This window comes from Bufo bufo, chromosome 3, assembly GCF_905171765.1.
Source record: "Bufo bufo chromosome 3, aBufBuf1.1, whole genome shotgun sequence".
In the NCBI taxonomy this organism is placed as follows: Eukaryota; Metazoa; Chordata; class Amphibia; order Anura; family Bufonidae; genus Bufo; species Bufo bufo.
The window spans coordinates 90,915,167-91,046,557 of NC_053391.1; the positions used below are offsets into that span (position 1 = coordinate 90,915,167).

Genomic DNA, 131,391 nt, shown 5'->3' on the forward strand with positions numbered 1-131,391 from the left:
CCAATGAGTTCTGAAGCATTTGGCTGAATATGAGCAGATAATATTGCCCGAAACACTTCAGAATTCATCCTGCTGCTTTTGTCAGCAGCCACATCATCAATAAATACAAGAGAGCCAGTTCCATTGGCAGCCATACATGCCCACGCCATGACACTACCACTACCATGCTTCACTGATGAGGTGGTATGCTTAGATCATGAGCAGTTCCTTTCCTTCTACATACTCTTCTCTTCCCATCACTCTGGTGCAAGTTGATCTTGGTCTCATCTGTCCATAGGATGTTGTTCAAGAACTGTGAAGGCTTTTTTAGATGTTGTTTGGCAAACTCTAATCTGGCCTTCTTGTTTTTGAGGCTCACCAATGGTTTACATCTTGAGGTGAACCCTCTGTATTCACTCTGGTGAAGTCTTCTCTTGATTGTTGACTTTGACACACATACATCTACCTCCTGGAGAGTGTTCTTGATCTGGCCAACTGTTGTGAAGGGTGTTTTCTTCACCAGGGAAAGAATTCTTCGGTCATCCACCACAGTTGTTTTCCGTGGTCTTCCAGGTCTTTTGGTGTTGCTGAGCTCACTTTTTAAGAATGTTCCAAACCTCCTAATGTTTTTGTTATCTCTCTGATGGGTTTGTTTTGTTTTTCAGCCTAATGATGGCTTGCTTCACTGATAGTGACAGCTCTTTGGATCTCATCTTGAGAGTTCACAGCAACAGATTCCAAATGCAAATAGCACACTTGAAATGAACTCTGGACCTTTTATCTGCTCATTGTAATTGGGATAATGAGGGAATAACACACACCTGGCCATGGAACAGCTGAGAAGCCAATTGTCCCATTACTTTTGGTCCCTTAACAAGTGGGAGGCACATATGCAAACTGTTGTAATTCCTACACTGTTCACCTGGAATTGGATGTAAATACCCTCAAATTAAAGCTGACAGTCTGCAGTTAAAGCACATCTTGTTCATTTCATTTCAAATACATTGTGGTGGTGTATAGAGCCAAAAATGTTAGAATTGTGGTGGTGTCCCAATATTTATGGACCTGACTGTATCTTGACTTGCGGACAGACAAAAAGTGCTGCGTGTAGTATTTTATGTCCGGCCAAAAGCTGGCATATATGCCGGATACAGTGACTGATACAGTGCCGAAGTTCACAACGCAGATGTAAACCCCGGCTTTACTTTATTGATCTGACAATCTGGCCCGTCATTATTCTAGTTTCCAACATTCTCCATCTGTGATGTTAAATCTTATTGTGTGGTTATAAAGACTGAAAGGAAAAAGAGAATAAATTCTAATCTAATCCAGCACGTTGCCGTGTGACAGCGATCTGTAATTTACCTTTGAGTCACATAATAAGCTAGGTCTAATTATTGCATCTATACTGCTCAGTCCTATCATATGCTGCAGTAAAATGTGTGCAATACTTTTTATGATTGTTATGAAAGAAGATAACTTGAAGGAAAATATGAATACTGTTATATAAACCTCCCTAATTGCTCTTGTATAAATGCAGATATAAATGAACCTGCTCCTAGAACAGGATGCTATACAGATAACATCATTTTTGAAGGGGCACAAAGAGAAGAATGGGAAGAGGTCCACCCTCTGACCGACTCTGCTGCCCTCTGATGCTATGAACAGCGCCCTCTATTAGTTAATATAAAGCAGTTCCGGCCTGTCAATGCATTACACAAAACATGGGCGTACACTTTGATCAATGTAGTTTGGACCCAATGGTTTCAGCTAGACCGGCATAGCACTGTGCCCCTTTGTTTATGTTCAGATCTGCTTGAAGTCTATGCACTTTCTATAAATCTGTGCACTACTTACTTAGAGGGGCGAGCAGAGCCAAACAGAAATGGAGGGGGGCTAATCATTCGACTGAGTGTTTCTGACTAGAGATGAGTGAAGTTCTCAAAACTTTGATTCAGCTGCTTCGTCGAATTTCACAATTTTTTTTGCTGCGTGATGAATTGCTTCATCATGAATAACATTTCTTTTTGAGTAGCGGGCGCAATGATAGGGAATGGTGATAGGGCCCCACCCCCTCGTCATCGAACCCCTCAGGTGCCAGGGGTTTTTCTGTTTAAAATGTTTTTTTTAAATACTCACCTCATCCATTTGATCATGAAGAGACATCTTGCTTGAAGATCCAGCACGAAATCTCGCACGGTGTGTGATTACATCATCACGCTGGCCGGCTTTTTGACATACGTCACCACATACGAGATTTCACCCTGGATCTTCAAGCAAGATAGCTGCGAAGGACGCTTTGTGCAGAAATGGATGAGGAAAGATTTTTTTTTTGCTTTACCACCATTTTAGGGAAAATTGACTCGTTACCACGAAGCACGAGGAAATTCGGATTCGCGGCCAATCGAATTTTCCCTGAAATTCAGAGCGAAGTCCACTTTGTGAACTTTAATTCGCTCAACACTACTTCTGACCCTTGTCTAAGCAATCAGTGGGGTTCTCAGAACCTGGGCTTCCACTAAGCAAAACGGACGCGTCAGAGTATCGCCAAAGCAACTGGACTTTTTGTAATTTTTTTCTTGAAGATGTTTCATAAGTCACCTGACTGGTTTTCTCAACTAGAAAGGCTTGTAAGAGAAATCTCCAGCATTAAATACTGGTGACTCGTGATTCTGTCATGGAGCTAAGAAGTTGACTGCATTGTGTTACAGCGGCTGCTGTGCGCCGCTGTCCCCCTGCTTCCAGCCGCAGTCCCAGGCGCCGTGTTTAGAGGTGATCTGCTGCCAGTGTTTCCTTTCAGCCCTGGCCACAGCATGCTTGCTGTTTGTTTCCTGCAGCATTTCCTTGACCGGCGCGCGTCACTTCCTGTGCTTTATGGGTTGGATCATGTGACCTCGCTGACCAATCCTAGCCCTTCTGCACATATATAAGTGCCTCAGCCCCCTTCCCAGATGCCTCAGTGTCAAAGTTCTTGTGTCCTGTTAAGGTTTCTGATATCTGCTTGTGTTCCTGACTTGTGCTTGTATTCCTAGACTCTGCTACATGTTTGATCCCTGCCTGCTTGCCTTGACTCACCTGTTGCCGACCGGATTGCCTGACCTGTACCTGTGCCGTCTGCCCTGACCTGTTGCCTGTTTGACTTCGCCTCTGCCTCATCCTTCGGTCCTGCACTGTTGCTCCTGGTTATGACTCAGCCTGCTGACAACGCCTGTACCTCTGGTACCTCCTGGTCCGCCTGGACCAGCTGCCTCATGTGCCAATCCTCCTCAAGAGGTAGCTACCTGGTGTTCCCCTCGGGAAAGTCTATCCCCACCATCAGGGGTACTGTGAAGATCGAGGGGTTCACTTAGACAATGCCCTTAGAGGAGGTAGGACACGTGGCACAGTGGGTTCACACCCGCTGGTTCGTGACACATTGGCATGACTAATGCTATTAAGTGTGATTAAACTACCTTGAGAGAGTCGTTGGAACAGTATTGTTAGTGGAAGACAATAGATGTCGCACCTCCACGTCTATTCAAGCTCGTTTTCTCCAATTTAACATAAATAGTTTATTTTGCAACTCTATTGAACCAGTCTTCCTCTGTATCTAAAATGCCAATATCACTGTCATCAAACAAGTGTCCTCTGTCATTGTGATGTAGGTACACGCCTGAGTCCTGACCACAAGTGTTGGCTCTTCTGTGCTGGACCATAGCCTGGCGTAGCTACTGTTTTGTTTCTCCAATGTACAGTTATTGCCACTCTTCACTGTACTGGACTGCATGCACAATACTGCTCTTCTTGTGTTGAGTTTTTCAGATAATGATAGGTACCCTGTTAGTTATTGATGAGATGGGCCAACCCCTTTAGAGGGAATATGTTGTATCATTCAATTCAACATATAATCAGTGTATAGTAAGCAATTATGCTCCTCAATTGACAGGCACATGAAGCCTGAGTTTTATCACTTTATTATATATAGTACATGTCTAAGAAGGTGATTTGAAGCTTTGTATCAGGAAAACTGAGCTCTTAACCATAAGGCTACTTTCACACTAGTGTTTTTTGCGGATCCGTCATGGATCTGCAAAAACGCTTCCGTTACAATAATACAACTGCATGCATCCGTCATGAACGGATCTGGTTGTATTATGTCTATTGAAAGTCAATGGGGGACGAATCCGTTTTCTATTGTGTCAGAGAAAACGGATCCGTCCCTATTGACTTACATTGTATACCACACGCACCACACGCTTGCAGCGTTTTTCTGTCCGCGATGGGGACGCAACCAAACGGAACGTAATGCATTTTGGTGCATTCTGTTTCATTCAGTTTTGTCCCCATTGACAATGAATGGGGACAAAACTGAAGCGTTTTCTTCCGCTATTCAGATCCTATGACTGATCTCAATAGCGGAATTGAGAACGCTAGTGTTAAAGTAGCCTAAATTTATTTTGAGAATTTAATCAGCACAATATTTAAGCTACAAAATTCACCCATTCTCCTCCTATTAGTACAGTAAAATGGAAGTTAGGGTCCAATGGAATTTCTACTATCTCACCAATCAAATTCAATTACGTATCTATAAGTCTATTAGACACAAGCAAAAAAAATAAAAAATAAAATGCTAATATATTTATAGAAACCATAATGCAAGCAACACAGTATATAGCCAGTGCATGGAAGAGTGTGATTTATTGCTCTAATATTTTTACTGAGAATATGGTTTATTCATGTGACTTGTTCAGTATATGACTTCTTTCACATGTTATCATAAGTATCTCCGATCATCGCTGCTGGCAGTAATATTGACTTCTGCCTCATTTCATTCAACCTACTTCTTACAAAGTACATAAACCAGTAGTGCTTGCTCCGCCATGATGAGGGTCAAAGAACATCACAGCATACTCTACTTTACTGCTATATAGAGCCACACTTAGTATACAGTAATTAAAGCAACATCTGCCCCGATGACAGGAATACAAAGTTCACAGCAGGCAATTCACATGTAAAGTGCTGACTGTTGCCTGCATTAGTGGACGGTTATACAAATACATACTGTCTCTGATTGGAGATAAAATACTCAAGCTATCTGAAAGCTAAAGGGGTCTTCCAGCTTATATGAAAACATCCCCAGTGCCCCTAAATTTATTAAAGGGCATCTGTCAGCAGATTTGTACCTATGACACTGGCTGACCTGTTACATGTGCGCTTGGCAGCTGAAGACATCTGTGTTGGTCCCATGTTCATATGTGCCCACATTGCTGAGAAAAATGATGTTTTAATACATGCAAATAAGGCTCTAGGAGCAACGGGGGCGATGTTATTACAACAACAACGGAACATTTGTAAAGCGCTTTTCTCCCATAGGACTCAAAGCGCATAAGCTTGTCTCAGATCGGTACATAGTGATATGTACAGGGGGGAAAAAGTAATGTGATCGTAAATGCCAGGCTAAACAGGTGGCTTTTCAGTTTTAATTTAAATGTGTCCAGGGTTGGAGCTGTCTTGATTGCGTTTGGCAGGGCATTCCACAAGACAGGGGCAGCATGACAGAAAGCTCTGGCTCCAAAGGTTTTTAGTTGAATTCTGGGGGTGGTCAAGTTATTGGATCCTTCTGATCTGAGGTTGTGTGAGGTGTGACACAGATGAAACAAAACCTTCAGGTCGTGTAGGGATTTGAATGTTAGCATGCCAATTTTGAAAAGGATTCTCCATTTTATGGGTAACCAGTGTAGTGAGCGGAGGATTGGTGTTATGTGACAGTGGCGGGGTTGGCTTGTTAACAGTCTTGCGGCAGCATTCTGTACTAGCTGCAGGCGGTGTAGGTCTTTATTAAGAAGGCCTACATCGAGGGCATTGCAATAGTCCAGCCGGGATGTGATGAAGGCGTGAACTAGGGTCGGAAGATCTTCTGAAGGAATGAGGTGCTTAATTTTTTTTAAATATTCCTTAGGTGAAAAAAAGGAGCTGAAATTTGGTTCCTAAGGTTTAACTCCTTATCCATCAGTAAACCCAAGCTGCGCACAGTGTTGGAGCTAGTAAGGTCTGAGTTGTGAGTTGTGGCATCCATTATGAGGCTCTGCATAGGTTTTCGGTGTTGTAGATTTGATAGCAGACAGAATAGATGAGACTTTGTCTGTGAAGAAGAGGGGACATTTCTCACATAGGTCCTTAGAGGATGTTATGTTGGGATTCCAGCACGATGGATTGCATAGCCTGTCATGGGACCAGGCCATTTTTAGCAAATCTAACTTTAAAACACTTTTACTTATCCAGGCCATTCTGAGATTGTTTTCTCGTCACATATTGTACTTTATAACAGTGGTAAAATTTAGTCAAAAAATGTCATTTTTATTTATGAAAAAATACAAAATTTACCAAAAATTTGCAAATTTGCAAATTTCTATTTCTCTACATTTATTATAGATAGTAATACCTGCAAAAATTGTTATTACCTTACATTCCCCATATGTCTACTTCATGTTTGAATCATTTTGAAAATTACATTTTACTTTTTTGGGACGTTAGAAGGCTTAGAAGTTTAGAAGCAAATCTTAAAAGTTTTAAGAACATTTCCAAACCCCAATTTTTTCAGGACCAGTTCAGTTATAAAGTCACTTTCTGGGGCTTACATATTAGAAGCCACCCATATATCACCCAAATTTAGAAACTGCACCACTCAGGCTATTCAATACTGATTTTACAAACTTTGTTAACCCTTTAGGTACCCCACGAGTATTAGAAAATATATGTATAAAGAGGAACGCTAAAACAAAATAACAATTCTTTATTATTATAATGCTAGAATAAGATAAGGGGGTAAATACCCACACAACAGCTGACAGCTGAATGAGAAAATAAAATATCACATACTACTGACGCCACTAAGAGAGGGGTGTATGTATGACAATGGTGTGACAGGTGGGTCCCACAAACTAGAGCCACCAACACTAAGGGGCTAACCACCATCTGGTCATGTAACTGAACCAAAGTGGGGAAATTTAAAGCAGGATAACTAGCACAAAGGACTGTAGTGCTAGAAATCCCAACACTTGCAGTGACTGGCAGCGCACATAACCATCACTACACTGAATAAATTAAGGTGCTGGACTGGGGCACAGAAGAGAGCCACTGTATTGACTGGTATGCCAACAACCACCGACTCTCCGGCCACCGCCGCGTATAGTATTTCCGTGCACCAAAGTTCACTTCATCAGGAGCAGAGTGCACCATAGCTTAAGCCCGTAACCTCTGGTGTGAGGTATCCCTTGAAGCTAAAGCAAAGGACAGATGTAGGATAACCTGCCTATAGCCAAATACCTCTAGTGTGAGGCACGGCGTGATAGCTGGACCCTACACCCCTGCCTAAGCTGTCCACCTGTAAACTGAGGGGCAGCATGCTGGTGTGCAACACAATCGGCGCTATGATGGCCGCAAAGCGGCTCGCAGGACGCCGAAATTAAAAGGGCAATAACCCCGCCCCGCCGGACACGCCCCCGCACTGACAACCAAACCAGCCAGGAGGCAGGGCTAGGGAACACCCATTAGCAGACAGGTGGGCGGAACAAAGTTAGTCCCGGGGAAAGCGCAAATGCGCCGACAGTATAAGGAGAACTACAAGGCGGCTCTGCATAAACATAACATCGGAGTATCAATCTGTAGAATAAGGCCAGTGGAGAGGGAATAGATACAGGTTAATGCATATTAGTACCCCTAACTAATGGAGTACAAGACAGATGGAGCTGAATAGAATCATGCATTCTATAAGATTACAAAAGTCACGGCAGAGTTAACATATATGGGGCAAGATACAAGCATTAAATAAACGGCACAAACGAGATGGCATCATTAAGGCCGAAAGGTTTGATGGTATTTAATCTAAAGATCCACCGCGCTTCTTTCTGCAAGAGGATGCGGTCACAATCACCGCCCCTTGATGTCATTTTTACAAGATCAATCCCCTGAAATTTAACAGAGGACCCTCTCCCGCTGTGACATTCATGCACATGACGTGCAATCGGTGATATTGGCGACATGCTCACCAATACGTTGCCTGAGCTCCCTAATAGTCTTACCGACATATTTAATGCCACAAATTCATGTCATCAAATAAATCACACCACCTGACTTACAGTTGAAAAAGGACCTAATAAAATAGGTTTTGTCAGATGTGCTGTCGGTAAAACTTTTGGTCTTGTCAATATAACCACAGAACTTACAGGATCCACATGGGAACGTACCTGTAAGAGAACTGCGCAACCAGGACTGTTGTTTTGGATTTTGATATAGACTATGTGTCAACATATCACGTAGGTTATTGCTGCGTCGGTAGATAATTGTTGGTCTGGACGGAATCATACTGCCAATATCTGGGTCAGATTTAAGTATGTCCCAATAGTCACTGAGGACTTGGCGCACAGCCTCATGTGCACTGTCATAAGTACCAATAATTCTGACAGTGTTTTCACCGACATCCCTATTTCTTGGGGACAACATAAGATCCCTATTAGCGCTTAGCCTGTCTCAATATTTGCTGTGGATAACCACGCCGTCGGAATCTATGTTGTAATTCTTTCGCAGCCACCTTGAAATCGCCTAGTTGAGAACAATTCCTCCTCACCCTCAAATATTGTCCCTTCGGGATCCCTCTTTTTAAGGCCAAAGGGTGCCCACTCTCCCATTTTAACAAATTGTTAGTGGCCGTGGGTTTCCTAAAAACATTAGTAATAATTTGGCCAGACAAAGAGCGCCACAACGTCCAGACTGGCTAACTGTACACCCTTATCATAATGGATACCGTTCAAACGTCCCAATACCTCCATAGTGTCCCTGACATATGAGGGCAAACTGATGACAAATGGGCGTAGGACAGTATCCACATATGTGCTGATGCTAGCGGTGAGACAGTTAGTCCCAGACACTATCCGCCTGCCTTTTAGGGGATCACATCCCTTGTGAATTTTGGGAAGACAATAAAAGGCGGCCTTGACTGGGGGTGCAGGTAAGAGAACAGCTAGTTCGGTTTTGTCAATTAATTTGTTCTCTAGGGCTCTATTTAAAATGCAGGATAGTTCAGTCTTAAACGATGGTGTAGGGTCAGATGGAAGTTGTTCATACGTTAGTTTATCCCTGAGCACTCTCATACACATATTGTGATACTGCTCGTGCCCAAGAACAACAATATTTCCACCTTTATCTGAAGGTTTAATAACCAAGTCCTTGTCCTGCTGGAGTATCCAGAGAGCATCTCTCTCCTGCCTACTTAAATTATCCACACTGTACATATGGGAATCAAGCTGACGTAGCTTACTAGAAACCACAGATACAAATGTGTCAATAGGGGTACAGTCACTGAGAGGGGGCATCTTTGTGGATGGCAATCTTAAGTCTGTAAAGGGACAGTCCCCAGGCGCACGTTGACCTTCAGCAAAGAGGTCAGCCAGTAGTTGGACGTCAGGCATATCAGATGTCTCAATCCCTAATTCCTCACATTTTCTACGGTCATGGATGACAAAAAACCTGCGCCATTTCAATTTCCGCGCAAAAAGATGTAAATCTTTCACCCACCCGAAGCAGTCGAACCTCCGCATAGGAACAAAGGAGAGGCCCTTCTGCAAAACCTGTGTTTCATTTACAGTGAGAATACGGGAGGATAAATTAATGATCTGAAGGTCATCCTTATTAGTAATGGCAGGAGTACAGGATGTCATTATGGACGACTGGGAAGAGGTCACTGTTTGTTCCGGAGCAGGTATTGCGATACAGGAGGGGTTTTGTCTAAAAAAATAACTCTGTTACTATAACCTCTACTTCCTCGTCCTCGTCTACCCTGGCCCCTACTCCTACCACCATATGGCCTTCTGCTAGGCTGGGGACCTGTTCTTTTACCCCCAGCAGTCTCAAGCTCAGGTTCACTCTCCGAAGATGATATCTCTGTTTCTATCTCGAGGGCATCCAAATATTTAGTACTATAATCAAAGATCCTTCCCTCTTTAAAATCTTTGATGTCCCTGTTAAACAGAGTATGTTTCTTCTCTTTGAGCTGTGCTGTATATCTCTCTATGGAAGATTGAAGAAGCGATTCTTTCTTACTGAAATCAGTATGATTACTGAATTTTTTTGTTGATTCAATTGCTTCTTTTAATTCAATCTCCACAGAGGACAGCACACTTTTTTCCTCCTCTAAGAGGAGGTTCATTAACCTTAAGGAAGATTCCACAGATTCTTTCTCCCACTTTTTAAAAAAATCTGTGGACCTGAGCCAGGCTGCTGGTGTAATAGGGTTACACAAGCCACGGGGAACAATTTTATTCCCAATATAAGTATCCAAAGATTGGACCTCCCACCATGACCTCACAAAGTTTTTATAAATTCTAGTGACCTGCTTAAAGGCGGAGGAAATTGTAGTAGGCTGAGAGGAACAAGATATTTCTGGCTCTGAGAAAACCTCACTAGGGTCTCCCATCCACTGGGCAGTATTGATACTACCAGACAAAAAGCCTGCCATTCGCCGTGAAGTAAATAAACAATGGAAAAATAACGATAATGAATATGGGTATTGTAGTATACGTCCTCAGTAACACAATAGAAAATATATGTATAAAGAGGAACGCTAAAACAAAATAACTAAACTTTATTATTATAATGCTAGAATAAGATAAGGGGGTAAATACCCACACAACAGCTGACAGCTGAACGAGAAAATAAAATATTACTAAATAGTGGGACCTAACATACTACTGACGCCACTAAGAGAGGGGTGTATGTATGACAATGGTGTGACAGGTGGGTCCCACAAACTAGAGCCACCAACACTAAGGGACTAACCACCACCTGGTCATGTAACTGAACCAAAGTGGGGAAATTTAAAGCAGGATAACTAGCACAAAGGACTGTAGTGCTAGAAATCCCAACACTTGCAATGACTGGCAACGCACATAACCATCACTACACTGAATAAATTAAGGTGCTGGACTGGGGCACAGAAGAGAGCCGCTGTATTGACTGGTATGCCAACAACCACCGACTCTCCGGCCACCGCCATGTATAGTATTTGCTCAACGCGTTTCCGTGCACCAAAGTGCACCTTATCAGGAGCAGAGTGCACCATAGCTTAAGCCCGTAACCTCTGGTGTGCGGTATCACTTGAAGCTAAAGCAAAGGACAGATGTAGGATAACCTGCCTATAGCCGAATACCTCTAGTGTGAGGCACGGCGTGATAGCTGGACCCTACAACCCTGCCTAAGCCGTCCACCTCTAAACTGAGGGGCAGCGTGCTGGTGTGCAACACAATTGGCGCTATGATGGCCGCGAAGCGGCTCGCAAGATGCCGAAATTAAAAGGGCAATAACCCCGCCCTGCCGGACACGCCCCCGCACTGACAACCAATCCGGCCAGAAGGCACGGCTAGGGAACACCCATTAGCAAACAGGCGGGCGAACAAAGTTAGTCCCGGGGAAAGCGCAAATGCGCCGACAGTATAAGAAGAACTACAAGGCGGCTCTGCATAAACATAACATCGGAGTATCAATCTGTAGAATAAGGCCAGTGGAAAGGGAATAGATACAGGTTAATGCATATTAGTACCCCTAACTAACGGAGTACAAGACAGATGGAGCTGAATAGAATCATGCATTCTATAAGATTACAAAAGTCACGGCAGAGTTAACATATATGGGGCAAGATACAAGCATTAAATAAACGGCACAAACGAGATGGCATCATTAAGGCCGAAAGGTTTGATGGTATTTAATCTAAAGATCCACCGCGCTTCTTTCTGCAAGAGGATGCGGTCACAATCACCGCCCCTTGATGTCATTTTTACAAGATCAATCCCCTGAAATTGACTTACAGTTTAAAAATGACCTAATAAAATAGATTTTGTCAGATGTGCTGTCGGTAAAACTTTTGGTCTTGTCAATATAACCACACAACTCGGTAATTGTTGGCATACCAGTCAATACAGCAGCTCTCTTCTGTGCCCCAGTCCAGCACCTTAATTTATTCAGTGTAGTGATGGTTATGCGCGCTGCCAGTCATTGCAAGTGTTGTCCTTTGTGCTAGTTATCCTGCTTTAAATTACCCTATTTTGGTTCAGTTACATGACCAGATGGTGGTTAGCCCTTTAGTGTTGGTGGCTCTAGTTTGTGGGACCCACCTGTCACACCATTGTCATACATACAACCCTCTCTTAGTGGCGTCAGTAGTATGTTAGGTCCCACAATTTAGTGATATTTTATTTTCTCATTCAGCTGTCAGCTGTTGTGTGGGTATTTACCCCCTTATCTTATTCTAGCATTATAATAATAAAGTACTGAGGACGTATACTTCAATACCCATATTCATTATCGTTATTGCCCCACGAGTATTAAATGAAAATGGGAATGAAATTTGAGAATTTCATTTTTTTTTAGCAGATTTTACATTTTTATCTATTTTTTATGCAACACACCAAGGGTTAACAGTCAAACAAAACTCAAAATCTATTACCCTGATTCTGGAGTATACAGAAACACCCCATATGTGCTCAGAAAATGATGTATGGGCGCACAGCAGGCTTCAGAGTGGAAGGAGCACCATATGGCTTTTGGAGAGTGGATTTAGCTGGAATGGTAATTGGGAGCTATGTTGCATATAAAGACACCCTGAGGTGGCTCTGCAGTGGAAACCCCCAAAAAGTGACCCCATTCTGGAAACTAAACCCCTCAAGTAATATTTCAAGATGTGTAGTGAGAACTTTGACCTCAAAGGTGATTCATGGAATTGGCTGTGAAAATGAAAACATTTTTTCCAGGAAAATTGACTTTAGGCCCAAATTTTTCACTTTAACAAGGGGGAACTGGAGAAAATGCATGGCCTAATTTATTGCCCATTGTCTCCTGATTACAGCAATACCCCATATGTGCTTGTATACTGCTATATGGGTGTACCACAGGGGTCAGAAGGAAAGGAGCACCAAATGGCTTCAGTTAGGCAGATTTCACTGGAATAATTGATAGGCGCCATCTTGCAATTGAACACACCCTGAGGTGGCCCTAGAGTGAAAACCCCCAAAAAGTGACCCCATTCTGGAAACTACACCTCTCAAGAAATATATCAAGGTGTGTGGTGAGCACTTTGATACATCAGGCCTTTGACAGAATAAGGAAATGCTTGGCTGTGAAAATGAAAAATTTAAATTTTTTCCAGAAAAAGTTGCTTTACACCCACATTTTTTACTTTCCCAAGGGGTAACAGGACAAAATGCACCCCAAATTTTGTTCCCCATTTCCCCCCGAATACGCCAACACCCTATATGTGCTCAAAAAATAATGTATGGGTGCATGGAAGGGTTCAAAAGGGAAGTAGCGCCATAGGGCTTTTGGAGGACAGATTTTGCAAGATTGACTTTTGGGAGTTATGTCGCATATGAAGATACCCTGAGGTATCCCTAGAGTGGAAACCTCAAAAAAGTGACCCCATTCTGGAAATAAACCCCTCAAGGAATATTTCAAGATGTGTAGTGAGAACTTTGACCTCAAAGGTGATCCATAGAATTGGCTGTGAAAATGAAAAATAAAAAAATTTTTAAGAAAAATTTACTTTAGGCCCAAATTTTTTACTTTCACAAGGGGGAACTGGAGAAAATGCATGCCCTAATTTATTGTCCAGTTTCTCCTGATTACAGCAATACCCCATATGTGCTTGTATACTGCTATATGGGTGTACCACAGGGGTTAGAAGGAAAGGAGCACCAAATGGCTTCTGTTAGGCAGATTTCACCGAAATAATTGACAGGCGCCATCTTGCAATTGAACACACCCTGAAGTGGCCCTAGAGTGGAAACCCCCAAAAAGTTACCCCATTCTGGAAACTACACCCCTCAAGGAATATTTCAAGGTGTGTGGTGAGCACTTTGACCCATCAGGCCTTTGACAAAATTAGGAAATGCTTGGCTGTGAAAATGAAAAATGTAAATTTTTTCCAGAAAAAGTTGCTTTACACCCACATTTTTCACTTTCCCAAGGGGTAACAGGACAAAATGCACCCTACATTTTGTTCCCCATTCCCCCCCGAATACACCAACACCCAATATGTCCTCGAAAATGATGTATGGGTGCATGGCAGGGTTCAAAAGGGAAGTAGCGCAATAGGGCTTTTGGAGGACAGATTTTGCAGGATTGGCTTTTGGGAGCTATGTCACATATGAAGACACCCTGAGGTACCTCTAGAGTGGAAACCCTATTCTGGAAACTACACTCCTCAAGGAATATTTCAAGATGTGTAGTGAGAACTTTGACCTTGTTGTGGCAGGCCAAGGGTCAGCCATGTGATAATCGTTGCCTCGTGTTCAGGTGAATGACGTCGACGGAGGAAAATGACAGAAGTCTGAGTATAGTTCAAAACCTTGTCAGGAACCCAACATGAAAGTGTCCTGGACCCTTTATTTATACACAGTTCAAAGGGTGTAACCCCTCAAAGTAAAACATGATTGGTTTACAGACATTTCAATAATGGCTTTTGATTGGTACACAAATAATACTTCTTGATTGGTTAGTATTTTACAAGTTTCACTTTTCCAAAAATGTGTTAACTAATGAGTTTAGTTTTTTTTTTAGCAAGAGATGCATATTTGCGATTTAGCACGTACAAATCTTATCTTAACACACACGTCTCGCTTCTATAGGTTTTTAGCTTACGCTTGTTATATGCTTGTTTTTTTCAAATGTCACCACATTATATCACGTACACAGAAAAGTGAAAAACATCTTATGAATTTTATATCCACCTTCAGATAAGCTGGATAATTTCCTTAACATTTCCCTCCTTTTTTTCAATTTTTCTGTTCACGTGGTAGACGTTTTGTTCTGAAGGCTTCATTGTATCGTGTGTATGTGTCTTGCTAACTACTAACCTGCCTGAACAAACAAATGACCTCTTAGACAGCCCGTACTTCACAGAGTATACAGATAAGCTGCATAGACCATGCGATGCAAGCATCGATTCCAGTCTGTCTAGTAGTTGTCATTTGATTAAGCATACATACATTTTATTAAAACCACATACGGCACACAAACACACACTAAGTGGATGTAGGTGCAGCATTGTTGTTCCATGCATCATTGTCTATAGTTCTAGATACACCTTATTCTGCTCCTGTGTTAGAATCTCTAGGAGCTGGTAGGTCAGCTATACCTGCTAGGAGCATCAGCAGTAAGCCTAAAAGTTTCTGTGTAGCTGTGGTCCTCTGTTGTAGAATCAGGAAGATGAACATCATCTTGGGCGTTGCTGTCCCTTGGTTGGACAGTGCTGTCAATCATGGCATATCCCTTGACCAATATGGTGAGTAGGCCTGGAACCGCCTTGAAAGTCCACCTTCAACCTCCTCTAGTCAACGTTATGGACACTTTGGTGATGGGAAACCTGGGATGGACACTTCCTTCTTGCCAAAGATGCGTCTCCATCCGAACTTCCATTTAGGTCCTAGAGCTGCTTAATACAGAACAGAAAGTAATAAATGCAGTAACCGTACAACCTGAGTGATTCCATCTGGGACCACCACTATAGTGACTCCATACTGTTGAGAGTGTAGAGCTTGTGTGATCCCTAGGGTCTTCAGTATGTGTCCCATTTATCTCCCCAGTGAAGTGGGTACCTCTGTCTGACTCTATCACCTCTGGAATCCCATATCTGCAGACTACCTCTGACAATATTTTCTTAGCAGTAGTTTTGGTTGTGGCCGTAGTTACTGGCCATCCTGAGAATACATCAATGGCTACAAGGACATACTCATATGTGCTCACCTTGAGTAGCTGTATGTAACCCACCTGCACTCTTTGAAACGGGTACAAGGGTTTGGGAGTGTGTTTCTGGGGGGTCTTTACAAACCTCCCAGGGTTATGTCTGGCATATGTAAGACAACCCTGAACAAACTTTTCAAAGAGGGTCTGAATTCCAGGTGCAAACCAATGTTCTAACACTAGTGCGCTCATAGCTCCTTTCGACAAATGAGTAGGGCCATGTGCTAAATTGGCCATCATCGGATACAAACTCTGAGGCAAACATGTTCTGCCATTTACCTGCCAGAGTTCTCCTGTCTTCGTGGCCCCCGCCTCCATCCATACCTTTTTGTCTTGAGGCGTTATCTGGGCCTGTAATTCCTGCAAGAGCGACAAATCTGGCATAGTTGGAAAAAACAATGTCAGGAGCGGCAGACCAGCTGCTTGGTCTGCTTGAGCATTTCCCACAGCTAGCGGATCATCTTGCTTCAAATGGGCTGGCACTTTAACAATGGCTACCTCTGTGGGCAGCTCTAGGGCCTCTATGAGGCTCTGTACTGCTTCTGAATTTTTTATTGGTTTGCCCGATGAAGTCAGAAATCCCCTAGTTTTCCAGATAACACCAAAGTCATGTGCTACCCCAAAAGCATACCTGGAATCAGTGTAACAATTTATTCTCAGTCCCTTACCAATTGTACATGCGTCAGTGAGTGCCTTCAACTCCGCCTCCTGTGCAGACGCACAAGATGGGAGTGGCTTTTGTATGATTACCTTACCATCTTGGATTACCGCATACCCGGTGACAAAGTGTCCTTGTTCGTCATTCCACCATCTGGAGCCATCTACAAAATACTCAGCATCAGGAATAGTTAATGGTGTTTCAGTAACATTTGGTAACCCTTTTGTTTCTGCAATCATCAATTCATGACAGTTATGATTTGCAACTGGATCAGGCATTTCTACTACTCCCACTCCCCCCTCCTCTTCTAAATCCACTGGCATCAAAGTAGCTGGATTTAGAACAGTACATCGCTGTAAGGTAATGTGGGGACTGAGTAGTGTCATCTCATGTTTTTGTGATTCTGGACAAATGTTTCAGTTTGGTGGTGTGTCAATACAATCCAAACTGGTAGAATAGTATGCAATGGGCCGCATACGGTCCCCGTGTTTCTGCATCAGTACACCTGAGGCAAATCTCCCTTGCTCGTGACAGTACAATGTGAAAGTTTGTTTGTAATTGGGGATGCCCAATGCTGGTGTTGTGGTGAGAGTTAGTTGTAATGCATGAAATGCACTCACAGCTCCTAGTGTGATTTCAAAGGTCTCTCCTTTGAGGCAGTCATATAGTGGCTGCATCATCTGAGAGCAATCCTTAATCCAGGGGCGACAGTAACTGACAAGACCAATAAAGGCACGCAGAGCCCTTGGAGTACTTGGCAGGGGGTGCTGCTGTATAGCAGTAACCCTCTGTTGTGAGGTGTTTAGTACCTGAAGAAATACAGTGACCTAGGAAAATCACAGTAGATTTACAAAGTTGCACCTTCTCTTTGGAGGCTTTACAATCATTTTCAGCAAGGAAAATAAGCAAAGATAAAATTTCTTCATTACACTGTTCAGAGCTGTGGCAACAAAGCAACAGATGATCAATATATTGTAAAAGAACAGTGTCCGAATAGGCCGGCTGCCAGGACTGCAACACAGAATGTAGGGCAGTAGAGAAAATATATCTGAGCTTACCAACACACGTGTGACAATAGATAAGGTATCATGAATGTTAAGTTTAACAGGCTTTGTTAGTGGGAGTTTAACAGACGTTCCCTCAACCCTTTGACAGTAGATGTAATCTGGGGAGATAAGCTCCTCAGCACATATTTTTCTTGTATTAGGGTATGGGCTGCACATGTGTCTACAAAAAAAATCTATTGAATTCCCTGTGTCCTCACATGTGGATGTGATGATTAGTTGTGGACCTGGGGTTGCGTCAAGGGGATAGTTAACGTTGAGGGAACTCACAGGATTGCCGCCGTCACTTCATTGAGAGGTCTGGGCAGTAGCCTGACCTCTCCGGGGACATTTGACTGAGTAATGCCCCTTTTTCCCACAATTCCAGCATGTTACTTGGTCCCAGTTACATGGAGACTGATCCCCACCTGGTACCCTTTCCTGGAACCTGCCCTTAGGTTTAAAGGGTTGGTTAGCCATTATTGGCTTCTTTTTTTATTTTGCAAGTCTAGCTCAGCTCCCTTTGCTATGGCCACTAGGTCAGGGAACTGGCAGGTCCGCCAATCAGGGTGAGCCTTCTTTACAGCATCCTGTATGGGTGCTTTTAATCCAGACATAAATGTATGTTTTAGTAGTCTCATGTCCTTACTGTCTCCTGTCTCATACCCATAGTCAAGCCAGAGCTGTTCTAAAGCTGTGGCCTAGACAGCTACAGTCTGCTTAGCGTCTTGTGTTTGCATCATAAATGTGTCAGTCTGATTGTCCTATTGCTCTTTCACCCAGGGTTTAAGGGCCATGATAAATTCCTGGCCTGACTGGTCTGTGGCCTTATCCACAGGGACAGTACCAGGGGCCTTTGCCATCATTTGATTCTTAAGTACTTCCCCTCCTTTAGTCTCTAGAAGACTCTCCAGATCCACCCAAGTGGCTTTATATGCGGTCTGGATACTTTCCAATTTACGAAGGAAAGTACTGGGGACAGTACGGGGGTCTAGCAAAGTGTTACACATAGCCAGCAACTCACTAGGAGTCCATGGCCTATAAACCTCATAATCATGTGTTTCCAGTTGCCCAGCTTTTACTGTGGGGAGGGTCTTATTGACTAATGGGTATAAGCCCACACGAAAGTGTGGCTTGGGCCCCCCACAGGCTTAGCATCTCTCTCTTGAGTCTGGGTTCTGTTGTCCACAATTAGGACAAGTCCACCCCTCCGGGCCATTATATGGAGGTGGTGCTGTGGGAGGGAGAGATTTTTGTGGTTTATGGGGGATAATACACCGTACTTCAGAAGGGATGTTTAATTCTTTTGTTGGAAATTTAATTTCATCCCATATTTCATACATAGTCCCTTTGTCAGTGTCATAGACATTCCCTGGGCTACATCATACCACATTGTGGCCTGGTCATATTTGTCATGGTCTTCCAACCACCCCTTAAAATTTGTGAAAAATTTTTGCCATCCTGGTTCATCCAATGTTCCATTCACACCTGCTCCCAATTTCTTTAGCATTTGTCTACAGTCTTTGGTTGCTTCAGTGCCCTTTGAGCATTGCATAATATTAATTGCAGAGACCCATTTCTCTGCTCCATTCTCAGAGGAACGCTTACTCTGTGTAGCCCCCATCCCGTGGGTGGCTCCTTGTAATTCACTATCCAGGTACTCACACACCTGGTGAATTACAACAGTGCTGTGGAAACACTTCCGAGGCAGCACTATTAGTGGTGCCGTGGACACACTTCCGAGGCGGCACCACTTTCTTCTACTACCAGTGGTGCTGTGGGCACACTTCAGAGGCAGCACTGATCCACTGGTCTGGCAATACTACAATATAGTCTTGCCCTCACACAGAGTAACTCACACGTCCTCTCTGGGGTTACTCTCTGGAAACCCCTTAAACCCCTCTACGTTCTTTCTATGGCACAGGAAGCAAGCAAATACTGCAATCCAAATGATTATAACTGCAACCACCCAATCCAAACTGGTATCATAATACCCACGCATGTATATACTGTACAGCACAGGAATTGGCAACAATGCAGTAATTCTTCCTCACACAATATCAGCAGGCACTCACTACATATGAAACCACACAGTATGACATAATATTGGAACAACCCCTGACCTCAGGCGCCTTTTCAGGTGCCAACAAGGAACTGCAGGGCCCCTATCCAATCTTACTGGACAGCTTTATACACTGCCACTTCTCACAGCCTCCTCCAGGATAGGTCCGTCAACCCTTTCTCCACCAGAACCAGAGGCCTCCAGAGTCAGGGACCGAACAAGCCAGTCAGCGAGCTCTAGACTTTCAGCTTGGCTCAGGAGGAGCAGGGCCAGACCCCTCCAAGATTCAGCTTATCTCAGCCACTCACACATTCGTGCATTCATACGCCTAAAAACAGTTTTGCACATATAGGGGAAATAATACATTCACCAGAACACGGTACAGGCACCACGTTTACACACCACACTTCAGAACAGCGAGCAGAGCTCAGGAGACAGGCAGTAACACAATGGGTTACGTACCGTGGTCTTCTTGGGTCCTGGTCTCCGTATCGCGATCTTCAGCTGGGAGCGTTGTTGTGGTGCCCGCATTCTCCACTAGAAAATGTTGTGGCAGGCCAAGGGTCAGCCACATGATAATCGTTGCCTCGTGTTCAGGTGAATGACATCGACGGAGGAAAATGACAGAAGTCTGAGTATAGTTCAAAACCTTGTCAGGAACCCAACATGAAGGGTGTAACCCCTCAAAGTAAAACATGATTGGTTTACAGACATTTCAATAATGGCTTTTGATTGGTACACAAATAATACTTCTTGAATGGTTAGTATTTTACAAGTTTCACTTTTCCAAAAATGTGTTAACTAATGAGTTAAGTTTTTTTTTTTTTAGCAAGAGATGCATATTTGCGATTTAGCACGTACAAATCTTATCTTATATTAACACACACGGCTCACTTCTATAGGTTTTTAGCTTACGCTTGTTATATGCTTGTTTTTTTCAAATGTCATCATATTATATCACGTCCACAGAAAAGTGAAAAACATCTTATGAATTTTATATCCACTTTCAGAAAAGCTGGATAATTTCCTTAACAGCCTCAAAGGTGATTCATGGAATTGGCTGTGAAAATGAAAAATTTAATTTTTTTCCAGAAAGATTTAATTTAGGCCCAAATTTTTTACTTTCACAAGGGGCAACTGGAGAAAATGCATGCCCTAATTTATTGCCCATTTTCTCCTGATTACAGCAATACCCCATATGTGCTTGTATACTGCTATATGGGTGTACCACAGAGGTCAGAAGGAAAGGAGCACCAAATGGCTTCTGTTAGGCAGATTTCACCGGAATAATTGAGAGGCGCCATCTTGCAAATGAATACACACTGAAGTGGCGCTAGAGTGGAAACCCCCAAAAAGTGACCGCATTCCGTAAACTACACCCCTCAAGGAATATTTCAAGGTGTGTGGTGAGCACTTGGACCCATCAGGCCTTTCACAGAATTAGGAAACGCTTGGCTGTAAAAATGAAAAATAAAAAAAATTTCCAGAAAAAGTTGCTTTACACCCACATTTTTCACTTTCACAAGGGGTAACAGGATGAAATGCACCCCTTATTCTGTTCACAATTTCCCCCCGAATACGATAACACCCCATATGTGCTCAAAAAATAATGTATAGGCGCATGGCAGGGCTCTAGAGTCAAACAGCTAAATATGGTTTTTGCAGGCCTGAATAAACAGACATGGAATTTAGCTGCCATGTTTTTGAGGTCCCCAGTACAAAAAACGCAACAAGTGACCATTTTGGAAACAGCACCCCCGTACGAACATTTTAAGTGGTAGAAAGGGTATTTTTCAGCAAACAGGTGTCTCACAGAAGACAGAAACACTTGTGAAAGAATTTCAAAGCACACATTTGTGAAAAAAAAATAGCAGACCTCAATTTTTTTCCCACAAGGGGTTAAAGGAGAAAATGTATGCCAGGATGTGTTCCACATTTTCTCCCCATTCAGGAAAAACCCCATATGTGCTTGAAGCCTGCTGTATGGGCGCACAGCAGGCAAACTGCAAAATATTAATTTTGCTGACAGGCCTGAATTGGCAGACATGTATTTAAGCTGCCATGTCGAATAAAATAAATTCCTGAGGTCCCCAGAAATTAAAAACCCTAAGAATTGACCCTATTTCGGAAACATCATCCCCGTACGAACATTTTAAGGTGTAGAAAGGGTACTTTTCAGCAAACACGTGTCTCACAAAAGGATTTCAAAGCACACATTTGTAAAAATGAAAAATTGCTAGCAGACCACAATTTTTCACTTTCACAAGGGGTTAAAGGAGAAAATGCACCCAGTATATGTTCCCCATTTTCTCCCTTTTTTGCAAACACCCCATATGTGCTTGTAGCCTGCTGTATTGGCGCACAGCAGAGCAGCTCTCCAGAGGCAAAGTGCAAAAACATTTTTTTGCAGGCCTAAATAAACAGACATGGATTTTAGCTGCCATGTAGCATTAAATAAATTCCTGAGGTCCCCAGAAATTAAAAACCCCAAGAAGTGACCCCATTTTGGTCAGTGGACCCCCATACAAACATTTTAAGGGGTGGAAAGGGCACTGTTTCACAGAAATGAAAATGTAGTGGTTGGTGAAACGTGGATATGTAAGCTATGCGGACTAAATCAGAGGTATAAGGTGGTAAAATTACATGGTACATCAAGGATGAAATTAATACTCCATGGATGAGTGGTAGATTCTAAAACACTCCTGCATGCACAGGCCTGGTTTTTCAGGGCAGGTTTCGCAGTGGTAAATGGTGTCTTTCCTTTTCCCCCTTTTGGAACACACCCTGCATCTTTTTTGGGTCCTTTCCTTCCTTGCTGTCTGGGGGACTTGACCCAGACAGCAAGGTCAAGTCCCCCAGACAGCCCTGGTACAACACAGGCACCATGACTCCCTCAAGTACTGGGACCCTTCCCGGCCTGGCTTTGAAAAATTAGGGCCTTGATAACCACCTCTTGGAACTGGAGGAAAGTTGCTGTGTGGCCTGAAGATTGAAATAGCATGTACGCATTGTACATTGCCACCTGTACAATGTGTATGGGCAGCTTTTTGTACCACACATTTGTTTTTCGTTTGGCACTGTAGGGCTTCAGAACTTGATCTGAAAGATCAACCCCTCCCATGTTCTTATTGTAGTCCAGGATGCAAACTGGTTTGCGGACAGTGGTAGTGGTACTTCGCACATGAGCAGGGGAGCTGGTATTTGTGTGAACGGTGGTCAGTAAAAGGACATCCCTCTTGTTCTTGTACTTAACCGCCAGCATGTTCTCATGGAGGAGAGCGTTGCTTTCACCCATTCTCAGTGGTTGCCCTACCAAGGATCTAGGGAGGCCTCTCTGATTTTTGCGCACTGTGCCGCAAGCCACAATACTTCTGGCAGTTAGGGACATGAATAGGGGTATGCTGGTATGATAGTTATCCACATAGAGGTGGTAACCCTTATCCAGCAGTGGGTGCAGGAAATCCCACATTCTGGGGGTTTTATGCGGAAATCTTTCCCTTCATAAATGCAGAACTTGTGGCTGTACCCGGAGCTACTCTCACAAATTTTGTACATTTTTATGCCATACCTTGGCTGTTTTCTAGGCAGGTAGTGGCAGAATCTAACCCTCCCTTTGAAAAGTAACAGGGACTCATCTACACATACATTTTTATCAGGGGTATACACCTCAGCAAACTTGGTGTTAAAGTGGTCAAGGACGGGCCTAACTTTTGACAGACGGTCAAATGTCGGGTCATTTTGGGGTGGGCACTGTGTATTGTCGTTGTAGTGTAGGAATTTCCGAATTGACTCAAAACGCTTCCGGGTCATGGTGTTACTGTAAATTGGAGTCTGGTAGAAAATGTCTGAACTCCAATATTGTCTTTACTACGCCCATATGCAGCACGAGTCCCCAAAACTTCATCATCTCTGCTGCACTTACTGGGATCCAACCTAGGGGTCTAGCATATGGCGAGGTAGGGTTCTGAGCTATAAATTGTTGGGCATACAAATTGGTTTGGGCCACCGTTAAATTTACAAAATCTTCAGAGAAGAAGATTTTGAAAAAATCTTGTTCTGTGAAGCCCGCGCAGTCTATCTGTATTCCGGAGTTGCCCACAAAATCCGGAATTTGGGGCTGATAATCGTCAGGGGGTGGGGTCCATATGGGGTCACTCTGGGGGCTGCCTCCGCTGCTACCCTGGGGCGCTTTCTAGATGGTCCCTCATCAGCGGATGATGATTGAGGGGTTAGAGCTGTAGAGGAAAGTGGCATCTTCTTCTCCCTCACTGGCCGACTCAGTATCAGAGGCAAGATACGCGTATGCCTCTTCAGCTGAGTAAACTCGTTGGGACGGACGGGACATTTTTATTTTATTGGGGTGTTTTGTGTGAAATGTGTTAAATTTTATTTAGTGTGGGGTGTGTATGTAGTGTTTTCACACGTGAAGGGGCTTGTTATAAATTTGAAATATAGAGAAAAGAGTAGAAAATTATTTATTTTTTTAAATTGCTGGATGCACGCACAAATTTACACTAACACTACCTAACTAAAATTGATTTCTATATACTGTATATGTATATGGAGATCTATATATATAGATAAAACTAACTACACAAAAAAATATATATATGTACATAGTAAACTGAGCAGACCAGTCATAAAAATGGATGTTTCTGATCAGCGCTCAGCAGGTGCAGGACGCACGAACGAACACACGCACACAGATATCATGTGCGTGCAAAAATCTTCACTAACACTACCTAACTAAAATAGATTTCTATATATATGTATATGGAGATTTATATATATAGATAAAACTAACTACACGAAAAAAAATATATATGTACACAGTAAACTGAGCAGACCAGTCAGAAAAATTGATGTTTCTGATCAGCGCTCAGCAGGTGCAGGACGCACGTGCACACACACAGATATAATGTGCGTGCAAAAATCTACACTAACACTACCTAACTAAAATTGATAAAAATTGTACTTATTGGTGCTCAGGGCTGCAGAACGCATGCAAGCGGACGTTTGGTGCGTTCATGCAGACACTGCATTATAAAAATTTACTGCACATGAAAAAAAAAGAACACTAGCTAAAAAGTAAAATATATATACAGTACAGACCAAAAGTTTGGACACACTGTCTCATTCAAAGAGTTTTCTTTATTTTCATGACTATGAAGGCATCAAAACTATGAATTAACACATGTGGAATTATATACATAACAAACAAGTGTGAAACAACTGAAAATATGTCATATTCTAGGTTTTTCAAAGTAGCCACATTTTGCTTTGATTACTGCTTTGCACACTCTTGGCATTCTCTTGATGAGCTTCAAGAGGTAGTCCCCTGAAATGGTCTTCCAACAGTCTTGAAGGAGTTCCCAGAGATGCTTAGCACTTGTTGGCCCTTTTGCCTTCACTCTGCGGTCCAGATCACCCCAAACCATCTCGATTGGGTTCAGGTCCGGTGACTGTGGAGGCCAGGTCACCTGGCGCAGCACCCCATCACTCTCCTTCATGGTCAAATAGCCCTTACTTTCAAAGTTTTCCCAATTTTTCGGCTGACTGACTGACCTTCATTTCTTAGAGTAATGATGGCCACTCGTTTTTCTTTACTTAGCTGCTTTTTTCTTGCCATAATACAAATTCTAACAGTCTATTCAGTAGGATTATCAGCTGTGTATCCACCTGACTGCTCCTCAACGCAACTGATGGTCCCAACCCCATTTATAAGGCAAGAAATCCCACTTATTAAACCTGACAGGGCACACCTGTGAAGTGAAAACCATTTCAGGGGACTACCTCTTGAAGCTCATCAAGAGAATGCCAAGAGTGTGCAAAGCAGTAATCAAAGCAAAAGGTGGCTACTTTGAAGAACCTAGAATATGACATATTTTCAGTTGTTTCACACTTGTTTGTTATGTATATAATTCCACATGTATTAATTCATAGTTTTGATGCCTTCAGTGTGAATCTACAATTTTCATAGTCATGAAAATAAAGAAAACTCTTTGAATGAGAAGGTGTGTCCAAACTTTTGGTCTGTACTGTATATACCGTATATGATTCTAACTATTACTTCTTAAAAAAAAAAAGAAAAAAAGGGGACAGATGAAAAAAATATATATCTGCGCCAAAAAAAAGAGCCCAGGTGCTGAGCAGTGAAGTACGGACTGATCAGCACTTGGCGTTCACAGCTCGCACACAGAAAAAGTGGTGCAGAGCAGGAAAAAAGAAAGAAAGATAAAAGTGACAAAAAAAGTCAAAATTTCTTCACTGCAGGCAAAATCAGACGGGGGGGATATTGTAAAGACAATATCCCCCCGATAGGGACAGGGATTAGGGCTTGGGAAGGGGGGTGGATTAGGGATCTGGAACTTCTGCTGCAGGAAAAAAAAATCGCTGCAGCAGATGTTCCAGATCTTCTTCTTCTTCTTCTATACAGGAGCAGTAAAGGCATTGAAAGCTGTGGTAGAATCACAAATCCCAGCAGATCGAGCACAGAGAAGCACAGAACCTCTCAGCATGCAGTCACCAGCTAGAATGGGAGGTTCTGCCCTTTTCTGTGCAGCTATAGCGCTGCCATTGGCTAGAGCATTGTTCCAGCAAAGCGCAGCGCTGGCAGGGGACTCCAAACACTGGTGTCCCCTGCCTAACCTCGGAGAGGACAGGTGCTAACTTGTTCAGCACTGGTCACCTCCCCCTCCCCTCCCCGCTCTGCAGCTTACATGTGCTTCCGGCGCTGCGATATGCCGGTCTTCACTGATCGGCTAATCGCAGCGCACGGAGCTTCAAGGGGGCCAAAATACCCAATGCTTACCAGGCATGGCTGCTTGTCGGTAAGAGCAGCCATCATGCTCCGGTCCCCACGCAATTTTCACCCAGAGCCCAGCGGACCTCGCGCCGTACATGTACAGCGCTGGTCTTTAAGTCACGTCCGTTTGCGCCGTACATGTACGGCGCGGGTCCTCCACGGGTTAAGTATATCTGTCAACATAGAGGTCCTGTCCATAAGATTGCTGCTGATAGAGGATCCCAGGCAAATCACCTCCATGTGGTGTTTTCTTTATTCAAACACTCTGCACCTGCACTAAACGCCCACCATTTCAAGAGCAGATGGCAGGTGCAAAAGGAGGCATCACATGGAGGTGATTTGCCTGGTCACATGGCCCTCCATCAGCAGCCATTTTATAGACCGGATCTCTTTGTGGACCGCACAGACTTGGCACACAAGGGGACATACCTGAAATATAGAAAATGACAGTAAATTTGTAAATATGAAGGAAGAACTCCAAAGATCTCCATCTTCCAGAACCTCAGGTAAGGTTTTTGTGGCAAGGAGATTACTTTTTTACTTTTTATAAGAATATCTGTAACACTCCTTTAAGCAGCCCTCGGTAGGAAGGATGTGTGGTGGTTCTCACTTTACTATGACGCAGTGCCTCCACCATAATCTTGCTTGGACTTCTATAGGATAGCAAGAGGGTCTTCCGCCTCTGCCAGGGGCCAAATGGGGAAACCCCTGCCTTGCTCAGTACATAATTACCCTAGGAAAGAGTTAACTGATCAACAGATTTATTTGGGAAAGGGTGAACAACGGTGAAGAACATAAAAGATAACATAATAAAAGGAACCAAGCACAGATTGCTATTTTGAAAAACTCCTGTAATCATAAGCAGTGATGGTAAGCACACCAAATATCCTTTAACAGACAAATAAAGTATATTTGTATTGTGTTTAGCTATCTACTCCTAGCACTCAACTTGCTATACCCTACTGTCTAGCAATTAACCCAGTCCGAAGGTTGGGGTCCGGTTGCAGAAAACATTGGTGCGCCAATGTTGGTGCTCTTCTGATTGTCCTGCCCGGGAACCAGCTGGGTGCTGCAGCATTCAAAAACTTGGATGGCAGTGGAGTCGGGGGAAGATCCTCCTGGGATGCAGGCTTGGCTGTAGGGGTAATAGAGCAGCTGAGCTTTCTCTTCTTACACTGGAAACACAGGAGCTGTCTGTGCTGTAGGGTTAATTCAGCAGCTGAGCTCTCTCTTCTCACCTGGAAACACAGGAGCTGTCTGGGCTGTGCTGTAGGGTTAATTCAGCAGCTGAGCTCTCTCTTCTCACATTGGAAACACAGGAGCTGTCTGGGTTGTGCTGAAGGGTTAAAGCAGCAGCTGAGCTTTCCCTTATCACACTGGAAACACAGGAGCTGTCAGGACTGTGCTGTAATGTCTACACAGAGGCAGGGAACACTTCTTCTGTCTGTGGAGATCTTTCAGTCTCTTTATCTGCTGGCCATCCTGCTGTCTCTAAGATGGCTGCTGTTTCTCTTCCTTAACCTTTCCCCCTGGTCTCCCTGCTATTAGCTGCAGGGTGGAGCAAGTGGTCATGGGATTTGTAGACCACTTCACCTCAGCAGTAATGCCTGCTGCTGTGAGTCCCTGCTTGTAATTGGCAGCAGCATCTACTAGACTGACTACTTTCTCTGCAGAGGTTACATATCTTTATTACAAATAATAGCATAATCTTTTTATCACAAATACTACTTACCATTTTTATTGGAAGGTCATAAAAAATAGTTAATTTACTTATGAATGTGCATACCACTACTTGGGTAGCTGGTAAACCTAAAGGGGCTCTTTAAAATGCATTCATCATTCAATGACACATGATATTGCACCTCAAAAACTGGATATTCCCTTACAATTAAAAAGTGGGAAATACCAGTCTAGTTATAACCCGAGTCCTGATGCATAGATTCAACTAAACATTATAATCAGCTCAACCAATGAGGCTATTACCGGCACAAGTCAGTGCTCAGTCGCCTCCTTTCTTGTCTGGAAATATTGAATAGACATGAAAGAAATGGATAATTATTCTATAGGGCCCTAAAGGAGTTTCTAGGAGTTTTACACTGATGGATATGTCATCAGTATTTGATCGGTGGGGGTCGTACACCCACCTATCAGCTGTTTGAGAAGGCACCAGTGCTCGCAGTAGCGCCACAGCCTCCTCCAGCTTTTCCTAGGCCACATGATGTCATGTTCATTGGTCACATGCCCTAGGCCAGTGGTGGCGAACCTATGGCACGGGTGCCAGAGGCGGCACTCAGAGCCCTCTCTGTGGGCACCCACACCCTTGAAAATGTCTAAGCCATATCAATATGCCTTAGACTCTTCCTGCCATTTATCAGCGCACAGCGCGCTATGAACAGCACAAGCAGCGTACTAAATGTAGGCAGGCTATTATAGCTAAATGATAGATATACTATACTGGACTGTAGTATTCAGGTTACATTGCGGTGTTGGCACTTTGCGATAAATATGTGGGTTTTGGGTTACAGTTTGGGCATTCGGTCTGTAAAAGGTTCGCCATCACTGCCCTAGGCAAAGCTCAGCCCCATAGACGTGAATGGGGCTAATTTGCGATACCAAGCACAGCCACTATACAATGGACAGGCTGTGCTTGGTTACCACTTTTCAAACAGCTCATCGGCGGGGGACCAGAGTGTTAGACCCAGAGGATAGGTCATCATTATAAAACTCCCAGAAAACCCCTTTAAATACTGAGTCTTCTGTAATAAGGAAACTTGTGATTTATACTTTAGCCCACAAGCCTAGATCCTGCAGGATAAGGTCACCAGACACATGGGTAGGGCGATCCTCTCTAGTCATTCAATGGAGTAAAAATGTATTTTTAAAAAGGTGTTATATTCTCAAGGGCCTCATTGTCCTTTTCAGAGAATGTTTCATTATCAAAACAGATTCCATTCTCGATTGTTTCTTCGGATTGTATCCTGTCTTCACATTCACCATGGTCTTCAGTTTCTGCATGGTCTCTCTTTCTCCTACAAAGAAAAGTCCTAAAATTATATACGGAATTATTCCTTCATCCAGTTACAGTATATCTTGTAAGCTTTAAATAAACTACTCCTAAGGGCACGTTCACACGTTAGCAGGTACATTGTGGATTTTCCAACAAAACACAAGTACTGCCCAGAAGAAGACCGCATGCTTCTACAAAGCTCACCTTCATTATACCTCTGAAAAAACGGGAGTTTAACTTTTACTCAATGACAGTAGATGGAGAAATATAAATTGAAAATTCTTTCCAGTTTGGTTAGTCAACTACATACACTGGGCTATTATATATTTTTTTTTAAAAAGGTAAAAAAAACATATCAAATAGGACTACGTACATTATCGACAGACAAGCTCAGCAGAGGCAGTACTAGTCCTGTACAAATTCTTCTCTAGTGCACTCCCAGTAAGTACACGCAAGATAGCTCAAATCAAATTTAAAAGACTTTCATGAATGTTTAAACCCTTCCCAACTGCTTCACATAAATATATATGAAAGGTGGGGCTTATGGAATGGTCTCACCAGCTGTTCCTGCTCCGTATGTGGAAGGTGCAATGACTAGGATTGTAGATAACTCTGATCTCGTTCATTTAACCCTTATGAAACTGTGGTTAATTGTGATCATGGAATCTGTGAGGATAGTCAGAGGGTGTGGGCTGCCTCTGACCTCTGATGAGCACTACTGCAGCAAAATTGTGGGGTGCAGAAAGGCTGCTATGGTAGCCTCGGATCTTGTGAAGGCTCCCAGGTCTGCCATAGTAAACTGTCTATTAAGCGTTGCAGGGCTTAATAGGAAGCCTGTGAATATCCCATACCCTGAAATAGTATATGGTATAAGCAATCAAGTGTTCACATGTTTAAGTCCTCTAAGAGGGCCAAAAAATTTTGAGAAAAATATGTTTGTAAAAATACAAAAGAAATAAAAATTTAAATCACTCCCTTTCCCAATTTTAAATATAAGAGTACACAAGAAAAAAAAGTCCAAACTATTACTCCCTACCTTCCTGGAGCTACAACTTTTTTTATTTTTCTGTTCACATAGCTGAATGAGGGCTTGGTTTTTTATTGTACTTTCTAATGGCACCATTTAATATTGCATACGATGTAGTGGGAAGCTGGGGAAAAAACCTCTAAAAAAGGTGTAATTGGGAAAAAACGTCAAAATCCACCATAGTTTCATGAATTTCGTTGAGTTTCTTATGTGGTAAAACTGACCTGTTACCTTCATTCTCTGAGTCAGTATGATTACAACGATACCACATTTACATCGTTTTTCTTGTGTTTTAGTACTTAAAAAAAATAAAAAAACTTTGGGGAATTATTTTTTTTTTATTTGCATCACCATATTCTGACCCCCATAACTTTTATATTTATGTTTAGGTTTTTCATGATAACATTTTGGAGTATGTATGACGAATTGGCCTTTTTTTCTGTTACAGCGTTCACCGTATGGGATAAATACATTTATATAAGAGTTTGGGCGTAATGCCTATGATCTTTATTTTTTTAATTATTTATTTATAATATGGGGAAAGGAGGTTATTTTTTTTAAAACTTTTTTTTCAATGTTTCATGGACTTATAGGATAGCTGCCTTACATCTGGTGGCGTTAGAGGCAGAGCTTGCTAAGAGCTGATTTGCATACCCTCGACCCATCAGTTTGTGATCTAAAACTTTAAGCAGCATAAAAGTTCAATTCTGAATGGCTCAAAGGAAATAAAATTAAGATTTTGGAGTGGCAGTTAAAGGGGGAGATTTATCAAGAAAATGTATCAAGTGTTTTCTGCGCCAGTCTTGATATCTCCTGCACTGCCAGAGAATGCGTCTCATTTGTGATGAGGATCAGGCCTGGTCATAAAGGGCATCCTCCAGCAGTCCATGCGCCTAAACAGAAATCTATGACAGCTCTGAGCTGTTGTAGATTTCTGGCTTCATTTGCACCAGAAAACTGGTGTAAATGAAGATATATTTGTTTCTGTTGTTGCCCACACCTTTACATGGACCAATATATTAGGCAATTATCAGGAACAAACTAAACATTCCTGATAATTGCCTGATCATCATAAGAGAAAAGAGCAGCATTTACATGCAGCAATCACCTCTGCTGTATGGGGATAAGCAATGGGGAATCGCTATCCCCTAGAAATGAATTGTTCCTGGGCAGCAAGATCTGCTGCACAGAAAATATGATTTTTGGTGCTGGCATGACCTCATCTGATGAGTTTACTCGTTCATTGGGTGGCCGCCGCCACCTTTTACACAGACCAATTATCAGGATTGAGTGTTTCTGTAATCGCTCATCTCTAATTATCAGCATGATAATCGGTCCATGTCAAGGGACCTTTAATTACTTAGTTAGGGGTTGGCAAAACGGATCGTCGATCTTCAGTACAACATGTTGCAACCATTTCCTGAAAACCAATTATAAACCATATATTGTATGAGATAGAAATATTCATAAAGGTGGAAATACATGAGATAAATATCTATTACAATCTTTCCATATATATGACAGTCCTTATATCCACCAACATCAGCAGTTGGGAGGACGCCATACACATCAGATGGTCGACTAAATCCCCCAAAATCTTCAGGATCAGCCGACATACCGTAGGCTAATGTGTATGACCAGCTTAAGAGGTGATACAGTGCTCTGAAGATGGCCTGTAAACTAGGAGATATAAATTTTTGCTCCAGTACAAGCATATATTGCCTAGAATTGCCCACACTGCCATTCCAGGTGGGCAGGAACTATTTTTGGCAAAAAAAAATATTTACTCTTTTATCCACTCTATGAGTTATAGAAATGTAGCTCACTTTCCATGCTAAGAGAGACTAAACACACAATACCCTCATAACTACTGTGTGGGGGCACTAAGGGGGCATAACTACTGTGTGGGGGGCACTAACGGGAAATTGTATTATTTGGGGGCACTAAGGGGGCATAACTACCTGTGTGGTGACACTGGGCATTAAGGGGACATTCTTCTGCGAAGGGGGCAATAAGGGGAAGAAAGGGATGCAAATTAGCTCTTAACAAGGTCTGCCTCTAATGCCACCAGATGTAAGGCTATCCATAGCTATCCTATAAGTCAATGTTTGACCCTTTAAATAGGCCTTAAGACATGACTCGGATATTAAAGGGGTTATCCAAGACTAAAAAATGTCCCCCACATGCCCGGGCCCCTCACACTGAGTCATGTCTCAAGGCCTAGTTAAAGGGTCAAACATTGACTCATAGGATAGCTGCCTTACATCTGGTGGCATTAGAGGCAAAGCTTGTTAAGAGCTCACTTGCATCCCTTTCTTCCCAGAATTCCAGAGGAGCATGTATGGCCTATAAGTCTCCTCACGTCAACTAAGGTTCTCTCTCCCCAAGGGGGCATAACTACCGTGTTGGAACAATAAGGGGGCATAACTACTGAGTGGGTTGGGGGGTTGTATGGCAAGTGTAGGTGGTCTTGACTAGGCACGGGAGGGGTGTTTATGGGGAAGTTGCCCCATAAACACCCCTCCCCATTAAAAAATTTGCACTTGGGCCCAGTCTTTTCTAGTTACACCCCTGTTGTAATTTCACTTCCTTGACCTTTGATTGAAATGTACAAAAGAACATTATTTTACATGCGTTGCAGGGAGCATTTGTTTTCAAATCACAAGATAAGAATGTCAAAGATCAGAAATTATCCCTATCTTAAGAGTTTATGACAGAGTAAGTGGTAATATCTACACTCGGAAATCATTAACTCTAATAGCATTTTACTGCCTTTTGTGAACTTGGAATCAGTTCAGATTTGTATGATAGAAAAGCAATTAGGATGACCCATAGCTATTAATTGGTAAACACTTAGCATCAGTATTTTTAATTGGCCAATTAAACTGCAATCAAAATGAGAGTACTGATAATAAAAAAATATATGATATACGGTATCTACCACGAGGCTATCTTCTTGGCATTGAGTCTGCAATATAATGTACCAGCGCTCCACCCAAGGTAGAATAAAAGTATAAACTCTGTGGAACATGAAGTTTCTATATCAATCGGGGTGCAATTTTTTATTTTAAGACTAGCAGAAGGACCCGGCTTCGCACGGGTATATTTCATCTATTTCATTTAATGTTTGTATGTGTCGTTAAAAGATTTTGACGGTATGCCCTATAACAGTGACCTCTACAACACCTCGCCCCTTTAACAGTAAACTCCACAGTCCCCCACCCCTTAACACCGACCCCCCCACAGTGCCCCACCACTTTAAAATGGGACCCCCACAGCAGCCCATCCCCTTAACTTTGACCTTCACAGCAGTCCGCCCTTTTAACAGTGAGTTTCACAGCACCCCACTCACTTGACAGTGACCTCCTCAGGGGCCCGCCCCCTTAACAGTGACCGCCTCAGGGGCCCGCCCCCTTAACAGTGACCTCCACAGTACCCCGCTGCCTTAACAGTGACCTCACAGTACCCTGCTGCCTTAACAGTGACCTCCACAGCAGTTGCCCCTTTCATAGTGGCCCTTGCCCCCTTAACAGTGACCTCCATAGTGTCTGCCCCTTTAACAGTGACCTCCACAGCAGCCTGCCCCCTTAACAGTAACATCCACAGTGAACACCTCTTTAACAGTGACCTCCACAGTGAACGCCCCTTTAACAGTGACCGCCACAGTGCCCGCCCTTTTAACAGTGAGCTCCACAGCAGCTGTCCTTTTAGTAGTGGCCCCTTCAACCCTAACAGTGACTTCCACAGCAGCTGCCCCTATAATAGTGGCCTATGCCCCCTTAACAGTGACCTCCACAGCGCCCTGCCCCTTTAAGGCTCAGGCTACATGACGATATGTGTAGCGCAACATTTTGTCGCACCAATGTCGTGCAACAATTTTTCATGTGACCGTGTGTATGGCAGTTGGGATATGAAGAGAAAGACTTGCAGGCTTGTATTGGCTAATGCAGGTCATTTTTTGGGAATATCTCAGGAACGGTACGTTCTAGAGAGCTGTGACCCCCACAAGATTTCTTTCCAGGTAGCAAGGGATGTGTACACCAAGTTTAGTTGAAATCGATTGTTTGAGTGATCGCGGAACATACATACATGCATGTGAAGGACTTTTATGCAATTGCCTATATGCTTCAGTTTAATTCTCTCCCTGCTATTTTAAGGTCTATATTGTTCGGTTCCAAATGTCAAGAATGAATGTATTCGTGTACCGAACAGGGATGTTGAGATTATGTTTGTATGTGGGATAGAAAGTACTTTTCTGAAATTGTTAAAAATTGTAAATGTTCTGGCCAGCAGATAATTGAGCTGTGTGTATTGTTCAAACTCAATTATCTAGCCTGGCCCAGAGGAGGAGTTTTAGGATAATTGAGCTGTGTGTATTGTTAAAACTCAATTATCTAGCCTGGCCCAGAGGAGGAGTTTTATGCTGCATAAAGTGTGAGTTCTGTGTACCAGTAAATCAGTCTTGTTCCAGCATTAAGTTTTGACTCATGTGTGGATTATTCGGCGATTCCAGGGATATTCCTACTCATGGAATATTGGGTGATTTTCTTTTATGAGAAGAAGGGAATGCTTGACGGGGATATTTTCTACGACCGTCACAATACATATATACGTTCTTCTTTATATTGTGACACAGTGAGGGGTTGTGTCTAGCAAGGCAGGTATTTTCCTCCCAGCATGTGCGGCTGGGCTGGTTTCCAATACCGGACCGGAGTTTAAGTGCCGGTCCGGGTTTTGGCAGCACCTGGCTGTCCTGAAGTAGGCAGCTGGGCTCAGCAGAGAGGTCTCTGTTTTTGGGATCTGAGGCTTTGTGCCGTGCTGGAAGGCTGAGAGCCACACGCTGGGAAAACAGGCCCCCTAAAGCCTGCTGTGGACTACTGGAGGCCGAACTGCCAGCAAGGTGACTTGTGTTATATGAACTTTCCATTTTGTGTGAATTAACACCAAGACTGCAAAGTTACGTGCTGTTTAGTACAATTTCCTCAAGTGTGAATAAACACTGAAGTTTTGAGTTAAGAAGTTGTATTTTGCCTCTGTACTGCGCCTACTTAACCGATCTACCAGAGCGAAACCCCAAAATATATATAGATTAGCGAGGAAAATCATGTGATTTTCAAACACCATGATTTTTTGCTTCAAAAGCAGCCTGCAATGATAGAAAGGAACAAAAATGTACTTGCCTTCCCAGTTCCCTGGTGCCCTGCTAGCCTCTGCTTACCCAGCTCCAGCCATGTGTCAACACAACATGTGACCACTGCAGCCAATCACTTCAAGGGTGTCAACCTGTTATTGGTAATTGGCCATATCGTTACTGAAGCCTGGTAAACAAGGACCGGCCGGTGGGGCACCAGGGAAACTTTGTCTTGAGAGAAGCAGGGGACTGGTAAAGTGAGTATTTTTGTTGTTGTTATTTTATACCATTGCAACCTATTTTTAAAAGTTTCCATAGGGCTAGAAAACAAAGTGCCATTGTGCATATAGGTTATAAGATGCAATGTAGTCCTGTGGCATTGATTAAAAAAATAGAAACTAGTTTACTTACTATTGTTCAAGGTATATTATGCATAGATATAGGACTTTTCTACCTATCACTGACTGCATCATAATGATTTATCATATAGTCAGTTCCTATCAGATTGCGGGTCTAATGTACTGTACTCATAATGATGTGGGTACCGTACAATAGACCCATGATCTGATAGGAACTGACTGTATGATAAAACACTATAATGCAGTCAGTTCGGGTCAGGGCAATGATCGGTCCGGGAGATGTGGCCAACACCAACCGTGTTTCCTGGACCAAGCACGGTTGTGTGAATCAGCTCTAAGAAGTGATGGTTGAAGAAACTTACTTCTTACTCTTGATTGCTGATATTACAAGCATAATGCTTGCAACTCCAAGAAGGCCGACAATTATCCCAAATACAATCATCCATGATTTGCTGGAAGACTCAGATTCAGGGGCTAGTGTAGGGGGGATAGCAAGGAACTCCAGGGTGTTGTCATTTAATAGAAAGGCGCTGTTTATCCGGTTCCTTTCCAGTCTGTGAAAAAAATGTATGTGTGATTAAAGCCAGGCATAAACAGGTCAGTTATGGACACACAGTTGTACTCCAAAGTATAATTGAATTAATGTAAAAAAGCCACCCCCCCAAAAAAAAAAAGTTAATTCTTAAAAATAGTTAAGGCGGTTATCCAAACCCTAAAATGCCCCCCATATGCCCGGCCCCTCACAGAGGTTGTACTTACCTCACTCCCCAGCACCTGCATTGCTTCTCATACCGGCACGGTAACTGCTGCATCTCCCCGTCGCACGGATGAGAACATCCGGCGTCAGGGGGTGCTGCGAATAGCATGCCGCGACGGGAACAAATTTCCCTAGCATCGCGGGTGAAGCTATAGAGGCTCGTTACCATCACGGCCTGCTATTGGCTAGCCATGCCGGCATCAGAAACAACTCAAGGGCCTGGGAGCGAGGTAAGTACAACCTCAGGCATATGGGGGGTATTTTAGGGGTTGGATAACCCCTTTAACTGCAAAAAAAACATAGATATATGATATCACATTCGTTCTGCATAATTGACAAATGGTATGTTATGCATACCCAAAATGGTGCCAATAAAAACTACAATGCCATTTTTTAACATAAAACATTATATTATTGTGTAAAAGTACAGAAAATACTTTAAAAAAACTACGGTATATATATTTGGTATTGTTATAATCACACTGATCTGTAGAATTTTTTTTTTTTAACTAGCTATACCACAGATTAAATGGTGTAACAAAAATTGCAAAAGAAAAAGAGGCAGAATTTTTTTCACCTCATACAGCAACATTGTAGTAATGAAAAAAAAATGCTTTGTTATGAAGGCCCAAAATAGACTGAAGCATAAGGCTACCCGCACAGGTTGCCAATTACCGTAAGTGTAATACAGTACCAGCAAAGTGTGTGAGATTAGACAAATCACGTATACTTTACTTTTTTCAGTGCAGAAATTAACCTGCCATGCGGATTTAGAAATTTGCAGCATGTCAATTGTTTGTGTGGTTCTTTTGTGTACATTTCACCCTTTTCAATGCAAGGGTGAGATCTGTGGAAAATCTGCATCAAATCTGCACCAAAAAAACAGAATCGCACAGAAATATACATGAAATGTTGGTTATGTATTAGAGAAGACACAAGTAGCTTCTGATGAGGCAGAACTTGGTTTACTTGTGTGGATTAAGTTCCAAATATACAAGACATTTCAGCAAACTGTAACAGCAGCCATTATGGTATAAAGAGAGAAAAGAGAGAAAGAGAAACCAACAAGAGGAATACAGATATACACAACTGGTAACCTTAATGTACAGCGCCATCTACTGGTCAAGTGATATAAATACACAATACTGTATATGGTACATGCTGTTGCATCCCCAACACCCCTTCTCAACGGCATGTACATAATTATACGATATTCAGTCTCTTTTGTAGAAAACAATGACGTTCCCTTGGCAAAGGTTTGGTGAGTGCGTCTCCAGTCATCTCCTCTGATGGACAGTACTGGATGTCGATAACTCCTTGTTCTTGCATGTCCCTGAGCAGATGATATTTCACATCAATGTGCTTGGTTCTTGGGTTAATCTTCTCAGAGTGTGTAAGCTTTATGCATCCCTGATTGTCTTCAAAGATGGGTGTGGGTTGTGACATATTCAGTCCCATGTCTAGTAGAAGTTGACGAATCCAAATGGCTTCTTGACATGCATGTGCTGCTACTGTATGTATTCCGCTTCAGTTGAAGAGAGTGCAACAGTCACTTGTTTCCGACTAGACCAGCTTATTGTTCCTTGTCCATACTGGAAGATGTAACCACTTGTAGATTTGCGGTCAGTCTCCAGCCCAATCGGCGTCCACATATCCAACCAGTTTTGGGTTTCACGATGCTGGAAGTCGCAGCTTCATCCGATTTGTTCCCTTTAGGTACTGCATTACCCTCTTTACTGCGTTCCAGTCGCGTTGACACAGTGACTTTCCTGCAAAGTATTCCCACTGCTACGGCGATGTCTGGTCTTGTCACAGTGGCGATGTTTAGCAATTTTCCGATTGCCCTGCGGCAATAATCATTGTTAGGTAACAAGTTTTCTGTTCCATTGTTTTTCGGATAATCTGGTTCCATTGGTGTTCTCGCTTCCTTTGCATCTTGCATGTGAAACTGTTCTAATATTTCTGTAATTTTCTGACTTTGGTTAAGAAGATAGCTTCCACCCTCTTCCCGCTCTATTTAAATTTCTAGGTAGTGAGTAATGTTCCCCAACTCTTTAATTTCAAAATTTTTTGTTTTAGTTTGTGAACTATTTGGTCATAGTCCCCTTCTTGTTCAAAACACGTCAAGATGTCATCAATGTAAATTAGGATGTATGTCCATTTGTTCTCTTGATTCTTTGAATACAGACATGGATCTGCTTTACTTTTGGAGAATCCTTTTTTTGTAAGTAATTTGTTCACTTTTTCATTCCACATTCTCGCCGCTTGCTTGAGCCCATAGATGCTCTTTTGCAGTTTGCATACAAGGTTCTTTTCCTTCTCAAATCCTGGTGGCTGTTCCATGTATGGATCCTCCTTAATGTCTCCATACAGAAAAGCAGTTTTGACATCTAGGTGCTTCACTTGCATTCCCTTTCAGGAAGCAATGCTAAGGAGTGTTTTTATAGTGGAATGTTTCACAACTGGAGCAAATGTCTCATCATAATCTTCTCCAAATTTCTGGGAGTATCCCTTGGCAACTAATCTTGCTTTGTATCTATATATGTTTCCTTCTGCATCGTATTTCACTTTTAAAGTCCATTTGCTTCCGATAGTTTTGTGACCAGGAGGGAGTTCTGTTAGTGACCAAGTTTTATTTTCTTGAAGTGATTTTATTTCTTCTTCAGCTGCTTTTCTCCACTGATCGGCTTCCCTTCTCGGCAAGTTTCTATGTCTTTCCAGGATGTTGGCTCCTATATTTGATGTGTTTTAGTAGCGTATGATGGGTGGTATCTGCGGGGTGGTATCCCTTTTGTCATCCGAGAGGATCTTCTGATTTCTTGTTGTTCAGTGGGTTCTACTGGCTCGTTGACTGTAAATTCCACTTCTTGTTCTGGCTCTTGTCCTACTTCGCATGGGTCAGCGTTTCTTGCTGATTCAGCGCGCAAATCCTCTCCACATTTTTCAAAAATTTTATTATCTGGTGCTTCACTTTCATCAAAATAAACACTGTGGCTTACTGTGACCTTGTTGTTCTTTGGACAAAGGATTCTATATCCCTTACTCTACTCACTGTAGCCCATCAGAATGCCTTCTATGTCTTTGTTCTCCAACTTGGAGCGTTTCTCACTTGGAATGTAGGCATATGCTTTACAGCCAAACACTCTGATGTGCCCTACATTAGGTTTTGATCCATTCCACATTTCATATGGTGTACTCTCAATAGCTTTTGATGGGAGCCTGTTTTCTAGGTATGTTGCAGTCATTATCGCTTCTCCCCAGTATTTGTTAGGTAAGGCAGCGTCTGAAATCATACATCTGGTCATTTCTACAAGAGTGCGATTCTTTCTTTCTGCTACGCCGTTTTGCTCAGGAGTGTATGGTACAGTTGTTTGGTGTATAATACCTTGTTTCTTTAGGTATGATTCTATCTCTGTACTCATATATTCCCCTCCATTGTCAGTGCGTATTATTCCAGGTTTCCTTTGAAACTTGTTGCTTGTCATAGCTACAAATTCTTGAAGTTTTACTAATGTCTCACTTTTGTGCTTCATTAGATATGTTATTGTGTACCTAGAATAATCATCGATGAAAGTCAGTAAATATCTGTTCCCGCCGGGTGTGGTGGTTTTCATTGGTCCGCACACATTACTGTGTATCAGTTCCATGGTTTTTCTTTGACTGGTCTGTGGAAGAGAGGTTCGGGTGGCCTTTGCTTAGATGCAGCACATGCACTTGCTGAGTGTGTGGCAAGGCAATATTTTCATGTCTTCTGATAGACCTCTCTTTGCGAAGTCCTTTATAGCTTCTGGGTTCCGATGCCCCAATCTTCTATGCCACAGGTGGATGCACTTGTAATGTGGGTTATGAGTTGCCGCTTTAGCCTTCTCACTTTTAGTGACGAGTTTGTACAGATGTTCATTTAACCTTCCTCTTGCTAGAATTTGCTTTCCATTTTGAATTGTCCATTCATTACCTCTGAACTGGACAATGAGTCCATTGCTTGCAAGGGTTTTAACTGATAGGAGGCTTCCTTCTAGGCTTGGAACATACAGAACATTCTTTACAAGGATGCTCTGCTTGCCCACTGATGGCGTTTTGCAGTTCAGAAACCCCTGACCATTACCTTCCGCTGTAATACTTTTCCCATTTGCTAGGAAGACTTTGTCTTTTCCACTAAAATCTATTTCCGTAAAGAATGTCTCGTCACTTGTCATGTGACTGAATCAATGTACCATCCGTGTGACGTATAATTCTGAGTCACTTTAAAAGTACCACTCCACGATGCACTTTCATTTTCTTTCATGACCACTTTAGCTCTTTCTCTTGTGGGTAGCTCCCGCTTTCGCTGCTCAGCTTTCCAGATTGAACAGTTCTTTTTCAGATGACCGGCCTTTTTGCAGCAAGAACATACCCTGGTTTCTTTGCTTTGTCTTATGCCTTCATGAATCTTCAGAGCTGTCTCTGATCTCTCGTTCTCTTCACTATGCAGATTTTCCTCTCTTCTGCTGTATTCATCAATTAATTTTCCCTTAACATATTCTAGCGTCAGTTCAGTTTCCGGTCTAGTTTCTAGAGCATTTATAAGGGCCAATGTATGATTTTGGTACTGCTACTACATGATTGTCTTTCATTTCTTCACCTATTGCACCCAGCTGGTCCACAATCTCTAGCATAGCCTTTACATCTTCACCCATTTCCTGCCCTTTTTCCAGCCTCATCTTATACAGTTTGAGCAGCAGATATAGTTTGCTGTTTAGGCTTGCACGTTCATGCAGTTGTTGTAATGCAGTCCACATACCTTTAGCTGTGTTTTCTTTCCTTATAGGAATGAGTTGATCATCCTCCACTAACAGGCTTATGACTGCTTTTGCTTGCCTGTTTTTCCTGTCCCATTCTTCTGGGTTGTCATTGGGTCTGTGTGTATCTAGTACCTGCCACAAGTCATCTTTGGATAACAACATTTCAAGCTTAAACTTCCATAGCTGGTAGTTGGTATTGTTGAGCTTTGCTATTGTAGACTTCATATCTGAAGCACTTGCCATCTTTCAGTGAATTGGATGCAGCTCTTGTTTCCTCACACAGGATTTGGTAGGATCGTAGATGCAGCACTTACTTGCTTGTAGTTTTCCTTTTTCTAGTGTCAAGAGCTGGGCCCATAACCTATTGGTTATGTATTAGAGAAGACACTAGTAGCTTCTGATGAGGCAGAACTTGGTTTACTTGTGTGGATTAAGTTCCAAACATACAAGACATTTCAGCAAACTGTAACAGCAGCCATCTTGGTATAAAGAGAGAAAAGAGAGAAAGAGAAACCAACAAGTTTTACAGATATACACAACTGGTAACCTTAATGTACAGCGCCATCTACTGGTCAAGTGGTAATAATACACAGTACTGTATATGGTACATGCTGTTGCATCCCCAACATGAAAAACCATGTGGATTTTCTGTTTTGAAATCTGCATTCGTGTGCAGGTACCCTACGGGGCTAATGCCAATGAATAATGTCATACAATTTCTAATTAAATGCTGCGATTGGAGTGTTCATCAATAAGGGTACTTGCACACAAGCGTTAAAGTTTTCCGGTATTAAGTTCTGTCATGGGGGCTCAATACCGGAAAAAAACGCTTCAGATTTATCCCCATTCATTGTCAATGGGGAAAAAACTGAACTGAACGGAATACTCCAAAATGCATTCCAGACCAGAGAGCAAATCGCAACGTTGTATTTTGCTTTCCGTCCTGGAAAAAAAAATACAGGAAAATGGATCCGTCATGACCCCCAATGCAAGTCAATGGGGACGGATCAGTTTTCTCTGCCACAATCTGCCACAATAGAAAAGGATTTGTCCCCCACTGACTTTCAATGGAGTTCAAAATGGATCCGTCTTGGCAATGTCAAAGATAATACAACCGGATCCGTTCATAACAGATGCAGATGGTTGTATTATCAGTAATGGAAGCGTTTTTGCTGAACCCTGCCGGATCCAGCAAAAATGCTAGTGTGAAAGTAGCCTAACTTAGATAAAGGCAGGGTTTACATTTAGTGTTACTTTCTAAGGGCTCTTTCACACCTGCGTTCTTGTCTTCCGGCATAGAGTTCCGTCGTCGGGGCTCTATGCCGGAAGAATCCTGATCAGGATTATCCTAATGCATTCTGAATGGAGAGAAATCCGTTCAGGATGCATCAGGATGTCTTCAGTTCCGGAACGGAACGTTTTTTGGCCGGAGAAAATACCGCAGCATGCTGCGCTTTTTGCTCCGGCCAAAAATCCGGAACACTTGCCGCAAGGCCGGATCCGGAATTAATGCCCATTGAAAGGCATTGATCCGGATCCGGCCTTAAGCTAAACGTCGTTTCGGCGCATTGCCGGAGCCGACATTTAGCTTTTTCAGAATGGTTACCATGGCTGCCGGGACGCTAAAGTCCTGGCAGCCATGGTAAAGTGTAGTGGGGAGCGGGGGAGCAGTATACTTACCGTCCGTGCGGCTCCCCGGGCGCTCCAGAGTGACGTCAGGGCGCCCCAAGCGCATGGATCATGTGATCACATGGATCACGTCATCCATGCGCATGGGGCGCTCTGACGTCACTCTGGAGCGCCCCGGGAGCTGCACGGACTGTAAGTATACTGCTCCCCCGCTCCCCACTACTACTATGGCAACCAGGACTTTAATAGCGTCCTGGGTGCCATAGTAACACTGAACGCATTTGGAAGACGGTTCCGTCTTCAAATGCTTTCAGTACACTTGCGTTTTTCCGGATCCGGCGTGTAATTCCGGCAAGTGGAGTACACGCCGGATCCGGACAACGCAAGTGTGAAAGAGGCCTTAAAATGCATTAAATATGTATGCTTTTTTATAGCAATTGCATTTTCTCAGGTGAAACATGTTAAATCAATGTCCCAGATTTATTAATGTGTCTGCACCAAAATACTGTCTAAAAAGTGGTGCAAAGTAGCAAAAATTGTTGCAAAATAGTGCATATAGGGTTTCTACAATTTTTCCCAACATATTCGAAAATGGGGTGGGCTTAACGGTAAGTGGGTGAAGCTTCATGGGTTATAGGTGGGGCATAAGATGCTCCGGTTTTAGGGCAATTCTGACATAGAAATCTGTCTCCAAGTGAGCCAACCAATAGTTGTTAAGAGTCAGAGAAAAGTGTCTCCCCCTTCACCACAATTATCATCCAGCCTGAGCCCCTGGGATAAATCTGGTGCAGGTCTAGACAGTCTGACTAAATGAACGCCATCAACTGGATTAGTAGATCTGGGCCACTGGAGGAGATTTATCAAAACTAGTGTAAAGGAAAACTGGCTTAGTTGCTCATAGCAACCAATCAGGTCGAAAATAAGTACAAAAATAATCTGATTGATTTCTACGGGCAACTAAGCCAGTTTTCCTTTATGCTGGTTTTAAAGGGAATCTGTCACCTGCTTTTACCATTTTAAGCTGTCACCATCGCTATGTTCACTAAAGTACCTTATTTCCTGCAGTCTTCTTTTTACTTTATTTCGTTTTGTCCTTTTGAAATAAAAGGCCTTTTTATGATATGCTAATGAGGCTCCAAGGTGCCCAGAGGGGCGTTTTTTTCCCTCTCCGGTGCCCAGTGACGCCCCCCTGCAGTGCCTAAGAACGCCTCCTGATCCTCAAATAACCTCCCACAGCCCCGGGGAACGGTTCCGCCCCCTCCCCACGTCATCGTCTACCTTCTAGAAATGCTCCGTCCTTCTTCCTGTCGGCGGCCAGAAAACTTGCGTAGGCGCAGTACTGCCTGCGGCCTGCACCTGCGCGATCATCAACCTCCTCAGGGCAACAGCCTCAAAAGTCTCACTGGGCATGCGCCGAGCCCAGTGATATAACCTGAGCGCTGTTGCCCTAAGGAGGTTGATGATCGCGCAGGCCGCAGGCAGTACTGCGCCTGCGCGAGTTTTCTGGCCGCTGACAGGAAGAAGGACGGGCATTTCTATAAGGTAGACGATGATGTGGGGAGGGGGCGGAACCATTCCCCGGGGCTGTGGGAGGTTATTTGAGGATCAGGAGGCGTTCTTAGGCACTGCAGGGGGGCGTCACTGGGCACCGGAGAGGGAAAAAAAACGCCCCTCTGGGCACCTTGGAGCCTCATTAGCATATCATAAAAAGGGCTTTTATATCAAAAGGACAAAACGAAATAAAGTAAAAAGAAGACTGCAGGAAATAAGGTACTTTAGTCAACATAGCGATGGTGACAGCTTAAAATGGTAAAAGCAGGTGACAGATTCCCTTTAATAAATCTCCCAAAAATGTGTTTTACCTGTAAAAACTGCATAGGCAATTACCACTAGTAAAAAAAAATGCAATCACTGTAAAAACAAACATGTATTTTGTGGTTACATTTTCTATGCATAAACAAATGATAAAAATGTATCAACCCAGCCAAATGTATCAACAAAAAAGTAGAAACCCAGTAACACATAACAGAGATGAATCATTAAAGGGGTTCTCTCACCTTAGAGATTGGGGGCATAATGCTAGGATATGCCCCCACTGTCTGATAGGTGTGGGACCCACACCTATCTTTAGAATGGGAAGCGCGGCCACCTCTTTATTAATTTCTATAGGCATTCCAAAAATAGCCGACCGCATTGTGCCCCGTTTTAATTGGAGTGGCGGTCACACATGCACGCAACTACTCCATTCAGTTCTATGGGGCTACTGCTTGTACTCCGCTATTTCAGGCAGATTAATGAAGCAGTGGACACGCATGCATGTCTGCCACTCCAATCAAACAAGGAGCACGGGCCCCCATTATTGACCCAAAGACAACTTCAAAAACATGGCCCCACATTTATTTTGCAGTAATTGGACATTTGGCTCCAGGCTCCCACACAAATTACGGTTAATATCTTGAGGTCCCAACAGAGGGGTACCCTGTGATCAGCCTATCATTGGTGGATTCTTCTTACAAAGTGTGAGGAAGGTATGTCCTAAATGGACATCACCTTCAACTAGGAATCCTGGAAATTTCTGGCCCAAAACTCTAAAGAAAAAATAATGAATACATGGCTCTGAGATATGCAAAGTATATGAAGGAAAAAGGTCAGAGGATGATGTACATGTAGTATCCATAAAATAGATAATCATTACCAGTTGTGCATAATGCTTTTACGAAAGGTGGCAATTTGATAAACTCAAGTTATAATGTAATGCGTAAGCTCATAATACTGATAAGAAACTTAAATTACTGTGTCTTAAAGGGGTTGTCTCATCTCAGACAATGGCCGCTAATATATGCCCCCATTGTCTTATTGGTGCTGGTACCCGAACCTATATCGGGAACGGAAACCTGCAAAGTGGTGGCTGGAGGACTCCGGTCCGGCCACCACCAAGTGCTCTCCCCATAGAAATGAATGGGAGCGCACTGCACATGACTGGCCACCGGTGGGGCCCGCACCTATCAGACAATGGGGGCACATCCTAGAGCAGGCATCCTCAAACTGTGGCCCTCCAGCTGTTTCAAAACTACAACTCCCAGCATGCCCGAACAGCCTACTGGTATCAGCCTACAGCAGGGCATTGTGGGAGTTGTAGTTTCACAACAGCTGGAGGGCCGCAGGTTGAGGATGCCTGTGACCTAGAGATATGCCCCCATTATCTGACAAGAGACAACCCCTTTAAAGGGGTTTATATAAGAGCCTCTCCAGCTCTGGAGATCCCAGTGTGTCCAGACAATACATGCATGCCCATTCATTTAGATGTCCATCCTATAATGCTACATTTCCCCTAAAGGAAACACTGCAGGAATGGGGGCTGTCAGTGCCTTTCCCAGGCAATAATAGCTGATAGAGGTGGGACGAATCAAATTTTTTTCAAATCCGAATAGGTTCTCGAATATATATCGAATCTTTCAAGTCTCGAATCCTACGAATCCTGTACATAAGAATTGTGTGAACGGTGTAAGAAACAAAGTCAGACCGCGTCAGTTTGTCTGAACCTCCGCCTCCACCCCCCAGTCACGGTCGCACCCTATATGACCGCGATCGTTACGCCCCTGCTCCTATCACTACAGAAATACAGGGCAATACAGCGCCACATACCTCTTACATCCAGTGACGTCTCCTTTGATGTACATGGTCTCTTTCCTCATCTTCTCCTTTCAGACCTTCAGACCAGACCACAATTTTTCAGCCATTTTTCTTCTCTGCAGTTTGACAGAGAATAGTTTACTACTTTTCCATCATCCTCGCTTCTTCTGGACAAATCATCCTACCACCCCCAATACTGTGCCGCTGTGCTCCCCAATACTATACTGCAGAAACAGATCATACCCCTGATAATACTAGTACCACACAGAGCCCCCCATTTAAAATACCCCTTCTTTGTGGCCTCAGTAGATGCCCCCATAGTGCCCCCCAATATTGTGCCAATAAGAAGTGGCCCCACAGTGACACCCAATAATGTGCCAGTAAGAGTCCCCATAGATGCCCCCCTAATCATAGATGCCCCCCTAATCATGTGCCATTATCAAGTGCCTCTCTCCTCCCCCCCATGTTCCAGTATCAAGTGCCTCTCTTTTTCCCTCCCACATGTGCCAGTATCAAGTGCGGAGTGCCTCTCTACTCCCCCCCATGTGCCGGTATCATAGTGCCATCTCCCCCCCAATGTGCCAGTATCATAGTGCCATCTCCCCCCCAATGTGCCAGTATCATAGTGCCATCTCCCCCCCAAAGCGCCAGTATCATAGTGCCATCTCCCCCCAATGTGCCAGTATCATAGTGCCATCTCCCCCCAAATGTGCCAGTATCATAGTGCCACCCCCCCAATGTGCCAGTATCATAGTGCCATCTCCCCCCATAATGTGCCAGTATCATAGTGCCATCTCCCCCCCAATGTGCCAGTATCATAGTGCCTTCTCCCCCCCAAATGTGCCAGTATCATAGTGCCTCCCCCCCCAAAATGTGCCAGGATCATAGTGCCATCTCCCCCCCAATGTGCCAGTATCATAGTGCCTCCCCCCCAATGTGCCAGTAGTATCATAGTGCCTCTCACCTCTCCCCCTCGCCAATGTGCCAGTAACAGATAAAAAATAACAAACACACTTTTACTTACCTCCGCTGCGATGCAGGCCTCTTCTGGCCTGTGTCCCGCACTGTATGGCTCAGGCGGCGCGATGACGTCATCGCGCCGCCTGCACCAGCCTCTGATAGGCTGCGGGCCTTGTTCCGGCAGCCTATCAGAGGAACAGGGAAAGGAGACGCCTCTCCCTCCCCTGCTGCAGCAGCGAAGCACTCATCTCTCGCTGTGCCCTGCCGCCGCCGCCACCAGTCTGGGCCCCACTGGGATTTGTCGGATTCGTATCCGGTAAATTACATCGGGATTATAGTCCACGAATTCCACGAATCCAGCAAGATTCAAGGGATTCGTGGATTCGACTAATCCTTCGTCCCATCTCTAATAGCTGATTACCAGGTTTCATGAGCCTCCTTCACTGCCTCAGTTTTTGGCCTTGTGGATGGATCACCACCATTACCCTGCCTCAGGCGACCCTAATGCCTCTGCTTTAGGTGCACCCCCATAAATGCCCCAGCTCCAGATGCCCCCACTTTAAATGCACCGCTAATATTGCCTCTTCTCCAGTTACCCCTGCTCCAGGATTCACACTACTACCCTGCCTCAGGTGACCCTAATGCCTATGTTTCAGTTACGACCCTCCGTTTGTCCCCTTTGCTCACGTTGCTCCTCTAGTACCTTTGCTTGGGCTTTGTTAAAGGTTATGACCTGCAAAGGGGGTTGGACTTGTGACTGAAAAATTCTGCACAGTGCATCACATTCTCTAGTATTGACATGTATGGTTTACATGGCGGTAGTGATGATATTCCTTATTTACAGGCATCACTGCTGCCATGTAAAGAGATACTGGTGGTGGAGGATTTAAAGGGGTTGTCCAGGTTTTCAAGTTATCCTTTCCACAGCATAGGGCATAACTATATGATTAGTAAGGGTCCGATTCTGCGACCTCCACTGATCCCAGGAATGGGTCCTGTTCCCCCTTTTTGATAGTGTGGCAGGCCACACATATGCCCTGCTTCTCCATTTAATCTCTTTGGGACCACTTTATTACTTTACATTCCCCATATGTCTACTTCATGTTTGGATCATTTTGGGAATGATATTTTATATTTTTGGGCTGTTACAAGGCTTAGAAGTGTGGAAGTAAATCTTGAAATTTTTCAGAAATCTTCAAAAACCCAATTTTTAGGGACCAGTTCAGGTCTGAAGTCACTTTGTGAGGCTTATATAATAAAAACCACCCCAAAATGACCCCATTCTAGAAACTCCACTCCTCAAGGTATTCAAAACTGATTTTACAAACTTTGTTAACCCTTTAGGTGTTGCACAAGAGTTATTGGCAAATGGGGATGAAATTTGAAAATTTCATTTTTTTGCCACATTTTCCATTTTAACCCATTTTTTCCACTAACAAAGCAAGGGTTAACAGCCAAACAAGACTGTATCTTTATTGCCCTGACTCTGCCGTTTACAGAAACACCCCATATGTGGCCGTAAACTACTGTACGGCCACACAGCGGGGTGTAGAGTGAAAGGTGCGCCGTTTCGTTTTTGGAAGGCAGATTTTGCTGGACTGGTTTATTTACACCATGTTCCATTTGAAGCCCCCTGATGCACCCCTAGAGTAGAAACTCCATAAAAGTGACCCCATCTAAGAAACTACACCCCTCAAGGTATTCAAAACTGATTTTACAAACTTTGTTAACCCTTCAGGTGTTGCACAAGAGTTATTGGCAAATGGGGATGAAATTAGAAAATTTCATTTTTTTGCCACATTTTCCATTTTAACCCATTTTTTCCACTAACAAAGCAAGGGTTAACAGCCAAACAAGACTGTATATTTATTGCCCTGACTCTGCTGTTTACAGAAACACCCCATATGTGGCCGTACACTACTGTACGGCCACACGGCGGGGCGTAGAGAGAAAGGAGCGCCGTTTGGTTTTTGGAGGGCTGATTTTTATGGACCGGTTTCAACCTCCCTGATGCACCCCTGGAGTAGAAACTCCCTAAAAGTGACGCCATTTTGGAAACTACGGGATAAGGTGGTGGTTTTGTTGGGACTATTTTTAGGGTACATATGATTTTTGGTTGCTCTATATTACATTTTTGTGAGGTAAGGTTACAAAAAATTGAAATTCTAAAATGAGGAACACCTAAAGGGTTAATAAAGTTAGTAAAATCTGTTTTGAATACCTTGAGGGGTGTAGTTTCTTAGATGGGGTCACTTTTAGGGAGTTTCTACTCTAGGGGTGCTTCAGGGGGGCTTCAAAAGGGACATGGTGTCAATAAAAAAGGCCATTAAAATCGGGCTTCCAGAAACCATGTCGCTCCTTTACTTTTGCGCCATGCCTTTTAGTGATACAGCAGTTTACGACCACAAATGTGGCGTTTCTGTAAACTGCAGTATTAGGGTAATAAATATTAAGTTTTGTTTGGTTGTTAACCCTTGCTTTGTTACCGGAAAAAACGGATTGAAATGGCAAAGTGCCAAAAATAGCTGTTTTGGCACCGTTTTTTTTTGACCGTGTTAATCTGGGGGGTTAGGTCATGGGGTATTTTTATAGAGGAGATTCTTACGGACGCGGCGATACCTAATAAGTCTACTTTTTTTACAATTATTTACCGTATTTTTCGCCGTATAAGACACACTTTTTCCCCCCCAAAAGTGGGGGGAAAATAGCAGTGCGTCTTATACGGCGAATGCTGCTGATTTTGCTGAGTTTTCAATGATACACCCGCGATGCCGTGCGGCGGGTGTATCAGCTGTGAGGGAGGAGGGGCTGGGGGCCGGCATCTGCTTTTATAATGACAGCGGGGCCCGTGCAGTGACTGTATTCTACTACACAGGCCCCGCTCACTGTATATTATTGTATCTCTAATAGTAAATTGTTATGCATATAATCACATAATGAGCGCTGTGTATTACTTACAACTACAAGCGCTCGCCGCTCGGTAGGTAGCAGAGAGGAGGGAGGAGGCAGGCCGGGAGGACGGGCGCTGGCAGCGTGAGTCATACGTCACGCGCCTGTGCCGCCTACTTTATGAATGAAGCAGGCGGCGCAGACGCGTGACGTAGTGACTCACGCTGCCAGCGCCCGTCCTCCCGGCCTGCCTCCTCCCTCCTCTCTGCTACCTACCGAGCGGCGAGCGCTTGTAGTTGTAAGTAATACACAGCGCTCATTATGCGATTATATGCATAACAATTTACTATTAGAGATACAATAATATACAGTGAGCGGGGCCCGTGTAGTAGAATACAGTCACTGCACGGGCCCCGCTGTCATTATAAAAGCAGATGCCAGCCCCCAGCCCCCAGCCCATGTATTGAGGGTCATTCACTACAGGGACACTTATGGAGGGGATCTGTGGATGACACATAGCATAAGATGCTATATATGTGTCATCCACAGATCCTCATAACAGTGCCACCCAGAGAGCCCAATAAGAGCCACCCACAGATCCCCCATAAGTGTCACCCACAGATCCCCCATAAGTGTCACCCACAGATCCCCCATAAGTGTCACCCACAGATCCCCCATAAGTGTCACCCACAGATCCCCCATAAGTGTCACCCACAGATCCCCCATAAGTGTCAGCCACAGATCCCCCATAAGTGTCACCCACAGATCCCCCATAAGTGTCACCCACAGATCCCCCATAAGTGTCACCCACAGATCCCCCATAAGTGTCACCCACAGATCCCCCATAAGTGTCACCCACAGATCCCCCATAACAGTGCGCCATCCACAGACCACAATTAGTTCAAAACCCACCAAAAGCACACCTTTTGGTTCAAAATATTTTTTTTCTTATTTTCCTCCTCAAAAACCTAGGTGCGTCTTATGGGCCGGTGCATCTTATAGGGCGAAAGATACGGTAGGTTTTAGACTATATAATCCTTTTTGATACAAAAATTTTTTTTTTGTATCTCTAAAGTCTAAAAGTCATTTATTTTTTTAGTTTTTTAGCCGATTTTCTTATGTAGTGGCTAATTTTTTGCGGGATGAGAGGACGGTTTTATTGCCACTATTTTGGGGGCTATATGACTTTTTGATCGCTTGCTATTAAACTTTTTGTTATGTAAGGTAAAAAAAAAAGTTCTTTTTTGCACCGTTTTTTTTTTTTTTGACCGTGTTAATCTGGGGGGTTAGGTCATGCAGTATTTTTATAGAGGAGATTCTTACGGACGTGGCGATACCTAATTAGTCTACTTTTTTACAATTATTTAGGTTTTAGACTATATTATCCTTTTTGATAAAAAAGTTTTTTTTGTTTTTTTTTTGGACCATGTAAATCGTATTTTTATAGAGGAGATTCTTACGGACGTGGCGATACCTAATTAGTCTACTTTTTTTACAATTATTTAGGTTTTAGACTATATTATCCTTTTTGATAAAAAAGTTTTTTTATTTTTTTTGGACCATGTAAATCGTGGGCGTTAGTTCATGGGGTATTTTTATAGAGGAGATTATTACCGACGCAGAGATACCTAATTTGTATACTTTTTTTTTATTATTTTATTTTTTATTTTATTTTTTTGGTGTCTCAAGTCTGAGAACCAGTTTTTTTATCCGATAGTCAGTGGCTAAATTGGGATATAAATTTAGTACTCCATGGAAGTGTGATACTCCCTGAAGCAACCGTCAATGCAGAGGCCCGGATGATCGGGGCATGTGTCGCACTGAGTAGTGGTGTCCTTCCGTATCCCCCTCCTGCGACACACTCTGCACTTTTTTTGGGTTCGTCTCTTCTTTCCAGTATGGGGGACCACACCTGGAAAGTGTTGGCCAGGGACGATCCGGGCGCCTCTAGTTCCCGAGGTACTCCGGCCTGCTCTTTCCCGGTCCGAAAAGATCAGGGCCTTGAGGACTGCCTCATAGAACTGAAGGAATGTCCCTGTGTTGCCAGCGCTCTGGGACAGCACAAAAGAGTTGTACAAGGCAACCTGCACCAAGTAGACCGCAACTTTTTTGTACCATGCCCGGGTTTGGCGCATGGCGTTATATGGCTTGAGGACTTGATCAGAGAGATCAACTCCTCCCATATACCGATTGTAGACGACGATACAATCGGGCTTGAGGACCGTTGCTGCGGTACCTCGCACAGGAACAGGGGTGATGCCGTTACCATGAATTGTGGACAGTACAAGGACATCCCTCTTGTCCTTCTATCTGACAAACAACAGGTTTTCACTGGTAAGGGCACGGGTCTCACCCCTGGGGATAGGTACCTGGAGGGGGTGGACAGGGAGGCCGCGTTGATTTTTCTGCACGGTCCCACAAGCGGACGTGGATCTGGCGGCGAGGGACTGGAACAAGGGGATACTAGTATAAACTAGAACAATTATTGATCACAGAAATGAGGGACCTATGGGAGGTATCCTCCCTAGAACAGTATTTGGAGAAAAACACTGTACCCAAAGGACTGAAAATATCTAAGCCCCTTAACGGTGATTTGGGTGACCCCACAACCCTAAAAGAATGGGATAATCTACTCCATGACTTTTCAAAAAGAGCCGTACTTTTCATAATAGAAAAAAGAAAAATCAGCCTGACCAGGAACAACCAGGAAATATTGGAACTATTCGAAAAAATCAGGCCTTATAAGGAAGAGGAGGATATAATTAAAATATCCAGATCAATAAAAAACAGAATTAAAAATAAAGAGGACCTCATAATATTTAAAAAAAACAAAAAGTTCAAAAGAGATGAACTAGGAACAGAAAGGGAAAATATCCAACATGAAATCAGTCTCATATCAGAAAACGAATTCAACACAATTGACAATACTTGGTGTGACTGTAATATTACCGACCTAACAGTACACGAAGAAAGTCCACCAACAGAAAGCCCAACAACAGAACCCAATACCAATAATATAGATAAAGATACACCAATAACACCACTAATATTGATACAAGAAAACATGATATACAATAGGAATAGTGAGGAACGAGTAAATGGCTCTGTTATATCCCCAAATAGGTATGCCCCCTTAGAAGTAATAGAGGAGGATACAATCACTGAAGTAGACCCCGTATCATCAGGGACCACAAGTCAAACCAATAATTCAATTAAACCTAACCAAAAGGTCAGTTACGCCGCAGCCGTACGAGGACGGAACCAACTAGGGACACAGGGAGACAACTCCAAAGAATTTAGACCACATAGGACCACTAGAAGTCATAATAATAACACAAACAAAAAACCAATAAAGAAAACCATTAAAAAGGATTTTTTTCATGCAAGGAGTTCAACAAAAAGAAAAAAACCAAAAGGGGAAGAAGAGGCCGAGGACTAACCAGACAAAAGGAAAAACAAAGGGCCATAGGAGAGGGCACATTCAACCTAAGTAACTATACTCCAAGCAAAGAAGAACTCTCCCTCCTCCATAGAGGCCTTAAATTTGCGCCAACCGCAAAATTCAATACCTTTGACGCATTTATTGGTTTAAAAAAATTCCTGCGAAATTTAGCTCTTAAAAAATTCTTTATTAAAAAAGAAAAAAGAGGCAGCATGTATACGGCCCAAAAAATATTCAATCCCCAAAAGAATACTCAAATAATGAAAAGAAAGAAGGGTTCAATCATTAGAAACCCAAAAACCGACCTAAAGGAAAACATACAACTAACTGAAGAGAATACCGGAACAGTTAAGACTGCCACAGACAATATTGTGGCTCCCAAGGATCAATTCATTCACACTGATCTCAAACCCATATCTAAATTCAACCCCATCACAGAGTATTCAGACCCACTGATTACCTTCCAATCACTAGTCATCAGAGACCTCCTCCACATGAACCCAAAAAGGAAGGGTAAAGGACCCCAAAATCTAACCAAGGGCGAAACAAGAGCCATCAGATCCTTGCAAACTAACAATCAGATTATCATCAGACCTGCTGATAAAGGAGGAGGATTAGTCATACTGAATCTGGATGACTACCACAAAGAGTCCTTGAGACTCTTATCAGATACAAAAACATATAAATAACTACCATTCAACCCAACTATGCAATACACGGGGAAATTGAACTCACTTATCCAAAAAGGTAAAAATATGGGAATACTCTCCAAAGAAGAAACACTATTTATCAATAACCAGACCCCCAGAATTCCAATATTCTACTATTTACCAAAAATCCACAAGAATAAAATTATTCCCCCTGGCAGACCCATAATTTCTGGGATAGAGGGCCTCACCTCTAACCTATCTAAATATGTGGATATCCTACTACAAGAAAAAGTAGCAAAATTACCTGCCTACCTTAAGGATACGAAACATATCTTACAAATACTGGAAGGGATTGAGTGGAAAGAAGATTTTATTCTGGGCACCCTAGATGTGACTGCTCTATATACAGTGATTGAAAAAAATAAGGGACGCGAAGCCGTAGAACATTTTTTAAAAAAAGATAGCACTATGCCAGGTGACCAAATAAATTTTATAGGTGAATGTATCACTTTCATTTTAGACCACAACTATTTTAAATATGGACCTGATTTTTATCTCCAGACGTGGGGGACCGCGATGGGGACCAGATTCGCACCGAGTTTCGCAAACCTATACATGGGCAGATGGGAGGAGCTTACCATCTTCACCCATGGGGAGCTCGGTGCGGGTCTGGTCCTCTGGAAGCGATTCATAGATGACATTGTTTTTATCTGGCAGGGGGACACCATATCCCTTGACAAATTTTTAATTGATTTAAATAAAAATGAATTTTACTTGCAATTCACGTCATGTTATGATAGAGAACATATCAATTTCCTAGATCTAAATATATTTATTGAAAACGGAAAACTATATACCAAGACACATCATAAACCTACAGATACTAACGGATTCATCCCCCTGGACAGCTGCCACTTGCCTACTTGGCTTAATAACATTCCGTATGGCCAATATATACGTGCACGGAGAAATTGTACCACTGACACCCATTACCAAGAGGAGGCTGAAACACTGAACGCAAAATTTACAGAAAAAGGATACAAATTGGAATCACTTATTCCAATCACTGGAACAGTAAAAAACCTGGACCGAAACACCCTACTAAAAGATAAAATACGAAACACTAATGACACCGAAAACCAAAATACCATCAAAATCCCCATCATTACCACCTACAGCGCAGGGGTAAATAGGTTCAAAAAAATCATATATAAACATTGGGACATTCTTAAATATGATAAGACAATTGGCAACCAAATTCCTAATAATCCTATATTTATCTACAAAAAAGCCCCAAACTTGGCGAGTTTGATAGCCCCTTCTATCAAGAAGGAGAAAATGGACCCCAAAAAATGTACCAAAAAGGGCTTTTTCCCTTGCAGACTGTGCAATAATTGCAAAGCCGTAAAGTACCAGGTCAAACCGACACTCGAAATAGAATCCAAACAAGGCAAATATATAATACAGGATTACATCACCTGTCACACTAAAGGAGTCATCTATTACATCAAGTGCCCTTGCGACAAAGTATATATAGGACGAACCAAAAGAGAACTGAGGGTGAGAATAAGGGAACACATTAACAACATCAACAAAAAATCTGAAAACCACCCATTGTCGCGCCATTATACCGAATTTCATCACGGAAAATTTTTGGGATCCAAATTTGGGGGGATAGAGAAAGTTAAGGAAGATAAGAGGGGTGGTGATTACATTAAAATCATGTCTAGAACAGAGAGCAAGTGGATATTCAGATTTAACAGCTTGGCTCCAATAGGATTAAACCAAGAAATAGAATTATTTGCATTTCAATAACAAATAGCCCAGAGCAATTAAATTATGTGCTTTCTATATCTAATAGACACCTAATAAAACCAATATACCACAGCCCCGCCCCCTTCCCCTTGACTTCACTGATTTATCATTACCTGACCTTATTTACATATACCTAAATAAATAAACAACTGTAGGACCAAACAGTTAAAACCAGCAGCAAAACGGCACATAAACTGTTAAATGAAACAGACTGACACCTCCTCCGCTGTAAAACCTATGTTTACCTGTTGCCATGGGAACCCAAGGAGCTACTTAAATCCTCCTAGGTACCGCAAATAGACTAACCCTGACGAAGGAGCCCGATAGGCTCTGAAACGCGTAGGTAGTCTTTTGTCCTACGGAGGCTCCTGTACTCAAAGCGGTGACGTCACCACCAAAGGTTTCCCGGGCAACAGAACAACAAGCTCCCTCGCACTGCACGTGCTTCCGGCCGGGGCCGCGCGGCTGCTAGGAGGTGAGCCAGGAGGACGCCGTGCCTTAAAGGAACAGGACCAGCAGAAGAATCTTACAACAACAGGACCAGTAGAAGAACCTTACAGCAACCAACTCCCACTTCCCATCGGATCAAGCCATCAACTGAGGGACTGACATCGGCTGCATAATAAGGTAGTGATACTGCTGTTATTACTTATGCCAGTTTCCAGTATCAGTTCCTGTTTTACTTTCCGCCCAAAGGACAACTAACACACACTAATCTAATAATACTAATACTGTATCAGACCATCGCTGACATCATCAGCATTACATCAGGCCAGCACTGTTTATAGGACCAGCTGTTTTGACCGCACACTCCAGCGCTATCTGTCTTGTATCACCTAAGGGTGACATACCCCTCTCTTTTTACATTACTCTGAGGAGAACAATAGCTCCTCACTAGACAGTAAGCAGCGGGATCTCCCCATCCAGGTAGATCTGCCCGGTCAAATAATAGGAGCGCAGGGGGAGCACCTTTTTCCCCACTAGTATAAAAGTTATCCACGTAAAGGTGGTAACCCTTATCTAGCAGTGGGTGCATAAGGTCCCACAAAAGTTTCCCGCTAACACCCAGAGTGGGGAGACATTCTGGGGATTGAATACGGGAATCTCGCCCCTCCTACACACAAAACTTGTAAGTGTACCCTGAGGTACTCTCACAAAGTTTGTACAGCTTCACGCCATACCTCGCCCGCTTTGAGGGAACATACTGGCGGAAAAATGAGTCTCCCCTTGAACGCAATGAGAGACTCATCAACCGCGACCTCCCTTCCAGGTACATAGGCCTGTACAAATTTGGCCCCAAAGTGATCGATGACCGGCCGTATCTTATACAGACGGTCATAGGCAGGATCACCTTGGGGGGGACATGCTGCATTATCTGAATAATGCAGACATTTCCGGATGGCCTCAGACCGGGAGTGTGTCATGGCCGTACTGTAAAGTGGGGCCTGGTAGAGGACGTCCCCACTCCAGTAATGCCTGACACTAGGTTCCTTGACTAGGCCCATATGCAGCACGAGGCCCCAAAATGTCCTCATCTCGGCTGCACTGACCGGGGTCCAGCCACCGGGCCTAGCCAAAAAGGAGCCCGGGTGTTGAGCAACGAACTGTTGGGCGTACAGGTTCGTCTGCTCCACCATTAGATTTACCAGTTGGTCACTGAAAAAATGACTAAAAAAGTTATATTCAGTGAAGCCCACTGTGGAAATCTGGATTCCTGATTGGCCTACAAACTCAGGAATCACGGGCTCAAATCGCTCTGGGGTACACCAGACAAGTTCCCCGGCAGGGGGCTCCGGTGGGCTTAACTGGTGGGCTGGAAAACTCGTACGAGCCCCAGAGCTGCTCATACTAGGGTGGGCCACAGGGTCCCTAGCATGGCGGTCCCCTTGCTCCGCCTGGCGGCGTCTCCGCCGCCTTGGGGGCTCATCATCATCGCTAGATGTTGAGGAGGACACGGATGACAACAGGAAAGTGGGGTCATCCTCGTCCTCACTGGGACTTTCGGAGTCGGAGGCAAGCTGGGCGTATGGCGGGCCATAGGGGAGTGTGTGTCTGCGTGTGTATGTGCGTGTGTGTAAATCTTTATTTGGTGTGCGTGTGTGTGGGGGCACGGGTGTTTGCGTACTTATCCCTAATACTAACAGAAAAAAAAAAAGACTAACTAAAAAAAGGGGAAAAAATGTGAAAAAAAAAATCAAAACCGCTGATCAACCGTCCGAAGTTGATCAGCGGTGGGGTGTGCGATGCGCTAACAGTGGCCGGACGCTAAGAGTGCCGGCCACAGTCAGCGTACGCACAAAAAAATTAAATAAAATGCCTGCTCCCCAAAAAAGTTGTGGGAGGGAGGAGGGGCAGGGGGTCAAGCGGCAGCACCCCTGGGGGTCTAGGGTCACACAGTTGTGCTGTGGACCCCAGACACCCTACTTAGGGTGATGCAAGAAAACTTTTTTTTACCACTAACTTTCCCTTTATTTTCCCTGCCTAGCCCAACCTTTCCCTAGACTTTCCCTAATTACCTGCAGATAAGATGGGGGGTGCTGGGGCACAGATGGGGTGATGCTGGATCAGATCCGACACGTGCAGGCAGCGCTCCTCTCTCCTCGGGCTCCGGACACAAAAGGAGGAGGAGAGGAGCGCTGCTATCATTTGAGGCGATTCTGAGAGGTGATGTCACCATCACCACTCAGGATCGCAGGATGGTGATTGGTGGGGTAAAATCACACCACCAATCACCATCCTGTTCCAGGTCCTCAGAGACCCGAATAACCCAGCAAACCGCAGGTCTGAATTGACCCGCGGTTTGCTGCGATCGCCTACACGGGGGAAGGGGGGTGGGGGGCTGTCACATTTGCCCCAGGTGCCTGCTCAATGATTTGAGCAGGCACCGGGTTCCGATCACCGCCCGCCGGTGATCAAAAATACACAGGGCGTACAGGTACGCCCTGTGTCCTTAAAGGGTTTCTGTCACCCCACTAAAGTGTTTTTTTTTTTTGGGCTAGTTAAATTAGTTATATAGCGATATATTAAAATATAATAGTGTTCCTTACTTTGATCCAGCAGTTTAGTAAAAAAACGAAGTTTTATCATATGCAAATTCCGTCTCTACCAGCAAGTAGGGCGTCTACTTGCTGGTAGCTGCTGCAGAAATCCGCCCCCTCCTCTTGTTGATTGACAGGGCCAGCCAGGATCTCCTCCTCCGGCCAGCCCTGTCGGCTTTTCAAAAATCGCGCGCCCGTGTTGAATCTGCGCAGGCGCTCTGAGATGAGGAGGCTCGTCTCCTCAGAACTCCCTCAGTGCGCCTGCGCCGATGACATCATCGAAATAGAAGACGTCATCGGCGCAGGCGCACTGAGGGAGTTCTGAGGAGACGAGCCTCCTCATCTCAGAGCGCCTGCGCAGATTCAACACGGGCGCGCGATTTTTGAAAAGCCGGCAGGGCTGGCCGGAGGAGGAGTTCCCGGCTGGCCCTGTCAATCAACAAGAGGAGGGGGCGGATTTCTGCAGCAGCTACCAGCAAGTAGACGCCCTACTTGCTGGTAGAGATGGAATTTGCATATGATAAAACTTCGTTTTTTGACTAAACTGCTGGATCAAAGTAAGGAACACTATTATATTTTAATATATCGCTATATAACTAATTTAACTAGCCCAAAAAAAAAATATCACTTTAGTGGGGTGACAGAAACCCTTTAAGTACCAGGACATAAGGGCGTACCTGTGTCCGGAAGAGGTTAAGGATAGGGAATGTCAAAAAAGGCATAAATGTCTTGGTGTGTGCATTGCGTGTTTCCTATGTGTGATTGGTGTGTGCTATATATGTTCTATGTATCAGTGGTGTATGTGCAGTATGTGACATATGCATCAGTGGCATGTGAGCCATGTTTCTTGTGTGCCACATGTGTCCAATGAGTGATTGGTGTGCGCTGCATGTGTCTTGTTTCTGACTGACTTAAAGGGACACTGACAGGGCCAATAAGCATATTGAGGTATATATATGTATATTGAGGTATATGTACAGGTCTTATAATGGGTATTACAATCATCTAAGTATCCCCCCTGTCCACATTATACATACAGTAAACTTGAGTTTTATAACCTGCTCCAACGGTCTTCAATCTGCCCAAGGGGCGGCGTTTCACCTCTCTTGTGCCCAGCCAGCCTCCCCCAACTGCCGCTTTGAAGCGCCGCCAAGCTCATGAATATTCAGTTTGCTGGGCGGCTTCTGCGGTCCCCGATCTGAAGCGCTGCGCTTAACAGTGCCCTGCGCATGCGCCGGATCTTGTGAAGTCGGGGACAGTAAGCGCCGCCCAGCGAAGTGAATATTGATGAGCTGGGCGGCGCTTACTGTACCGGACTTCACAAGATCCGGCGCATGCACAGGGCACTGTTAAGCGCAGCGCTTCAGATCAGGGACCGCAGAAGCCGCCCAGCAAACTGAATATTCATGAGCTGGGCGGCGCTTCAAAGCGGCAGTTGGGGGAGGCTGGCTGGGCGCAAGAGAGGTGAAACGCCGCCCCTTGGGCAGATTGAAGACCGTTGGAGCAGGTTATAAAACTCAAGTTTACTGTATGTATAATATGGACAGGGGGGATACTTAGATGATTGTAATACCCATTATAAGACCTGTACTGCCATATATATACCTCAATATGCTTATTGGCCCTGTCAGTGTCCCTTTAAGTGCAGGATATCCATATATGTGTAAATTCTGCCACATGTATGTTTGTGCATTTTGCTGTGAATGTCTGCCATCATACTTCATCTTTAAAGGGTTTCTGTCACCTGAAAAATGGGTATTGAGCTGGCAGACACTAGCGATGTGCTAATGTCAGCTGAACATAACTATATTAGTGCCATCTCACTGCCTGCCGCCGTTATTGAGAAAAACGAACTTTAAAAATATGCTAATTAGCCTCTAGAAGAACCTGCTCCTAGATGCTCTGTTTGCCCACCTCTTTTCACGCCCTTCTTCTCTTGATTGACAGGGCCAGGGCAGCGCTGCTCTCCTCCCGCCGGCCGTGCCTACTAAGAAAATCTCGTGCCTACGCCGCCCCGTTTAGTATTCGGCGCAGGCGCAGTGAGGGAAGGACGTTCTCCGGCAGGCGGCTTCCTCACTGTGACGTATTCAGCACAGGCGCAGTGAGGAAGCCAGCAGCCACCGAGTGTCCTTCCCTCACTGTGCCTGTGCCGAATACTAAACGGGACGGCGCAGGCGCGAGATTTTCTTAGTAGACACGGCCGGTGGGAGGAGACCAGCGTTGCCCTGGCCCTGTCAATCAAGAGAAGAAGGCCGTCAAAAGAGGTGGGCAAACTGAGCCTCTAGGAGCAGGTGCAACGCCCCCCCCCCCTGCTCCTAGAGGCTAATTAGCATATTATAAAAGTTTGTTTTTCTCAATAAAGGCTTCTGGTAGTGAGATGGCACTAATATAACAAAGGATAGATGGCGTAGCAGCACTAGGGGTATACCGTCCTCAATGTGGTGGTGCATGCAGTGTTGAACGACAGTCTGTAGCGTCCCTCCAAGTATGCATCCAAAGATAGTAAAACCGCAGCACTCTCTTGTCTCCTTAATCTCCTTATTCCATCAAATTCATGCGACGTTTCGACCTGGACGGTCTTTTTCAAGTCCAGTCCAGGTCGAAACGTCGCATGAATTTGATGGAATAAAGAGATTAAAGAGACAAGAGAGTGCTGCGGTTTTACTATCTTTGGATGGCACTAATATAGCTATGTTCAGCTGACATTAGCACATCGCTAATGTCAGCCAGCTTAATAATACCCATTTTTCAGGTGACAGAAACCCTTTAATATTTCTGTTATCACTGTAATGAACACGACCGTTGGATACCGAGTGTGTTCATTCCACATAATGCGGAACAGAACAGCCGGCATCTAATAGAACAGTCCTATACTGGTCTGTAATGCCGACAATAATAGGACATGTTCTATCATTTTGCAGAACGGCCATGTGGACATACAGACACGGAATGCACACGGAGTCATTTTTTATTTTTGCGGCCCCATTGAAGTGAAGGGTACAGACATGGAAAAAAAATAAGTTAGTGTCGCGGTCATATTGGTATTTGACCGTGACGCAGTTGCCATGCAGACTGGTTGCCGGTGGCAACGTGTTGTTGGCAGTTTGCATGTGCACTTCCCCTTTAAGGTTTGCCTCCCTGCTGTTTGGTGCCTCCTGGGTGTGGCCACAGGCTTGATATATACACCTGTGGCTTGCTGGCTGGGTGCAGTTGTACTACATGCAACGCTGTAGTACTTGGTGTTGGAGCTTTGCTCCTTGCCTGGGTGTTTCTGCCCAGTCCTTTGAGGGCCACCTTGTAGGACATACTGTCACGGTGGGGAGTGGATAAAACCCCCCAGCATACAATGTCAGGTATAAAGGAGAAGCAGCTAGGCCAGGACGCCGGAATCAGGGAGCAAGTTACGTATAAGCGGATCTGGATGGTAGGACGGCTTATACCAGGATACCTTTGGCCCTGATAATCCCTCACATAGGAGCAGGGGAGAGACGACCTGTTCTTCCCAGACACGGATGAACAGGAGTCTTAAATGGCCTAGCACCAGGGAAAGGAAACGACCATATGCAGCAACAGAGTCAGCAGGTAAGAACACCAGAAACACACTTACCTGCCGCAGCCACCACGACTGGAACCCGTGCAAAAGTACAGGTGCCCACACACCTTACAAACACCACACACAGGTATCCAGCACTCCAGATTCTGCCTGGGCCCAAAACAGCAAGGTGCACTGCAGCCCCAGGCAGCACTGCATACAGACTTATGGTTCACCCCTCCGGGAAACCAGCCCCCTTCCGGAGATACAACACACACACAGGGAAATGTCTTGCACTCATGCAGGGACAAACACCAACAACATCCCAGACATGTAGCAACAAACAAGACATACAACAAACCCACACCAAACATACAACAAGTGAGGTTGGGTACAAAGAGGATACAAGGGAGACAAAGGAATGACATTGCTAAAAGACCTTGATGTCCAACAAGGTGGCCCTCAATGACTGGGCAGATGGAATAGCCACAGAATGGAGCATAGCTTCTAGCCCACAGCAAGGCTAGAGCACAACACACCTCCAAGCTACAAGCAAAGGCTAAATAGCTAGAAGAGACCACACCCTGATCTAACCAAGTCAGGATATTAACCCCACGCACACAGCAGGGAGACACAACTTAAAGGGGAAGGGTACGTGCAAACCGCAAACTACACGTTGCCACAAGCCACGAGTCTGCACGGCAACTGCGTCACAGTCAAACACCAAAATGACCGTGACAGTGTGCAGAAGCCCTAAGGTGGGCCCCCAGAATTAGTTACACTGGTGGGCCCTAAGTACCCCAGTCCGACACTGCGTAAAATTACCATTTCATTTAGGCTCCATTCACACATCCGCAATTCTGTTCTGCATTTTGCGTAACGGAATTGTGGACCCATTCATTTCCATGGGGCCGCATGATGTGCGGCCCCGATCCGGAAATGCAGACCCGCAATTGCGGACAAGAATAGGCATATTCTATTAGTGCCGGCGATGTGCGGTTCGCAAAATGCGGAACGCACATTGCCTGTGTCCGTGTTTTGCGGATCTGCGGATCCGTGGATCCGCAAAACACACACGGATGTGTGAATGGACCCTTATACTACAAGCAGCGGGTGACTACAAAAGTAGTTTACAGATATACCGTACAGATATACCATATTTTTCGCTTTATAAGATGCACTTTCCCCCCCCAAAAGTGGGGGGGAAATGGCTGTGCGTCTTATAAAGCGAATACTAGTGAGCACTTCCATTATGGAAGCGCTCACTAGTGTGCTTTAGGTGCTGGGAGTAGGGAGTGAAGAGCTGCAAGCGCTTGTACTCACCCTCCCAGTCTGCATTCCTGGGGCCAGCGCTGCACTGTCCTGACTGCGTACAGCGTCAGGACGTAGTGCACACACTATGACCTGATGCTGCACGCAGTCAGGTGACAGGGCAGCGCAGGCAGGGAAGACAGGGGAGCGTGTCTTCTGCCGGAGGTGGAGAGGAGCCGTGGCGCAGGACAGGTAAGAGATGTTTTTTATTTTAATCTGATCTCTGAGGTCTGATGGGGGTCTCACTATGGGCTGATATAAGGTCTGATGGGGGTCTCACTATGTGGGCTGATCTGAGGTCTGATGGGGGTCTCACTATGGGCTGATATAGGGTCTGATGGGAGTCTCACTATGGGCTGATATAAGGTCTGATGGGGGTCTCACTGTGTGGACTGATCTGAGGTCTGATGGGGGTCTCACTATGGGTTGATATAAGGTCTGATGAGGGTCTCACTATGTGGGCTGATCTGAGGTCTGATGGGGGTCTCACTATGGGCTGATATAAGGTCTGATGGGGGTCTCGCTATGTGGGCTGATCTGAGGTCTGATGGGGGTCTCACTATGGGCTGATATAAGGTCTGATGGGGGTCTCCCTATGTGGGCTGATCTGAGTTCTGATGGAGGTCTCACTATGGGATTATATAAGGTCTGATGGGGGTCTCACTATGTGGGCTAATCTGAGGTCTGATGGGGGTCTCACTATGGGCTGATATAAGGTCTGATGGGTTTCTGACATGAAGGGCTGATGTGATGTCCTGATATGGGGGCCTGATCTGATGTCCTGATAATTATGGGGGCCTGATCTGATGTCCTGAAATTTATGGGGGCCTGATCTGATGTCCTGATATTTATGGGGGTCTGATCTGAGGATCTGATATGAGGTCTGATGAAAAAAAAAAAATTCTTATTTTCCTCCTCTTAAACCCTGGGGTGCGTCTTATTATCGGGTGCGTCTTATAAAGTGAAAAATGCGTTATAACACACAGATATATAGCAGGTGGATTAGGTTCTTAAGATCTGCACATAATATACAGTATACACAAGGCAGGTTTAAAGGGGTTTTCCAGTTTACATCAATATCCTTTAAAATAATAATTTATGAAGGTAGCTGTAAATTTGGTATTTTTTTCCCTTTATTGCTCATGTCTTCCCGCGCTGGACTGTGGTCACTAGAGATGGCCTTGCGGTTCGCCCAGTGGTTGGTTTGCGGCAAACTTCGCTCATTCGCGATTCGCCGAATATGCGAACATATGGCGATATTCGCTCCTGCCATATTCTTTTACATTGTGAAGAACTTTGACCCATGACACATCCATCAGGTGGTACAGCACAGCCAATTGAAAAGTTTCAGCACATGGACATACCCCCTACCTTATAAATAAACCTGATCTGGGCGCCATTTTACATTCAGTCTTTTGCCAGTGTAAGGAGAGGTTGCTGTTTGGAGCAGGGACAGACTGTTAGGGACACAAATTGCTAGCTAATAGGGCTTTTAAGGACTGGTATAGGTGTGCTATCGATAGGTGTGATACACAGAGGGGTGTGATATACTTATAATATACTTTCTAACATAGAAAGTATATTATAGTGCAATTGTATTGTGCAGCAGTTGTGTGCGGTTTTGCTGCGTCACCGCATCTACACAGAGTGACAAACACTATTTGAAGAAATTATTTCTACTGGTGGGATTTACCAGTTGCCCCCCAAAAAAACTGATTGAAGCAGGGATTTTATATACCAATATATATAATAATATACGTTCTATATAGTGCATTTAGGTAGCGCGGCATTTGTCTGGGGTTTTGCTGCGTCACTGCATCTACACAGAGTGAAAGACACTATTTGAAGAAATAATTTCTTCAAATATTTGCAAGAAAAAGTATGTATTTTCAGTTGCAAGAAAAAGTATGTGAACCCTTTGGAATGATATGGATTTCTGCATTAATTGGTCATAAAATGTGATCTGATCTTCATCTACCGTAAGTCACAACAATAGACAAGCACAGTCTGCTTAAACTAATAACACACAAAGAATTAAATGTTACCATGTTTTTATTGAACACACCATGTAAACATTCACAGTGCAGGTGGAAAAAGTATGTGAATCCTTGGATTTAATAACTGGTTGAACCTCCTTTGGCAGCAATAACTTCAACCAAACGTTTCCTGTAGTTGCAGATCAGACGTGCACAACGGTCAGGAGTAATTCTTGACCATTCCTCTTTACAGAACTGTTTCAGTTCAGCAATATTCTTGGGATGTCTGGTGTGAATCGCTTTCTTGAGGTCATGCCACAGCATCTCAATCGGGTTGAAGTCAGGACTCTGACTGGGCCACTCCAGAAGGCGTATTTTCTTCTGTTTAAGCCATTCTGTTGTTGATTTACTTCTTACTTTGGGTCGTTGTCCTGTTGCAACACCCATCTTCTGTTGAGCTTCAGCTGGTGGCCTTACGTTCTCTTGCAAAATGTCTTGATAAACTTGGGAATGATTTTTTCCTTCGATTATAGCAATCCGTCCAGGCCCTGACGCAGCAAAGCAGCCCCAAACCATGATGCCCCCACCACCATACTTCACATTCGGGATGAGGTTTTGATGTTGGTGTGCTGTGCCTCTTTTTCTCCACACATAGTGTTGTGTGTTTCTTCCAAACAACTGAACTTTGGTTTCATCTGTCTACAGAATATTTTGCCAGTACTGCTGTGGAACATCCAGGTGCTCTTGTGCAAACTGTAAACGTGCAGCAATGTTTTTTTGGACAGCAGTGGCTTCCTCTGTGGTATCCTCCCATGAAATCCATTCTTGTTTAGTGTTTTACGTATCGTAGATTCGCTAACAGGGATGTTAGCATATGCCAGAGACTTTTGTAAGTCTTTAGCTGACACTTTAGGATTCTTCTTCACCTCATTGAGCAGTCTGCGCTGTGCTCTTGCAGTCATCTTTACAGGACGGCCACTCCTAGGGAGAGTAGCAGCAGTGCTGAACTTTCTCCATTTATAGACAATTTGTCTTACCATGGACTGATGAACAGCAAGGCTTTTGGAGATACTTTTATAACCCTTTCCAGCTTTATGCAAGTCAACAATTCTTAATCGTAGGTCTTCTGAGAGCTCTTTTGTGCGAGGCATCATTCACATCAGGCAATGCTTCTTGTGAAAAGCAAACCCAGAACTGGTGTGTGTTTTTTATAGGGCAGGGCAGCTGTAACCAACACCTCCAATCTCATCTCATTGACTGGACTCCAGTTGGCTGACATCTCACTCCAATTAGCTACCATTACTCTAGGGGTTCACATACTTTTTCCACCTGTACTGTGAATGTTTACATGGTGTGTTCAATAAAAACATGGTAACATTTAATTCTTTGTGTGTTATTAGTTTAAGCAGACTGTGATTGTCTATTGTTGTGACTTAGATGAAGATCAGATCACATTTTATGACCAATTTGTGCAGAAATCCATATTATTCCAAAGGGTTCACATACTTTTTCTTGCAACTGTAGGTAGAGCAGCATTTGTCTGCGGTTTTGCTGCATTTTACTGCATCTACACAGAGTGACAAACACTATTTGAAGAAATAATTTCTACTGGTGTGATTTACCAGTTGCCCCCCAAAAAAACTGATTGAGGCAGGGGTGTGATATACCTTCTTTCACAAATACTGCTCTTCTATAGGGACTTTTGTCACAGGGTCATTTTGAAAATGACAGGCAGAGGAAGAGGCAGGCCATTCCGCAGGGGTGGTAGGGTTCGGGCAGGTGCACCAGGCTGGAGCCTAAGTGGGAAGTTGCAGAAGGTGCGTGAAATTACGTCAAAGGAAGCACCAGATTTGGTTGAGTGGCTCACTCAGCCTTCCGCTTCTGCACCCTCCTCATCCTCTCTATCTGCACCTTCTTCACTCTCTGTTGTGTCCACCCCCAAAGACACCACCACCACCACCATATCCCCTCCGCTCGAGTCAGAGGAATTATTTTCCCATACATTCCAAGACCTTACCGATGCGCAGCCATTCTTGGCATCAGATCAGGAAGAGGAGGTATAAACGGTCGCCACCCAGCCGTCTGACAGTACCCAGATCAGCCCAAGGAAGGGTGGTCCCCGCTGTTGCTGCCTACTCTGAGATCTCTAATGTCAGTGGTGGTGAAGGTGATGAATCCGATGATGACGTGTCGATGGACGTCACGTGGGTGCCCACAAGAGAGGAAGAGGATGGGAGTTCAGAGGGAGAGACGGAGCAGCAGATAGGGAAGAGAAGCATGCAGAACTTACAGTGCACAGGAGGCAAAAAGCAGACTGCTAATGTATCTGTAACAAAACATCCACCATGCAAGGTCACATCTGGCACTCCCAGGACGCCAGCACATGGCTCCGCAGTGTTCGAACGAAAATAGATGATGACGCCGGATAACCCTCTTGCCCAATGGATGACCGCTGGCTTGTCAGAACTGTTAGCCCGCCAACTACTGCCATATAAACTGGTGGACTCGGAGGCCTTTAGAAAATTTGTGGCCATTGGAACACCGCAATGGAAGGTCCCCGGAAGGAAATATTTCTCCCAGAAGGGCATCCCAGAGCTATATGGCCACGTTCAGCAGCAAGTGAATGTATCTCTGGCACACAGTGTCGGTGCCAAGATACATCTGACCACAGACACGTGGTCTAGCAAACACGGGCAGGGAAGGTACATAACTTTAACTGTCCACTGGGTGAACCTTCTGACGGCTGTCAAGCATGCAACCCGTGGCACCCGTGTAGATTTGGTGTTACCGCCATGGATTGCATGTAGGCCTGCCTCTTCTCCTCCTCCTATTCCATCCTCCCTCTCCTCCTCGGCTGACTTCTCCTTTTCCGCTGCTATCATCTCTTCCGCTGCGCCCCCCAAGATCCCCAGAACCTATTCGACGTGCCAGGTGAGACGTTGCCATACTGTGCTGATTCTGTTGTGCCTGGAAGCCAAGAGCCACACCGGTCCTGCACTCCTTTCAGCTTTGCGGTCACAGGCCGGGCAGTGGCTAACCCCGCTCAATTTGACAGTTGGTAAAGTGGTGTGCGACAACGGTGCCAATCTGATGAGCGCACTGAAACAGGGCAAAATAACACAAGTGCCGTGCATGGCACACGTCCTGAACTTAGTCGTGCAGCGATTCGTTGCCAAATACCCCGAAGTCCAGGACGTCTTGCGCCAGGCAAGGAAAATCTCTGGCCATTTTAGAAGATTTTACATGGCCATGGCTCACCTTGCTGATGTTCAGCGGCGACACCACCTGCCCGTCAGATGTCTAATTTGTGACAGCCTGACACGCTGGAACTCCACCTTGTATATGCTTGATAGTCTGCTCCAGCAGCAACGTGCCGTTAATGACTACCTGTACGAACTCTGCAGCACGACAGGTTCTGGGGAGCTTGGTTTCTTTTTCACCGTGCCAGTGGCTGCTCATGAGCGACACATGCAGACTTCTGCAGCTATTTGATGAGATCACCAAACTGGTCAGTCATAGCCAGGGCACCATCAGTGACATCGTAGCTTACGCCTTCTTTTTGGAGCGTGCATTGGGTCGTGTCATTGATCAAGCCGTCGAGGAGCAGGAGCTGGAAGATGAGAAAGTCGCAATGCTGAATGAATTCCCAGGGGGGCTACTCCATCTGAGACAAGTCAGCAGTAGTCAGAAAAGGAGTCAGAGGAGGATGGAGGCTGGGGGGAGGAGGAGGAGCAAGAAGAGCAGGCTTTAAACTTTTCGGGGATCCCTGGTGTTGTCTGTGGCTGGAGGGAGGAGACTGAGGACGACATTCTGCTGGGCGATGAGCAGGAGCCAGGGCGCTCCACCGCTTCCAATTTAGTGCAAATGGGGGCCTTCATGCTCCAGTGTATAAAAAGCATAAAGGTCAAGGACCTGTACTGGGTGGCAACATACTTAGACCCCCGGTACAAACACAAAATGGCGGACATGTTACCAGCATCACAGAGGGCTGTCAGAATGCAGCATTTCCAGGCCTTGCTGCGAGAGATGCTGCATTCTGCTGTTGCGGGCGCTGGCAGAGGAATTTCCACCCACAGAGAAACAGTTGCGGGTACCAATCCTACCGCGCTTGCAAGAAGAGGGCGGTTTAAAGATGTGTTGGTCACTTCGGCTATGAGATCATTCTTGCAGCCAACCCATCGACAGCCGCCCTCCGGATCCAGCCTCAGGGAACTCCTAGACCGACAGCCCCTGATTAAAATACATATTTTTTGTGGGAATTTTTGTCATTGATCCCCCTCTAGTATGTCACTGTCCATGTTGTGGGACTATTTGTGCACTTCTAGTAAGTATTTGGTGGCTGCAAATATGACCGAAAGGTTTTCCAGGTTCGACTGCCATTAAAGTGAATGGGGCCCGCCACAAACTTGCGGTTGGCAAACATTTGATCGTATTCGCGCGATCGCGTTCGTCCATATCCGTCCCGGCCGATGTTCGTCCATCACTAGAGAGAGAGAACATTTCTAAAAAAAAAAGTGGAAAGAGAACGGATTCCTATGCTTGCATTACATTTATGTCTTTGCATATGAGTTTCAGTGCAGACAGGGAGTAGAGACAGTTACACAGGCCAACATTAATAAAAAGGGCAGACGGATATCTTCTTTTATGACATGGGAGTACTAACTTAAATGGCTGATGACTTTTTCCACCACCAAGTTGTATGGAACCGTAATGCCATCCACAGAAATCAGTGCAATTACTTTTGCAGGCCTCTGGTTTGATAGGGAAGTTTTTGTTCATTGCGGAGTTTTTAGCAAGCTGCATGCTGCGGTATTATCTCTGTCCAAAATTCCGGATCAGATGCCGGAATGCAGGATCCGGCATTAATTTACATTACGGCATTAATTTACATTATGTAAATACGTTATTTAAAAAAAATATATAACGGATCCATTTCTCCGGATGACATCCGGAGAGACGAATTCGTTCTTGCAATGCATTTGTAATACAGATCCGCATCTGTATCTGTCTACAAATGCTGTCCGTTTGCATGCAGATTGCCTGATCCGGCAACTGCTTGCCGGATCACTCTGCCGCAAGTGTGAAAGTAGCCTTAAAGGGGCTGTGTCACATAACATATTCTATGCTGTTCAAACCAGCACCTGGATCTGAATGCTTTTGTAATTGCATGTAATTAAAAATTTTGTAAAGCCAGTGAGATATTCAATAAAATGTATCTGTATAGCGCCCCCTGATGTTTGCTCTTTTCCTTATTTTGTGATCCTCTCACTGAGCTGGTCGAACGTGCTTAGTTTAAATCTTCAACAGCCGAATGTTCTGTCAGAAGCTGTGGCAGTTACAGGGAGAGAGCTGAAGCAGAAAGGACACACCCTCTGAGCTGCCAGGCTGAAGATAATCTAGCAGAGCAACCAGAGCAATGAATGTGAAAATCTCTGGATCCATGTGAGGTACAGGGCCGGTTCTAGCTTTTTTAGGTACTGTCATGTACTATATAATGTCATTTTCTACATCAATCATGGCATAACCCCATTAAGTAATGGTGTTTTTTTTTGTTTTGTTTTTTGCAATCACAGCAGGAATCATTTACATGCGATGTACCTGATAGCATTCTTGACTTTTGTGCTTTGTATAGGTTCCGAGCTGTTTGAAGGGGATGTAACCACAAACCAGAGGGACACTCTTGGAGTTACATTGCAGATCAAAACATTTGAAATCCTGGATACAAAGAAAATACATAGCGTCAGCGTCATGCCTTTCCTTGTTTTATGATTAACCCTTTCAGCCCCTGTTTATGTGTTTTCATCTCCCTGCCTTCCCAGAGCAATAACCTTTTTTTTTCATTTTCCATTCACATAGCCGTATGAGTGCTTGTTTTTTGAGGGACAAGTTGTACTTTCTAATGGCACCATTTAAAGCGGCTCTGTCGCCAGGATCAACCCTATTAAACCAGACATACTGGATGGTAGGGCTCATCATGCTGATTAAAACTATACCTTTCTTTTGTCTGTATGCTAAACAGCTGCAGAGAAATCTGAGTATTTATTCATATGCAAATGAAAGGTTTGAGCACCAGGAGGTGGGGCTGAATCCTTTGAGCGCTGCTTTGTAACACCCCCTCTGCTCTGCACACTTCGCCCTCACCGTGATTGACAGGGCTAGACATGCTGAGGGCGGAGCTGTGTCCTAGCATCTACATATCATATACACTATGTACTATAGCTTCACCACACTGAGATGTGCTCAGAAAGCTAATCTACATATTACTGCTTCATTCACAAGCACAATATATGATTATACAGATACCAGTAATATGTGTCAGCTTATAAGCATAGAAAAGACATGCTGCTCTATGTGGTAATGCTATAGCTTGGTAGTAAGTGTATGGTTTTGCGTGTAGAGATCCCAGGTTTGAATCCTGGGAGAGATTTCCAGGATTTTTTCTTCAGCTATTTTCTTTCTTTCACATTTAACCCATAATAAAAGTCTATGGGGGTCATTTATTATCCAGAAATACGCCTATATCAGGCGTATTTCCAGCGCAGATTTATTTACGCTGCAATCTGTGACTTTTCCCCGCTCACGCCAGGTCTTAAAAAGGGCATGGCATGGACAGGAAAAAAAAAAAAATCATCATTTTCTACTGTTTTAGGCGTAGAAAATGGTCTAAATGTAAGACAGTTAGGAAGCTGGTTTACATTTAGACTGGTGCTGAATGTGCCAAAATTATGTAGAGGCCGGAACCTCTTGATAATTTCGGCGGATCCACCGCCAGATATAGGGGTTATTAAGACCTGCGTCTAAAACGCCGGATCGTAATAAATGGCCCCCTATATCCTTATCATATTGAGAATAATGCTTTTAGGCTTAAAAAGCGAATACATTTTGCTGGTTTCTTTATATTCATATATTGTGCCTGTGAATAAACCAATAATAGTTTTCAGGTTTCTAAGCAAAAAACAAAAAACAGAAAACACTATTCTCAGTTAGTAAGGCCTTTTATTGTTATGAAATTATTATATATTATTTAATACCGTATAGCCTTTTATTATGGGTTAATGAGAGAGAAAGAAATGTAACAGAAAAAAAAGTTTATGTAAGTTTCTCCCAGGATTCCAACCTGGGATCTCCAGATGCAAAACCATGCACTTATCACCAAGCTATAGCATTATTTTATGCACTTATATAGCGCTGACATATTCCGCAGCGCTTTACAGACATTAGCATCAAGCTGTCGCCAATGGGGCTCACAATCTAAGTTCCCTATCAGTATGTCTTTGGAGTGTGGGAAGAAACCAGACTACCCGGAGGAAACCCACACAAACACGGGGAGAACATACAAACACCATCCAGATGTTGTCCTTGGTCAGATTTGAATCTAAGACCCCAGCGCTGTAAGGCACCAGTGCCAACCACAGAGTCACCGTGCTTCCATAGCATTACCACAAAGAGAAGATGTTTTTTTCTATGCATATAAGATAACACATAGTACTGCTGTCTTTATAATCATATAGTGTGTCTGTGAATAAAGCATATCTCAGTGTGGTGAATAGTCATAGGGATAAATATTAGATCGCTAGGGGTCCTACTGCTGGGACCCCCACCCATCACGAGAACAGGGCCCCCCCCCCCCCCGTACTTCCTGCTGAAAATCCCATAGAATGGTCATACATGCTCGCAGCCGGTCCATTCATTTCAGGGGGGCTGTAGGGGATACGGGCCCCTGTTCTCATGATCGGTGGGGGTCCTACCACTATGATACCCTGTGTGTAGGAGATAACAAAAAAACAGAAAAGAACCCTTTAAAAAAACGTCTCCCAAGTGCCCATCTGGGCGGCTTTCCTTTTCGAAGTGCCCAGAAACCCCAGCCTTCCCTGCTTTCCATTCTTCCCCTAACCCCCAAAGGCTCTCTACCCTCTCCCATGATGTCACTCGAACGCGAATCCAAATCTCAGGCGGGCGGCGTGTGCTGCATTTCCGGCACTCTTGGAACTTACTGAATTGTATCGTCCACATGAGCTCGCATTGCAAATACCATCACAGCCTTAAAGAGGAACTCCTCATCAGCATTCCATGCATACTGTAACAGAAGAAGAGACAATGAGAGGTACGGTATGTGCCATCTTACTAATTGGTGAACTGGCGGATCTCTGTAAATATATCCACAGTATATATAGCAAATTCTACTGCAGTCATTCTAGCATGGAGAAATCATTCAGATTGTTGTAAGTCTATGTGCATTAGTTAAAACAGAGGAAGATTTCTTGTCTAAGTGCATTCCTGTGTGCAATTGTGAGGTTCTTTATTTACATGGTTCAGGGAATTTTCATTTATATTATGAGACATAATACACAAGCCTCAAGAACAAAAAAGTGGAAAAACTTAAAGGGGTTATCCAACCCCTATAATGACCCCCAAAATGCCCATGCCTCTCATACAGGTCATACTTACCTCACTCCCCGGCTGCAGCATCGCTTCTGATGCCCGCACGGCGGCCACTGCATCTCCCTGTTGCGTGGATCAACACATCAGGTGACGGGGGGAGCAGCCAATAGCAGGCCGCGATGGGGACGAGCCTCCCTAGCATCGTGGGTGGCGCCAGGGAGATACAGTGGCAGCCATGTGGGCATCAGAAGCGACGCGGGTGCCAGGAAGTGGAATAAGTATGACCGTTATGAGGGGCCCGGGCATTTTGGGGGGCATATAGGGGTTGGGTAACCCCTTTAAAGGGCTTCTGTCTTCAGAAACATGCCTAGTAAACTGGCTGCCATTAGACATGTGCTAATGGCTGAATTTAGTGTTAGGCTCCATTCAGACGAACATATGACCTCGGTGCCTGTCTGAACTCAGTGCTGCAGATGCGGACACGTTGACTTGAATCGGTCTGCGATCTGCAACATACGGCAAAAGATAGGACATGTCATGGATCGGAAGCCCACGGAAACACTCTTTTGAGGGCTTCCGGGTCCGTGCCTCTGCACCGCAAAACATGGGACATGTCCTATATTTTGCTATATGACGCGGATCACGGATCCATTCAAGTCAACACACTATGGCATGAAGTTCACACGGACGATACCCGTGTATTGCGGACCCACTGTTTGTGGTCTGCAACACGGGTACAGAGGCCATATGTTCGTCTGAATGGGGCCTTATGTCAGGTTCACATCAACGGTTCATTTTCCATTCTTCTGATCCCTCAGAACAGCAGAAAAAAAATGGATCCTGTATTTTAGGCATCCCTTATCTCTTGAAGCTCATCAAGAGAATGCCAAGAGTGTGCAAAGCAGTAATCAAAGCAAAAGGTGGCTACTTTGAAGAACCTAGAATATGACATATTTTCAGTTGTTTCACACTTGTTTGTTATGTATATAATTCCACATGTGTTAATTCATAGTTTTGATGCCTTCAGTGTGAATCTACAATTTTCATAGTCATGAAAATAAAGAAAACTCTTTGAATGAGAAGGTGTGTCCAAACTTTTGGTCTGTACTGTACATGCCCTACCAGTAGAGAGGAGTCTGTGAGAAGGCCACAGAGGTCTAGCTTAGAGCATGCAAAGTTAACAGTACTCTAGTGGCAGTGGCCACTAGGAGGATGCAGGGAGATGCCGGCAGACACAGACTGCAGGAGCCACAGGCCAGCAGAACATATCAGAGTTCTAGCGGTTATGCCCACTGGCAGCAGAGGTGTAAAATATCACATCTTTCATGAAGAAAAAGCGTGCATTTTATATATTCCCTCTACTCAAGACAAATTTCCCTCCCTCTCTGTATGTTCAAACTGCAGCCTTTCCCAGGAGGGTGGAAAAGACAGTATACTGATGGTCTGGGACGGCTGTTTCACAAGGAAGCGGCATGCTATTAGCCACAGAATTAATACTAACAGGCGGAACTGGAAGGACGTATGTCTTTTTTCAGCCTTACAAACTGCGTTTCTATGTAATATCGTTGGAGAAGATTTGTGAATGATGTGATGAAGATTGTTGATTCACAAATAATGTAAGAAATAAAATAGTATAACTGCAGCAGCACATACCCACAGCAATGTCTGCCTGAGCCTGCCTAACTAACACACTGACTGACTGAGCCTGCCTAACTAAAACACTGACTGACTGAGCCTGCCTAACTAACACACTGACTGCCTGAGCCTGCCTAACTAACACACTGACTGCCTGAGCCTGCCTAACTAACACACTGACTGACTGAGCCTGCCTAACTAACACACTGACTGACTGAGCCTGCCTAACTAACACACTGACTGACTGAGCCTGCATAACTAACACACTGGCTGATTGAGTCTGCCTAACTAACATACTGGCTGACTGAGCCTGCCTAACTAACACACTGACTGACTGAGTCTGCCTAACTAACACACTGGCTGACTGAGCCTGCCTAACTAACACACTGACTGACTGAGCCTGCCTAACTAACACACTGACTGCCTGAGCATGCCTAACTTACACACTGACTGACTGAGCCTGCATAACTAACACACTGACTGCCTGAGCCTGCCTAACACACTGGCTGGCTGAGCCTGCCTAACTAACACACTGACTGCCTGAGCATGCCTAACTTACACACTGACTGACTGAGCCTGCATAACTAACACACTGACTGCCTGAGCCTGCCTAACACACTGGCTGGCTGAGCCTGCCTAACTACACACTGACTGACTGAGCCTGCCTAACTAACACACTAAAACTGACAGAGTCTGACTCCTCAAAAATCTCTCCACCAATTTATTGGAAATCTATCTATTTTTTTCTTCTCTCTATGAAGCACATTCGCTGAAACTAACCCCCCTATCTCTCTGTATTCTGTGTTTTACTATCACTCATTCTCTTTAATACAAATTTCAGGGAAAATTCGAATGGCCGCAAAGCCGAATTTCCTTGTGCTTTGTGGTAACGAATCAATCTTCCCTGAAATGGCGGTAAAAATTTACCTGATCTATTTGAGTGCAAATAGGCCGCCACGGCCATCTTGCTTGAAGAACCCACACAAAATCTCGTGTCACCACGCACCGTACGAGATTTTGCGATGGATCTTCAAGCAAGATGGCCATGGAGGCCTCTTCGCACTCAAATGGATAAGGTAAGTACAATAAAAATTTTTTTTTAACTGATCAACCCCTGAAAGGCATCAATATTCATCTCAGATGCCATGTTCAGCAATGAATGTGGCATCTGAGGGGTTTAATGACGGGGGGGGGGGGGGGGGGGGGGGGGGCGGCGCAATCGCCGTTTCCCGTCATTGCACCTGCTACTTACAAGGAAATGTGCTTCGTGACGAAGTAATTTGTCACAAAGCAAATTTTTGGGTAAAATTCGGCAAAGCAGCCTAATCAAATTTTAAGTAACTTCGGTCATCTCTAGTATCATCAGAAGGCAGCAGCATTTCCTGGTTCCTCCTCTGCTGAGTCATTAGCGCCTCACATCTACAGTCCCTCATGATTGACTGTGATATAGGGAGGACTGCCTACAAGGCAGTATGAGGAAGCTCGCCGGGCCACCGCTTGAGGTCATGTGATCCTTCTCTGTCTAGTGATTGGTAAAATGGCAGCAGCCATTTTTAACGATTCGTGCAGGACTGATTAGGATGCATGATGGAAATCCAAAGCTTTTGGGAAATTTGCAGTGAGTCTCATTTTTGCGGAATCAATTTGCCCATCTCTAGTTATTCTCCAGTAATAGTTTGCTAGGAGCGTCAATTCTTCACAGAGCTTCCATATGCTGTCTGACAAGCGGAGACACAATCCACACATTTACTTCACACAATTCAGACTTCCACTATGGGAATTACTAGTGCCCCTTACAAAATCGGTGGCCTTGAAAAACGCATGTCTATTAATAGCAAACTATAGTGAGCCTACACGTGTCAAAAGTGGTTTAATAAATTAATGTATCACTAAAAAAAAAGATTCTAGGCGTGAAATATGTGCTGACTGAGCTGTCGAGTGGACTTTTATTAACTAGTGTCAAAGCTGTCACCTTCCAACTTAAAAAAGAAAAAATGTTCACCCCTGGGAGACACAACCACACAAGAACTGAGAAAAGCAATCCTTCTGGTTGATAGTGGTAGTAATCAGTTAACAAGAAGTCTTCATCCACCTCGTAAGCCAAGTTAAACTTTGACACAAATTTTTCCATTCTTCTCTATTGACATTCCATACTGACTAATAGGCATGGTGCAGTGGGGCAGAACTAAAGGGAATCGGTCACCAGCGACCTCCGCATCAAACTGTCTGCATAGACATATAGCTGTGGTTCACCTAATTAAAACTCTTTTTTTCTTTTGTTGATCCAATGCTTCGTTCCCAAGTTATGATACTTTTTCCTAATATGCAAATTAGGTCTTTGGTGCAATGAGGGTGTCGCCATTGCTCGTGTTGCACCGAAGCTCCACAGACTCTTCAAACAGCTGACTGGCAGGGGTATCAGGAGTCAGACCCCCGCTAATCTGATATTGATGACCTATCCCGAAGATAAGCAATCAATTAAACGGTAACGGCAGCATCTCCAGGTATTCCTTTATTAGACATACTTCAACGTATGTGTACACGGAAAGCCCAAATGCAACGTTTCGGCTACATGATAGCCTTTGTCAAGCATGTGTGGGGATTCGCTCTGGTAGTTAGGATAAACGGGCACAGTACAGAGGCAAAATACAAGTTCGTAATTCAAACTTCAGTGTTTATTCACACATGATGCCAAAAACAAAACGTCACTTTTGCAGTGTTGGTGTTACTTCACACCCAATGGCAAGTTAATAAAACAAAAGTCACCTTGATGGCAGTTCTGCCTCAGAAAGTTCAAATACAGGCTTAAGGCGGCCTGTTCCCCTGACACACAGGTCTCCGCTCTCCAGCCCAGCACAGGCCTCAGATCTCAGCACACAGACCTCCTGAGCTCCACTGTCAGACGGAGGTAATCCTCTCCACCTGGCAGTGCTGGCTGGTTTTTATGCCTGGCAAAACCTGGCCTGGAACGTGGGGAGTAGTCACCCACCCAGCACTTTGACTACTCCCATTAAGAGCCGTCCCGGATCAGCTATTACAGCCATGCTAAGTACCAAGGTGTCAAACAGCAACTGCTGCTGACACCTAAAAACCGGCTCTTACTCCACCGAGGCCAGGAACCTTGGTGACACGTACCTATCATCCACGATGATTCCTTGTACCTTCTTACACATGATAACAAATGATACTCCTCTATCTAATACAGTGTACATAGCTCCTCCCTTACCTCTAAAGAGCCAATGAGGCGTCACAACACCCACCAATAAAAAACCACCAATACACGATGAGTCTTAATAATGTGTCATATTAATCGCAGATGTGTTTGATTAAAAACTCTGTTACCTTGTGGGGGGCGGCAGCCAGAGAAGCGTATATACCGAGCACCTGAGATCCATATTCGCGTCTTGAAAACTTCACTGCTCATGTCCGCAATGTCATCAAGCGCTGCCCAAATCCCAAGCAGAGTGAGTCGTCGCATTATCAAGCTAGGTCACATGACGGTCACATGATAACCACATGACTGCTATTCAATCTCTGCCCCCAAAATCTGTCTAATGTCAATTGGTTGATAGAATGACCAAACTGCACAAAATGTTTCATTCTATCAACCAATTGAGATTCCGTGTGATAGATTCAGGGGGCACGTTGAGAAGGAGTGGTGATAAAGAGAAGATTCTTAGAAAAAAAGAATTTAAATAGATCTTTACTTTGAAATTGCTACAACCCCATGGACTCAATATTGAGTTCAATGTGAGCGGCATAGATTAATCGATGTAGGAGGTGATTATATAATGTTTTTATGTCCGATTCAGTATATTTTTATATGTTTTTAATATGTCACTATATTTTTCACAGGTGGTGGGCGGAGCCTAGTGGGGTGACCGAGGCACCTGCATTCTACTATTTATGAATCATCAGGTAGGAATCTATGTTATAGGTGATTCATCTCTGTTAACAAATGATATATATTAGACAGATTTTTATTGTGGGGCTGTATAGTGCGGGATACCTCTTTGTTTTAGAGATGTTCCCGGAACGCAGTGTGTAATGATGGTGGGACTCCACATACAAATTCAGATGATTATTATATTCTATATGCAGGGCGGAGCGGGTCTCCATGGTAATGGAGGTGCTCCTATGTGGGGTATTCTCTACCTGTTTGGGCGGAGATCTAGCTTGATGACACGACGACTCGCGCTGCTTGGGATTTGGGCAGCGATTGATGACATCGAGGACATGCGCAGTGAAGTTTTCAAGACACGAATATGGATCTCAGGTGCTCGGTATATATGCTTCTCTGGCTGCCGCCCCCCACAAGGTAACACAGAGTTTTTAATTAAACACAACTGCGATTAATATGACACATTATTAAGTCTCATCGTGTATTGGTGGTTTTTTATTGGTGGGTGTTGTGACGCCTGATTGATTGGCTCTTTAGAGGTAAGGGAGGAGCTATGTAAACTATATTATATTGAATTTTTCCTGAAATTCGGATTGAAGTCAATTTATTTGGCTTTAATTTTCTGAACACTAGTTATAATGGCTTGTTTTGTCTAGGAAGCAATAATTAGGAGAAATAAAATGTCCGCCATCCTATTAGTACATACAAAACCTGTCCTAATCACATTGCAGGACGAGTTACTTCATAACACTGAGGTAAAGATCTGCCTCATCCTCCTCTTCTCCTGCTTGTCAGGGATTATGATCCTGAATACAGATGATAAGATCTTCAGCTGAATCTCAGTATGAATGGAGCTCCTGAAAAGACATGAAGTACAGAGAGGACGACAGGGCAGACTGTGGTCATGTGGTACTGTGGTAATAGAGACTGCATATAAGTGCTGCTCATTACCCCCACCCTCTTCACTGTACTTCATGTCGCCTCATGAACTCCATTCCTACAGAGATTCAGCTAAAGATCTTATCATCTGTATTAAGGATCATAATCCCTGACAAGTAGAGCAGAGAGGAGGATGAGGCAGCTCTTTACCTCAGTGTTGTGAAGTAACTTGCCCCCCTGTGTGATTAAGACAGGTTTTGTGTGTACTAATACGTTGGCGGCCATTTTATTTTTCCTAATGATTTCTCACTAGACAAAATGAGCCATTATAACTTATGAAAGGTAATTGGGGATATATTTATAATAAAGCAATATTTAAGTATTTTCAGTAATTTTATTTTCTTAATTCCCGGAAAACTGCTTTGTGAATTTAAAGCGTACCTATAGTTTAGATAAATCTCTTATTGAAACATATCAGCTTATATAGGTGGGGGACCAAACGCTAGGACCCCCACCAATTGCTTGAAAGAAGGGGCAAATATACTTGGCCATGTGCTGTGTTCCTTTTTGCTCTCATAGCTATGTTTTCCGCTCTCCTCTAAGAAGCTATAGGACATTTATAGAATGTACATGACAAGCCCCACTTTGATTATGCCCATTCTTTCTAGAGATTTGTGGGGGGCACAGCCCTCTGACCATCACCAATATACATGTCTGACATGTCTCTATTAAACATCAGAAGTTTATTTAAATGATATGTACTATTTATAATAGGGGAAATCACTTTACACCTACAATGCTGAAAGAAAACTAGCTGGTCTCTTTATGATATACCGCACATCATTACTTGTGGTTCTACAGATGTCTCCATAGGTGAACACAACAATGTATAATTCTGCACTGCTATATTTATTCAAAGCTGCACATATAGCACCAACATATTCCACAGTGCTGTACACAAACTGTGATAACTTACATCATTCCCTATCCCAGTGAGGCCCACTATCTACTTTCTCACACATTTACTAAAGGGATTTAAAGTGTCACTGTATGTTCACATAATTTCATTTAATAGAGAATGGTGTAATCAGCAAATTTATAAATAATTTCATTTTAAAAATCTACCTGCATCCACCTGAAAAAAAACTGTAAAGTCATGGCCACAATGGATCTCACTTCCCCCTAATTTGCAGTTTACTGCCTGTTGTCAGGCAAGACCCATCCCTAGTAACAGAGACACAGAAGAAGGGCAAGAGGAAGTGGGACATGTCAGAGCTAGCTGAGATCTAATAAAAAGAACTGCTTCTACATTGCTTTTGAAGATCACAGGAGCCTCCTGCCTTATCTGTTGTGTGAGCTCCGGAGCTGAAAACAAACATGGTGGGTAGTAAGGGAAAGGACGTCCAGCTGTACAGTGCTGGCAGAATCCACAGAAGGTAGAGGTCCCTTGCTTCTGAGAGAATTGTATCTAGCAGTGCAGCTGAAACAGGTAATAATTAGTCAGAAAAAGACATTAGGGAAGCCCAAAAATGACCTATTCCTTCATAGTTATGATGCTACAATGAAGCACAGCTACAGTATTATGCAAACCTTTTTTGAAAACTCAGATACACTTTAAACTTATATGTGTATGCTGATCACAAAAACAGTGAACTTCACTCCACTACGAATGGAGGTGCAGTTGTGCATGTGCACTGTTGCTGCATTCATTTCTGTATGACTGCTGAAAAAAGCCAAGTAAGCAGTCTGCTATCTCTATAGGTTCCACGAAGACGAATGGAGCAGCAGCAGTGTGAATGCTCATCTGACATTCAATTCATGTGGACATAAGATTGATTAGGTAATAAGTTAAAATTTTGAAATAACCCCTTTAAGGAAACTGTTATAGGAATTCAGGTAACCTATAGGTTGATATTGGAGTATGGAAGGAAATCGGAATAAACTCAAAACATACAAAATCTGGGCTGATATTGCCCCCAGTGCTGATGTTGACTTCAGTTTTGGAATTGCTGCATTTTTGCACTGGAGCCTTATTAAAATCTTCAGCATTTTATTGACCTTGTGTCACGCCTTGCCCTGTGAATGTGCGGAGATCTGTCAGACTGGCTGCACATGTCTGACTTCTTTGTTTGTTTTGATTTGGGTTTGAGCTGGATCCACCTTCCCTCAGGTGTACTGGGTTTCATTGTTTGTGAGGCTATTTATCCCTCCTTCCCCCCAGTGGCCTGTGCAGGTTATTGTTCTTTCCTGGGAGCTCTTGATTTGTGGTGGATCATCTGCTCCAGCTCTGCTCAAGATAAGTCCTCTCCTTCATTTCCCTTTGTGTGTTTTATCTAGGCCTCTAGGGAGCGCACTAACCAAAACCTGGAGACCTATTTGAGGTGTTTTGTTGCCGAAAACCAGGATGACTGGTCCTCGTTCTTGTCTCTAGCCGAATTTGCCTTGAATAACCGTAGACAGGAGCAGGGCCGGACTGGCCTGCTGGGCCGCGGCCCTGGTGACAAGTGGGGGCGACCGGCGGCAGGGCAGAACAGGAGATGAGCGCTTCCATTGTGGAAGCGCTCATCTCCATAGTCATCTGTATTGCCGTCCTCAGGATGGCGATACAGATGCCTGTGCTGCGGCAAAGGAGGGAGAGGTGTGTCCCCTCCTGTTCCTCTGATAGGCTGCCAGCACTAGGCCGGCAGCCTATCAGAGGCCGGTGCAGGCGGCGCGATGACATCATTGCGCCGCCTGAGCCGTATAGCGAGGGACACAGGCCGGAAGAGGCCTGCATCGCATCGTATCGCTGGAGGTAAGTATAAGTGATTTCTTTTTTTTTTATATAGGTACAATACTGGGCTGGCACATAAGGGGGGACTACTGGGTTGGGCTGGCACATGATAAGGGGGTCTACTGGGCTGGCACATGATAAGGGGGGACTACTGGGCTGGGCTGGCACATGATAAGGGGGGCTACTGGGCTGGCACATGATAAGGGGGGACTACTGGGTTGGCACATGATAAGGGGGGGCTACTGGGCTGGCACATGATAAGGGGGGACTACTGGGCTGGCACATGATAAGGGGGACTACTGGGTTGGGCTGGCACATGATAAGGGGAGACTACTGGGCTGGCACATGATAAGGGGGGACTACTGGGTTGGGCTGGCACATGATAAGGGGGGACTACTGGGCTGGGCTGGCACATGATAAGGGGGGCTACTGGGCTGGCACATGATAAGGGGGACTACTGAGCTGGCACATGATAAGGGGGGCTACTAGGCTGGCACATGATAAGGGGGGACTACTGGGCTGGCACATGATAAGGGGGGGCTACTGGGCTGGCACATGATAAGGGGGGCTACTGGGCTGGCACATGATAAGGGGGACTACTGGGATGGCACATGATAAGGGGGGACTACTGGGATGGCACATGATAAGGGGGGACTACTGGGCTGGCACATGATAAGTGGGGACTACTGGGCTGGCACATGATAAGGGGGGACTACTGGGCTGGCACATGATAAGGGGGGACTACTGGGCTGGCACATGATAAGGGGGGACTACTGGGCTGGCACATGATAAGGGGGGACTACTGGGCTGGCACATGATAAGGGGGACTACTGGGCTGGCACATAAGGTGGGCTACTGGCACATAAGGGGGGCTACTGGCACAAAAGGGGGGCTACTGGCACATGATGGGGGGCTACTGGCACATAAGGGGGGCTACTGGCACATCATAAGGGGGGCTATTGGCACATAAGGGGGGCTATTGGCACATGATAAGGGGGGCTACTGGCACATAAGGGGCGGCTACTGGCACATAAGGGGCGTCTACTGGCACATAAGGTGCGGGTACTGGCACATGATAAGGGGCGGCTACTGGCACATGATAAGGGGGGGCTACTGGCACATGATATGGGGGGGCTCTGGCTACTGGCACATGATGGTGGGGGGCTCTTATTACTGGCACATGATTGGGGGCACATCTTACTGGCAGATTATTGGGGGGCACTATAGGGGCATCTACTGAGGCTAAAAAGAAGGGGTATTTTATATGGGGGCTCTATATAGGGGCATTTTATACTGGGACACATTATGGTGGGTACTATGGGGAAGGGGGGAGGAGCACTATGGGGGTCATCTACGGGGCACTGAGAAGGGGTATTTTATATTGGCACATTATGGGAACATTAGCTCAACTGGGGGCATTACAAAGGGGTATGTTTTGCACATTATAAGGAGAATTATTACTACTGGGGGGGCATTATGGTGGGCTTTATTACTCCCCCATGGTATGACCCCCTAGTAGCAGCACCAGCCTCTCCCTGCTCTGCTATCCCTCTGCCCCTTCTCTGCCCCCCGGTCAAGTGTTGAAGTGGCGTCCGAGATCCCCAAGGGCCAAGCCAAGTAATTGTAAGTTTTTATGGGGGTTCTACAAAAGAGCTATCGTGGGGCAAAGTTCATATTCGTGTTTACACACGTGTTTTAAAATGAATGCTTTCTCCTATTATAAACAAGTAAATAATGACACAATGCTGTGGGGCTGGTATGCAACTTTTTCCAGGGCTGGTTTTTATCCCCAGTCCAGCCCTGGACAGGAGTCCACTGATAAGTCGCCATTTTTTGGCGCATATGGTTTTCACCCACAGTTTGGTACTTTTTCTGGGACTGGATCTTCTGGGATGCCAGAAGAGGAGAGATTCTCTTCCGCCTTGTCATCTATCTGGCGGAAGATCCAAGTTAATTTGGAAAAGATGGGTGAAAGATATAAACGGATGGCTGACAGGAGACGTATGACTGGTCCGGACTTGTGTGTGGGTAATTCGGTGTGGTTGTCCACTAGAAACATTAAGCTGAAGGTACCATCTTGGAAATTGGGTCAAAGATTTATTGGCCCTTACAAAATCTCTGCAATTGTCAACCCGGTGGCGTTTTGTCTGGATCTTCCGCAGACCTGGAAGATCCATAATGTGTTTCACAGGTCTTTATTAAAGAAATATGTGGAACCATCTCCATTGCCACCTCCCCCTGTCCTGGTGGATGGCAATTTGGAGTTTGAAATCTCTAAGATTCTCGACTCACGTGTTCTTCGGGGTTCCCTCCAGTACCTGGTGCACTGGAAGGGATACGGTCCCGAGGAAAGAATGTGGGTTCCGGCTGCTGATGTTAGTGCTAGCCGCCTGGTGAGGGCCTTTCACAGGGCACACCCGGATAAAGTTGGTCCGGGGTGTCCGGAGGTCACCCGTAGAAGGGGGGGTACTGTCACGCCTTGCCCTGTGAATGTGCGGAGATCTGTCAGACTGGCTGCACATGTCTGACTTCTTTGTTTTGATTTGGGTTTGAGCTGGATCCACCTTCCCTCAGGTGTACTGGGTTTCATTGTTTGTGAGGCTATGTATCCCTCCTTCCCCCAGTGGCCTGTGCAGGTAATAGTTCTTTCCTGGGAGCTCTTGATTTGTGGTGGATCATCTGCTCCAGCTCTGCTCAAGATAAGTCCTCTCCTTCATTTCCCTTTGTGTGTTTTATCTAGGCCTCTAGGGAGCGCACTAACCAAAACCTGGAGACCTATTTGAGGTGTTTTGTTGCCGAAAACCAGGATGACTGGTCCTCGTTCTTGTCTCTAGCCGAATTTGCCTTGAATAACCGTAGACAGGAGCAGGGCCGGACTGGCCTGCTGGGCCGCGGCCCTGGTGACAAGTGGGGGCGACCGGCGGCAGGGCAGAACAGGAGATGAGCGCTTCCATTGTGGAAGCGCTCATCTCCATAGTCATCTGTATTGCCGTCCTCAGGATGGCGATACAGATGCCTGTGCTGCGGCAAAGGAGGGAGAGGTGTGTCCCCTCCTGTTCCTCTGATAGGCTGCCAGCACTAGGCCGGCAGCCTATCAGAGGCCGGTGCAGGCGGCGCGATGACATCATTGCGCCGCCTGAGCCGTATAGCGAGGGACACAGGCCGGAAGAGGCCTGCATCGCATCGTATCGCTGGAGGTAAGTATAAGTGATTTCTTTTTTTTTTATATAGGTACAATACTGGGCTGGCACATAAGGGGGGACTACTGGGTTGGGCTGGCACATGATAAGGGGGTCTACTGGGCTGGCACATGATAAGGGGGGACTACTGGGCTGGGCTGGCACATGATAAGGGGGGCTACTGGGCTGGCACATGATAAGGGGGGACTACTGGGTTGGCACATGATAAGGGGGGGCTACTGGGCTGGCACATGATAAGGGGGACTACTGGGCTGGCACATGATAAGGGGGACTACTGGGTTGGGCTGGCACATGATAAGGGGAGACTACTGGGCTGGCACATGATAAGGGGGGACTACTGGGTTGGGCTGGCACATGATAAGGGGGGACTACTGGGCTGGGCTGGCACATGATAAGGGGGGCTACTGGGCTGGCACATGATAAGGGGGACTACTGAGCTGGCACATGATAAGGGGGGCTACTAGGCTGGCACATGATAAGGGGGGACTACTGGGCTGGCACATGATAAGGGGGGGCTACTGGGCTGGCACATGATAAGGGGGGCTACTGGGCTGGCACATGATAAGGGGGACTACTGGGATGGCACATGATAAGGGGGGACTACTGGGATGGCACATGATAAGGGGGGACTACTGGGCTGGCACATGATAAGTGGGGACTACTGGGCTGGCACATGATAAGGGGGGACTACTGGGCTGGCACATGATAAGGGGGGACTACTGGGCTGGCACATGATAAGGGGGGACTACTGGGCTGGCACATGATAAGGGGGGACTACTGGGCTGGCACATGATAAGGGGGACTACTGGGCTGGCACATAAGGTGGGCTACTGGCACATAAGGGGGGCTACTGGCACAAAAGGGGGGCTACTGGCACATGATGGGGGGCTACTGGCACATAAGGGGGGCTACTGGCACATCATAAGGGGGGCTATTGGCACATAAGGGGGGCTATTGGCACATGATAAGGGGGGCTACTGGCACATAAGGGGCGGCTACTGGCACATAAGGGGCGTCTACTGGCACATAAGGTGCGGGTACTGGCACATGATAAGGGGCGGCTACTGGCACATGATAAGGGGGGGCTACTGGCACATGATATGGGGGGGCTCTGGCTACTGGCACATGATGGTGGGGGGCTCTTATTACTGGCACATGATTGGGGGCACATCTTACTGGCAGATTATTGGGGGGCACTATAGGGGCATCTACTGAGGCTAAAAAGAAGGGGTATTTTATATGGGGGCTCTATATAGGGGCATTTTATACTGGGACACATTATGGTGGGTACTATGGGGAAGGGGGGAGGAGCACTATGGGGGTCATCTACGGGGCACTGAGAAGGGGTATTTTATATTGGCACATTATGGGAACATTAGCTCAACTGGGGGCATTACAAAGGGGTATGTTTTGCACATTATAAGGAGAATTATTACTACTGGGGGGGCATTATGGTGGGCTTTATTACTCCCCCATGGTATGACCCCCTAGTAGCAGCACCAGCCTCTCCCTGCTCTGCTATCCCTCTGCCCCTTCTCTGCCCCCCGGTCAAGTGTTGAAGTGGCGTCCGAGATCCCCAAGGGCCAAGCCAAGTAATTGTAAGTTTTTATGGGGGTTCTACAAAAGAGCTATCGTGGGGCAAAGTTCATATTCGTGTTTACACACGTGTTTTAAAATGAATGCTTTCTCCTATTATAAACAAGTAAATAATGACACAATGCTGTGGGGCTGGTATGCAACTTTTTCCAGGGCTGGTTTTTATCCCCAGTCCAGCCCTGGACAGGAGTCCACTGATAAGTCGCCATTTTTTGGCGCATATGGTTTTCACCCACAGTTTGGTACTTTTTCTGGGACTGGATCTTCTGGGATGCCAGAAGAGGAGAGATTCTCTTCCGCCTTGTCATCTATCTGGCGGAAGATCCAAGTTAATTTGGAAAAGATGGGTGAAAGATATAAACGGATGGCTGACAGGAGACGTATGACTGGTCCGGACTTGTGTGTGGGTAATTCGGTGTGGTTGTCCACTAGAAACATTAAGCTGAAGGTACCATCTTGGAAATTGGGTCAAAGATTTATTGGCCCTTACAAAATCTCTGCAATTGTCAACCCGGTGGCGTTTTGTCTGGATCTTCCGCAGACCTGGAAGATCCATAATGTGTTTCACAGGTCTTTATTAAAGAAATATGTGGAACCATCTCCATTGCCACCTCCCCCTGTCCTGGTGGATGGCAATTTGGAGTTTGAAATCTCTAAGATTCTCGACTCACGTGTTCTTCGGGGTTCCCTCCAGTACCTGGTGCACTGGAAGGGATACGGTCCCGAGGAAAGAATGTGGGTTCCGGCTGCTGATGTTAGTGCTAGCCGCCTGGTGAGGGCCTTTCACAGGGCACACCCGGATAAAGTTGGTCCGGGGTGTCCGGAGGTCACCCGTAGAAGGGGGGGTACTGTCACGCCTTGCCCTGTGAATGTGCGGAGATCTGTCAGACTGGCTGCACATGTCTGACTTCTTTGTTTTGATTTGGGTTTGAGCTGGATCCACCTTCCCTCAGGTGTACTGGGTTTCATTGTTTGTGAGGCTATGTATCCCTCCTTCCCCCAGTGGCCTGTGCAGGTAATAGTTCTTTCCTGGGAGCTCTTGATTTGTGGTGGATCATCTGCTCCAGCTCTGCTCAAGATAAGTCCTCTCCTTCATTTCCCTTTGTGTGTTTTATCTAGGCCTCTAGGGAGCGCACTAACCAAAACCTGGAGACCTATTTGAGGTGTTTTGTTGCCGAAAACCAGGATGACTGGTCCTCGTTCTTGTCTCTAGCCGAATTTGCCTTGAATAACCGTAGACAGGAGCAGGGCCGGACTGGCCTGCTGGGCCGCGGCCCTGGTGACAAGTGGGGGCGACCGGCGGCAGGGCAGAACAGGAGATGAGCGCTTCCATTGTGGAAGCGCTCATCTCCATAGTCATCTGTATTGCCGTCCTCAGGATGGCGATACAGATGCCTGTGCTGCGGCAAAGGAGGGAGAGGTGTGTCCCCTCCTGTTCCTCTGATAGGCTGCCAGCACTAGGCCGGCAGCCTATCAGAGGCCGGTGCAGGCGGCGCGATGACATCATTGCGCCGCCTGAGCCGTATAGCGAGGGACACAGGCCGGAAGAGGCCTGCATCGCATCGTATCGCTGGAGGTAAGTATAAGTGATTTCTTTTTTTTTTATATAGGTACAATACTGGGCTGGCACATAAGGGGGGACTACTGGGTTGGGCTGGCACATGATAAGGGGGTCTACTGGGCTGGCACATGATAAGGGGGGACTACTGGGCTGGGCTGGCACATGATAAGGGGGGCTACTGGGCTGGCACATGATAAGGGGGGACTACTGGGTTGGCACATGATAAGGGGGGGCTACTGGGCTGGCACATGATAAGGGGGGACTACTGGGCTGGCACATGATAAGGGGGACTACTGGGTTGGGCTGGCACATGATAAGGGGAGACTACTGGGCTGGCACATGATAAGGGGGGACTACTGGGTTGGGCTGGCACATGATAAGGGGGGACTACTGGGCTGGGCTGGCACATGATAAGGGGGGCTACTGGGCTGGCACATGATAAGGGGGACTACTGAGCTGGCACATGATAAGGGGGGCTACTAGGCTGGCACATGATAAGGGGGGACTACTGGGCTGGCACATGATAAGGGGGGGCTACTGGGCTGGCACATGATAAGGGGGGCTACTGGGCTGGCACATGATAAGGGGGACTACTGGGATGGCACATGATAAGGGGGGACTACTGGGATGGCACATGATAAGGGGGGACTACTGGGCTGGCACATGATAAGTGGGGACTACTGGGCTGGCACATGATAAGGGGGGACTACTGGGCTGGCACATGATAAGGGGGGACTACTGGGCTGGCACATGATAAGGGGGGACTACTGGGCTGGCACATGATAAGGGGGGACTACTGGGCTGGCACATGATAAGGGGGACTACTGGGCTGGCACATAAGGTGGGCTACTGGCACATAAGGGGGGCTACTGGCACAAAAGGGGGGCTACTGGCACATGATGGGGGGCTACTGGCACATAAGGGGGGCTACTGGCACATCATAAGGGGGGCTATTGGCACATAAGGGGGGCTATTGGCACATGATAAGGGGGGCTACTGGCACATAAGGGGCGGCTACTGGCACATAAGGGGCGTCTACTGGCACATAAGGTGCGGGTACTGGCACATGATAAGGGGCGGCTACTGGCACATGATAAGGGGGGGCTACTGGCACATGATATGGGGGGGCTCTGGCTACTGGCACATGATGGTGGGGGGCTCTTATTACTGGCACATGATTGGGGGCACATCTTACTGGCAGATTATTGGGGGGCACTATAGGGGCATCTACTGAGGCTAAAAAGAAGGGGTATTTTATATGGGGGCTCTATATAGGGGCATTTTATACTGGGACACATTATGGTGGGTACTATGGGGAAGGGGGGAGGAGCACTATGGGGGTCATCTACGGGGCACTGAGAAGGGGTATTTTATATTGGCACATTATGGGAACATTAGCTCAACTGGGGGCATTACAAAGGGGTATGTTTTGCACATTATAAGGAGAATTATTACTACTGGGGGGGCATTATGGTGGGCTTTATTACTCCCCCATGGTATGACCCCCTAGTAGCAGCACCAGCCTCTCCCTGCTCTGCTATCCCTCTGCCCCTTCTCTGCCCCCCGGTCAAGTGTTGAAGTGGCGTCCGAGATCCCCAAGGGCCAAGCCAAGTAATTGTAAGTTTTTATGGGGGTTCTACAAAAGAGCTATCGTGGGGCAAAGTTCATATTCGTGTTTACACACGTGTTTTAAAATGAATGCTTTCTCCTATTATAAACAAGTAAATAATGACACAATGCTGTGGGGCTGGTATGCAACTTTTTCCAGGGCTGGTTTTTATCCCCAGTCCAGCCCTGGACAGGAGTCCACTGATAAGTCGCCATTTTTTGGCGCATATGGTTTTCACCCACAGTTTGGTACTTTTTCTGGGACTGGATCTTCTGGGATGCCAGAAGAGGAGAGATTCTCTTCCGCCTTGTCATCTATCTGGCGGAAGATCCAAGTTAATTTGGAAAAGATGGGTGAAAGATATAAACGGATGGCTGACAGGAGACGTATGACTGGTCCGGACTTGTGTGTGGGTAATTCGGTGTGGTTGTCCACTAGAAACATTAAGCTGAAGGTACCATCTTGGAAATTGGGTCAAAGATTTATTGGCCCTTACAAAATCTCTGCAATTGTCAACCCGGTGGCGTTTTGTCTGGATCTTCCGCAGACCTGGAAGATCCATAATGTGTTTCACAGGTCTTTATTAAAGAAATATGTGGAACCATCTCCATTGCCACCTCCCCCTGTCCTGGTGGATGGCAATTTGGAGTTTGAAATCTCTAAGATTCTCGACGTGTTCTTCGGGGTTCCCTCCAGTACCTGGTGCACTGGAAGGGATACGGTCCCGAGGAAAGAATGTGGGTTCCGGCTGCTGATGTTAGTGCTAGCCGCCTGGTGAGGGCCTTTCACAGGGCACACCCGGATAAAGTTGGTCCGGGGTGTCCGGAGGTCACCCGTAGAAGGGGGGGTACTGTCACGCCTTGCCCTGTGAATGTGCGGAGATCTGTCAGACTGGCTGCACATGTCTGACTTCTTTGTTTTGATTTGGGTTTGAGCTGGATCCACCTTCCCTCAGGTGTACTGGGTTTCATTGTTTGTGAGGCTATGTATCCCTCCTTCCCCCAGTGGCCTGTGCAGGTAATAGTTCTTTCCTGGGAGCTCTTGATTTGTGGTGGATCATCTGCTCCAGCTCTGCTCAAGATAAGTCCTCTCCTTCATTTCCCTTTGTGTGTTTTATCTAGGCCTCTAGGGAGACGCTTGCTTCCTTCTGGTTTGAAGAAGCAGGTTGCCTCTTCTCTTTTCCCTGCTGCTTAGGGTTTGCCCTGGGTGTTTAAGTTTAGGCACGAGGGCATGTGCATATCCACCCTAAGGGTATGCACATGGACACAGCATTTTTGGGAAAGCTTTTAGGGATCACTAGGAGGTGACCCTTTTCGCCCTAGCTTTTGGGCCTAGTCGTTTGTTCTGTTTGTTTTCTCGTGTTTGGTCATTTCCCCGCTTACCTACCGATCGTGACTCCTTGATGTATGTTGTCCTAACTAGTAAAATGTTGGAAACTTCTGTACTGCCCACATTTACCTACATGGGTAGGTATATTATGCAACCACTTGCATTTGGATATAGCCAGGAATCTTTATAGGTGAACGTAATGTGATCTTCTCTAAACGTATGAATGCACATGTCCAACTGTTCAATGTTTCAGTACTTTTTGCACAACTTGCTGCTCTCTAACAACGAAAACTGCAAAATTCACAAAAGGTGTTTGATCCATGAATCGACCAATAAATTTCCTGGTTCAATTAGAATTGGTATGTAAACAGTCCTCCTCATCATGCTGTTCACATTCTGACATCATGAGACCAAGACGACAACCAACAACTGATAACAGTACCTCGCCATTGTGAGGCTTCAAGCAGGATATTCTCAGACAGAAGTGGCCACTGAGCTTAGGCTACTTTCACACTAGCGTTTTAGTTTTCCGGTATTGAAATCAGTCATAGGGGCTCAATACCGGAAAAAACGCTTCAGTTTTGTCCCCATTCATTGTCAATGGAGACAAAACTGAACTGAACGGAGTTCTCCAAAATGCATTCCATTCCATTTAGTTGCGTTCCCATACCAGAGAGCAAACCGCAACATGTTGTAGTTTGCTTTCCATCCTGGGATGCAGAGACAATGCAAGTCAATGGGGACGGATCCGTTTTCTCTGCCACAATCTGCCACAACAGAACTTTAAATGGAGTTCATGACGGATCCGTCTTGAAATGTTAAAGATAATACAACCAAATCCGTTCATAACGGATGCAGATGGTTGTATTATCAGTAACGAAAGCATTTTTGCTGAACCCTGCCGGAATCAGTAAAAATGCTAGTGTGAAAGTAGCCTTAGAGTGTCACCAGCAGGTTGCAACAGAGATACAGAGAAACTGGAAGAGTCACAGAAAGGCATAAAAGTGGACGTCCTTTGGCCACATCCCACACTGATGACAGCGTCATTGTGAACAATGCCCTGCAGAAGCGGATGATGTATACCACACAACTCCAGGCACATGTAAGAGAGGTGAGAGGCACCCAAGAATCACGTCAGACCATTCGAAACCATTTACATCAGCATGGTCGGCGTGATAGATGACCTGCAAGGGTACCTGACCACACCACTAGGCACAGGCGTCATCGTCTTGCATGGGGCAAGGAGCATCTAAGCTGGAAGAGGGACCAGTGGGGCCTCAGTGCTGTTTACTGATGAAAGTCGATTCACGATGAACAGAAGTGATGGCCACCAACGATATTGGAGACATCAAGGAGAGCGCTATGCATCAGCCACAGTTGTCACCAGACAACATTGGCGTTAGAGTGTGGGCAGGTGTGTCTAGTCAATACATAACTGCCCTACACTTTGTGAATGGTACAGTGACAAGCTCATACTACTTGAATAACATAATTAATCCAGTCATTGTGCCTCTGCATAAACAGCACAGGCCTAATTTCATCTTCATGGACAACAAAGCGCCAGCTCATCGAGGTTGCATCATTAGAGAATGGCTGCTGGAGACTGGGATACCTCAAATGGAGTGGCTTGCACTTTCTCCAGACCTGAAGCCCATTCAAAACCTATGGGATCAGCTGAGTCACCAAGTAGAGGTTCGTAACTCTGTACACCAGAACCTCAATGACCTGAGGGCCACCCTTTAAGAAGAGTGGGATGTCATGCCTCAGCAGACAATAAGTCGACTTGTGAACAGAATGAGACGTTGTCAAGCTGTAATTGATGCTCAAGGCCACATGACAAGTTATTGGGTTGCCTGCCCGCTGACACGTGCACCGCCAAACCGCCAAGGAGCAGTGCCGACCCTTTATTTGTGGGGGTATACCCAGCACTGGTGTTGGCTTGTGTTTCAATAAATTGTTTGAGATGAGGAAATCACCATTGCTGCTTCTAATTAAATGCCCTACTTTCATGATATAATATCACTGTAACGTGAACTTTTTCATTTCCTTAAATTTCACCGAAAAGCCAAATATCCCGAACATTTTGTGAGTAGTGTACATATGCCTGGGTAGAAATTGTGTACAATACAAGGAAAGTGTAGTTTACAGATAACACAAGATCTTATTAAATCATCAAATACTTAGGTATTGTCACGGCCTATGGTGTACGCTGTGACACTGTTTCCACACTTGCGGTTGCCCGCGGCAACGTGTTGCTGTGTGAGCATGCGACGGCAGTGTCTTAGCCTTCTGGGTGATTGCCGTGACATGGTTGCCAAGCATGCTGTTGCCGGTGGCAACATGTTTGTTGGTGTGTGCACTTCCCCTTTAAGTTGTAGCCTTCCCCTGTCTGGTGCTGTAAGGGTTAACTGCCTGATTGGGTGTGGTCTCTTTGGGATATTTAGCTTCTGTTGGAAGCCTGTAGCTCAGTGTTAAATAGCAAATGGGCACAGAGATCAGTGCCCAATAGATGCCCATTTGCCACTCATTGACCCTTCAGCTACTATCTGTCCCAGAAATGCACTAAAATGGAATACATAGGCATTGTATTCTGTCCTATTTGCCATTTATTTCTTTATTTTTTGTTTTGCCATTTCATGCCCTCTTTAGGCCTCGGTCATATTTTGCGTCAGCATTACGTATGTGTCCGTTTTTACTCTCCATGTGTCATCCGTAATCCACGGACGTTGCTCGGCTGAAAATTAATTTCAAGAGCATATCCTATCTGTCTTCTGTGAAAAACGGATGTATCACGGATGTTATCCATGTTGTGTCCGTGATTTTCATGGGCTCAAAGACTTCAATGCGCGTGTTTGGTCCCCATGGTGGACCAAAGTAGTACATACCTCAGTGATTTTTATTACTGATCCACGGTCAGATGTGTGAACAGACACATTTAAATCAATGGGTACATGCGCTGTCCATGGAAAATGAGGACAGCACACGTCAGTGAAAAACGGAAATGTGGATGAGGCCTTAGTTCTGTTCAGTGGCCAGGTGCTCTTATTTAACGACTCTATTGTAACTACTGCAACTTCACTGTGTTCATTACTGACCTGTGGCAACACCATATGCATTATGCTTGTTCTGTGACATCACTATATGCATTATACTTGTTCTGTGACATCACTATATGCATTAAGCTTGTACTGTGACATCACTATATGCATTATACTTGTTCTGTGACATCACTATATGCATTATACTTGTTCTGTGACATCACTATATGCATTATACTTGTTCTGTGACATCACTATATGCATTAAGCTTGTACTGTGACATCACTATATGCATTATACTTGTTCTGTGACATCACTATATGCATTAAGCTTGTACTGTGACATCACTATATGCATTATACTTGTTCTGTGACATCACTATATGCATTAAGCTTGTCCTGTGACATCAAGATATGCATTATGTAGCAACCAGGCCGCAGGGGAAACACGTGAGGCTACGGTGGGCCGATGGGGGTAGTAGTTCATTCACTCACGGTTAGCAGAGCCTCCCTGGGCCGGCGGTGTAGTGGATGGGAAGACAGCACTAAATCCTCTGGGGCACTCTCTATTGCAGGGAACACCAGCCAGATGGAAGTTGAGGTGCCCTTTATGGTATAGGTGTTTAAGGTGCTTTGGTGGCTGGGCCCCTGTGTTCGTGACGCCAGCACCGTAATGTGCAAATGTTGAGTGTAGTAGTGGGAATGATTAGGAGTCGGGTATAATCAAACAGTTGAACATTTACTGAATCAATTGTCATCAGGTAGTCAGTACAGATACAGTTCATTTGTATGGCATGAGTGATGACTAGGTTCAGTAGTATTCCTTTTATCAGGTTTAGGCAATTGTCAGTTGAGGAGTTCTCTTTACAGCTGACTTTTTACAGGAAAGACTTCTGTGATTATTCTAAGTACAAACTATAGCACTCTGGTACTAAATATGCTGTTTTCTACTTATCTTGAGCTATCCAATAAGGGCGTTCTCCCTCGTGGCAGGCATCAGTCTTCTGCTACATTATTTGCAGGATGCTCTCCTGAAGGATTCAGGTTTTTAGGTTTCCACTATATCCCGGAAGGCTTCTAGTGAATAAGGACAATTCTGCGCACTTATTCATTCGTGTCCCGGCACTTGGAAAGTTACTCTCAGGCACTTGTGCTGGTGAGGTCCGTAGGCTGGATTCAGCTGTAACCCTCACTAGGCTTACATCATATTTAGACATACCGGTAGACTCATGGTCTTGTGCCTGGCTGCTGTAGATAAATGTTCGCTGTACTCCCTTAGCCTGGCCATGACCAAGGGGTAGAAATGGCAGATTACATGGTGGACGATGCCTGTTTCTCTCCTCCATACACTTGCTTCCTCCTACGACATTTCAATACACTACATTCTGCTCTCTGCTAGACACACCCCAAGCTATATAACTGAGTGGGGCCAGCACCACCTAGGGGCGAATGGGTGAAATGACATTGTCAGCCTGATAATAGGAAATGCCATACATTACAAATACATCAAATAAATAATCAGATGTTTAAAGTGTCCCTTTTACACACACGCTGCAATTATGCTTGCCCTGTGATATCACTGTGTGTATTGTTACTTTACATTGCTACTAAATTGCTATTGGTATGCTATGAGTAAGGGCCCATTCAGATGACCGTATCCGATTTTTGCGGACCGCACATGGCCAGCCTTATGATTAAAAATGCCTATTCTTATCCACAATTGCGGACAAGAATAGGACATGTTCTATCTTTTTTGCGCGGCCATGGAACGGAAGTATGGCCCTACTGAAATGAATGGGCCACCATCTGTTCCGCAAAATTACGAAATAGATACGGACTCAAATATATGGTCGTGTGAATTGGCCCTAAGAAGCAGGTGGTCTGACACATGTAAGCATCTATTGCACCGAATGTTTTTTTTTTTCAGTTCATTGGAATAAAGGTTACGCAGACTCCACCCGATTGCTGAATGCTCTTTTTTCTTTTTACATTGCTACTACAGTTCTGTGGGGTCTTATGGGTATCTGCTATTTATTTTATATTAAACAATTTCTTTTCATAAAGTGCATTGCTGGATAACAATTGTTAACATCCATAGCTGATCTTAATCTAGATCATATTTCAGGGTATTGGTAAATGACTCCCTTTACATACAGGTGTGCACCCTGCTGCGCAAAGAAGCAGATATCTCAGCTGATGCTACAGCAACCCCTGTGGGAACTGACAAGACATAGCAATCTATATAATATCTAATAGTTTGAAGGTCACAGTCCAGTCTATGACCTGGCGAGTATTTATGTTGCTATCACAGAATCCATGCAGCACTAAAATCATCATCATACCTCTATCATTACAAAAATGCTTGATAAATATTTTCTAAAATACTGTCCAGGGTTTAACTAGAAGTTATAGAGCAGTGATGGTGAACCTTTTAGAGACTGAGTGCCCAAACTGCAACCCAAAACCCACTTATTTATCGCAAAGTGCCAACACAGCAATTTAACCTGAATACTACAATCCATCTTCCGTGTACGTTATCATTTAGCTATAATAGCCTGCCTACATTCAATGTGCGGCCTGCGCTGTTCATAGTGCGCCCTGCGCTGATAAAAGGAAGGAAAAGTCTGAGGCATATTGGTACACCTTAGACTTTTTCCAAGGCTCTGAGTGCCGTCTCTGGCACCCGTGCCATAGGTTCGCCACCACTATAGAGGGTCATTATGAAATATACACCGCTTTTTGGCGTATTTAAGGCGCAGACTTTGTCGCAAAGGGGTTTTGCGTCAAAATCCTCGACTTTACTCGCTCACACCATTTTTCCAGCCGGCCCATCTCATTTACTATTTTCTACTTGTTGGCGTAGTTTAACCCCTTAGGGACACATGACATACCGGTACGGCATGTTTCCCGAGTCCTTAAGGACCCATGACGTACCGGTACGTCATAGGTTTAAACCGCGATTGCGGCGCGGCGGGGGTTAATCGGAACAGGATGCCCGCTGAAATCATTCAGCGGCCATCCTGTCACAACGCCGGGGGGGTCATGTGCCCCCCCGTATCGGCGATCGCCGCAAACCGCAGGTCAATTCAGACCTGCGGTTGCGGCGGCTGTGCGGCGGTGCCATCGGGTCCCCATGCGGCTGTGGGGGGGACCCGATGGCATGGAAGGCAGCACGATGTCTAAGGAAGGCATCGCGCTGCCTTCCGGTTAAGAGCCTGTGAGATCCAGCCCCGGAAGCTGTATAAGTAATACACACAGTATTACTCATACAGCCAATGCATTTCAATACAGAAGTATTGGAATGCATTGTAAAGGAATATACCCCCCAAAGTTCAAGTCCCAAAGTGGGACAAAAAATAAAGTGAAAAAAAAGTTTAAAAAAATTAAGTTTTCCCCCTAAAAAATTAAAAGTTTCAAGTAAAAATAAACAAAAACGGCATTTTCCCCAAATAAAGTTTAAAAAAATTGGTAAAAAATAGGGGGGAAAAAAAGTATACATATTAGATATTGCTGCGTCCGTATCGACCGGCTCTATAAATAAATCACATGACCTAACCCCTCAGATGAACACCGTAAAAAATAAAAACTGTGCTAAATAAACCATTTTTTTGTCACCTTACATCACAAAAAGTACAACAGCAAGCGATCAAAAAAGCATTTGCCCACCAAAATAGTACCAATCTAACCGTCACCTCATACCGCAAAAAATGAGACCCTACCTAAGATAATCGCCCAAAAACTGAAAAAACTATGGCTCTCAGAATATGGAGACACTTAGGGCTCTTTCACACCTGCGTTATTGTCTTCCGGCATAGAGTTCCGTCGTCGGGGCTCTATGCCGGAAGAATCCTGATTATCCTAATGCATTCTGAATGGAGAGAAATCCGTTCAGGATGCATCAGGATGTCTTCAGTTCCGGAACGGAACGTTTTTTGGCCGGAGAAAATACCGCAGCATCCTGGGCTTTTTGCTCCGGCCAAAAATCCGGAACACTTGCCGCAAGGCCGGATCCGGAATTAATGCCCATTGGAAGGCATTGATCCAGATCCGGCCTTAAGCTAAACGTCGTTTCGGGGCATTGCCGGAGCCGACATTTAGCTTTTTCTGAATGGTTACCATGGCTGCCGGGACGCTAAAGTCCTGGGAGCCATGGTAAAGTGCAGCGGGGAGCGGGGGAGCAGTATACTTACCGTCCGTGCGGCTCCCCGGGCGCTCCAGAGTGACGTCAGGGCGCCCCAAGCGCATGGATCACGTGATCGCATGGATCACGTCATCCATGCGCATGGGGCGCTCTGACGTCATTCTGGAGCGCCCCGGGAGCCGCACGGACTGTAAGTATACCGCTCCCCCGCTCCCCGCTCCTACTATGGCAACCAGGACTTTAATAGCGTCCTGGGTGCCATAGTAACACTGAAAGCATTTGGAAGACGGTTCCGTCTTCAAATGCTTTCAGTACACTTGCGTTTTTCCGGATCCGGCGGGTACCTCCGGCAACGGAAGTGCATGCCGGATCCCAACAACGCAAGTGTGAAAGAGGCCTAAAACATGATTTTTTTTTTGTTTCAAAAAGTATATTATTGTGTAAAACTTACATAAATAAAAAAAAGTATACATATTTGGTATCGCCGCGTCCGTATTGACCGGCTCTATAAAAATATCACATGACCTAACCCCTCAGATAAACACCGTAAAAAATTTAAAATAAAAACTGTGCTAAATAATCCATTTTTTGTCACCTTACATCACAAAAAGTGTAATAGCAAGCGATCAAAAAGTCACACGCACCCCAAATTAGTGCCAATAAAACCGTCATCTCATCCTGCAAAAATCATACCCTACCCAAGGTAATCGCCCAAAAACTGAAAAAATTATGTCTCTCAGACTATGGAAACACTAAAACATGATTTTTTTTGCTTCAAAAATGAAATCATTGTGTAAAATGTACATAAATAAAAAAAAAAGTATACATATTAAGTATCGCCGCATCCGTGACAACTTGTTCTATAAAATTACCACATGATCTAACCTGTCAGATGAATGTTGTAAATAACAAAAAATAAAAACGGTGCCAAAACAGCTATTTCTTGTTATCTTGCCTCACAAAAAGTGTAATATAGAGCAACCAAAAATCATATGTACCCTAAATTAGTACCAACAAAACTGCCACCCTATCCCGTATGGGGTCACTTTTTTGGAGTTTCTACTCTAGGGGTGCATCAGGGGGGCTTCAAATGGGACATGGTGTCAAAAAAAACAGTCCAGCCAAACCTGCCTTCCAAAAACCGTATGGCATTCCTTTCCTTCTGCGCCCTGCCGTGTGCCCGTACAGCTGTTTACGACCACATATGGGGTGTTTCTGTAAACTACAGAATCAGGGCCATAAATATTGAGTTTTGTTTGGCTGTTAACCCTTGCTTTGTTACTGGGAAAAATTGATTAAAATGGAAAATTTGCCCAAAAATTGAAATTCTGAAATTTCATCTCCATTTGCCAATAACTCTTGTGGAACACCTAAAGGGTTAACGACGTTTGTAAAAATCTATTTTGAATACCTTGAGGGGTGTAGTTTCTTAGATGGGGTCCCTTTTATGGAGTTTCTACTCTAGGTTTGCATCAGGGCGGCTTCAAATGGGACATGGTGTAAAAAAAAAACAGTCCAGCAAAACCCGCCTTCCAAAAACCACAGTACATGGTTCCCAGACGCCACTATTTTTCCAGGCGAGCCAGTCCCGCCCTGCACAACCAAGTGGCGGACAAAATTAGGTGTGCACTGCGCAATGCCATCTTTGGAAAGGTCCACATAACCACCGATACGTGGACCAGTAAGCACGGGCAGGGACGTTATATCTCCATAACTGCACACTGGGTAAATGCAGTGGCGGCTGGGCCTGAGGCTGATAGCAGTTTGGCACATGTCCTTCCGCCAACGAGGATTGCAGGATGTTTCTATTTGCCTCCTGTTGCCTCCTCCTCCTACTCCGCTTCCTCCTCTACCATGTCCTCATCTGGTCAGCGTAATACCTTCACCACCAACTTCAGCCCAGCCATGGGGAAACGACAGCAGGCTGTTTTGAAACTCAACTGTTTGGGGGGAAAACCCCACACCACGCAGGAGCTGTGGACGGGCATGGAACAACAGACTGATGAGTGGTTGGTGTTACTGAGCCTCAAGCCCGACCTGGTGGTGTGCGATAATGGACGAAATCTCGTAGCAGCTCTGGGCCTAGCCGGTTTGAAGCACATCTCTTGCCTGGCGCATGTGCTGATTTTGGTGGTGCAGAGGTTCCTGAAAAATTACACTGATATGTCAAAGCTGCTGCAGAAAGTGCGGTCCGTCTGTGCGTGCTTTCGGCGTTCTCGCCCTGCTCCTGCTCGCCTGTCTGCGTTGCAGCGTAACTTCGGCCTTCCCGCTCACCGCCTCATATGCAACGTGCCCACAAGGTGGAACTCCACCTTGCACATGCTGGAGAGACTGTGCGAGCAGCCGCAGGCGATAGTGGAGTTTCAGCTGCAGCACGCACGGGTGAGTCGCTCTGCGGAACAGCACCACTTCACCACCAATGAGTGGGCCTCCATGCGGGACGTGTGTGCCGTGTTGCACTGTTTTCAGTACTCAACCAACATGGCCAGTGCCGATGACGCAGTCCTCAGCGTTACTATCCCACTTCTATGTCTCCTTGAAAAAACACTTCGGGCGATGATGAAAGAGAATGTGGCACAGGAGGAGGAGGAAAAGGGATCATATCAGGCCAGTCATTCACAAGTGTCTCTGAGGGTGGGTTCCTGCACCAACAGAGGCCAGGTACACATCTGTCCAGCCACGGCACAGTTCTGGAGGATGAGGAGGAGGATGATGATGATGATGAGGAAGAACCATGTTCACAGCAGGGTAGCCCCCAAAGCAGCTCATGGGCATCACTGGAGCGTGGCTTAGGGGTTACAGAGGACACAGACGATACACCTCCCACAGAGGACAGCTTGTTGTTGCCTCTGGGCAGCCTGGCACACATGAGCGACTACATGCTGCAGTGTCTGCGCAACAACCGCCGAGTTGCCCACATTCTAACCAGTGCTGATGTAACACCCCAGAGTTGTGTTACTACACACCTCTACCCTGCTACTGTCTCCTAAGAGATTTTATACTGTTGTCTGATGTAATTTATGTCTTCACAAATGTGCATCTAAATCTATGTTAAACACAATTGTTCTGTAATTTTCCAGGTTTACCAGCAGGTGGCAGCAACTCCATTGGCAAGGTACTAGTCCTAGTTTAGTGTATCTAGGCTGGGATGGATTATTGCAGCTTAACTCCCCCTCTGTAGAGGTGTGGACTGTTCCCACATCCTGCAGCATGGGTGGAGAAGAAAGTTAGAGCAGTGTAGCCTCCCCCCTGCTAGGGGAAGGCTGTGTGATAGCATTCAGGAGATCCCCTGCATAGGGAAGACAGCAAGGATCTTGTCTCGGCTGAGACCTGATCATATACCCAGGCTGAGCACCTGCAGCCTCAGCTGGATAAAAGAAGCAGAGAACCACAGACATCCTCCAGAGTTCCAGGAAGAAAGCATCCCCTGAGAATCCATCTGAGAGATAAGCCCAGAGACCTAGGAGAAGCCATTGCTCCTCAGCTAGTCTGTCCCCATATCAAGCAGAAGTTATAGAAAAGCGCAGAAGATTATTTCCTGCCACAATTACAGAGCTACCAAGCAGACAAATTATCCTGCAGGTTCACATTTAAAGTGCAGAAGTATTTATTCCTGCCAATGATTGCTAAAATCTGCTGGGAATAGAGACCAAAGCTGTATACTGCTTGGATACAAGTTATCTTCAGTAAAGAAACATTTGAACTTCATCTAAAGGTCCTCTGGACATCATTTCTGCTGCAAAATTCCTCTATCACTCCTACTATCACTACACTCAAATTTATTGCATGTGAGCCAGGAGTCCAGCCATACCCAGGTAGGAGACACCGTTGACACAATTATCACCACCCTATAGAGACATTATAGGCCACTACACCACTCTGGCATTCCTAATCTGGGATGTGCGTTATAACAACTTGGAAGGGCCCTGGGATAGTACCCTGCGCACGCTGCAATTGGCGTCACGAACAAATACAGATTATTATTGTAACGGTCACGTCCACACACACACACAGGGGGAAGGATAGTGACCACTGCGCTCCACCCTCACCCCTGGCCCTGCCTACTTGCCTCACGAGTCCTGATGACAGGGGACAACTGGACGACAGTCCCTAACTTGGGATATGTGCAGGGAAGACAGACAAGACAAAATACGGAACATGAACGGACCGGGTCAGAACCAAGAAAGCTACGCAGTACAAAGGATTAGGCAAAGAATGGTCAGGAGAAGCCGGGGTCAAATACCAGGAGAGCAGAGAAGTACAAGAGGAGTCCTAAGAGAGTAGTCAGGTGGGAGCCGAGGTCACAATACCAGGACGGATGCGCAGTACAGGAGGAGTGTCATGGTCTTACCTTCTTGCTGTTCTCCTTCGTTTGACATGTGCTGGCGGCCATCTTGGTTTCTGGGTTTCTTGTAGCCTTCCACCCTGCGGCTCCTCCTTCCCACTGGGAGGAGCTGGATGCCTAGCTCATATATATAGGAGGTCTGTGGCTTCAGTTCCTTGCTTGGTCCTCTTGTGTTCACATGCTTCTAAGACTGCTGCTTCTGGTTCCTGATCCTGGCTTCGTCTGACTACCCTGCTGGTTCCTGATCCTGGCTTCGTCTGACTACCCTGCTGGTTCCTGATCCTGGCTTCGTCTGACTACCCTTCTGATTCCTGACCTCTGGCTTCGCAAAGACTCTGCTCGGTTTCACCATCCGTTTGGACTTTTGCTTTACAGCTTTATTTTCAATAAAGCCTTCTTATTTTCACTTATCTCTTGTTGTACGTCTGGTTCATGGTTCCGTGACATTAGGACCAAGCCATGAATTCTGACGGTACAGGGCCATCCTCGCTACCCACGCTGGTTGCCAGACTTGATCAGCAGGATCACCTGTTGGGTCGGTTCGCTGTGGCGTTGCAAACCCTGCTTGAACGCACGGCTCATTTCGCTCCCGTTGCCGATGGGTCGGTTGTCGCTCCTGGGCTCGCTCCTACTGCCACTCCGGTTGTTGCGCCAGAGTCTACCCCGACACCTGTTGTTGCGCCTGCGGTGTTTCGGGGTGTGACCGGTTCTGCCCCTCTTCCACAGCCCTTTGGGGGAGAGCCAACTCAGTGCCGAGGTTTCCTTAACCAGGTGGGCATTTATTTCGAGTTGCTGCCACATGCCTTTCCCACTGAGAGATCAAAGGTGGGCTTCTTGATCTCGCTGCTCTCGGACAAGGCCTTGGCCTGGGCCAGCCCTTTATGGGAGAACAACAATCCGGTGGTTGCCGAGTTTTCCGGTTTTGTTGCTTCTCTTCGGAAGGTATTCGATGTGCCGGCTCGTGCTGCCTCTGCTGCGAAGCTCCTTATGTCCATCAGACAGGGTTCACGATCCGTAGCTGAATACGCCATTGAGTTTCGTACCCTGGCAGCAGAGGTGGGCTGGAATAATGAGGCTCTGGTCGCTGCTTTCTCTCATGGTCTCTCGGATGCCTTGAAGGATGAGGTTGCAGCTAAGGACCTACCAGTTGAGCTCGAGTCTCTTATTTCTTTCCTGATTTTGATTGACACCAGACTCAGGGAGAGACCTTCCTTTAAGGAGAACCTGCGGAGGTCTTCTAACAGATTGGTGCCTACGTTTGCTGTCCCACCCGTGCCTCCCTCTCCTCCCACGCCTCCTGGGGATGACTTGTCTGGGGGTGAACCCATGCAGCTGGGGTTTGCTCGCCTGTCCGAGGGGGAGAGGGCACTCCGGAGACGCGAGGGCCGATGCATGTACTGTGGTCTCGGTGGGCATTTTCGGTTGGCATGTCCGAACCGTCCGGGAAAACGCTCGTACCTGAGATCCTGTCGGGGGCAGATCTTGGGTGGAGTCTCCTCGTCCCCGGTTTCCCGTGTTGACAAACCACTGATCACTGTTGTCCTCTCCTGGGTCGGGGGCTCGGTGACGACCCAGGCGTTGGTGGACTCTGGTGCTGGTGGTTTGTTCATTGATAGTGTGTTCGCTGCCGCCAATTCCATTCCTCTGCAGGCTTGAGGTTCCCCACTGGCTCTTGAGGCGATAGACGGCAGACCCCTTCTGCCGCCACACGTGACTCATGAGACCCTTCCAGTGGGGATAGCCATTGGTGCCGTTCACAGAGAGTCGGTCTGCCTCCAGGTTATTTCGTCTCCACACTACTCGGTGGTCTTGGGGTACCCCTGGCTCCAGAAGCATAATCCGACTTTCGATTGGAGATCGGTCGAGATCCTCTCGTGGTCACCGCAGTGTGGGGCTAGTTGCATCCATGGGTCTGTCAAGTTGCTGTGTACTTCCTCGGACTCTCTGTTGCCTCCTGAATACGAGGAGTACCGGGATGTATTCGATAAGGTGCGCGCGGTTGCCCTACCTCCGCACCGCCCATACGATTGTGCCATAGAGTTACAATCTGGTGCCGTTCCTCCTCGTGGCAAAGTCTATCCACTGTCGGTAGCGGAGAATGAGGCCATGGAGGAGTACGTGAGGGAGGCGCTTTCACGCGGACACATTCGCAAATCTTCGTCCCCGGCAGGGGCTGGATTTTTCTTTGTGAAAAAGAAGGGCGGTGAGTTGAGGCCTTGCATCGATTACAGGGGTCTCAATCGCATCACGATCAAGAACGCTTACCCGATACCCTTGATTTCCGAGCTGTTCGATCGCCTTAAAGGGGCCACGGTCTTTACCAAACTCGACCTGAGGGCGGCATATAACCTGGTAAGGATCAAGGCGGGCGATGAGTGGAAGACCGCGTTTAACACCAGGACCGGTCATTACGAATCCTTGGTTATGCCCTTTGGGTTGTGCAATGCGCCCGCAGTCTTTCAGGAATTCATCAACGATGTTTTCCGTGACCTGTTGCAGCAGTGTGTGGTGGTCTATTTGGATGACATCTTGGTATATTCTGAATCCATGGAGGCCCACATTCTGGATGTCAGACGAGTGTTGCAACGGTTACGAGAGAACAAGCTGTTCGGTAAGCTTGAGAAATGCGAATTTCACCGATCCCAGGTAACCTTCTTAGGTTACATCATTTCCGCTGAGGGGTTCTCCATGGATCCTGAGAAGGTTTCGGCTGTCTTACAGTGGCCCCAGCCCAGTGGTCTTCGTTCCCTGCAGCGCTTTTTGGGCTTCGCCAATTATTATCGGAAGTTCATCAGGGACTTTTCCATGCTGGCCAAGCCTCTCACGGATCTGACCAGGAAGGGCAGTAATTCCCAGGTCTGGCCGCTCGAGGCCATCCGAGCTTTTGAGGCCCTAAAGTCCGCCTTTGTGTCGGCTCCGATTCTGTCGCATCCCAACCCTGGGTTGCCCTTTGTCCTCGAGGTGGACGCGTCTGAGACGGGAGTAGGCGCCCTTCTGTCTCAGCGTAGAACACCAGAGGGTCCTCTGCTTCCTTGTGGGTTTTACTCCCGGAAACTGTCTTCCGCGGAGTGCAACTATCAGATTGGTGACAGGGAGTTATTGGCCATCGTGCAGGCCCTTAAAGAATGGAGGCACTTGCTCGACGGTTCGGTGGTTCCGGTTCTCATCCTGACGGACCACAAGAATCTGACCTACCTTTCTGAGGCCAAGAGATTGACACCACGTCAGGCCAGATGGGCTCTGTTCTTGTCACGTTTTAATTACGTGGTCTCCTACCTACCCGGTTCCAAGAACATCAGGGCGGATGCCTTATCACGGCAGTACTCCGAGCTGTCCAGGGAGGAGTCGATTCCGACTTCGGTCATACCTCCGAATCAGATCCTGGCCGCCATTCGCACCAGCCTGACCTCTCCCCTGGGTGAGCAGATTTTGGCGGCTCAATCTGGTGCTCCCTCTGGGAGACCCAACGGCAGATGTTTTGTGCCTGAGGAGTTGCGCACTCGGTTGTTGCGAACCTACCATAACTCCAAGACTGCGGGGCATCCTGGAAAGAATCAGCTGTCCTGGGCTGTTTCACGTCTGTTCTGGTGGCCTTCCCTACGTTCCGACATCGCCGCATATGTAGCGGCATGCTCCGTTTGTGCCCAGAGTAAGTCCCCTCGGCACCTTCCGTTGGGCCTTCTGCAACCCATAGCCACCGGGGAGCGCCCATGGTCACACCTGGGGATGGATTTCATTGTGGACCTCCCTGCATCCCGAGGCCATACGGTCATTCTCATGATTGTGGATCGGTTTTCCAAAATGTGCCACTGTGTTCCTCTCAAGAAGTTACCCTCTGCACAAGAGTTGGCCACGATTTTTGCCAGGGAGGTCTTCCGGTTGCACGGTTTGCCCAAGGAGATTGTGTCGGATCGGGGGAGTCAGTTTGTGTCCAGGTTCTGGCGCGCCTTTTGCTCCCAGTTGGGGATTCATCTCTCCTTCTCCTCGGCCTACCACCCTCAGTCCAATGGGGCCGCAGAACGATCCAATCAGGCCTTGGAGCAATTCCTTCGTTGCTATGTCTCCGATCACCAAGACAATTGGGTTGACCTCCTGCCTTGGGCTGAGTTTGCCAGGAACACGGCGGTGAACTCTTCCTCTGGGACGTCTCCCTTCATGGCCAATTATGGGTTCCAACCTGCCGTGTTACCGGAGGTATTCTCTCCCCAGGATATTCCGGCTGTGGAGGATCACCTTTCCGTCCTACGTGCTTCTTGGGTACAGATCCAGAAGTCCCTTGAGGTCTCTGCGCAGCGCCAGAGACTCCAGGCTGATCGCAGACGAGCGCCTGCTCCTTCCTACCAGGTCGGAGACCGTGTATGGTTGTCCACCCGCAACCTCAACCTTCGAGTGCCCACTCCCAAGCTGGCGCCTCGCTTTGTTGGTCCCTTCCGAGTGCTTCGCAGGGTAAACCCGGTAGCCTATGCCCTTGCGCTTCCTCCTGGCATGCGGATCTCCAACGTGTTTCATGTCTCCCTGTTGAAGCCACTGGTGTGTAATCGTTTCACTTCCTCGGTTCCTCAGCCTCGTCCGGTCCAAGTGGGCAATCGTGAGGAATATGAGGTGAGCAATATCCTGGACTCACGCCTGGTCCGCGGTCGGTTGCAGTTTTTGGTCCATTGGCGTGGTTATGGTCCAGAGGAGCGTTCCTGGGTTCCCTCCGCAGATGTCCATGCTCCTGCCTTGCTCCGAGCCTTCCACGCACGCTTCCCTCAGAAACAGTTTTGTGCTCCGCGGAGGAGGGGCCCTTGAGGGGGAGGTACTGTCATGGTCTTACCTTCTTGCTGTTCTCCTTCGTTTGACATGTGCTGGCGGCCATCTTGGTTTCTGGGTTTCTTGTAGCCTTCCACCCTGCGGCTCCTCCTTCCCACTGGGAGGAGCTGGATGCCTAGCTCATATATATAGGAGGCCTGTGGCTTCAGTTCCTTGCTTGGTCCTCTTGTGTTCACATGCTTCTAAGACTGCTGCTTCTGGTTCCTGATCCTGGCTTCGTCTGACTACCCTGCTGGTTCCTGATCCTGGCTTCGTCTGACTACCCTGCTGGTTCCTGATCCTGGCTTCGTCTGACTACCCTTCTGGTTCCTGACCTCTGGCTTCGCAAAGACTCTGCTCGGTTTCACCATCCGTTTGGACTTTTGCTTTACAGCTTTATTTTCAATAAAGCCTTCTTATTTTCACTTATCTCTTGTTGTACGTCTGGTTCATGGTTCCGTGACAAGGAGCAGGCAAAGGATCGTCAGGGAACAGGATCAGGTAAGTATTCAGTAGTCCAACAAATAGCCAGGAACCTAGAAATTAACAGGCAACCTGTAGCCAGCAGGCTGCCTGTATTTATAATGGGGAGTGAGGGTCATGTGACGTGGCCAGCGTCACATGACCGACAGACCAACCAGTCGAGCACCGAGTGATCAGCTCGGCGCTCAAGGCAGACTAGGAGCAGGGAACCACCCAGCTAGTAAAGCCGCCCTGGGAATGAGGTCAAACACAGATCCTCATTCCCAAAGCTAAGCAACAGGTCTGCGGGAAATGGGGGACCGAGTGCACCTTCGGAACCCCGTGACAATTATCCACCCGTATCCTGGCCCACTGCACAAGTGGCGTCAGTGTACCCGCTCCTGGTCACTGCACTGATTACTGGGCAGCCACCCTGCTGGATCCCCGCTACAAGGACAATGTACCGTCCTTAATTTCGTCACTGGAGCGTTATCAGAAGATGTGCGAGTACAAGCGCACGCTGGTAGACGCGCTGCTGATGGCATTCCCACCTGACACCGGGGGCTCAGTGGAAGCACAAGGCAAAGGCATAGGAGGAGGAAGAAGTCGGTGCACCGCCAGCACCTCAGAAGGGATGGTTAACATGGCCGAAATGTGGAAAAGCTTTGTCAGCACGCCACAACAACCAGCACCACCAGCTTATATGGAACGTCTTAGCAGGAGGCAGCATTTCAGCACCATGGTGGAACACGACTAATGGGTCTGCCCCATTGAACTTCTGGGTCTTTAAATTTGACACATAGCCTGAGCTTGCCCTTTTTACGCCTTGGAGGTGCTGGTTTGCCCTGAAGCCAGTGTATTGTCCGAATGTGTGTTCAGCACGGCAGGGGGGGTGATCACAGACAAGCGCAGCCGCCTGTCCACAGCCAATGTGGACAAGCTCACATTTATTAAAATGAACCAGGCATGGATCTCACAGGACTTGTCCATGCCTTGTGCAGAATAGACAAGTATACCGGCCACACCCAGCCATTGTTATACTCCAGCGCACTTTCTCTTTGTTTTTTGTTTTATATTTCCCAATGTTTTGGGGTCTTTCCAAATTTAAAAAAAAAAAAAAAAAAAACTACAAAAATAGTGTTGGCTACCACCTCCTCCTCCTCCACAACCACTTCCACATACACCGCCACGTCCACCGCCTCCTCAACCTCCTACTCCACTTTGACTTCCTCCTCTTAGTTCAAGATCATTATTTTTAACTTTTTTTTAAATTCCATGTTATTTTAATTCATTTCCCTATCCACATCTGTTTGCAGGGCAATTGTCCTGCTCTTACCCCTATTTTGCTCCCTTTTGCAGCCATCTAGCCCTTTCTATGACTTTTTTAGAGCCATTTTAGTGCCCCAAAGTTCGGGTCCCCATTGACTTCAATGGGGTTCGGTTTCGGGCAAGTTCGGGTCCCGAACCTGAACTTTGCGGCGAAGTTTGGCCGAACCTGGCGAACCTGAACTTCCAGATGTTCGCTCAACCCTAGCTAGGCCACTGCTAAAGCCAGCCCATCAGAGCCGGTGACGTCACCGGGAACACTGCTAGGTGGAAGCCTCTGCCTCGCAGTGTGCTATTGTAAACAAAAAAGTAATCCGCATCGGAGTAAGTAAATGACCCCCAATGTTTCAGAAATTCTTCTAAACCATGCAGAACATTTCTCCTACCATTTGCATTACATAAGTCAGTTGCTATGAACCTGTGATTTAGGGAAATAGGGCAAGCAGCTTTCACACAGTACACATTCTCATATTCACAGCTTATACAGTATAATAGGCAGGAGTTGTGCAGCAACTGAGATTTACCAACCACTATACACACAGAAATCCTCGTTAAGTAATGAATGTACTTTTCCATGCTTTAAAAACACATCTTGTTAACAAGCTTCATAAACCATAAACCACAGAGATCGGTAAAATCAATGGTGTTGCAAAAGATGCAGACAGCACACCCGTGTTCTGTCCGCTTCCATATGTCTGTTCCGCAGCCCTGGAAAAAAAACAACATGTCCTATTCTTGTCCGTTTTACAGAAAAGGATAGGTCAATTCTATAGATGGCAAAAGGTTCCGTTCTAAAAAATGCAGAACTCACACGGCTGGTATCTGTGTTTTGGGGATTCGCAATTTGCCATGTGTGAGCCCTAACTGGCCCGTGTAGGGCTGCTTTCACACAGCTATGCCTTATTCACACGTCAGTGTTTGGTCAGTGATTTCCTTCAGTGATTGTGAGCCACAACCAGGTGCTCTTAAACACAGAACAGGAGCAGATCTTTCCCTTATACCTTATGTCTGTAGATGCCCAGTTCAGGTTTTGGCTGACAATCACTGATGGAAAACACTGACCAAAACACTGACATGTGAATGAGGCTTAAGGCCTCATGCACACGACCACTGTGTGTTTTGCGGTCTGCAAACTGCTGATCCGCAAAACACGGATGGCGTCTGTGTGCGTTCCACAATTTGCAGAACGGCACAGACAGCCATTAATATAACTGCCTATTCTTGTCCGCAAAACGGACAAGAATAGGACAGGTTATATTTTTTTTGCAGGGCCACGGAACGGAGCAAAGGATGTGGACAGCATACGGAGTGCTGTCCGTATCTTTTGCGGTCCCATTGAAGTGAATAGGTCCGCATCCAAGCCGCAAAAACTACGGCTCGGATGCGGACCAAAACAACGGTCGTATGCATGAGGCCTAAGGGTACGGCCACATAAGGGTACGGCCACATGTTTGGGTTCTTAGATTTTTGAAGCCAAAATCAGGTCTGAATGATAAAAGGAGAGATGGTATTAAGGACAAACACTTCTCCTCTATTTGAGTCTATGTAATGTCCCAGAGTGCCATTACCACTCCTTTTGACACCTTGCTACCATCTTCTTTGTGCTAATGTATAACATCTAATGTATTCTATGTCATTGCCTAATAATGTGCATATTTATTCCTGAAACTGTTATGTTCAAGTGTAATAACCTGGTCCATCAGGAGATGGCGGCAGCAATTGGCAGAGATAGTTTCTCTGGAGAGGAACCTTCTGCTCCCTTCCAGCCCTCTCTAGAGAGAGAGGAGTTAATTAGTTAGGGTGCAGTCTACTCTACCCTCCTTAGGGAGAGGTTGTGTGCCGGCTAGCAGAGCACTGCCTGCTCTGCTAGGCCCAGAGGCCCTGCCTCTGAAGCCTACATGGTTGCTTGACCCTCCTGGGCTTGCATTGCCTTTACCCAAGCTCAGCCGAAGCTTGAGGTACTCTAAAGCCAGGACAAGAAGTTCCTAGGACTATAAGTAAGAGACAGACTACAGACTATAGCTGACTTAAGTTCCAGCAGAGGAGGAAGAGTTTCCTATTTATCCAGCCAATCATAGCAGAGCTGAGAGAGCTACCACATAGCAAAGCTGAGATTGTAGCAGAGACGTATTTGCCTGCCAAAGCTAAGCCAATACCTGCTGATGACCAAGATATCGTTTGGAAGCTGTTTGGATTACCAATTTATGCCAAGTAAAAGCAACTGTTCAACGTTACTACAAAGTCTGGACTCCATTTATTCTACTCATCCACCATCCACGTTCACCTACCCCTTTTGCACTGCTTCAGACCACTTCACATCTGGGATCCACGGATATCCAGGACACGTGTACCTAACATCTACAAAGACTGTAGACCACCCTGCACCACTCTGGCAATCCTACCTCCGGGTACCAACATTACCAACTACAAAGGGAGTCTTGTGCTTCCGCTGCTTAACCGCAGCTGGCGTCACGTTTACTTGCTCTATAAGAGGGACATAATTTGTAGAAACCTCCTAAGGGACAAGGGATACACCAGGCGTGGACTTAGTGGGCCCGTTGCATCTACTCCTGGTTTCACCTTTAGAAATGGCAGCTTGTGGATGTACTGCAAAGGTGCCACCCATCAAACGAGCAAACCACTTATATTTTTGGTGATGTGATCGTTTATGCAGCACATAAAATCATCGTTTGTGCGCAGCACCTTGCCCTGTGTAAACAGGGACGTGCTTCTGACAGGTTCCTCTTATACAGGTAAACCTGATAATTACACTTCCTATAGGTCAGTGATGGCTAACCTCCGGCACTCCAGCTGTGCTAAAACTACAACTCCCAAGAAATGAATGGCACATGCTGGGAGTTGCAGTGTCACCCCAGCTGGAGTGCCGGAGGTTAGCCATCACTGGTATAGGTCAATGTAACTGTTCATACCTGAAAATTACACTTCGTATAGGCCCATGTAAAGCGGTCCTTACAACGGTGCTTTTAAAGGGATGTTCTAAAGATGACGGGGGTCATTTACTAACATCACTATGCCCGTTTTTGGCATAGAAAAAGTCACAAGACGTCTTTGTATGTCTTTTTAAACGACCGTGCGTTTCTACTCTTCTCCACTTGGGAGTGGCGGATGACAGGGGCTGGGCTGAAGACATCAGCCCCAGCAAATTTACCAATGTTTACTCCTGGAAGCAGGCGTAAATGTTGGCGAAAAACTACTCCACTCAGGGAGTAGAGAAGTTTTTCACTCCAGGTGCACGGACTGCCATAGATGCGCCTAATTTAGGACAAGGCACATGCTTCCTGCGCCAAGGGTCCCATGTCCTATCTTTTGCCATATCCTGCGGATCGCGGACCCATTCAAGTCAATGGGTCTGCATCTGCAGCACAGAGTGCACACGGCTTGTACCCGTGTGCACTCTGCGGATTGCTATTTGCAGTCCTCATGGGCACTAATGTAAGGGCTCCGTGCCAGTATTGTGAACCGCAAACGGTGGGTGTGTGATGAACAGGTACCGACCATGTGCGCTCTGTGCTGCGGATATGGACCCTTTGACTTGTATGGGTCCGCGATCCTCAAGATACGGCCGACATTAGGACATGTCCTATCTTTTGCAGTGCGGAGGCATGGATCAGAAGCCCACAGAAACTCTGAAGCACTTCTGTGGGTTTTCGAGTCCGTGCCTCCGTACCACAAAACATAGGACATGTCCTATCTTATACCATATCTTGCGGAACGTCGACACATTCAAGTCAATGGGTCCACATCTGCAGCACGGAGTTCACACGGCTGGTGCCCGTGCATTGCGGACCGGTATTTGTGGGTGGCAGCACAGGTATGGAGCCCTTGCGTTTGTGGGCATGAGCCCTTTATCAGTTGATATTGTTGTTCCCAGCTTGCATGTCTCCAGGCGATACTAAACTGGAGGGCATGCTGGGAGTTGTAGTTTTGTATTAGCTGGAAAGCCACAGACTACAGACCACTGGTATAATACATGCATCAAACTTTATTATTTATTAAGAAAATAAAATTCCACTTACTGCTTTATTCCCCAGAGCTTTTTTGATATTGAAGCGAACTTTGAAGGCTCCAGGAGCATCTGAAATTAAAAACACATAAAGAATAAGTACAAGATAAGCATGTCCCCTCTGCAAAAGTAAGTACAGTATGCCCCCTCTGCAATAATAAGTACGGTATGCCCCCTCTGCGATAATAAGTACGGTATGCCCCCTCTGCAATAATAAGTACGGTATGTCCCCTCTGCAATAATAAGTACGGTATGCCCCTTCTGCGATAATAAGTACGGTATGCCCCTTCTGCGATAATAAGTATGGTATGCCCCCTCTGCAATAATAAGTACGGCATGCCCCCTCTGCGATAATAGGTATGGTATGCCCCCTCTGCAATAATAAGTACGGTATGCCCCCTCTGCGATAATAAGTATGGTATGCCCCTTCTGCAATAATAAGTATGGTATGCCCCTTCTGCAATAATAAGTACGGTATGCCCCCTCTGCAATAATAAGTACGGTATGCCCCCTCTGCAATAATAAGTACGGTATGCCCCCTTCTGCAATAATAAGTACGGTATGCCCCCTCTGCGATAATAAGTACGGTATGCCCCCTCTGCAATAATAAGTACGGTATGCCCCTTCTGCGATAATAAGTACGGTATGCCCCCTCTGCAATAATAAGTACGGTATGCCCCCTCTGCGATAATAAGTACGGTATGCCCCCTCTGCAATAATAAGTATGGTATGCCCCTTCTGCAATAATAAGTACGGTATGCCCCTTCTGCAATAATAAGTACGGTATGCCCCCTCTGCAATAATAAGTACGGTATGCGCCCTCTGCGATAATAAGTACGGTATGCCCCCTCTGCAATAATAAGTACGGTATGCCCCCTCTGCAATAATAAGTACGGTATGCCCCCTCTGCGATAATAAGTACGGTATGCCCCCTCTGCAATAATAAGTACGGTATGCCCCCTCTGCGATAATAAGTACGGTATCCCCCTCTGCGATAATAAGTATGGTATCCTCCTCTGCAATAATAAGTATGGTATGCCCCTTGTGCGATAATAAGTACGGTATGCCCCTTCTGCAATAATAAGTACGGTATGTCCCCTTCTGCAAAAGTAAGTACAGTATGCCCCCTCTGCAATAATAAGTATGGTATGCCCCCTCTGCAATAATAAGGACGGTATGCCCCCTCTGCAATAATAAGTACGGTATGCCCCTTCTACAATAATAAGTACGGTATGCCCCTCTGCAATAATAAGTACGGTATGCCCCTCTGCAATAATAAGTATGGTATGCCCCCTCTGCAATAATAAGGACGGTATGCCCCCTCTGCAATAATAAGTACGGTATGCCCCTTCTACAATAATAAGTATGGTATGCCCCTTCTGCAATAATAAGTACGGTATGTCCCCTTCTGCAAAAGTAAGTACAGTATGCCCCCTCTGCAATAATAAGTATGGTATGCCCCCTCTGCAATAATAAGGACGGTATGCCCCCTCTGCAATAATAAGTACGGTATGCCCCTTCTACAATAATAAGTACGGTATGCCCCTCTGCAATAATAAGTACGGTATGCCCCCTCTGCAATAATAAGTATGGTATGCCCCCTTCTGCAATAATAAGGACGGTATGCCCCTTCTGCAATAATAAGTACGGTATACCCCTTCAGCAATAATAAGTACAGTATCCCCCTCTGCAATAATAAGTACGGTATGCCCCTTCTGCGATAATAAGTACGGTATGCCCCTTCTGCAATAGGTACGGTATGCCCCTTCTACAATAATAAGTATGGTATCCCCCTCTGCAATAGTAAGTACAGTATGCCCCCTCTGCAATAATAAGTACGATATCCCCCTCTGCAATAATAAGTACAGTATGCCCCCTCTGCAATAATAAGTACGGTATGCCCCTTCTACAATAATAAGGACGGTATGCCCCCTCTGCAATAATAAGTATGGTATGCCCCCTCTGCAATAATAAGTACGGTATGCCCCTTCTGCAATAATAAGTACGGTATGCCCCCTCTGCAATAATAAGTACAGTATGCCCCTTCTGCAATAATAAGTACGGTATGCCCCCTCTGCAATAATAAGTACGGTATGCCCCCTCTGCAATAATAAGTACAGTATGCCCCCTCTGCAATAATAAGTACGGTATGCCCCCTCTGCAATAATAAGAACGGCATGCCCCTTCTGCGATAATAAGGACGGTATGCCCCCTCTGCAATAATAAGTACGGCATGCCCCCTCTGCGATAATAAGTATGGTATGCCCCTTCTGCAATAATAAGTACGGTATGCCCCTTCTGCAATAATAAGTACGGTATCCCCCTCTGCAATAATAAGTACGGTATGCCCCCTCTGCAATAATAAGTACGGTATCCCCCTCTGCAATAATAAGTACGGTATGCCCCCTCTGCAATAATAAGTATGGTATGCAATTCAACAGATTATTAAATATCATGGTACTCATAGCACTAATGATCTGTAATCCATAACAACCGTGTTTTGACTCTCTTAGGCCTCTTTCATACGAGCAATACAGATTCTGTCAGGATCTGTTGGTTTTCCACGCAGCTTCAGTCAGTTTTTTCTGCATTTGCGATCAGCATTTTTCCATCTGACTGCATGGGCGTAAAGAAAAACGGAAGAATAACAATCTACATCTCCTACGTAGAACCATCAGTGAAAACGCATTGCATCCAGAAGCCTTCTGTTTTTCACACAAGCCTCAGTCACTTCTATGGAGCTAGAGCTGCGTGAAAAAAGCACAGTATAGAACATGCTGCAATGTTTCCTGAACGCAGAGATGATGAGCGATAAACGACGCTCATGTACACGGACCCATCGAAATGAATGGCTCAGGATTCAGTCCGGACTCTGTGCTACACATATATCTGGAAGGGAGACTGGCTTGTGTGAAAGAGCTCTTAGTCTGAATCATGTTGGTGTGGTTAACCCCTTCCCGATGGCCTAATGTAAATTTAAGTTAGCGGTCGGTTATTTCGAGTGCAGCGGGAACCCTAGCCAATGGGTGTTTTTTGTTTTAAACAGCAGGCACACGGGGTTAATGTATGCGATTGACGATAGCATCAATCGCATACATTTATCCCCTCCAATGCCATGGTCAAATGCGACCATGGCATCTGTGTGGTTAAAAACCGAGAGTGAACGCTCCCGGCAGTGCATCGGCTCCCCCTCGCGGGGTTTGGGGGAGCCAGATGGTGTGTGCAGCAGCCTCAGTCCTCCGGAATGATCCAAGGCTGCTGCACATAGGTTGCTATGGAGCCCCTGCCATAGGAACAAAGTGAAATTCTCATAGACTCTAACGCTAAAGCATTGGATTATATGAGAGAAGCAATCTAATGATAGCTTGTTCAAGTTCTTAAGTTTAAAAAAAAATTATATATATAAAATCACACCACTATCCCCAAAATAAAAATATATCATTAAAAAAATAAACATCATGGGTACTGCTGAGTGTGAAAATGTCTGTATTATTAAAATATAAAAATATTTATCCCATATGACAATTGGTAAAATGGGAAATAAGTCAAAATGGCCGATTCTCTGTTTTTTGGTTGCTTCCCCCTCCCACAAAAAATTTAATAAAAAGTGCAGTGCAAAAAATGAGCCCTCACACAGCTCCGTATACATAAAAATAAAAAAGTTATGGGGGTTAAAATATGGCGATGTAAACTTTTTTGGACTTTTTTATTCCCATATTAGTTCTGCTAGGGCTAACGTGATAGTCTGAATGCGCGTCCCATAGATTGCAATCATTTAACATTGCAGCCTATGGGAGGTTCACTATGTCTCTATGGCTCCATAGGAACTTTGCTGTAGCAGGCCTCGGAGCCTTCGGAAAGTTTGAGGCTGCCTTAGCAACTGAATGTCTCCCTTGATCTCGACGCAGGGAAGCAGTTCTGGCCTGGGAGCTCAGTGCTCCTGGGATTTCCCTGTTCAGATGCCACAGTCCACGGCATCTGAGGGGTTAACACTGATCACCAACAATACTTTTGGATTTCTGCTGTTTAAAACAGCAGACACACGGTGGCTATGGCACCCGCTCAGCTTTTGAGCGGTCGCCATGTTTAAAGTACATACTTCTGCAGTACATGTACGACGGAGGTCCTTAAAGGGGTTAACAGTGAATTTCGTGGTGACGCATTCCCTTTAAGTAGGACACATACAAAAATAACAGTGAAGACTAAAAAAGTAAGGCTACTTTCACACTAGCGGCAGCCTTCTCCGGCGGGTGAACAGCCTGCCGGATCCGTGCTGCTGCTAGTGCAACTGTGCCGTCGGAGGTCCGCTCCGGCCCCATTGACTATAATGGGGGCGGGACACAGTTCCGGCGGCAGCACGGCAAACATGCTGAGAGGCTGCCGGAATAAAACTACGACATGTTGTAGTTTTATTCCGGCCGCCTCTCGGCATGTTTGCCGTGCTGCCTCCGGAACTCCGGCCCACCCCCATTATAGTCAATGGGGCCAGAGCGGACCTCCGGCGGCACGCGTGCACTCATCCGCCGGAACAGCCTGCCGCTAGTGTGAAACTAGCCTAAGCCCTAAATATAGTAAATAACTACATAATACAGGCCAATAAAAATTTTCCACTGACACGTCTGTAACCAGTACATGTATGAACATTATTTCTGATGTCAGAACCTGATGGTTACTCAGAAATGACTGGCACCACGTTGACCACGTTTTTCCTATAGGAGCAGTTTTCCATAGATAACTTTTCTGCCAACCACTGACTGACTGACCGTGCTCCCTCTTCAGGAGCTGCATCTTATACTGGACATACAGCAGGCCTTCTTTGTGAGGGTATTTCATACTATTCATCACATGGTGGATGGCCCCCCTCCTCCCCCTTAGTCTTCAAAAAAAGATGTGTGTGTTAAAAGGAATAATTTATCCCATTTCTAAAATATGGCAATTCATCTCAAAGGCTATTATAGCTTTGCTTTCCCAATACTACATTTTTTGGCCTTCTCTAATTTATCAAAACTGGTGCAAAGGAAGAGTAGAGCAGTTGCCCTTGGCAACCAATCAGATTGCTGCTTTCATTTTCCAAAAGCCCTCTAAAATATAAGAACTGGAATCTGATTGGTTGCTATGGGCAACTGTCCTCCCTTACCCTTTGCACCAGTTTTGATAAATCTCCTGCAAATGAAAGACATATAAAATAATTTTGCACATAAGGCTACAGTTATGTTAATTTACCTGGTCTGCAGAGTTCTGATAGAGCAATGCTGAACAAAGGGAAAATCAGAAACAGAGTTTTTCCCAGCATCCTCGCAGCACGAAAATCCCCCTGGAGAAAGAGCTGCGGGGCTCTGAAAAGCTGTCTTAAAAACTTTGCCTGGGAAAAAGGCTTAATGATTAATCTTTTCTCCTACAGCCAAATGATCTGCAAAGGCTGTGTTTTTCTAGCCATTTGTCATTTGACATTTGATAGTAATTATACAAGTTGTTTGCATTTCCTTACCATTGCTCGGAGCACCCATACTAGCCAGCCATCATCAACTGATTACTGCACACAAAAGGGGTCATTTACAAAAGCTTGATGCCTGATTCTGGGTGTAAAAAAAAGTTGCAGAATTTGGCACAAATCGCATTTTGGCCAAAATTATGTGACTTTATGTGTTTTACACTGCACTCCACACCTTTTTTTAAAGCCCTACACATTGAATATCATTTGTGAGTTATAACCTCCCTTCTGATCCTCAGCTGTGTCATGTGACCAACTCTCTGATCTCCGACTGACACAGGACAGGAAGTCAGTTACTTCTCTATTCATTCCTATGAGATCGACGTTGAGGCTCCCGTAGGAATACATAGAGAAACTGACTTCCTGTCCACACATAAGATGCTGTGCTATTTGGAAAGTGCTGGTCACATGACACAGCTGAGGATCAGAAGGGAGGGGAAGTTCAGTCACCAGTAAGAAAATTACCTTCACTACAGTTTACATCATCTAACAGGACAGAGAATAACATTTTTTGTGGGAGTGCTACTATAATAAATTGGTTGCATCTTTCGCCAGTTGGCTTTTCACTAACAGTGGTATGTGAAACACCAGTCTTTACTAAATGACCCCCAAAATGTGTGAATATGAAAACGACTACTGAGTCTTGAATATAATTATGGGTGCCTGTAAATGGCGTGGCCCGGCTGTGGTAGCTGCATGCGTATAACCGTTAAAGGGGTTGTCTCATCTCGCCTAAGAGATGCATGGGCACTTAATTGTGGACATGTAACGCAAAGTGTGAAAGCCTCAGTGGAAATCCGTAAAATATAAATGGACACACTAAGGAGTTTAAATCCTCACCGCAAATCAATTTATGCTGCAGATTTTTTTCCCTAGTGTGTGGATAAGATTTCTTAGCCCTTTTGCGGTATTTGCCATACATGTACGGATGTTGGAAGTTTAAAGGGATTCTGGCAGTCCTCAATTTCTTGGGGTGGGAAGGGGGGGGGGGGGATGTGTGCTTGGGTTGAATGTGGACAGTGCCCACAGTAGCGAGATGCATTACCACCATCGCATCTCTTCTCTGTGGCCTAGCGTGCTGCACAAGTGCCCTCTTTCATTGCTGCAGCGTTCCCAAATGGCAGTGGATTCTTTCAGCAAGATAGTGTACCCAGCCACACTGCGAAAATTGTTCAAGAAAGGCTTGAGGAACATAACAAATTCTTCAGCTCTCAATCCAGTCTAGCATCTGTTGGAAGGGACGGATTGGGAACTTAAAGTGGCCCTGGAATAAAACTAAAAGTGGCCCATGTTGAAGGCAAGACCGACACAAGTGGATGGAGCCAACACAAGTGAGAAGGGACAGCAATTCCATAGTGCAGCACATAATACCACCAACAGCAGAACCAAATACCACCATGCCACACAAAACATTGCCCCAGCAGAACCAAATAGCAGCACAACATACCTCCAAGTGCCAGCTGCTACATTAAAGGGATTCTGTCAGCTAGTTTGAGCCTATAGACCTGAGGACATGTGCTGCTAGATCGCCACTAGCATGTCCACAATATACATTTCCCATAGCTCTGGGTGCTTTTATTCAATCAAAAAAACTATTTTATATATATGCAAATGAGGCTAGTAAGGAGTCCAAGGGGCTGTTACCAACATTTCAGGAGCCAAGCCACGACCACTTTGAAGGAGCCCAGCACCGCCCGCATCCTCCGAATCTCCTCCTTGTCCCCCGACGTCACAGAGTTCAAGCGCTGTAATCTCGCGCAAGCGCGAGTATGCCACATGTGAGTGCCGGCATGGTGTTCCTTCCATGTGCTGGCATCAGCCTCAGGGAATGAACTGCGCATGCGCTAGCTGGCATGCGCAAAATTACAGCGCTTCAACTATGTGACATCAGGGGAGCAAGGAGGAGATTCGGAGGATGCGGGCGGTGCTGGGCTCCTTCACAGTGGGTGTGGCTGGGCTCTGGAAACGTTGGTAACAGCCCCTTGGACTCCTTACTAGCCTCATTTGCATATCTATAAAATAGTTTTTTTGAATAAAAGCTCTCAGAGTTATGGAAAATGTATATTGCGGATGTGCTAGTGGCGATCTAGCAGCACATGTCCTCAGCTCTATAGGCTCAAACTAGCTGACAGAATCCCTTTAATATATGGAGGAGGGGGCTGGGGAGGTGAGACAAGGTCACAGCTTCAAGCCAGACCTACCTAGCATGTGGCCTGGTCTGTCATCGCTACCAAACATACAGGAGAAAACAGCACTGCATGCCTATTACATCCAGTGATGTCTCTTCTGATTGTAGAAATTCTCTTTCCTAATCCTCTCAATTTTAACCCAGACCACTGTGATGACTTATTTCAGCCACATGACAGCCACACCACAGACATCTTAGTTCACTCACTTTTCCATCATCCCCCCCACCGTCTCGATTCAAACTCCCCATACTGGTGCTGCAAAAGTGTCATCCTGCTGCCACTCCCAGTACTGCGCCCACTGTGCTCCTCAAAGCAACTATTATACTGCAGAAAAATAGTGCCCTAAGGATAGTTCCTCTATATACCAGGCATGCTCAACCTGCGGCCCTCCAGCTGTTGTAAAACTACAACTTCCACAATGCCCTGCTGTAGGCTGATAGCTGTAGGCTGTTCAGGCATGCTGGGAGTTGTAGTTTTGCAACAGCTGGAGGGCCGCAGGTTGAGTGCCTCCAGTAGTAATAATGCTCCATACAATGGCCACATTAGTCATAAAGCCCCCTATAATGCCCTAGAAGGAATAAAGCTCCCAAAGCTACCAACAGGGAATTTTCCTAGTATCGTCTATGGCCAGTCTTCCCCAGTTTTTGGGATATGCTTAAAGCAAACCTGAGTTCTCAAAAAAGTTTCTATAATGGCTGTGCTTCTTTGTACAATCAAAGTTGGGAAGGAGCAGGTATTTTTTGTGCTTCCCTAATGTCTTTTTCAGGCTAATTATTCCCATCTTCAGCTGCACAACTAGATGCATTTCTCTCACAACCAGGAAGTATCTCCCTTCTAAGGAATCTGCCAGCACTGCATTGCTGTGACATCCTTTCCCTTACTCCCCACTATGTTTGTTTTTAGCTCCAGAGCTCACAGAACAGATGAGGAGAGGGAGATCACACTTAGGGTCCATTCGCATGTCCGCAAAATGGGTCCGCATCTGTTCTGCAATTTTGCGGAACGGGTGCAAACGTATTTTATTTTCAATGGTGCCGGAATGTGCTGTCCGCATCTGCATTTGCAAAACCGCACTTACGCATCCAAGCTTCTGTTTCCGCAAAAAAATAGAACATGTCCTATTCTTGCGGACAAGATTAGGCAATTTCTATTATAGTAACGGCGATGTGGGGTCCGCAAATTGCAGTATTGCACATTGTCAGTGTCTGTGTTTTGCGTATCCGCAATTTGCCGATCCGTAGAACACTTATGGATGTGTGAATGGACCCGACAGGAGGCTCCTGTGATGTTCAGAAACAGCATAGAAGCTAGCTCTGCCCCCCCTCCCCCTTCCACGGGCCGTGGACTGCAAATTACAGGTGGATGTGAGACCCTTTATGGCCATGAATTTAGCTTTTTTTCAGGTGGATTGCATGCATATCTTTTAAATGAAGTGATTTAGAAATCTGCTATTTATTCTCTATTAATTAAATGGTGTGAAAGTACAGTGACTCTTTTAAGTCCCATCCAGGGAGAGCCACAGGACACCTTCAGAGTCCCTGTAGAGTTCATATCTCTATGGCTTAGAGCTGTTTTGTCAGTACCAGACTGAGGGTGGGTTCACACTAGCGTTAGGGATTCCGTTATGGCTTTCCGTTATAACAGGCCATAAGACGGAAGGGCAGATCCGTTTTGCTGCCCATAGACTGGCATTATGACGGAACGCAAAACGGACGCCTTTAAAAGGCATTCCTATTTGCTCCGTCCTAATAGAAGTCTATGGGAATCAAAACGGATCCGTCTGGTTCCCGTTATGCAAGACGGAAAACAAAGTCATGTCGACAGGACTTTGTTTTCCGTCTTGCCTAACGGGACCCAGACGGATCCGTTATGTTTTCTCATAGACTTCTCTTAGGACGGAGCAAAACGGAATGCCTCTTAAAGGCTTCCGTTTCGCATTCCATCCTATGGATTCCGTTATGTTCCGTTATAACCCTGTTATAACGGAAAGCCATAACGGACTCCATAACGCTAGTGTGAACCCACCCTGATCAGTGTATATTACAACTAAGGAACTGAAACTGTGAAACCCCCAGCAGAATATAAACTGCAGGCAGAAGCCTTCTCTGCTTCCATGTTCTATGTTTGGACATTTTCATCTGCTAACACATATGTATTATATTAGAGATTTGCTGCATATATACACTGCTCAAAAAAATAAAGGGAACACAAAAATAACACATCCTAGATCTGAATTAATTAAATATTCTTCTGAAATACTTTGTTCTTTACATAGTTGAATGTGCTGACAACAAAATCACACAAAAATTAAAAAATGGAAATCAAATTTTTCAACCCATGGAGGTCTGGATTTGGAGTCACCCTCAAAATTAAAGTGGAAAAACACACTACAGGCTGATCCAACTTTGATGTAATGTCCTTAAAACAAGTCAAAATGAGGCTCAGTAGTGTGTGTGGCCTCCACGTGCCTGTATGACCTCCCTACAACGCCTGTGCATGCTCCTGATGAGGTGGCGGACGGTCTCCTGAGGGATCTCCTGCCAGACCTGGACTAAAGCATCTGCCAACTCCTGGACAGTCTGTGGTGCAACGTGACGTTGGTGGATAGAGCGAGACATGATGTCCCAGATGTGCTCAATTGGATTCAGGTCTGGGGAACGGGCGGGCCAGTCCATAGCATCAATGCCTTCGTCTTGCAGGAACTGCTGACACACTCCAGCCACATGAGGTCTAGCATTGTCTTGCATTAGGAGGAACCCAGGGCCAACCGCACCAGCATATGGTCTCACAAGGGGTCTGAGGATCTCATCTCGGTACCTAATGGCAGTCAGGCTACCTCTGGCGAGCACATGGAGGGCTGTGTGGCCCTCCAAAGAAATGCCACCCCACACCATTACTGACCCAATGCCAAACCGGTCATGCTGGAGGATGTTGCAGGCAGCAGAACGTCCTCCACGGCGTCTCAAGACTCTGTCACGTCTGTCACATGTGCTCAGTGTGAACCTGCTTTCATCTGTGGCGCCAGTGGCGAATTTGCCAATATTGGTGTTCTCTGGCAAATGCCAAACGTCCTGCACGGTGTTGGGCTGTAAGCACAACCCCCACCTGTGGACGTCGGGCCCTCATATCACCCTCATGGAGTCTGTTTCTGACCGTTTGAGCAGACACATACATATTTGTGGCCTGCTGGAGGTCATTTTGCAGGCCTCTGGCAGTGCTCCTCTTGTTCCTCCTTGCACAAAGGCGGAGGTAGCGGTCCTGCTGCTGGGTTGTTGCCCTCCTACGGCCTCCTCCACGTCTCCTGATGTACTGGCCTGTCTCCTGGTAGCGCCTCCATGCTCTGGACACTATGCTGACAGACACAGCAAACCTTCTTGCCACAGCTCGCATTGATGTGCCATCCTGGATAAGCTGCACTACCTGAGCCACTTGTGTGGGTTGTAGACTCCGTCTCATGCTACCACTAGAGTGAAAGCACCGCCAGCATTCAAAAGTGACCAAAACATCAGCCAGGAAGCATAGGAACTGAGAAGTGGTCTGTGGTCACCACCTGCAGAACCACTCCTTTATTGGGGGTGTCTTGCTAATTGCCTATAATTTCCGCCTGTTGTCTATCCCATTTGCACAACAGCATGTGAAATTGATTGTCACTGAGTGTTGCTTCCTAAGTGGACAGTTTGATTTCACAGAAGTGTGATTGACTTGGAGTTACATTGTGTTGTTTGTGTTCCCTTTATTTTTTTGAGCAGTGTAGTTTCCTAGTATGTTAGTAGATTCATATCAACTTTTTTGACAGTTGCAATATTTTGATATTTTGAAGCCATTGGCCCCGATTTACTAATGTGTCTGCGCCAAACCTCTGTCTAAAAAATGGCGCAAATTGGTGCAATTTGGCGCATTTAGGGTTTCTACCCTTTTTTCCAACATGCTCGATAAGGAGCAAGGTTTAGTGGAAAGCGGTGGATCTTCGCTGGAAAGGGGGAAGGCCTGAAAATTGTGCCACAAGTCTGGCGTAAAAATTGGTCTAAATGTGTGCTGTCCACATTTTTTGCAAACCGATTGAAATGAATGGGTCCGCATCCTATCCGCCAAAAAAAACCCGAACGGAAACAAACAACGTTCGTGTGCATGTAGCCTTAAAGTAAGGCAAACAATAGCTGTACAGAATCAGAAAAACGTGTTAGGATTAGTAAATCTGGGTCATTGTGCTTTAAATCCTGCAGTGCTCAGCTAATAGTGGTGGGTCTCGCTCTTGAATCGCCTTAAAGGGGTTCTCTGGGAATGATTTAAAATGTCTACCATAGACCTGTCCTAGAATGTGAGCAGCACTGGTGGCCTCCACTTGTACCCCTGTCAGGGGCCAGGGCCTCACTACACACTACACTCCAGCACTTGCATATACTACACATTAGTGAGCGTTCCTGTTAGGCTGCTCAGCCATGATGGCATATCATAGGCAGCATCTCATCATTACCATCTATTGTAGAACAGTTTAGTGAGGCCTCACTCCCCCTAGGCAGCTCTGCAAGTGGTAGAAACCACTCCTGCTCAAATTTTAGGACAGGCTGCTGGCGACCATTTTAAATCATTCCCATAGAACCCCTTTAATTTACTGCTAAATAATACAAGACATAGCAAAACTCTCCTGTTATAATAATACAACCGGCTGCATCAGTTCAGAAAGAATCCAGTTGTCTTATATCGAAAATGAAGAAACCGGATCTGGCGCCCACTGACTTACAATGGTTTTTGTGCCGGATCCGTTTTCCTTATTTTTGATATAATGCAACCACATTTGTTCTGAACTTGTCTGAAAAAAACTGATCCGCCACCATTGACTTACATGGTTTGTGGTGCCAGAACTGGCTTCTTCAGTTACCCATGCGCACACAGAAATGCTGCTTGCAGCGGTTTTGTGTCGAGCATGGGAACGCAACAAACTGGAACAGAATGCATTTTGGTGCACTCTGTTCCGGTTTGTTCAGTTTTGTCCCTATTGACAATGAATGGGGACAAAACTGAAGCGTTGTGCTGCGGTTTTAGGAACCTGTGCCGGATCTGAAAACCGGACAGCGCAACGCAGATGTGAAAGTGCAGTGGTCTAACGCAGATATCACTATTGCTGTAGACAGCCTTATGTACAGCCGGCCTGGTGCTGTACAGGTCATTCACACACGACAGGAAGAGCGTCGGGCCCGTCCCAAAGTGCTACTCACACATCAGTTAATTAGCAGCCAAACAATATGCTGAGCGTATTCCCATTCCTGGGTGATGAATTAACAGCAGCGGGAACTGAAGTTAGATAATACTTACTGTGAATAAAAATTAACCGCATGTGCACACTGCAGCAGGAAAATAGCTGAATTTTTTACAGAGATCTCGACTAAAGCGGCTGCGCAAAAGTGACCGCTGATCCGTTCAAAGAGTGGTGGTCCTACGGACTGGTTCTCCTTGTCGATCAGACACTTATCTCTGTGGATAGGAGATACATATTTGTCATAGGAAAACCCCTTTAAAGGGAAAGGTAAGCTTAAACATGATGGCATTTACACTGCCTGGCCCCGTCAGTGCAGAGGGCGTGGCAGTTACAGAGAGAGCAGAGTCTCTAGGCGTAACTGCAATGCCCCTGTTGCTCTTAGAGGCTCATTTACGTATAGTAAAACACAATTTTTCTCCCCGAAATACGGGCACATATGAGGATGGGAGCAACACAGCTAGTTTCTGCTGAGCAGCGCATGTCTCAGGTCAGCCAGTTTTAGTGCTACAAATCTGGTGACAGAAGCCCTTTAAAGGGGTAATCACAGGACAAATATTTGTCACCTATCCACAGAATACATTCTAACTGCATGTCTGCTGGGGGTCCAACGGGTGGGACCTCGACAATCACTAGAACAGAGGTGTCAACTCCCAAAGACTGACAGAGATAGCCTAGTACACCACTATCTCGGTAGTTCCCATAGACATTCAAGGGGTTCTCCAGGCTTTTAATACTGATGACCTATCCTCAGGATAGGTAATCAATATCAGATCATCGGGGGTCCGACACCTAGCACTCCCGCTAATCCGCTGTATGAGCAGACGGCGCACGCATGCCGTTTCCCTTCTTTCTTCCTGCTCGCTGCTGCTATGTTAATGGCGAGCAGGAAGAGAGAAGGGAGATGGTACGCGTGCTCCCCACTCGCCTTCTCTTCAGACAGCTGATCGGCGGGGGAGCCAGGTGTCAGATCCCCAATGATCTGATATTGATTACCAATCCTCTGGATAGTGTAACACCCCAGAGTGGTGTTACCACTTCTGCACCTTGCTACTATCTTTTATGGTCTAACCTGTATGTCACCTATATATCTATTTCCAGGCCCCTCAACACTGTGCATTTATATTAAAGTTATGTAACTGTTCATGTAATGTGCCTGGTTCCCCAGCAGGGGGCAGCAAACACGGCAGAGCTGTACTTAGAGAGAATGGAACTTTCCATTCCATTCTAACCCCCCTCTGTAGGGAAGTCCCCATGCCAGCCAGAGCACTTTAACCACTTTCCGACCGCCCATAGGATATAAACGTCCTATGGGCGGTTGTGTATCTCTAAATGGACATTCTAAAATGTCCATCCAGACATGGCAGCTGCACATGGCAGCTGCACGCTAATCGTGCAGCTGCCGAGCGGGGGGCCCGCTATCAGTGACATCAGGGTACCCCAGAGAGAAGGCAGGGACAGTTCCCAGGTGTCCCTGCCTTCTAGATCCCTGTATACACAGCGCTCAACGAGGGCTGTGTATGCAGATCAGGAAGCGCTATGCCCTGAGACTGTACAGCACAGTATTCTGCTGTACAGCCTCTCTGGGGGCTGTATTTCCCCTGTAACTGGGGCTACTATGTCAGCCCCAGTTATAAGAGAAATCAATAGTGAAAAAATAAAAATAATGTGAAGTTAAATGTCCCCCAAAGTTCTTGTATGACCTTATGGGGGACGCAAAGTGTAAAATAAAAAAATAAAAAAAATAAAGTGTTTTATAAAAAAAGAAAAAAATAAGTTTTGCATGTAAAAAATAAAAAATTCCCCAATTAATAAAAAATTATGTTAAAAATAGAAATAAATAAATAAAATAGACATATTTGGTATTGCTGTGTCCATGACAGCCGGTTCTATAAACATATCACATGATCCACCCTGTTCAATAAACACCATAAAAATAAATAAATAAAAACTGTGTCAAAAAAAGCCATTTTTGTCCCCTTACATCACAAAAAGTGCAACACCAAGCGATCAAAAAAGTGTATGTCCCACAACATGGTACTAATAAAACCGTCACCTCATCCCGCAAAAAATTAGACCCTAACTAAGACAATCGGTCAAAAAATAAAAAAGCTATGGCGTTCAGACTATGGAGACACTAAAACATCATTTTTTTGGTTTCAAAAATGCTATTATTGTGTAAAACTTAAATAAATAAGAAAAAGCAGACATATTAGGTATTGCCACGTCCATAACGATCTGCTCTATAAAAATATTACATGACTTAACCCCTCAGGTTAGCGCTGGAAAAATAAATAAATAAAAACTGTGCTAAAACAACCAATTTTTTGGTCACCTTGCCCCATAAAGTGTTATAATGAATGATCAAAAAATCATATGTACCCAAAAATGGTACCAATAAAAACATCAACTCTTCCTGCAAAAAATCAGCCCCTGCACAATTGGCAGAAAAATTAAAAAAATATGGTGTTCAGAAAATGGAGACACAAAAACATAATAAATATTTTTTTTATTTATTATGTAAAATTGAAACAAAGAAAGTAGACATATTTGATAACATTGCATCCGTAACAACCTGCCGTATAAAAATAGAACTTTATCTACCCTGTCAGGTGAATGTTGTAAAAAAATAAAAAATAAAAAGTGCCAAAACAGCCATTTTTTGGTTACCTTGCCTAAAAAAACTTAATATAGAGCAATTAAAAATCATATGTACCCCAAAATAGTACCAATAAAACTGGCACCTTATCCCCTAGTTTCCAAAATGGGGTCAATTTTTGGGAGTTTCTACTGTGAGGGTGCATCAGGGGGGCTTCAAATGGGACATGGCATCTAAAAACCAGTTCAGCAAAATCTGCCTTCCAAAAACCATATGGCGCTCCTTTTCTTCTGCGCCCTTCCGTGTGCCCGAACATCAGTTTACGACCACATGTGGGGTGTTAATGTAAACCGCAGAATCAGGGTACTAAATATTGAGTTTTGTTTGGCTGTTAACCCTCGATGTGTTAAAGAAAAAAATGGATTAAAATGGAAAATCTGCCAAAAAAGTGAAATTTTGAAATTTAATCTCCATTTTCCAAACAAAGTTTGTAAAATCAGTTTTGAGTAACTTGAGGGGTGTAGTTTCTACAATGGGGTCATTTTCATTGTTTTGTTGCCCTATTTTGCTCTCATCCAGATAGACATGGATTGTCAGGACTCCCCCATCTGTAAAACA

General features: G+C 45.5%; 1 protein-coding gene across 1 annotated transcript; it reads right to left on the reverse strand.

The window, feature by feature from the left end:
• Positions 1-29,016: 29,016 nt before the first annotated feature.
• CLTRN (collectrin, amino acid transport regulator) lies at positions 29,017-120,559 on the reverse strand. Its single transcript, XM_040423318.1, has 6 exons — positions 120,464-120,559; positions 115,254-115,312; positions 74,244-74,326; positions 71,848-71,964; positions 36,199-36,390; positions 29,017-29,341 (listed from the first exon to the last, which is right to left on the reverse strand). The coding sequence occupies exons 1-6, from the start codon at positions 120,531-120,533 to the stop codon at positions 29,191-29,193; spliced, it is 672 nt and encodes a 223-aa protein (XP_040279252.1). The 5' UTR covers positions 120,534-120,559; the 3' UTR covers positions 29,017-29,190.
• Positions 120,560-131,391: the final 10,832 nt, after the last annotated feature.

Coding starts and splice junctions, on each gene's coding strand:
- CLTRN (XM_040423318.1), bottom strand. CDS start 120,533: ATGCTGGGAAAAACTCTGTTTCTGATTTTCCCTTTGTTCAGCATTGCT. Junction 115,313..120,463: donor ATCAGAACTCTGCAGACCAG/GTAAATTAACAT, acceptor TTTTAATTTCAG/ATGCTCCTGGAGCCTTCAAA. Junction 29,342..36,198: donor TCAGCAATCAAGAGTAAGAA/GTAAGTTTCTTC, acceptor TTTTCTTTGTAG/GAGAAAGAGAGACCATGCAG.